We start from the raw sequence: 143,765 nt of genomic DNA, 5'->3' as shown, positions 1-143,765 counted from the left end.
TGAGATCATTGAGCTCCTCTGCTCTCCTCCTACCCATCTCCCCACTATTCCTAGCTATAACCTAGAAATTTATGTTAAATTAGACCAAGAGCCTTCAAAGCCCTTAGTAGGTAGACTATACTTAATTTCTGTAAATAAATTTTAAGGACTGCAAGACTCTGTCCTACATCAATTGTATGCAAATCAATTGCTTTACTTAAGCTAAGCCCTTGCTAGATTGGTGGGACCTAAACCCATGAAAATTTAGTTAACAGCTAATCAACTGGCTTCAATCTACTTCTCCCGCTGTTGAGGGGGGAAAAGGCAGGAGAAGCCCAGGCAGGATTGAAGCTGTTCCTTTGAATTTGCAAGTCAACATGAAATATCACCTCATGGTAAAAAGAGGGCTCAACATCTGTCTTTAGATTAACAGTCCAATGCTTGCTCAGCCATTTTACCCTTATACCTATGTTCATCTATCGTTGACTATTTTCAACTAACCATAAAGACATCAGAACATTATATTTACTGTTTGATGCCTGAGCTGGGATAGTAAATACTGCCTTAAGTCTTCTAATCCAAGCAGAACTGGGTCAACCAGGGACCCTATCAGGAGATGGGGACCCTATCAGAAGACTTATAATGTTATTGTCACTACCCACACATTTGTTATAATTTTCTTCATAGTTATGCCCATTATAATCAGGGGTTTCAGCAAACTGACTAGTCCCCCTAATGATTGGTGTGCCAGACATGGCATTTCCCTGGATAAATAATACAAGCTTCTGACTTCTTCTCCCATCTTTTCTACTCCTACTTGCATCCTCAATAGTCAGGTACCAAGACCGGCTGAACAGTCTACCCTCCCTTAGCAGAGAACCTGGAACATGCAGGAGCCTCTGTTGACTCGACCATTTTTTCACTCCACTTAGCAGGTGTATCCCCTATTCTAGGCGCTATTAATTTCATTACCACAATTATTAACATAAAACCCCCAGGTATATCTCAATATCAAACACCCCTCTTCATTTGATCAATCCTTATCACAGCAGCCCTATTACTTTTATCTCTTCCAGTTCTAGCTGCTGGCATCACCATGCTATTAACTGACCACAACCTCCACTTTCTTTGACCCTGCTGGTGGAGGTGACACTCTCTTATATCAACACTTGTTCTGATTTTTTGGTCATCCAGAAGTCTATATCCTTATTCTACCAGGTTTTGGAATAATTTCCCATATTGTAACTTACTACGCCAGGAAAAAAGAACCATTAGGTTATATGGGCATTGTATGAGCCATAATGTCTATTGCATTCCTAGGGTTTATCGTCTGAGCCTATCACATATTTCCAGTGCACATAGATGTTGATACCCAAGCATACTTCACATCTGCCACCATAATTATTGCTATTCCCACTGGTGTCAAAGTCTTTAGCTAATTAGCCACACTGCTTGGTGGTAACATCAAATGATCCCCTGCAATGCTCTGAGCACTAGGGTTCATTTTCCTTTTTACAGTAAGAGGGTTAACTGTTACTGTATTAGCCAACTCATATTAGACATTGTTCTATATGATATATTATATTGTAGCACATTTCCACTACATTTTATCAATAGGAGCAGTATTTGCCATTACAGGAGGCTTCGTCTATGGATTCCCTGTTTTCAGGTTATACACTTAACCAAACCTGAGCCAAAATTCACTTTACTATTACATTTGTAGGCGTAAACCTAACTTTTGTCCCACAACACTTTCTCGGACTGTCAGGAATGTCTCAACGATAAGCTGATTACCCTGATGCATATACTGCATGAAATATTATCTCATCCATAGGCTCATTTATCTCACTAACAGCAGGAATACTAATAATCTTCGTAATCTGAGAAGCTTTTGCTTCAAAACGAGAAGTACTAATAGTCGAACTCCCAACTACAAACTAAGAGTGACTTTATGACTGCCCACCACCCTATCATACATTTGAAGAGCCAGCCTACATAAAAGCCTAAGCGAGAAAGGAAGGAATCAAACCCCCAAAACTGGTTTCAAGCCACCTTTATAACCTCTATGACTTTCTCCATGAATATTAGTAAAACAATTACATAACTTTGTCAAACTTAATTTATAGTTTAGAATCCTATATATCTTCACGGCTCATCCATTTCAACTAGGTCTGCAAGATGCTACATCTCCTATTATAGAAGAACTACTCCATTTTCATGATCACACTCTCATAATCATTTTCCCGGTCAGCTCCCTAGTTCTCTATATTATTTCCCTCATATTAACAACAAAACTAATGCATACTAGCACTACAGATGCCCAAGAAGTAGCTGTATGAGCTACCTTACCCGCTATTATCCTAATCTTAATCGCCCTCCCATCTCTATGCAGCCTATATATGATGGATGAAATCAATAACCCCTCTCTCACTGTCAAAACCATAGGACATCAATGATACTGAAGTTATGAGCACACAGATTACAAAGGCTTAAGCTTTGATAACTACATGATCCCTACGACAGACCTAAAACTAGGGGAACTATGACTCCTTGAAGTTGGTAATTGAGTAGTTCTCCCAGTAGAAATCCCCATTTGCATACTAATTTCATCAGAAGATATTCTACACTCATGAGCGGCCCCATCACTGGGTCTCAAAACAAATGCAGTCCCTAGGCACTTAAATCAAGCAACCTTAACATCCACATGACCAGGCCTTTACTACAGCCAGTGCTCAGAAATCTGCGGATCCAACCACAGCTTCATATCCATTGTTCTCGAATTAGTTCCCCTAAAATATTTTGAAAGCTGATCAGCATCTATTCTATAATATCACTGTAAAGCTAATTAGCATTAACCTTTAAAGTTAAAAACTGAGGATTTTAAATTCCCCTACAGTGAGATGCCCCAATTAGATACATCCACATGATTTATTACTATTCTATCTATGATCATAACTTAATTTATCTTATTTCAATTAAAAATCTCAAAATTTATTTATCCTATGAACCCTGCACTGAAAACATTTGAAACACAAAAACACGAAACCCCTTGAGAGCTAAAATGAACGAAAACGTATTCACTTCTTTCATTACCCCAACAATTCTAGGCCTACCCATAGTGACCTTAATTATTTTATTCCCCATCCCCAACTGCTTAGTAAAAAATCGACTGACTTTCATTCAACAGTGACTATTTCAACTTGTATTGAAACAAATAATAACAATACATAATATCAAGGGATGAACCTGATCCCTTATATTAATTTCCCTTATTCTTTTTATTGGCTCAACTAAACTTCTAGGTCTTCTACCCCACTCATTCACACCACCTACTCAACTGTCAATAAATTTAGGAATAGCTATCCTTCTGTGGGCAGGAGCAGTAATTACTGGCTTTCACTTTAAAACTAAGGCTTCCTCAGCCCACTTCCTACTACAAGGCACATCTATCCCACTTATCCTTATATTAGCAATCATTGAAACTATTAGCCTTTTTATTCAACCAATAGTGCTAGCTGTACAGTTAACAGCCAACATTACAGCCAGCCACTTACATTACAGCTGGCCACTTACATTACAGCACACCCAGCGCAGCTCATGAAAATCCAGCCATGTTTTCTTTCTACCCCAACTCTGGAGGGCCTTCTGCTCCTAGTCTGGCTCCTCTTCCTCATCCTATAATCCTTCTTCAAATGGCCACCAGCTGATTCACCAACTGTACTCAAGTCTGACATCTGGGCTCCCAGGTCAGCATCCCTCCCCCTTGTACCATGCTGAGGTTCACCTTTCCACAAAGTCATCCTGAGGACTGGGATCCTGTCTTGCTCCTCCACCCCAGACTCCATCTCAGCTCTAGTCACACACACACACACACACACACACACACGGCCACCTAGCTCCACCCCAATCCTAAATTTTGCCTGACATTCAGATTGCCCAATTAGCTGCTTTACCATTATGAGTCTGTCTGAACTCTGGGTCAGCCAGGCCCACCTGGACTTTCTGGCTGCATCCTATTATAACCTACACGCTGCCAGCTGCCCAGCTGCCAGCAGAACTTGTGATCTGAGCTGTCTTCCCAGCCTGGTCCTCACTGGGTTCTCACCACATGATGTTCACACCTCCATTAGGCCACAGGCAGTCCCCTCTGGCAGAGGACATTTGTGATTTGATTTTAGGGGCACTCCTTCCCCATTATGAGTCCATGAAGTTCAGGTGAAACGGACCCCTCATTTTCCACCACCACCCCCAACCCTCATACAAAGTATTTTAGGGACAGAGCATCAGCCCCAGGCTGAGCCTTCAAAGCATCTCATTCCTCTGCCCTAGAGATTGATTCAGAGATGGTCACACAACCCCAGTCAAACAAATCAGAGCTAATGAGACTCACTTTTAAGACTAATCTGAGCTATAAAGAAAGCAGATGCATCTAGCAAGACTTCTCCTGGAGTGGAAGAGAATGTTTCTCTACTAGGACATAAGCTTGTCCTAACAGGCCCAAAGCTTCCTTGACTCAATTACGATCATTAGGCTATTTTTCCTGGAACTCACCCCCGAATAGGAGAGAACATCTAGGGCCTGAGCAGAACAAATCTACAGGGCATAGACTTATCTTTCCAGGGACTCTGCTCCTGCTTCTTCAATGCCAGTCCTGGGAAAAGCTTGAGACATCAACTAACTGATGGCTGTAATGTTAATCTTGCCCATGGGCAGGTAATTGCACTTTTGTTCCTCAGCTCCTTCTATACTCTGCTCTGCTGGGACTGGCCATGCAAACCCCAGCCTTTGTTTTGCTAATTGCTTTGCCTGCTGACTTCCTGTAAAGTTTTGACCGCATAGGGGACACTAGAGGGAGACTGGGAGGCAGGAAGGGGTGAGAAGGGACTTGCTTGTCTCTGTTTGCTGGTATTTCCTGTCAGCATGGCCTTGTCAGCATGGCCAGAAATTTATTCCGGATAAGAAGTTTCCCACTTCCTTTGGCAACCTCAGCACCAGCCTCATCGAACCCCCTTATTGGCATCAGCATGAGCTGACGATGACCTCATCAGGGGTCTGAGCTCTGGCTTCACAGAAGCTCCAAGATTCTAGGTTCTAATAGTCTGAACCTTCCCTTTGTTCCCCCAGCTTAGAGGTTGCAACTGCTTTCTGTAGTTATTACTCTGTGTCTCCTTGGTGTAACCTTTTTGCTTTTTCCAACTTCTAGCACCTGCTTGACCAATTCCCCATGTTAAATTCTTTCAGCTGAAGCGCCTAGAGTACTTTCTGTTTTCTTTATTGGACCTTGACCAATTCATCTGTTAGAACAGTGGTCAGGAAACTTTTTTTTATAAAGTGTGAATTGGTAGATATGTCAAGTACCAGAGTACCAGAGGCCATATGGTCTCTCTGGTGTGACTACTGAACTCTTTTATCATAGATCCTAAATGAATGAGCATAGTTGTATTTCAATAAAACTTTCTATAAGAAAACAGATTCTAGGCCATGGTTTCCTGGCTCATGTATTAAACCAAGATTTCAAAGGAGTCATAGTAGGTTAAAACAGTAAACCAACCCACTTACAACCTAAGCCTAGTGATTAGTAGGGAGTGATTAGACCTATCCTCTAACTTTGGGAAAGTTGCAGTCCTGTCTTGAACTTTGGGGTCTTCCTTTATAAGACGGATGATTGAGCCATTACTAAATAATTCTTATGATTTCTTCCAGCTCTACGAGCTCTGTGGTTCTGTTATTATCTCCAAAACACTAAATCTGTAAAGCAACTTCTCAAGTCAATTTCCCCAACAAGCAAACTGAGGTAGAGATTACTGTGCAGGAAGTTTAGGAGAGAATTCTCTTAGGATCAACACCCACAAGTGGTAAAGGAAAGAAAGAAAGCAGGACTGGGAAGAGGGAGAAGTTGGGCTGAGATGTTGTCTCAACAGAGGACTCAGTTTACTGGAGGGGAGCTTTGAAGCTAGGATGGCCCTTGATGTTATTCCAAGTTGGAGTGACAGGGATGAACTTGTATACCCTACATTGACTAGTCATCATATGCAGGCTGCCCCAAGAAAGGGGCATGACCTTGAGTCAGGCAACTATATTAGGGTAAGGCCACTTCTGAAGAGGACTGAGAGCTGAAGGCACTCATTGCATCTGGGGGAGTGTATTAGTCTGTTCTCACACTGCTATAAAGAACTGCTTGAGACAAGGTAATTTAGAAAGGAAAAATGTTTAATTGACCCACAGCTCCAAATGGCTGGGGAGGCCTCAGGAAACTTACAATCATGGTGGAAGGTGAAGGGGAAGCAAGGCACCTTCTTCACAAGGCAGCAGGAGGGAGAATGAATGAAAGAGGAATTACCAAACACTTATAAAACCATCAGATCTCATGAGAATTCACTCACTATCATGAGAACAGCATGAGGGAAACCATCCCCCCCCCACCATGCAATGACCTCTACGTGTTCTCTCCTTTCATATGTGGGGATTATGGAGATTTGGGGGATTACAACTCAAGATGAGATTTTGGGTGGGGACACAGCCAAACCATATCAGGAAGTAAGTCCTTCATTACCAAATGAAGGGTGGAGCATCACAGCATCCACTACAGTCCTCCCCCTTGTGCACTCAAATCTTGGATTCACATCTTTGTATAAGTTCAGAGTGCAATTTCTCTAGAATTCTGGAAGGCTTTCTTTCCTGGAGAAAAACTTGGAAGATGAAGGCACCACCTAGAAGAAAACAACACCCCCTGCTGTATTTGGTCTCAGACCCCAACCAACACACATAAGCTCTCTCTCTTTTTCTATCCATTCTAGGTTTCCTTCACCCATGGATAGCATCTCTGCTGGTCATAGTGGCTTACCTGACGGCATGACCCAAATCCTCATCCCTGGGAAGTCTGAGATGTCATCACTATGCTATACTCACCTGTGGCCATTGCACTAGCTTATTTACCACCAAAATTGGGCAAGGGAGTTCTGTGATGCTCCCAGGTGGATCATCTGGGTAGCAAACCTAGTACCACTCCCTGCCTACACTGTGTAGCAGCAGTCCTACACCATTCTGGGGATCAAGATCAATTACTCATGCCAAGATAGTGACTCAACTTTTTGCTTCAGAGAGCTTGACCTACTAATATTACAGCCTTAACTTGTAGTTCAGTGGACATCTGCCTCTAGCTTTATCTTTTGGTAGAGCATTGCCCCTTTGGAGTCATAAAGTCTCCATGCACAGAGTGGTGGAGACAGGCAGCCAAATTCCCCAAGAAGGTCATTAAGACTCAGTGATGGAAAGTGGAGCTACTCTGACTTCCAAACTTTTGATTGCTGGACTTAGGTGTTCTACTCTATGAGTACACAATGCCATATAAAGTGTGTTGATTTAGAGTCTATAAAAGTGTTCTGGAAGATCCTTTCTGACTCAGTGGTACCTTCATTCATTCCAAGGCTCTGTCAGGCCAGCAATTTCTTAACAGTGCCATATGTGAAATGACCAGTAGATCCCATGATCCTGTGTCTGCTTCTTTACCTCCTTTACTATGAAATGGGCCCCTTGATCCCACACAATACAGTGTGAGTATTCTAAGACAGAAGATTCATGTTGGAGCTGGGATGCCTAGGAAGGCCTCTGCAAAAGTGGAGACAGCTTTTTCCCTAAGACACAGCATTGAAGCAAACTTCACATTTTAATATTTCAGGACCATCGCCTCCTGTCTTCATTTTTTCCTCTTATCTGCTCTTTCCATACTTTAATACCCTTGTGGTATCCCCTAGGGCATAAAGAATGGACCATTAAGGACCGACTAAAAAACAAATTCAAGGATGAATTTGATATAGTCTCCCTGCCTTGCACTTTAGGTTCTCACCCCCAACCCCAGGTATGTAGTAGTCTACACCTCATACATTTGCAGAGCTCTCTACTGCTTTTAAAACACATATTCAGCAACACATTTGTAATGCCAAGGCTTTCTTACACCTATATGAAACATTCAACTGTCTTTCAGGCTCATTTGTACATGATAACTTGCTCCAGGTAGAATTAAGGGATCCTTCCCTTGGCCTTTGGGACAGCATAGCCCCCTGGTTGTCCTCCTCCCTTTCTGTCCACTCCCTCTTAGTCCCCTTACCCAGCTCCTACTCCGCTCTTCTGCCTTTAGAGGGTGGAGTACCTGAGACTTATTCCTAGGCCCTTCTTGTTTCATTCTATGCGCTTTCCACAAGCCATCTCATCTACACCCAAACATTAACTATACCCAAATGGCTCACAAATGTATGTCCTCAGCCCAGACCTCCACCAAGAACTGTATAGCCAACAGTCCACTCAAAATCTCCACTTGAATGTCTCAAAGGTGCCAAACATGTGTCTTCCAGAGACCTCCATCTCATTGAAAGGCACTGATCTGCAGTGAGCGGATCCATGCAAACCTACCCACAAAGGCTGAGGAAGCTGAGGGACCAAAGAAAGAAGCTGACAGATCCAGTTTCTCAGAAACATTTAATGGGTACTTATGAACAGAAGCCCATCTTGGCCAGCCATGAGATGAGATGGTAGATCCCTGTACTGTTATCCCAGACCAGGGCTTATACACCATACGGAATTTGCCTAAGGGCAGAATTTATGGTGAGTATCTGTTTATCATAACATCAAGGTTGTTTTGACTTAAGGGCAGGATTTACAGTCAGTATGTGAAAGTAGAAATCTTAGAGGCATTCCCAGAACTGGGATTAATCAGAAATCAGCATGGTGGATTAGCATCCAAGATGAAGTTGCCTTAGCCTCCACAGGCACCATTTGTACTATCCCCTCCCTAATGCCTTATATTCTATCACCAGACCTACCCACTCTCCCTCTTGCACATCAATCCACCCACTTCTCTCCATTCCCATTGTCCTTACCCTGGTCAGGCCCCATCCTCTCTCACCTGGGAAGCTACGCCTTTTGGCCTCCCCTCTGTTCATGCCAACCTGCTCTTCACATACACACTAGTCTGTTCATAAATGTTCATTATGAACATGTCATCCCCAGCTCAAAACCATGTCATGTTCCTGTTGCTCTCAGAATAAATACTCACAAAACTCTGCAGGACCCAGTGCTACCAGCATATCCAGCTTCATCGTGAACCTCTCTCTCTTGTTCTCCATGCCCTCTACACAAAGCCATTTTACTTTACCAAATGTGCCATGATCCTTCCTGCTTCAGGCATTTATGTAAGTTAATCCCCTTTCTAGAGCACCTTTCCTGACCCCTGCAGCCTCCTACTGTAAGCTCTCATTGCACCCTAAAGCTTTTCACTCATAGCTGTCATCAGAGTGTCATCATCTATGTGTATGATTGCTTTGTTAATGTCTGATTCCACAAGCAGACTAATTGTTGCCCTGTAAGGGACTATGGATGTTTTGCTCATCCCTATCACTGACCCAGTAGCCAGCACATAGTAACCGTCAATAAAGCATTGCCCTTCCCATGAGCTAAGCATCATTCTAAGCGTTATTCATGTATTAGCTCATTTAATCCTAGAACAACCCTAGGAATGAGTACTATTATTTTCTCCATGTTATTAATAAAAGAAGTGGGGCCAGAGAAATTAAGTAATTTGTCCAACATCGCAAGAGAATAAGATTCATACATAGCCTGGATTCAAACCCACCTGCCTGACTGGAGTTGGTGCTCTTGATCACTCCTTATGCTGCCTCTTCACTTAACAGAGAAGCAGTCTCCAGTTCCACAGAGCTGGAGTTAGGATCAAGAGCCCCAGTACTCTTCCTGCCAGCCTTGGTTCCTGCAGCTTTGCCTGTAGTAGCTCTATCAAAAGTTTATAATCTACTCATCTATGGCCTGGCCTCAACTCTGCCTTCATATCAAAGTCACTGGGGGCATTTCTTAAATTTTCAGACTTCTGGGTTACAAGAGGGCCTACTCTGGGCTTGCAGGCACACAAGGTTTCTATAATTCTTGGGGATGAAGTCATGGGAGAAGACAGGCCCTCCTGTGCAGTCTGTACAGCTGTTCCAGGCCAGAGAATAGGAGGTCCTGACAGAGATGATTCAATTTCATCCGAAGACTCTCAGTGTTTATCTGCTAGGAAAGACATGGTCATAAATAGCCCAAATCCCTGCTTTTCTAATTCAAACCACTTCCCCTGGGTCTAATCTCTAAGAGGAACAGCTGGCCACCACACTGTCATAATGATCCTTCATAAACATTTATGGGACAGAGGTAAGGTGTGCCTAATTGATGTGGGCCATCTTGGTGTCTGGGTAATTGTATTGACAGGAATTTGATTTGTAGTTTCCTGTGCAGACTAGAAGCTCTGCAAAAAAGTGCTGCCTTCTGCACTAGCATCTGCAAAGTGTACCCCACCCACCAAATAAGGTCGCATGCCAGGGAACCTCCAAGCCTGCTCTGGTTTCTGGTGGAAAAGAGTGACTGAGCCACGGGCACACACCCCCAGCTGGCCTCATTCATAAGGCCTGCACCTCCTTCTTTAGTAGTTGTTCAGCAAGGAGCCTACGCTGGGTTGGTTTTCCAACAAGCTCACAAGTGGGACCCACAGTGTAACACACAGCCAGGGTGGACTTGAGGTCAGAAGACCTATTCTTATTCCCACTCCATGATATTATACAAATGAGTGCCCCTGGGTGAGTCACATCACCCTTCTGAAGCCTCAGTTTCCTCATCTGCAAAATGGCAGGCTGATCTCTCATGATGCTACCTCACTGATTTGATAAGAAACAAAGGGTGATAAAATGCCACCCAAATATAAACCTACGTCATAACCATGGATGATACTGTTAGAGGGGTCGCTTAAGTTTGCAGGCTCTGAAGTGGGCTGCATGACAGTGGGCAGCACAGGAACAGCCACATAGTAAAACTTCTAGTTACACTTATTTTATTTCCTGAGCATAAATTTCTTAGGGATAAATGTGTGTGTATATGTATATATATATATATATATATATATATATATATATATATATATATTTTTTTTTTTTTTTTTTTTTTTTTTTTTTTTTTTTTTGAGATGGAGTCTGGCTCTGTCGCCCAGACTGGAGTGCAGTGGTGTGATCTCGGCTCACTGCAACCTCCGCCTCCCAGGTCCAAGCAATCCTCCTGCCCCAGCCTCCCAAGTAGCTGCCTCAGCCTTCTAAGTAGCTGGGATTACAAGCATGCACCACCATGCCCAGCCAATTTTTTTATTTTTAGTAGAGACAAGGTTTCACCACATTGGTCAGGCTGGTCTTGAATTCCTGACCTCAAGTGATCCACCTGCCTCGGCCTCCCAAAGTGCTGGGATAACAGGAATGAGCCACTGCACCTGGCCTCTTAGGGATATATTTTATAACGTGCATATCATATTTGTTTATACATGATTGAACACACTACCTGCTGTTGCTGATCACTTTACACAAATTAGGTCATTTAAGGCCTAGAGGTAGGTACATTAGGTCATTTAAGGCCTAGAGGTAGGTACCTATTAAATTGGCCCCTTTTATAGGTGAAAAAATGAAGGTGCCTCAGAGAGCCTGAGCCAACAGACCAAGGTTATGCAGCTACTAGGTGGAGAAGTCCAAACTGGAACCCAGGCTGTCTGGGTCAAAACCCCATCCTCTTCTCCACTACTTCATATTTCCTGGCACAGAAGTACATCTGTAATTTATAAATAAATCAAACTTTGCTTATGTTTTATGTTGTACATTAAGTATAGTAAGAATCATAAATAGCTAACATATTTTGAAGGATGTGCCCAAAATAGTATTCTGATAGGGCTACATAATCAAAAAAGTTGGGACCACCTGATTTAAAGTCTAAAGAAGGATGAACATGAGGATTATTTTACCCACAGTAGGGCTGAGACTGGAGTGAGGCAGATGGGGTGCACAGGGCACAAAATGTAATAATTTTCACTAAAATTTTTACCTCAATCTCTATGTCATGCAAGGCTGGCCCTGCCCCTTCAGCACTGGCAGAGAGTAAGGGGAGGTGAGGACACCACAGGGAGAGAAAGGATAAGTCTCTATTATTTATTGCTCCCAAACCCTTTAATTCCTTGCCCCCCGCAAAGCCCCTACTGGGACTAGCCCACCTCTGAAGAGCTCCAAAGGGTGACAGAGTGTAAATCTGGAGTGTGGGCAGTGGGTAGGGGGGCAGCAGGATGACAAAAGGAAGATTCTCTGCCAGCTAGCTGGAGTGGACACAATGGAAGCTGAGTTTCAGTCATGGCTATGTGACCTTGAGCCTCAGTGTGCTCTGGTAGAAAATGGAAATTTAAAAATCCCTTTCTGGCCAGGCACAGTGGCCTGTAATCCCAGCACTTGAACCCGGGAGGCAGAGGTGGCAGCGAGCCAAGATCAGCCTAGGTGATGAAGTGAAACTGTCTCAAAAATAAAAAATAAAAATCCCTTTCTGAGTCAAAAAAATAACAGATACTGGCAAGGTCACAGAGAAAAGAATGCTCACACACTGCTGGTAGCAATGTAAATTAGTTCCACTGCTGTGGGAAACAGTCTGGAGAGTTCTCAAAGAACTTAAAACACAACTACCATTTGACCCAGCAGTCCCATTACGGGGTGTGTACCCAAAGCAATACAAGTCATTCTACCATAAAGGCACATGCGTATGTTCATGGCAGCACTATTCACAATAGCGAAGACACGGAATCAACCTAAGTACCCCTCAACGGTGGACTAGATGAAGAAAATGTGGTACATATACACCATGGAATACTACGCAGCTATAAAAAACGACATCATGCCTTTTGCAGGAACATGGATGGAGCTGGAGGCCATTGTCCTAAGCAAATTAATGCAGGAACAGAAAACCAAATACTGCATGTCCTTACTTTTAAGTGGGAGCTAAACAGTGAGTACACATGGACACGAGGAAGGGAACAATAGGCACTAGGGCTTATTTGAGGGTAGAGGGTGGGGAGAGGACGAAGATTGAAAAACTACCTCTTAGGTATTATGCTGATTACCTGGGTGACAAAGTTATCTGTACATCAAGCCCCTGAGACACACAATTTACCCATGTAACAAACCTGCACATGTACCCCTTGAACCTAAAATAAAAGTTGGAAAGAAAAACTAAATACACAAACAATAAAAATATATTTCTGGCTCCCTTGCAGATTACGTGTGTGAGAGGGTGATGCACCACCTTCAAAATTCTACATAAACATGAGTGTAACTAAGTACTGCATGGAAAACGGCACTGCCTCGCAATCTGTTGCCTTTCCACTGCGTTAATCTTGAAATAATTCTGGACTCTCCTCACCTACCACCCCTGTCCCCTTCCTGCCTTCCCAACCTGATAACTGGAGCTGGAGGTGTGGGTGAGTATCTCATCCATGGTGACCTAAAGAACTGAGGTGGATGGATTCCTCCCACTCTCACCCCAAACCAGCAATTCAGAAACCCTTTGGTTCTTACTGCTGCTGCCTAAAGAGAATCACCATGGGCGTCGGAGGAGGCACCAGGGTTGGGGAAAAGAGGACCGGCCAGGCAGAGAGCTCATCTGCCATCTCAAGCCTGACTTCTACAGAGGAATTCCCAAATGAAAATGTCCCCTGCCCTAGGCCGGTGGATATGGGGAGTGTAAGTACCGCATTCAGTGAAATCAATTCACACACAGAAAGTAAAAACAATATGTGTATGGCTGAGGGAGGCTGCCCCTCTAGGGAATGAGAAGAGCATCCAAGCTCACACAGATGGTGGGTGGGGCACACTTTCGGTTTCTCCAGAAACAGGCTTGGAGGAGAAAGGAGCTCAGTAGCCACACACCCACAAACCAGCTCCCCAGCTCCATCCCAGCACCTGAAGACAGGAAGGTCTGAAAGCCTGCTGTCAGCAAGCATGCCTGACCTGTTGCTGAGTGTCCCAATGGCCCAAGAGTTACTTGTGCCCCAAGAGTTAAAAGATGGAGGCGGCAGAGGATGGCTTTCTAAACTCCCAGTGCCAAACCTATCTTTCCCCACTACCATCATTGCCCCCAGCCCTTCAGTTGCTGGTGAAAGGCCAATTGGCCAGAAACTCAGACCCAAGGAAATTGTGTGTGTGTGTGTGTGTGTGTGTGTATTATTTGGGGAAGGGGAGTGACACTCTCTCTGGGTTTCCTCCATTCGCAGCAAAAGGCCCATTGACGTCCAAAATTTACAAATTTTGCAAAGTTGAAGGGGAATTTACCGAGTATTTCCCTCACAGATCTCTCCTTTAACAGAGGAGAAACAGGCCCAGAGGAAAGGTATGCTTACAGTGGCACAGGAGTAGCGGCAGAGCCAGGCCGCCTCCCCCACCTCACCCCCCGATCCTCACGCACATCTACTGCTCTTCCCATCAAGTTTTGTCACCGAGGCTCGCATCTGGAAACTTGCATGCAACCTGCTAAGGAGACAAGCAGGCTGGAGAAGCTGCCAAGCAGAATCCTCCCGGTGTACCCGCCCGCCCCTAGTGCGCCTCAGGTGGACGCCAACTCCTGGGAATCCCAGGAGGACGGGAGAGTCTTCACCATCCGAGAGTTCAAGAGCCCAAGGGTCAGGCGATGCCCAGCGAGCACCCCCAGACTTTCCAACCCTCTCCGCTCCGTCCAGGGGCCCCTGTCCCAGCCAGCCTTTTGGCCGCGCTCTTCCTCCGCTGCCCTGCGCTCTCCTGGTTGCCAGCACTGTGCGGTGGCGCACCGCGCCAAAGGGCAAGAGCTCCAAACTGGAGCCGCCTGGAGGTGGCCTCCCCTCCCCCGCCGGGTTCCGTTGTTTATCTCTTCCTGGGGGGGGGAAGTCACACAGCCTGTTCGTTTCCTCAGCAGGGATGGACGCAGAGCCGGACATATGGGCATCTCGCGCTCCGCATCTGTGTCATCAGTCGCGTTTTCTGTGGATGCCTGCGTGTTTGTACGTGTGTGTGTATTGGGGCCAGGCGCTGGGAACAAATGTGCATTTGTTAAATTTGACAATAAAGTCCTGCAGCGAAGCTGCTAAGATTGGGGCGGTGGGTGGGGGTGGAAGACAGGGGGGGTGGAGGAGAGCTAAACTCTCAAAAGGCGAGGCCAAAGCGCCTGGCCCAGGTATTATGTTGGGAGAAGGTGAGGAGAGCAGCTGCTCCTTCTCGCGGGGTGTGTATGGGAGCGAGGGTGCATGTGTCCCTGTGAAGAGTACACAACGATCTGCTCAACATATGTCGCCACAAATCACAGTGTCTCTCCCTCCTCCCACCCCCCGCTCCCTGCGCCGCTCCTGACCGAGCGCAGAGCAGAGAGGGGCGCTGAGAAGAGGCGCCGCTTCAACAGGTGTCTTGGTGCGCAATGCACCTTTTCACGCATTGACGGTCTCCGCCGCCGGCGGGGATAATGTGGACACTTTGTTTCCAGGCGCCGCGCGCGAGCTGCGGACGCCTAGGGGAGGCGGCCCTGAGCAGGGAGGGGGGATCTGGAAATAAAGACCTCGGGCTCTCCTGAGCGCCCGGGCCCTCTCTTCCCTTTGTTCGAAGACTCCCTGGGCCGGAGCTCCCTCGTGCGCACTGGGGGGTGGCATATGGCGCCCTGTCACCTACCCAAGAAAAAGAACCGGCCACCCTTTCAAGAGCGCACGAGGTCCCTGAGCCTGGGGAGGGGGAGTCTCTGAGGGAAAGGCTTCTCTCCGAAAGTGGGTGAGGAGCCCGTCTTATCTCTCCCCACCCGGCCTCCACCATCCCCTCAGCTGGCGCAGCAGCCGTTGGGTGGGGAGCTGCGCTCTGGGCAGCACCAGACTGCGGAAGCGCTCCAGCTCCTGGCAGATGAAATATGGGTCTGGTGAGCCCCTGGAGACCATATGCTTTCAATAAAAGAAGACAAATAGGACCGAGATAGGACTTGCAGCCAACCTGTTATAAATGAGTGGCAATTGGGCCAATGTACACGGGGGCAGGGCCCCCGCGGGGAGGCCTGCTTGGTGCCAAATCCATGTGTCAGCTTCTGGGACAGGTGTGCCCAGGGGCCAGGGGCCAGGTCTCCCCCCTCCGGATTTATCACGGCAAAGGTAATATTGTGCTAACTATGAGTAAACAATCATTGTGAAAATGAGGGAGAGTTTATCAGGGCGAACTAGTTGGGGGGTGGCTTAACAATAAAGTTGTTCGCCTTAGGAGCAGGTGACGGCTGGCTGCACGGACTCCCGCGGTAGATGTTTTCCAAAGCACTCCACTTTACAATCTCTTGTAATTATTTATTAAACGAAATCTATTTATTATTATTTTAGCAAACACTGGAGACAGGTGGGGCTTTCTTTTCGTCGTCTCCTTTTGTTTGAAGGGCTGTTTGAAGTGGCCAGTCTCGGCCCGGGCAGCTCGCTCGCCAGATTTTTGTCTTCCCCTCTTTCACTGCTGAGCTGAAGGCGAGAGAAAGAATCCCCCTCCTCTGGCAAGCCATTAGCTATTCAGCTTCCCATGGCCCCCCTCCCTCCCTGCACAATTCTCAAAGAGCCCCCAGGCAATGCTAAAACTACCCCAACCGACAAGAAGGCAGGAAGGCTGGCCGCTGCCTTCCTTCTTTTCCAATGTGCCCGCGGTCTCCAGGACTCTGGCTACCGCCTCTCTCCGGGACCCCCTCAGCCTCCAGGGGAACTTAGGTCTCAGGGGGTGTAGGGATGCGGGAGTCCTGGAGGTCTTAGGGGCGGTGGATGACCAGGAGCTACAGGAACAGACTCTGCTCTCTGCGGGAAGAGCCATTTCACAAACACTGCCGGTGCGCACAGAGTCATTACCGCCTGCGCCTCCGCAGCCAAAGGCACAGGAGTTAACTTTGGAGAGGTGTCTATGCGTCCCCTGCAGCTGAGACAGAGGGCATGGATCCTCAATCTCTAATCCCCTAAGACCCCTTGACCTCCGGCCCTGGACTTCTGGCTGGGAGAGGACTGCGGGAAGTCCTTGCATCCCTCAAGAAGGCGGCTGCCCCCAGCCACCGCGCGCTCCTCGCCCTGTCTGCTTTTTGCGCAAAGCAGGAGTGATGGAGAACTGCAAGCCCTGGAGGGCCCTGAGCCGGAGGGGTTTGGGGGAGGCTGAATAAGAATTCCAGGCAGGTCCCAGAATTCCCTACCTATCAAGAAAGCTTAAAAGAATCCCCAGAGTCTTTTCTGGCATGGGAAGCTCACCCTGCGAACCTTGTCAGTATCCATTAGCCGCTCCAGGCAGGCCCCAGCCAGAGTGAGACCTACCCCTATCTGAGGTCCACTCACCCCCATCTGAGGTTCACCGCCAGATGAGAGTCATCCACAGGCCTCTGGGAAACCAGAGCGGTGCTTGGATCCCTCATGGCCAGGGTTCCCTCCATGGAGCTTAGCCAGGTCAGGCGGCCCTAGAGAAGCATGGTTTGGATTTTCTTTCCCAGACCAAAAAAGCTCCAAGTTAGTTCTCTCCCAGTTTCTAACTTGCAGGTAAATAAATCAAGCAAGGCTGGGGTATGAGGCAGACAAGTGTGAAGGAGGAGAAGGAGGAGGAGGAGGAGGAAGAGGAAGAAGAAGAAGAAGAAGAAGAAGAAGAAGAAGAAGAAGAAGAAGAAGAAGAAGAAGAAGAAGAAGGGGAGGAGGAGGAGGAGGAGGAGGAAGAGGAGGAAGAAGAAGAAAAGGAGGAAGAGAAGAAAGAAAGAAGTTTGAATGGACACTGGCTCCCTTTGCCTAGAAAATGGGACCATTACTTCTTTTCTAATCTGACCCCCAGACTCAGGACTTCCTCTATTTTCTGCATTTTGGGGTCTCTTGTTTTGCCTTGAAAAAAATGTTTTCCCCCAAATCAAGGAGCAGTAGCTGGTGCAAGGGAAAATCTAGGGCTAGGAGTCTTAAGATATGACATCTATGTGGTTCTGATGGAACTTGCTGTGTAACCTTGACAGAGTCACTCCGCCTCTCTGGGCCTCGACTTTTTCATCTTTAAAGAAGGCCTGAAATTCCCATTCTTAATGAGAAGAAGACAAGTTCCTAGTGAGTGGTGGCCTAAGGGAGGAGCTGCAGCAAAATGCTAACCCGACAGTCCCAGATGGTCCCTTTGTTGGTTCTGACCGTGGTCTCAGGCTTCATTTCCCCACAGCAAGGGAAGGAGCCTCTGCTCACAGAGCACCAGCTAAGATCAGCAGGACGGCGCCACACCCCCGCCCAGTCCTAGAGCCCCCTCTCGCTGGTTCCTGAGCATATCACCCTCTTCCTTGGACGAAAATTTGCCCCCAGGCAGCCTGGGCGGTAAGAGGCTATCACTAGGGCAGACTCACAGATCTACCTCATCCCCTCACCCCACCCTACAGTCTCGAAGTCGGATCCTGTCCCCTCCTGCAGTTTCCGGGAGACTCAGGATATCTGGACCTGCTAGAAAGTGAAGACTTCCTCGCCTAAGGAGACTTAAACCCGGATACTTAACCCTCCCGCCTCAGCTTCTTCCTCCAGGCACGACAGGGTCAAGAGAGAGAAGCGGAAGCTGCAACCCCTCACCCTGAGTGACCGGAAGCAGAAGACCACGGGATGTCCCAGGCGGGGACAAGAGGAGGGGCTGGGGAATAAAGGAGGGATGATGATTCCCTTTGGAAAGGTTTCCAGAGAGCGCTACCAGGGACAACCCGAGGAGCTGGGGGAGTCCCTGCCTTGTGCTCTCTGTGCGATGCCCGAGTGATGCCGAGGCAGGGGGCTGGAGCAGGTGACTGCTGGCAGCTGCTGTCTGTCTGTGATTGGACCGGAGAACTAAGGGGAGAAAAAGTTTATCTGCTTCTCCCAGTGCCTGCACACTGTGATGGTTCAAAAGACACAAGGGGGAGGGGCACAGAGGCTCTGCTTCCCAGCGCTTTGGGAGACTGAAGTGAAAGGAACGCTTGAGCCCAGGAGTTCAAGACCATCCTGGGCAACAAAGCAAGACCGCCCCTCTCCCATACAAAATAAAAATAAAAATAAATTAGCCAGGCACAGTGGCGCATGCCTGTAGTCTCAGCTACTCAGAAGGCTGAAGTGGCAGAATAGCTTGAGCCCAGGAATTCAAGGCTGCAGTGAGCCGTGATTGCACCACTGCAGTCCAGCCTGGGCGACAGAAGGAGACGGTTTTTTGGTTTTGTTTGTTTGTTTGTTTAAAAAAAAAAAAAAAGAGACACAAGAGCTCAGTGTGAACTCCTGGTTCCTTCCTCCCCTCCTCACACTTCCCAGAACTCTTCCTGTCACGGTTCCTGGCCAGAACGCTGGGATACTATCTACAAGCTGTAGTAGGCTTGTAGTAATGGAATGTCCCCTTGAGGGTCCCCCCACAGCCACTCCCTGCCTCTGGAGTGGGATCTATGGGGGTGGGGTTCTAAGCGCCTCTGGGGAGTGTGAGGTAGCATCTCAGGTTGTGGCAGAGGCTCGGACACCCCCAAAAGAAGGTCTGCGAATGGAAGGGACATAGGCAGGATCTCTCTCAGTGATGGCCCCTGTCTTCCAGGATGAAGACAGGCAGTGAAACACCAGGAGAGCAGCGCGTCCTTTAGAATTCCTGGACCCTTCTCCAGGCTGCTAGTCAGGACAACAAGCTCCTGGTTGTCTTTGCCACTATCTTCCTGTGCGATTTCAGACAAGCCACCTCCCTCACTGAGCCTAAATTTCCCCATGTGTAACGTGCGAGCATTGTACCCTAGAGGCATCAAAGTCCGCTCCAGGACAGATGCTAAGGAAAGATAGGCTAGGAGCAAAGCGGTCTGAGGTGGCCTGACGAGAGCCACACGAGGCTCTTCTCACTGGGCGAGGCTCTTCTCACTGGGCGAGGCTCTTTGAGGAACCGAGAGTTGCTGGGACCCAGCCTGCCCGCGAGAGAGCAAACAGAGCGGCGCTCCCCTCCCCCGACCCCGGCCCTTTGTCCGGAATCCAGCTGTGCCCTGCGGGGGAGGAGCGGGCTCGCGTGTCGCGGCCCCAGGGCCCTGGCGCTGATTGGCCGGTGGCGCGGGCAGCAGCCGGGCAGGCACGCTCCTGGCCCGGGCCAAGCAGATAAAGCGTGCCAAGGGGCACACGACTTGCTGCTCAGGAAATCCTCGCGGTCTCACCGACGCGCCGCGAGAGAGAGAGCGACAGAGGCCCGGGACCCCATTCTCTCTTCTTTTCTCCTTTGGGGCTGGGGCAACTCCCAGGCGGGGGCGCCTGCAGCTCAGCTGAACTTGGCGACCAGAAGCCCGCTGAGTTCCCCACGGCCCTCGCTGCTCATCGCTCTCTATTCTTTTGCGCCGGTAGAAAGGTAACATTTGGAGGCCTCCGAGGGACGGGCAGGGGAAAGAGGGATCCTCTGACCTGGCGGGGGCTGGGAGGATGGCTCTTTTTGTTTTTTTCCCACCTAGCCTCGGAATCGCGGACTGCGCCCAGTGACCGACTCAAGCTTACCCTTCCCTCTGACCCCGCGGTAGGATGACGCCTCAACCCTCGGGTGCGCCCACTGTCCAACTGACCCGTGAGACGGAGCAGTCCTTCCCCAGAGCCTCGGACGACGAAGTGATCTGCCCCACGTCCGCCGCGCCCAGCCCCACTCGCACGCGGGGGAACTGCGCGGAGGCGGAAGGGGGCGGCTGCCGAGGGTCCCCGAGGAAGCTCCGGGCACGGCGCGGGGGGCGCAGCCGGCCTAAGGGCGAGTTGGCACTGAGCAAGCAGCGACGGAGTCGGCGAAAGAAGGCCAACGACCGCGAGCGCAATCGAATGCACAACCTCAACTCGGCGCTGGACGCGCTGCGCGGTGTCCTGCCCACCTTCCCAGACGACGCGAAGCTCACCAAGATCGAGACGCTGCGCTTCGCCCACAACTACATCTGGGCGCTGACTCAAACGCTGCGCATAGCGGACCACAGCTTGTACGCGCTGGAGTCGCCGGCGCCGCACTGCGGGGAGCTGGGCAGCCCAGGCGGTTCCCCCGGGGACTGGGGCTCCCTCTACTCCCCAGTCTCCCTGGCTGGCAGCCTGAGCCCCGCTGCGTCGCTGGAGGAGCGACCCGGGCTGCGGGGGGCCACCTCTTCCGCCTGCTTGAGCCCAGGCACTCTGGCTTTCTCAGATTTTCTGTGAAAGGACCTGCCTGTCGCTGGGCTGTGGGTGCTGAGGGTAAGGGAGACAGAGGGAGCCGGAGCCATAGAGGGTGGCCGACGGCGGTGGCCCTCAAAAGCACTTGTTCCTTCTGCTTCTCACTGGCTGACCCCGGGCCGGCCCAGGCCTCCACGGGGGCGGGAGGCTGGGTTCATTCCCCGGCCCTCCGAGCCGCGCCAACTCACGCAACCCTTGCTGCTGCCCGCGCGAAGTGGGCATTGCGAACTGCGCTCATTTTAGGCCTCCTCCCTGCCACCATCCCATAATCTCATGCAAAGAATACTATAATGGTAGCACTACCCGGCCGGAGCCGCCCACCGTCTTGGGTCGCCCTACCCTCACTCAAGTCTGTCTGCCTCTCAGTCTCTTACCACCCCTCCTCCAGTGTGATTCAATCCAATGTTTGGTCTCTCAGCGCTTACTCCCCTTGCCCTTCTCCAAAGACGCTGCCGATCTTCTCTACTCCCAATCAGGTCCGAGGTTTCAGGGCGCCTCACTCTGCCTTAAAGCCACGAAGGCGACCCTCTGCCTTCTCCTCGTGCACTTTTCGGAGCCATTGCCCTCCCGGGGCGGAAGACCAGGCTGTGAACTGGGAAAGCGCTAGCCGGGCCAGGGAGCACCTCCCCAGCCTCCCTGCGAACTGCGCCTGAAACATGAGCTGCGCTACAGGTGCCTGGAGCACCGCGCATCTTTTTTTTTCAATCGGTTTGTAAATTATATGATGTCTTTTGAAATCAATTTTGGTACAGTAAATTATATGGCCCCTCCCCTGTTTTACACATTTGTATTTATTAATGAGATTTCACAGCAGGGAAAAGTCTATATTTTGTATATTAGATTATTTAGGGATTGCTGGATGAGATTTTAAGCCAATAAAAAAAACTGGATCTTCAAGAAGCCTTGGCAAGATGACTCCATTGTGCATTGGGGAGAGGAGGGTCACAGTCACTACCGCTGAGGAAGAGCACCTCTGTCCAAGGAGAGGGATGACATTCTTTCTAGAGGTCTGGGCTAGAGCCAGGGCAGATTGGGTTTGGAGAGCTGGAAGTCTTCTAAGTAATTATTGGTCCAGCTCCCTTTTTTCTATATAAGGCAATGACTCCTCTTATTTCAAAGAGTGGTTTAGAAGGAAGACAAACCTCCAACTAGGACTACTGACTCTCACTTGCTGGCCCTTTCCCCAACTCCACCATCCTAGCTCTACAGCAACTGTTGGTTGCACTTGGGGAAGGGAGACAGTAATAATTCAATTGTGGAGTCAGAGTCCTCGGAAACACGGCTGGGCTGGGCATCCTAGAAATTTTCCCAAGGTGCTTACAGGCCTAGCAAATCCCCTGAGCATATTTTACTCCCCAGGCACTGAGGTGGCTGTGTCTTGAACTCATCGAGCTGAGCAGCCAGGAGCAAAGAAGGTGGAGTGTCTGGCTGGAATCTCCGGCAACGCCCCCTCACTCATCACCTGGCAGCCTTGATTGAAAACTTATCAAGAAACTGTTCAAGGTTTTCAGCCACACCATCTCTCTTACTGGCAAGGTGGAATAGGACTGGTGCAGCATGAGCACTGAAATCTGTCCCAGGAGTGCCAGTAGAGCACCACTACATGACTTCAGGGACTCCTAGGACCTCAGAAAATATGGTCTAAGCTGTAAGGATCCACAGAGTTCTCTTGCTGCTTGGGAATAGGAAAGTGGAGGACAGGCACTCGATCTGCCAGTTGAACTCCAGAGGCCTCCTTGAATTGGCCAGGGGTGTCCTGGGAAAAAGTGGGCCAACCCAGGTTGGGCGCAGTGCTGCCAGGCCCCGGGAGCTGGTGGAGAGGTTGCTTTTCCAGCACATCAGAGTGCAAAGGTGGTGTCTTCTCAGGGGTTAATGCCTCTTGCATCTCTCTTTCTCTCCTATGCCCTATCCAATTCAAATGGAAATTTTCCTCTTCTCTACCACAAATCTCTAAAGTTAGCTCAGAGGAGACTTGTCTCAGTTATCAGCGGCAGGATTTGAGGGCGGGAAGAGGGACACGGCAAACAAATGAATGAACGAAGGTGTTGTTTCATTCTGTGGCTTTAATCTGGGAGGAGGAGATTAATGGGTTATTGATGACCTCTGCAATAGCTAACTTTCCACCTGGGGCACTGCCCGGGGACAGGTGTCAGCAGCTTGGGAGTTGCACAAACCAAGCAAACACCTGTGATTTGCTGGGCGTTGGGGGTAGAGGGTAGGCAGACACAAAAATCAAGAAGGTCCCTCTATTCTGGCAGGACAGTAGCAAGGATATAGACAAAATCACTTAAGGCCCAAGAAATATTGGTGATTGGGGGAGATATGAGCCACAGGATGGAACATCAAACTGCCACCTTGGGGCTGGAGTGCCGGGAGCTTGCAGGAGGAGGTGGCATTTGGGTCAGGACTAAAGGTTTGGAGAGGAATTCCACAAGTGGAAAGATTCTTCTTCCTGTGTAAGGCTGTGCGAAGTAGTGTTCATCGTCTAGGCAGGGGACTCTCCGGGTACAAACTACCCCCAGAAGCTGGATGAGCGTTTGTTGGGCTAACGTTCTCCAGGCGGCAACCGGGTGAGCTGCGTTCTCCCCCACAGCCCAGTCCCTCTCCTGCTTTTGAGGGCGCTCATTAAGGAGCCATTAGTCACCCAACACACACAGACTGGTCCTCCGCCCCACAAATTAAAACACACACGTACGGGTTAACCAACTCGGCTGCTGGGCCTCCACCTTGGGTTGGGGCGGATTAGACCCCCGGAGCTGTCAGCCCCACGATCCAAGTCAGGAGAAGGCGGAGGAGGGTTTAGGGTTTCTTTGAATCACGGAGGCAAAGTTTAGGGTTCCGTGCTAGATGAGCTCCGTCCAAGTGTGTGGAATCACGCTGGAGTGGGAAACCTCGTCCATGCCTCTTTCCAAAGAACCCCTGAGCAAGAAGGGCTCGGAAACATTTCTAGGGGTGGCCTGTCCGACTAGCTCTGCACTACCGTCCCCGCCTTCCACTTCTTGCGGCGTTTTGAGTCCTGGAGCTTTTTAAACCGCGCCGCTAGCGGTCTCTGCCCGGAGCCCGCCTCTTCTCCGTCAGCCAACGCTTCTTCGGCTGCGGAGCCTGCTGCGGTCTGAGATCGCCGCCTGCGCCCAAGCTCCCTGAAACTCCAACAGTGTCCGAAACCCAGGCAGGAAAGACCCTCTCGTCGAATGGCTCTCCCCCCTTCTTCTGCTTTTGTCTCAGCCCAAGACTGGCTTCCAGAAAAACAGCACATGAATCTTGCGCCTCCTTCCAGTCAAGCTGCGCTGGCACACAAGCAGGTAGATTTATGGTGCCCTGCCCCCATCCCACCCCACCCCCAGCCGGCCTCAGTCGGAGGACAAAGCGTCCCGGGGCCATTGGAATGCTAATGTCTGGGAGCCAGGCTTCTGGGCTGGCACAAAGGTAGGCGGGGCCCGGGGCGCACGCGACCCCACAGGCGCACACTGTCCCGTCTTTCCCTCTCGGACTACCGGGCGGTGTGACCTTGGACAAGTCTCCTTGCCTCAGCTAATCCACAAGAGAAGCTGGAAAGAGTTCCTAATATCCTTTTGCTGGGTTTCTGGGTGCCTAACACAAGGCTGGCACAAGGTGAACAGCGTCACAGTCCCCTCAAGACCGGAAGCGGTGAAAAAAACCCTTCAGACCCTGAGACTAGAGACAGTGTGGGGAGGGTATGGGGGATTCACCTGAGAATGTGGCACAGAACAACCGCTGGGTACATTGTAATTACATTTATGTAAGGAATACTCTCTGCTGTGAGCCTTTCCGTCTGCCCCCTTTAAAAATACCTGCAGACAGATTTCAACAAAAGTGTGTGAGAGAGTGGAGGGGTGGGGTGGGGGGTGGTGACACTGCTAACCTTACCTGGCTGTTCTGCCTTCCAAGGGCCAGGTGAGCAGTAAGTGACTTGAGGCTAGACACTTTTTATCTCCGGTACCCTCCTAGAGACAGCGAGGTGCGCAAGGCAGTGTGGTCACACCTATGGAAAGAGAAGATGACTTGCCCAAGGCCCTCAATCATTAGGCGAGTTATTGCAGCAAACTAGGACTGACGCCCTGGTTCTAAGCTAGCAGTTTGGAACTCTTTCCTCTGTGCCCATAAATAGGAGTGTTGGAGATGGCGAATCAGTCTATAGTAATATATCCTTTGGCTAGAACCGGGTCCTTGGGGTCTTATAAGGTCCAGGGATCCCTGAGCTTTGGCCTCCCTGGACCCCTGACGAAGTTCCAGGCTCCTGTCTACTGCCTCTGCTTCTGGGATCCGTGGGCCAAGGCCGACGGAGCCGACGCCTGTCTAGCTAAGCCTGTCTAGCAATTGCTCTGAGATCCTGAAATGCGGCTGCGCGCCCCTGACCATGGTGCTGAAATGACCACGTAGCTCCAGGGCGAAAGATGCGTCTGGCAGTGAGGCGTTCTCATACTGAAAACCACCTATCAACCCCCTCTGCCCACGATTCCAGTCCGTAGTCCTAGGGAGGTCCCTGTGGACACGTAGACCCAGACGACTGTCAGGTTTCCCTAGTGCGATGAGGAAAGCAAGGGCTCTGTTGCTACTAACTGACCTGCCCTTCCCTCTGTGCACCTTAGGACACCCACCCTTACAAATTATGGAGCTAGAATTAAGTAACTAGCTTAGGACTTTCTGACAGCATCTGAGAGGCCTGAGGTGAACAACTTTTAAAATTTAAGCTGAGGCAGCCCTAGCTGGGAGAACTGGTTTGGAACTTTGCCCTCAACAGGGCTCTCATTCTTTGGGTTACAAGCTTTAGCTATTCCAAGAACAAAGCCCAAAGGAAGTCCTCCAGATGCATACACAGGAGATCAGAATGGTTAAAAGATATGACTTCAGAACCCCACAGACATAGGTTCAAATCCCAGTCTGCCACAACCTAGTGGTTTTCAATTAAACCCCCTTGTCTCTCCTAAGAACCATTTTCCTCATTTATGAAGATGGGACAGTAAATAGTAGCCACTTAATTGGGCTATTCTACTGATTAAACATGCTTATCCAGCCTTCTAAGCCTCCATAAGTGGTACTTACTATAATTAGCATCTTTATTTGCCTCAAAATTCTTCTCTTTCTCAGCTGGGCACAGTGTCTCATGCCTGTAATCCAGCACTTTGGGAGGCCAAGGTGGGCAGATCACTTGAAGCCAGGAGCTCAAGACTAGCTTGGCCAACATAGCAAAATCCCATCTCTACTAAAAATAAAAAAATTGGCCAGGCTTGGTAGAACACACCTGCAATCCCAGCTACTCAGGTGGCTGAGACATGAGACTTGCTTGAACCCAGGAGGTGGAGGTTGCAGAGAGCTGAAATCACACCTCTGTACTACAGCCTGGGCAACAGAATGAGGCCCTGTCTCAAAAAAAAAAAAAAAATCTTCTCATTCTCCCCCATTTTGGGGAGGAAAGGGCTTTTGTATGAATTTGAATTTTCTCTGCACCCCTGTGTATTGTAAACTAAGAGAAAAGCCAAGAGTCACCCATCCCTTCCTTGTAAACTTACCCTTCCTGAGCTCTAAGATCAAATGTCCAGATGTCCCCAGGGCACCCCAAATGAGAAGTCCAAAATGGAAATCCTCTCCTGGTTCCCCAAGCTAATGCTGTCCCCTTTTCCTGATCTCACTAAGCAGCATCCCTCATACTAGAAATCTGGGGTTCATCTTGATCTCTCACTATCCATATCTAGTTAACCCTTAGGTCCTGCTAATTTTCTTTCTCACTTTTTGTTGAACATGGCTCCTCCTTTGCTTCCTTGTGACCACTGCCCTGGTTCAGGCTTTTATCCCTTATCTGCAGAGAATACCTAGCTGATCTCTCTACCTCTAGTCTTTTTTTTTTTTTTTTTTGAGATAGAGTCTCACTCTGTCTCCCAGGCCAGGGTACAGTGGTATGATCACGGCTCACTGCAGCCTTGATCTTCTGCGCTCAAGCAAGCCTCCCACCTCAGCCTCCCAAGTAGCTGGGATCACTGGCATATGCCACCACACAGCTAATTTTTAAAAACAATTTTTGTAGAGATGGGGTCCCACTATGTTGGCCAGGCATGAGCCACCACATCTGGCCCCACCTCTAATCTTGACACTCATCATTGTACCCTCCATGCAGCAGCCAGAGTTCCCATCTAATATGTGAATATAACACTGTAACTCTCCTGTTTAATCTTCAAATGGTTTCCAATCCTTCCATAGGATAAAGCTCATGTTCTAACTGGGAAGAATTGTATAGTGTGAGCTATGAATTTATATGAATCTGGGCTCAATTTCCAGCTGGTTCACTAACAATCAGTATAAACATGCAAGAATTCCTTAATCTTTCTTTCCATTTCTTTATCCATAAAATGGAGATAGCAATATTACCTTTTAGGGTTCTAGTAAGCTTAAAGCTAGGTTGCTGTAGAAGAGACTCTAATAATTCAATCTAAAGTGAGTATTCCAGATGGGTGGGAAGCTCTGTTCCATGACATCATTCTGGGACTAGGATCCTTTCATCTTCTTCCTCCACCAGCTCCCAGATCCTTGCCAACCAAATGGGTGAATCTGCATTGCCATAAGTACCAGCCAGTGGAAAGGGGAAATAAGGCATGGAGGAGGCTTACCTACTGTCTTAAAACTTTTGCTCAGAAGTAGCACACATCACCTTTGCTCACATTTCACAAAGAGAATATGATCACGTGGCCTCATCTAGCTGGAAGAGGGACTATGTGCCTAGAAGAAGTGAAGAATGGATTCTGGCAGGCAATGGGCAGACTCTACCACAGCATCGTGGTCTGGATTAAATTGGATTACATATGCTATTATTATTTGTTTTTATCCTCAAAAGTCAGGTATGCTTAAGGCCAGAGTCCTGCCACACCAGTCTCTTTCTCACAATGCCTCATTTGCCTTGATATTTACCCTCCAGAAGTGATGACCTGCTTGAAGTTTTCCCTTTACACACACTCAGGTACCCCTTCAATGCTTTTCCCCCCATCCCACACACACACTGTTCTGTCTGTCTAAACCTTCTCTCTCTTTTTCCCTCCCCAAACCTTCAACATGGATATCACTTCTGCCTGGGAGCTTTCTCTGTACTATGCCTCACTCCTTTCTCCCTGCTCCCATAATATCCTGTGCATGTGAATATTGTAGCATTTTGCAGGTAATACAGTGATTGTTTATCTGCACTCTCTGTTCATCTGTGAGATCTCCTCAAGGGCAGGGACTATGTTCATCTTCATGTCTCCAATGAGCAGAACACTGATTACCCATTTTGGACTAAATGTCATTTTTTTTTTTTTTTTTTTTTTAGTTTTTTGAGACAGGGTCTCACTCCAGTTGCCCAGGCTGGAGTGCAGTGATGTGATCACAGCTCACTGCAACCTCAACCTCCCAAGCTCAGGTGATTCTCCCACCTCAGCCTCCTGAGTAGCTGAGACTACAGGTGTGCACCACCACAGCTGGCTAATTTTTTGTATTTTTAGTAGAAATGGGGTTTCTCCATGTTGCCCAGGCTCGTCTCGAACTCTTAGATTCAAGCAATCCTCCCATCTCGGCCTCTCAAAATGTTGAGATTACAGGTATGAGCCACTGCGCCCAGCCCAAAAGCCACATGTTTTTAGAATGAATTAATGAGTGAGTGAATTGGCTATTAATAAATGAATAAAAGGCATTGCAATTATTTGTTTAGAAATCTTTATCCCTCCCCAGACTGGCTAGCACATAAAGGCCAAGGAATTTTGTTGAATAAATGAATGGGTGAATGAGTCATATAGAGACCCACTAACCCTCCTGCTTCTTATCCTCCCCTGCACAAAAATAACCTGTCCTTGGCTGCCTATAAATCTATTTTAAGAGATGTCCCATCTGACTAAGTAAGAACAGATTATCACAACAGTACTATATCATTGTTTCTGAGATCACTGGTAACAATGCCAGTAGTTCATGTGTAGGTGATCCCTCCTGAGGAACTCAGATCCCTCCTGAGTCAGTGGAAAGAGCATGAGGCTTGGGATCTATCTCAACTCCAGTACTTCCTAATTCTATTACCTTGGGCAAGTTACTTAGCCTCTGCAAGTAACTTGCTGTAGCTGTAGTTTCTCCAGCTACAAAAATGGAGAAAACTGCACTTACCTCACAGGATTTCATGAGATGAAGATGAGGCAGACTCATTATAGCACCCGTCTCATCTCCATCTTATTCCTACAGATGACTAGTGAAGAAAGCATGAACCAGGACGGACCTTCCCAAATTAACCAGGCAAGTGTGATGGGACTAGCCCAAGCACCCAAACCTGATCATTATGGAGACAAACTGAGGCTCCTGCTATCCTAACATCATCACCAGCTACACTGCCTCTGTTGTACTAGTTAGCTATTGCTGCATAACAAATTACCCAAAACTTAGCTCCTTAAACCAAGAAATATTTATCACGTGTGGCTTCTATGGGTCAGGAATCCAGGTGTGGCTTAGCTGGTTCAGGTGTCTCAAGAGGCTGCAGTCAGAGGGTCAGCTAGGAATGTGGTCTCACCTGATGGCTTGACTAGGGTAGGAGCCACTTCCAAGCCCACTCGTGTGGTTGTTGGTAGAATTCAATGCCTCAAAGGCTGTTGCAGTGAGGGCCCCAGTTCCTCATTGGCTTTTGGCCAGAGACATCCTTTATCTCCTTGCCATGTTGGCCTCTCCATAGGGTGGCTCACAACACGGCAACTGGCTTCCCTCAATGCAAGCAACCAAGGTGTGAATCGGGGGACATCCATGACAGAGACATGAATACCAGGAGGCAGAGATCATGGTGGGTATTTTACAGGCTGCCCATCACATTGGCAGTAACAGAAACCTTTGCTTCCAATTGCTTCTCGGCCTTTTGGCTGAGATCAAACATAGGAATCTTTGCTACCTGCTTTCCACACCCCAGAGACAGGCAGACAGACACATGTACACACAAACACACACAAACACACACACACACACACACACGCATACACACACCACTACCTCCTCAGGCTCAAATATACCAGGGTTCAAAAAAAGAAAGCCCAGGTAATTTGACTCCTGGAGCTAAAGTAGATGTCTTCCTGTCCCCAGTACTGGGTTGGCTTCCAAGAAGGGCCCAGGGGACTGCTATGTGTGCATTTGAGCCACCCCAGCTGATCCCTGACATCCATTCACACAGGCTTTCACAGGCCTCCCTGCCCCCACTCCCAGAGGCATAGATTTAGGATGTCTGGGGCCTGAACACCGCACCCACTGAAGGGAAATTTACTGCCTCTAGAGAACCAGGGCCTGACTTGGGGTCTTGAATGCATCTTTTTCCCCTTTGCCTCCGCTTTATTAGGTTAATCATTGCTTGAATCAGTTGCCATGGTTTGGGCAAACCCATGGCGACTCTATAATGAAGCCTGAAAGACTCGGACCCCATTTATCATCCCCAGTGTTTGGGAGGCCCAGAGCCTCATTTGCCTCCCCCAGGGTCTGGGCACCACCCTTCTGCCTGGGGCCCCCAGGGCCCTTTTGAATGAGGAATGAACAGGTGGCGACTTGGAAGGGGAGAAGAGGAGACCCACACAGGTGGAGTGAGCAGCACACTGCACATTCCCCCACCACACACACACACACACACACACACACACTTATTTTTGTTTTTCCATTCCTGGAGTTCAGACACAGACCAAATGCACAGGCAGCTCTCTTTTTCTTTCTGGGAAGTGAGAGGCAAAAGATCTTTAGTTAAAAGAGGTCTGTGGCTGCCCTTAGAAATAAGGGGACCCATGTCTCAGCAGATCCAGGAGTTGTTACACTCTTTATTCCCTGGGCATAGATTGAGTGGCATTGCAGTCTTGCAATTAGTTGGGGACAGATGGAGCCAAGTCTAGTGGGAACTAGAGGCATATAGAGGTTCAGCAACATGTTCAAGGTCACTCATGGTAGAACCCATGGTAGAACCCAGAGCAAGTCAAATGTATTATGGAAAATTTCAAAAGTAGAGAGAAGAGCATAATGAATTCTCAGATATTCATTACCCGGATTCAAGAATTATCTACTCAGAGCCAATTATATTTCACCTACATCCCCACCCATTTTTCCCGGCATTTCGTCATGAATTATTCTGAAACAAATCCCAGATAGCATGTAATTTCCACAGTAAATCCTTCCCCAGTATCCTTTTTTGCTCAGCAGAAATCGCACATATAATGCTGTAGCTGAGAGTATTGAATCCAAAGACAGACAGACAGCCTGGGGTTCAAACCCAAGCCTTGCCCCTTCTCAGATGTGTGACATTCAGCCAGTAGCCTAATGTCTCTGAGGCTCAGTTTCCTTAACTATAAAAGGATACAATGTTACTTTTCTCATAGAGTAATTGTCGAGATTAAATAAAGTAACACAAGGCAAGTGCCAGCACCTGTGCAGAATAAATGGTGGCTTTTAAGATTTCACTCTTGTGACCATTGCACCACCAGGAATGACTGTCATCCTGGCAGGAGGTCAGCTCTTGACCCCCAGTGTCCAGGTCTCTTGGTGCAGTCCCCTGAAATGAAGGCAAGGGCCTCATCGTCATGGCCCTCTACCTGGCACTGAATTCTGACAACACAGACCTCAGCAGTGAAACTGGCTCCAGTTGCTGACAGCCTCTGGCATCTACTGCTCACAGTGTACTCAATTCTGCACCATGAACCCCACAGTGAACAAGGCCAGGTCCCCCCTTCTTCTGCTCTTGCATCTCAGGCTTTCTAACCTCTTTCTAACCTCTGATCCCATTTGTTAGCAGGTATTGACATACCTGCCTGAGGGTCGTATGTGTGTGTGCCACGTTTGTGCACTTGTTTCTGTATGTGTGCTGTCACTACATGTGAACTAGCACATCCCTGAGCTTCCGTGTGCTCATCCTGAGACGTGCCCTCTTGCAGTTTCTGGTTGACTGACAGAGACCAGAGGAAAACTGGTCAAGCAAAGGCATGAAGGTATAAGCACAGCACTGAGACTTCCTGGAGGAGGTTGGGAGAAAACTCTGCCAAACGCATAAGACTGAGAACAGAAAAGACGGGCACGCAGAGGGCTCTCTGCAGGCTGAAGGCATGAGAAGGGAGGAAGCCTGCCTGGGTGCATTGTGTAGGTAAGGCCTAAGTCCCGATAGCTCACCTCTTCAGGAGAGGTTTATTCCAGGAAATCACCCACACTCCCAGAATCCAAGCTCTGAAGGGATCTCTGGGCTGAAACAGCATGTCCTCCCCACAAATCACCTACCTTTTCTTAACGACAACTAATTTTTATTGAGAGTGTACTACGTCTAAGCACACTGCTAGTGCTTTCCATTTGTTAGTCTCTGAGATCACAGACTAATTATTAGAATTATTATTCCCATTTTACAAATGATGACACTGGTATTGGTTAAATAACATGCTGCCAGTTACCCAGTAAGAGGTGGAATTAGACTTGAACCCATGCTGTCCCGAGCCAGAGCCAGTGCTTTTAACCACTGCTACTTTGCATCACTGATACGCTCCCCTTTTCTTTTCTTTGTTTTTTGAATTTGGGTTTTGGATACTTCCAAACATAGACAAAAGCAGAAAGAATAGAATAATGTGTCTTCACGCACCATCCATTAGCTTCTACAACCATCAATTCATTACCAACCTCATTTCATTGGTTTGCCTCCAGCCCAAACCTGCACAGACTTTTTTTTTTGGTGGAATATTTTAAAGTACATCCCAGGTGTCTATCATCCCACTGGTAAATTCTTCAGTGTCCATTTGTAAATGATAAGAATATTTTTAAAAACATAACCACCAAACTATTTTTACAACACATGAGAAATTCTGAAACACGATCTAATATCCAGTCATAGGCAAAAGTCTCAAATTGTCTCTTTTTTTAAAGTACAAACAAACAAAAATCCTCCCAGCCTGTATCCCAGATGCCTGCTGGAGGCCAGGACCAAGGCTCCAGTACCAGCCTAACCCCAGGGCTTGGTGGGACCAGCCTTGAGCAATTCACTTCCCTCCCCTCTTGTCCCTACCAGCCCCCACCCAAAAGTATGGTGACCAGTCATCTTGGTTTGTCCCGAACTTTTCCGGTGTTAGCACTGCAAGTCTCGTGTCCCTGGCAAACCCAGATGGTTGGTCACTCTCCAAGGAACCAGAAGCCTGGAGCTCCCCCCAGCCCACCCCCAGCCCCCACTTCCTTGTAGCTCCAGTGTGGGGTCACCCACCAAGAACAGGAGGAGACCACCACTGAATTTCAAGGGCCCTCAGAATGACAAATAATCTACTGAAAGCTTTCAGGGGCCCAGGTGTGCCTAGCTCTAGCAAGGAGAGAGCATGAAGCCCCCCAGCCGCCAGAGAAGAATCTGGGAGCTTTTCACACCCAGGGGCCAAATTCAGCAATCTCCTCCCTCCGTCTTTTTCCCTCTCCAGATCTAATGACAATCCAAAGAGTTCCTGATAGGGTTTTAAAAGATCCTCCTTCATTCACGTCCACCAAGCATGAAAATCCAGCTCGTTTGTCTCCATTCTTCCCCCTAAAGGCCTAGCCGGCCTAGGGCCTGCAGCCTCAAACTTGTCATTCACTTTTCACTTCCTTTTGTTGGATTGCCTTTATTTCATTCTTCTGTCCCCTCCAGGCACCCTCCTCTCCCCCTCCTCACTCCATCCCTGGCCTTCTCCCCCCGCCCTCCCCCCAGCACTTCCCAGTCCTTGGTCTACACACAAAAAGCAACAGACCAGTCTGAGAATTTCTTTACAGTTCCCGTGCTCTCCACCCCCACCCCGCCTCTTCTTACTCACTGCTTTTAAAAAGTGGTCGCAAAAAGCCAGCAACAGCTCAAAAGGACTCCAGTAACAAAACTCTCTCAAGCCCAGGCTGGAAATGGCCTCAGGGACCACTGAGTTCCATTCTTTGGTTTCACAGCTGTGGAGGCTGAAGGCCAGACAGGGGAAGAGACTGGCCCAGGGTCACAACAGAGATAGTGGCAGAGCAGGGTCCAGCCCCAAGTGTGCCAGGGGCTCAGCCTGGACTCCCCCACTTAGAATGCATGGCTATGCCTCTGTCCCCCTGACACAGACTCTATCCCCCTGGTAGGACTCTGGTTGTCTGGGCCTAGAGTCATGGCTTGAAAGCAGGGGCCATGTCTAGGACATCGCTGTGTCCCTTGAATACTTAGCAAGTGGTAGGTGTTCAGTGGCGGTGGTGGTATTTTTAATAAAACTGAACTGAAGGAATGTGGGAGCCAGGCTGCCCCCTGCTCTTTGGGCCTCTTACTGGACACCTTATGGGCCATGGCTTTGCTGTAGGCCTAGGGAAAAATGGCTGAGACTCTGGGCCCACAGGAGGGGAGGGGAGGTAGAAAGAGGTGAATGTTTAGCAGGCAGACCCCTTTCCAGTCACTGCCTCTTGTGAGAACAATCAACACTTGGGGCAAAGGAGAGAGGTGAGCCCACTTTCTTTAAGGGCAAGGAAAGTAGATCAGGAAACCTCAGCCTCCCAACCCCAACAAGGGCAGGGTGGTGGCGATGGGCATCTAATCTGTGACAACATGAAACAGGAGGGAGGGAGACACGATCTGGTTCCCACAGACCTCAGTGAGCACCTCCGACCTGGTGCTAGCAAAGGGAGGGGGGCTGAGCATAGAGCCACCTCAACCTCAGAAGGAGGCATAGGCCAGTTTCATGAGCACAACCCTATGGAGCTGGGCCTCTCCTCTGCAACCTGTGTGAAAGGGGCCACCAGCCACCTGCCTGCCCAAGCTAGAACCCTGGTGCCACTCTCACCTCGCCTGCCTGTGTACTGTCCTCTGCAATGTCTGTGGATCCCGCCCTGTCCTGCCTCTTGAAGGGCACTGTTCCCCAGCCACACAGGGGGTCCTGCCTGGAGCCTCCCCACTACCTCTCCCTCTAGGGCCACCCACATGCCCTCACCTAATCTTCCTGCCTACAGCTCCTTTCTCTCCTCTGCCCAGACCTTTCCAGGAGGCCTGAGAGCTGCCTCCCTCCTTAGTAGATTGTGGCACTCAACAGCACCGGCTTCTGAGTCAGGCTCCTTGAGTTCAGGTGACAAATCTGCCACCTACCAGCTTGGTGATTGTAGGAGACCTCTTTAAACCCCAATGCCATTTGTGAAATAGGAATAATTATAGTACCTCTCTCAAAGGATAGTTATAAAGATTAAGTGTAGAATCTGTAATATAATATATGGTAAGTGTATACTATATAAAATATAAAAGGAGGAGACTGCATGAAGCCATCAGTGACTGTTAGCTGTTGTTATTGATGATGTTGCTGTCATGGTCATGATTAGTGATCTTCTGTACTTTTACGGTTTTTATCATACCCATATATTACCTTAAGTTTTTTAGAAATTGATCCAGCCTTTGTTTTCAGTATTATCTGATGCCTTAAAATAGCCAAATTTGTTGGCCCAGACAATCCTCCTGAGGAAATTATCAGAAATTGCATTAAAATGTCTCAACAAAGGTATTCATACCATTATCTTTTATAATGGGAAAAAATTTAGATACAAAGGGAAGTGTTCAACCATGGAGAACAGATATTATTCTATGTATCACACAATAGGTTACAATCCCCATAGAAGACTGTGTTGTAAAATACTGCTCAGTGACCTGGGAAATGTTCACAACATGTTGCTTAGTCGAAAAAACAAACTGGATCTTAAACAAGATGACAGACAAGGTAACATGCAAATCATTCCACCAGAAGATATCTAAAAATTCTGGATAAAAGATGATAAACATTCTTTTAGAGGTATGGAATGGAACCATTTGTACAAAAGATATAGGCATGTTTATGCTTAGGAAAAGACATCTTGAAAAACGTTCATTAACTAAGCGGTGCAATTGCAGGATTTCCTCTTCTACGTTTTCTTAGTTTTTTGCACTGAGCTTGTATTATTTTCAAGTTAGAGGGTAATGTCATCACTTAAAAGCTTTAATTAATGAATACAGTGGTATTTCAATTTTCGTTTTTTGTTTTTTCTTTAGATGGAGTCTCGCTCTGTCGCCCAGGCTGGAGTGCAGTTGTTCAAGCAAATCTGCCTCAGCCTCCGGAGTAGCTGGGATTACAGGCGCCCCCAACACACCCGGCTAATTTTTGTATTTTTAGTAGAGACGGGGTTTCGCCATGTTGACCAGGCTGGTCTCAAATTCCTGACTTTAGGTGATCCACCCGCCTCAGCCTCCCAAAGTGCTGGGATTACAGGCGTGAGCCACTGTGCCCAGCTACAGTGGTACTTCAGTTTTTTTTAAATGCCTATGATGGAATGGCAGGAATAGCTTCTTTGATGTGGAACACTTTGCACTGGTGAAAGCCTCATGGGGGAAGTGTGGATGTGAAGGGCCTGGGAGAGGTGCTCAAAGGCTGAGAAGTGAGTGAGCAAGAAACAGAAAGGGAATTTGAACTCTTGCCTCCCAACTCAAAGGCTAATGATATTTCCTCGTTTCTCTCCAATTTCCTACTGTACCATGCGGAGTTTGAGAAAGGAATGTAAAAGAAATTGAACGAGCCAATCACCTTGGAATTTGCTGAGTTCCTCTATGTACCCTGATCTGTGGTGGGGACTCTGGGAATTCAAGTAGATCCAGGTCCCACACACCTGGCCTGCTTGGGAAATGCGCTCTTCTTTATAGAAACATTTAGTCCAAACTGCGGTTTAATCAGTTCAATATTAAGGTGGTATGTTTCAAAAATACGTAACCATTTTAGATAGGAATCTTTCTGCGGTGAGATGAATAGTGGCCCTTCAATAGAAATATCCACCGGGACATTGTAAATGTGACCGTGTTTAGAAAAAGGGTCTTTGCAAATATAATTAAGTTAAGGATCTCAAGATGAGATCATCCTGGATTAGGGGAGGCCCTAAATCCAAAAACAAGTCCACGTAAGAAAAGAGAAGAAGAAACAGACATGAGACGTATTGAAGGCCATGTGAAGACAGGCAGAGACGGGAGTTAGGTAGCCACAAGCCAGGGAATGCCAGGGACCACCAGAAGCTGGAAGGGCCAAGGAAGGAGTCTGTCCTGTAGGCTTTGGAGGAAGTGCTGTCCTGCCAACTCCAGGATTTCTGACCTCTGGCCTCTAGAATTGTGAGAGAATACATTTCTGTTGTTTTAAGCCATGCAGTATGTAGTAACTTGTTATGGTGGCCCAGTGAATGAACACACTCTCTTAAAAGTATTGCATGATTTCGTACCTGCTTAAACAGAGCACATGCCATCCTCAAGTGTGTAGCAAATAATAAAAGCTCAGCAAGTGTTAGTTCCTTGTGTCTGCCTGTCTGGGTGGTTAGAGAGCTACCACAAATGTGTTTGGCCCAATTCCCTGCACGCCTGGATCTCCTGAGATGTGCTTATCCCTTTGTCACATGCCCCAAACTGCTGTGGGGCCTGAGCTCCTCTCTCTGTTGCCCTTGTCTACTCTACCTTGCCCGGCTCTGGCAGCGGTTCACCCACTTTCTAGTGTGCTGCCCTTCATCATGTATGGCCTGGGGAGCCAGTTAGCCAAGCTGAGTGGGATCGTGTGCAAAAGAATAAATGTAATCTAGGTGCAGACACGTGAGCCCTCCCTGGGAATGACATGTGTAAACCTTGTGTCTTGGCCTCTGTGCCACCAGGACCATGCCAGAGGATGGGAAGGAGAGAGTCCTCGTATAATGGGGTAGGGGCAGGGACTCTACTGTATCAGCTGGCGGACTCTCTTAAGTACACATTTCAAAGTAGATGCAGCCTTGCTACCTCAGGTAGAGCTCCCAGCCTCAGCATTTGTGAGGGAAGAGGGTTTCTACAATGACTGAGGTGGTCCAAGCCACAGCAGAAGGAGTCCCAGGGGGCTACCTGGAGATGGAGGAGCTTTTAAGGAGGGAAGAATTTCAGGATGAAGAGGCAATGAGAGATGGTGAAATGAGCATGGAATTTGAGCCCAAAGATCTGGTCAAAACCCAGCTCACTTGCTGTTAACATTTGGTAGACATCTTTCCAGAGATAGATAGATGATAGATACATAGATAGATAGATAGATGATAGATAGATAGATAGATAGATAGATAGATAGATGATAGATAGATAGATAGATAGATAGATAGATACATACATACATACATACATACATACAAACTATACTTTTGCTATACTATGCTTATTTCACTTAAGATATTCTGAACATCTTTCAATATCAGTAAAATATAGACCTATCTTGCCATTTTAATTCTATGTTAATTGCTTTCCCTTTCTCATCTATGACAAAGTTAGTATCTGATTTGCCTATGTTCCTGGGATCAGGGGAGGTTAAAATGAGAACGCTTTTGGTACTGCAGATGTGTGCTGGGGGAGGGGTCTACAGGTGGTTGATGGACATTTGCAGGAAGAACTTGGATTCTTTTGTTAGCCGTCCTGCCTAGGGAACTAACGCTGCCAGGAACAGCCTGGACCAGGGAGGTGGGGAGAAGTGGCAGGAGAGAGCAGCCTTCCCACTTCCTGCAGCAGCTCATCCATCAGCCCTGACAAACTCGACCCCCCTCAAGGGCTCCTGCCCAGGCCCCAGCTGCTGAGCAACGGCAGGTACAGGTATGGAGCAGGAACCCCTCCTGGGCCCTCACACCCTCCTCTTAGATCAATAGACACACTGGGCTCTGTCGACCTCGCTGGGACATGGAAGATTAACGGAGCAGGTGCAGGCTGGGGTGGGACAGTCACCTGGCTTGACAAGGTCTCTCATGGACAGTGAGTGCCCAACCCAGGCCAGAAACCAAGCCTGATGCCCCTGCTGCCCACCCCACCCCCTGTACTCCCCTACCCGCACTGGGTCTCCCACAGAGGTGGGGAGTGCTACCTAGATGCCCCTGGAGCCCAACTTGTGGCATCCAGCTTTAAAATAAATATTTTCCTTATTTATTCAATTTCTCAAGTAACTCACTGCAGAAAGTATAGATTAGTAAAAGATTTTAAATCACTTATTAATCCTACCACCCAGAGAGAACCACTGTTTATATTTGGTAGATATTATATATATCTCTCTCTCTATCTATCTACACACACACACACACACACACACACATGAAGAGACAGAGAGAGAGAGAGAGAGAGAAGTCAGTCTATACTTTTTGTCTTATAATCTTTTTACCCTTAATATCTACGAACCTCTTTTGGTGCTAATGAAATACAGATCTACTTCCTCATTTTAATCACTACATACATTCTGTGTACTGAGGCAAAGTATTATATTTAACCAAAAATCCCCTACTGGATATTTAGGTTGTGTCCAATTTTTGCCCTTTATTGCTAAGACTGAGATGAACATTTTTATACATATATCTTTTTTCTCTTCTTGAGACCAAGTCTTGCTCTGTCGCCCAGGCTGGAGTGCAGTGGCATGGTCTCCACTTACTGCACCCTCCACCTCCCGGGCTCAAGTGATCCTCCTGCCTCAGCCTCCAGAGTAGCTGGAATTACAAGCATGTGCCACCATTCCCGGCTAATTTTTGTATTTTTTTAGTAGAGATGGGGTTTCACCATACTGCCTAGGCTAGTCTCAAACTCCTGACCTCAGGCGATCCACTTGCCTCAACCTCCCGAATTGCTGGGATTACAGGCGTGAGCTACTGTGCCCAGTCTCTTTATTATTTCTTTAGAAAAATGTCCTTAAAGTAGAACTGTTAGGTCAGAGACTATGTGCTATTTAAGGCTTTTGCTACATACTGCTAGAGGATTGTACTTGTGTTATGGAAGCCTGTGGACTGTGCATCCTGGACGGGGGTGACGAAGAAGGGGTAGAAAGAGGGCACTCCATGGCTGGAGGTTGGAATGGAGGCCAATGTAGCATTGCTCCCACCCTCCAGGGGTTTGTCATCCAGCCTTCCACCCAGGGAGAGGAGTTGCTGAGTTGGCAGATAAGGAGCCCTGTGCTCCTGGGAGGTGGGTACCCTGGGAGCAGCATAGAAGTCAGGGTAAAGAAGGAAAAATCTTTGCGGGAGATTAAAACAGAGAAGACTTCCCAGAGGCGGCAAAATTTCTACTAGCTTTGAAAAAGGAGAAGGATATGACTATTCATCATGAGTGTTCCAGGTGAGAAAAGGCCAGGAAAAAGTGCTCCACTTCCCAGAGTGGGGATGGGTTGGGGGGACAACCCCCTACCATGTGAGTTGAGTCTTCAAAAGGGCAAAGCCTTGCCCCATGGCTAGATATAAACCGACAACAGAAGCAACCTCCGATACTTATTAGCTTTGTGACCGTGAGCAACTCACTGAGCTATTCTGCCCCTCAGTTTTCCCATCTGCAAATGGGGACTGCAGTTATATCATTCTCACGCAATAGCTGTGAGGACTGAGTGGGCTGCATCCTTTGCAAATTATGATTAGTCTAAGGGATTTCATCATTAAAAAGTAGAAGCTACTTTCTCATTGCCATCCTAAAAGCTAAAGTATAGCTTTATATTTTCATGTTTGATTTCTAGACGAGCTTCCCTGCCTATAGGACACTGAGACCCAGGACTCCCAGGACCAGATCCCTGGGAGCCAAGGGGAGGAAAGAAAATGGACAATTACTGAAAGCCTAGCAAGTGCTGCCACTCTATGCTCCTTCTGTCATCGCATCCTTACAATATCTCAATGAGGTAGGAGTTTTATTATTTGTTTTATTTGACAGATGAAAAAACTGAGGCACCAAGCATTCAGTTGACCTTGATTGACACTGCTGATAGGCAGTCAGGACTCAACTCCAGGTCTGTCTGACCTCAGAACCCTTGAGCCTTCCCTGGGCCAGGTGTCAGCAGAGCTGAGATTACCTCTCAGCATCACTTTGGGCTAGGAACCCTTTGGAGTACAACTGGAGCTGTGTAATGTGGGATCTGAGGCTGTGGAGATGCAAAGCAGGTTGTCCCGCAGGCTATCCCCCGCGCTAACACCACCACTGACCTCCTCTGCATGGGGCAGCCCGCTGGTAGCTTGACCTTGTGTCTCTGACAATGATTTAACCACTGGAGTGGAAGTTTAGGGGAGGGATCAGTAAAGTTGCCAATGGGGGAGGAGCTTTAGCTCTAGCCTCTTGGCTCAGCCACTAGTTGGGGGTGGGAAAAGGAGGACCCAGGGAGAGGCCAGGGGAACTTCTGATTCTGCTTGTGTTTCCCACAAAACACCAGAGACCTGCTGCACCCATGAAGTTCTTTGTCTCATCCCCCATCCTAGGTCCAGCTTCCCTTAGAATAAACTCAGGCAGCTCTGAAATATTGTCCCTCTTTTCTCTTTACCCATCTGGAGAGAGCTTGACTGGCCACAGAATATAGCAGAAATCACACTGGCCTAGATTCCCAGAGACCTGGGCTCATATTGCAACTGCCCCACTGTCTGTGCAGTGACCCCAGTGCAAGTGCTTCAGGGCAAGCAAGCAACGTGCATGAGTGGCAGGGCCCAGTGAGGGCTGTGGTCACCTGGAGAGGCCCCATGCCCCTAAAGGGCCCAAGAGCCACTTAAATCCAGCTTATTATTTCTATGTAGCAATTAAGATTTAGAATTCAAGAGAAACTGGAAATTCAGATTTGTGTGTGAAATCTTCCCAATGTCAGCAAGTAACTGGAAAAAAAAAAAGAACACAGCGTGGGCCAAACAAAGTAAGTCTGTACATAGTCCTGGGCTGGAATCTCTGATCTAGATAAGGAAACCATAAAGGCCAGAAGGAACCACTACAAGATATTATTTGGCACAATTTCTTTGTTCTAGATGGGGAAACTGAGGCCAGAATGTGGAGGTGGGGGTGGGGAGGAGCATAACTCAGTTAGGCTTACATAGAAAATTAGTGACCCAGGTAGGCAAGGAATCCAGATCTTCTTCCCCCAGCTTGTGCCACTGCCATAACTTGCCTGGCTGAGGGGGGCAGAGATATTGTAGATTCTGAGCAGGAGAGTGAGAGGAGGAAAGCTGAGGCTGTCCCTCCCAACTGGGCTTGCCTGAGGCTTCCTTGGTCCTTTCTGAGCCCAGAGGTCCAGCACACTTCACAGGGCAACTGTGCATTAATATTTCTCTTTACCTTGTCTTACCATCAATCCCTTCCCCTTCCAGGACCCCATGCTCAAGCTCCCATGTTCAATCACATATGGCAGGTACGAGAGGAGTCCAGTATCCTTTTCCTATCCAGGAGCTGGCAGTCAAGCCAGCCATTGTAGTGGGGGGAGTATCTCCATAAATACTGATTTCTAAACCAATTAAGAAATTAGACAAAGAAGCAAGGCAGATAGAGACCAAATATCACATTTGCTACCAATGAGGCTGACTTTGAAGAACATGGCTCATGGTTGCAGGCAAGCAGACTGCTAAACATGGAAACCTAGAATTAGTCAGACATGCCCACAGGTCATAAGCAACATGGACCATCACTAGCCTCTCCTGCTCACAAGGGCAGAGCAGAAATGTGTTTACATTGCAGGTAGCTTGTGCCCAAGGATGGGGCTGAGCTACCCAGCAGCCTGGACTGCTCCTGCCAAACTCACCAACCAGATAAGTCACTTAATATTCACTGGAGCAGAATGAAAGAGAGAGCAGGGAGAAGCCAGGTATGTTATACCAATGGGGTCCCCTACACACAGAAGGAAACATCAAGATTTCATTTTATCTCTACTATTGGCTTAGTAGCTATGCCTCTTCGTTACTCTCTTAGTGTTGCTCTAGGGCTTACAATATACTTGCTTAACTTATCACAGTCTACCATCAAATAAGATTAAAATAATATATTATATACTTCACGTATACCTAAAAACCTTATGACATGATACTTCCATTTTTCCCTCTTATCTTTGTGCTGTTGTCATCATACACTTTCTACATGTATTATAAACCGCCAAATATATCATTATTACTTTTGCTTTACACAATCAACATATTTTATATTTACCCACATCTCTGTCATTTGCTGCTTTCTTCACTCTTTTGTGTAGATCCAAGTTTCTACCTGATATCATTTTCCTTCTCCTAAATAATTTCCTTGAATGTTTCTTATACAGCAAGTCTGCTAGCAACAAATTCTATACTTTTAGCTTGCATTTTAAAAAAATATTTATTTCATCTTCATTTTTGAAAGGTATTTTCACTGTGAACATAATTCTAGGTTAATAGGTTTTTGGGGTTTTCTTCTTTCAGCGTGTAAAGATGTTTCATTGTCTTCCAGCTTGCATAGTTTCTGATGAGAAGTCTGCTGTCATTGTTATCTTTGTTCCTTGGTACATAATGTCTTTTCTTAATTTTCCTCTGATTGCTTTTAAGATTTTATCTTTATCACTGGCTTTCAGCAATTTGAATGTAATGCTCCCTGGTGTGATTTTATTTTTATTTATCATGCTTGGGGTTCCTTGAGCTTCTTTGATCTGGATTTATAGCTGTCATCAAATTTGGAAAATGTTTGCCCATTATTTTTTCAAAATGTTTTTTCTGCCCCTACATCCCCTTTTTGTGACTCCAGTGTTATGTCTGTCAGACCGCTTGACATTGTCCCATAGGTCACTGATACTGGTTTTTAGCTCACTCTTTTTTTCTCTCTGTGCTTCATTTGAGATCATTTCTAAGGTGGTGTCTTCAAGTTCACTGATCTTTTCTTTCACAGAATCTAATTAGCTTTTCATCCTATCTGGTAACATTTTCATTTCAAATACTATATTTTTCCTCCCTTAGGAGTTCTGTTTGAGTCTTCTTATCTTCAATTTATTTCCTCATTATGTTCATGCTTTTCTCTAAATTGTTGAGCATACTTGTAAGAATCATTTTAATATCTGTTATTTCCAGATATATTTTCATTGATTGCTTTTTCTCCTATTTTTCTGTAGTGAGCAGGTCTGTGCGAACCTACCCCCAAAGGCCAAGGAAGCTGAGAATCCAAAGAAAGAGGCTGACAAATCCAGTTTATCAGAAAGAAAAATTTAATAGAGACTTATGAACAGAAGCCATGTCTCAGATGGTGGTAAGACAAGACGGTGGATCCCCACACCACTACCCCCACCCCAGACCCAGGGTTTATATACCAGAGGGAAGGAGTGTATAAGACAGTTGAAGTCAACTCCTCAGGGAAAGGCAAGAATGCTGTGTTAGTCTGCCTGACAGAAGAATTTATGATCAAGGTTGTTTTGACCTATGGGTAACACATATGATAACAGTAGATAAAGTAGAAATCTTACAGGCATTCCCAGAACAGGGTTAATCAGAAGTCAACATAGCAGATTAGCATCCAAGATGGAGTTGCTTGAGCATCCACATCTAATTATGGGTAACATATTTCTAATTCTGTGTATTTCTAGTCATTCTTGATTAGATGCTGGGTAATGCAAATTTACATCACTGAGTGCTTGATTTTATTGTATTCCGTTAAAGAGGGGTTGCATTTTGTCCTGGAGGCCATTAAAAGACAAGTATAATATTTTTAAAGCTTGTTTTTAAGCTCTTAAAAAATAGGACTACAGTAACCTTCACTCTAGAGCTAGTTTATCCCCACCATTGAAATATAACTCTTCTAGAATCTTTCATCAAATATATAAATGCCTCATATATTAAGCAATGTCTCTCCATCCTGGTTAGTAGAACCTCAAATGATTCCCCAACCTGTGTGAACTCTAAGAATCTTTCAATCTTACTTCTCCCAAGTAATTGTCCTTTCCCTGGATTTTTTTTTTTTTTTAATTAGCTTCATGGGAACTCAAGAGAGCTCTATGCATGTTTCTGAAACTTTCTCTGTAAAAATCTTTCCACTACTTGCAAACCCTAGCTGCCTCAACCTCCTGAATTCTCTTCTTTGTCTCCTCAACTCAGCAAGACCACCAGGCTCTGTTTGTGTTCCCCATCCCTGCATCACAGAACAGAAATCTCCAGGCAGAAAGCCAGGTGCTCACAGCACTCACCTCATTTGTTTCCGTTCTCTCAAGGATCACAGTCCACTGTCTGAAAACTGCTATTTCATATGTTTTGTCAAGTTTTCTGTTTACAGGAGAATGGTAAGTCTGTCTCAATTATAGGGTTTCCCTTACAACTGGAAGCAGAAGTCTAGAAAGAAACATCAGGAGTAAGGAAATGTTCTACCTGTGCAGCTCCTGAACAATAATGAGGACTGGACTATCTTAGGACAATATCTGTCTTCTGAGGGATATGTGGTTTCATCATCTAGCTACAACACTGTAATGCAATGGAAAGAATCAAGGATCAGTAGTCTAGTTTTGCCTCCGCACTGTCTGTAGTGGCATTTTTTGTGCTTGTCTGCCCCCCATCCTTTCCTCCTTTCTAATTACAGCACTCACCTTCCTTTGGAGAACTGCTCCCTCCTCCCCAATTCCATATGGTTCTTCTTCAGCTGCCAGTCAGAGTGCCCTCCAGACCACAGGGATGAGTATGTGATTCCAGCCTATCCCTTCAGAGCTCTTCATCCCCTTGCCTCAGTTACTGGTTCAGGAATGAATACATTATCCAAATTGGGTCAATGACAACCCTTTCTGAAGATTTTTAGATGAATGCTAGGAAAGGACATATTTTTCCAGGGGCATCACTAGCCTGGATTGACATAAGCTCATAGCTTTCTGTCACCAGATCTACCATCTACTCTTCACACATCTCTGCAGTAGAAGACATCAGGGTAGAAGGCCTGAAGAGGGGGACAGAGGGATTGACAGGTGATGTGTTCTTGGAGTCTCTAAGGTCAGCTCTACCTTGACACTTTCTGCTTATGTGAACCAATAAATTCCCTTTCCTACTTGTTTGAATTGGTTTTCTGTCATTTTCAACCAAAAAACTCTGACTATTTACTTCCTGTTTCTGGGTCTTAGTCCGGATGTCTTCAAAGTGCACTATAAATACTCCAAGGAGTGCATACACAAAATGATACACTGATGTGTGGGAAAAATATAAGACCCCCTATTTATGAGAGTAGACATTTTCTGATGGAAAGGGGTATATCAAAATGGCAGAATAGCAACAACATGAAGACTAGACTTCATCCTCCAGAGTGCAGGGCCAGGGTCTGATTCCTGTTTATCTCTCCCAGCAGTGAGCACAGGGCCTGGCTCATAGATGATATCAAATAAAAAATTATGGGACATGTGAATGAACAAATATGAAAAGACAAGGAATGTTTAGATAAGTGCCTATAGTGGGGTATAGGGTGCATAGCACATGGAGGATGAAGAGCAAGTGATAGGAGTTTTGTTAAGGGAAGGCACAGAACTTTTTTTTTTTTTTTTTTTTTGAGATGGAGTCTCAATCTATTGCCCAGGCTGGAGTGCAGTGGCGCCATCTCAGCTTACTGCAACTTCCATCTCCTGGGTTCCTGAGATTCTCCTGCCTCAGCCTCCCGAGTAGCTGGGATTACAGGCATGTGATTCCACGCCCAGTTAATTTTTGTATTTTTAATTTTGTATTTTAATTTTTAATTTAAATTTTTAATTTTTATATTTTAATGGGGTTTCACCACATTGGCCAGGCTGGTCTTGAACTCCTGACCTATGTGATCCGCCTGCCTCAGCCTCCCAAAGTGCTGGGATTACAGGTGTGAGCCACAGAACTCTTCGAGCAGGGAGATTTTGCTGAGACTGGTTTGAAGGGCTCTTTGTCTGCAGCAGAAAGACTGAGCAGTGACATTTGTTAGGGGTCTATGTCAAATAGTCAAAGTATGAGATGATGGAGACTTAGTGGATGAGGAAGGGGGCTGATGCGGGAGAGATTTCAAAGGCAGAATTACCTTGGTGACTGGATGTTGGGTTGGCAAAAACAATGAGGCAGGGAAGGTGTTTGGTTGGAAAGGGAGATGAGGGTGTCAGGGCCGAGTTGAATCAATGAGAACCCAAGAGTTTCCAACTTGGATGCCTAGGACAGAAATTCCAGTGTGAGAAGGTTTGGAGGAAGCATGAGTTCAGTTGATGGCCTCTTGTGTTTTTGAGTTGAGTTACCAGATGAATGTGTCCCATACCATGGGATTTGTCAAGGATGGAGACAAAAGTTTGGGAGTCATCAGGGAAAAGATAATGTTAAAACAATGAGTCTGGTTACAGATAAGAAGGCCAAGGAATAAACCCCAGGCACATTCAACGGGTAGGGCCAACACTGCCAAACTGCACTATTACAGAGAGTATCTGGAATCTAGAGACTATGCAGGCTCTCTATTTGTGCATACACACACTGCCCTGGAGGCAGAAGCCCTGGGTAGGCCCCTAGGAGAATGCACATAGAATGATCAGAGAGGTTAGAAGAGTCCAGGAAGAGAGTGGAGTTCTGGAAGCCAAAAGTTTGAGTCTTAACAAAATCAAATGCCACCAAGAGGTGAAGAATACAGACTGGGAATGGGTAGATAGCAAGGAAATACAAGGTAAACTCGGCCTCCCACTAGCTGGGATTTTTGTTTGTTTGTTTTGTTTTTTTGTTTTTTTTTGTTTTGTTTTGCTTTGTTTTGTTTTTGAGACGGAGTCTCACTCTGTCACCCGGGCTGGAGTACAGTGGCACGATCTCGGCTCACAACAACCTCGGCCTCCCAGGTTCAAGAAATTCTCCTGCCTCAGCCTCCTGAGTAGCTGGGATTACAGGCGCCCACCACTACGCCCAGCTAAATTTTTGTATTTTTAACAAAGACGAGGTTTCACCATGTTGGCCAGGCTGGTCTCGAACTCCTGACCTCGTGATTCGCCTGCCTCAGCCTCCCAAAGTGCTGGAATTACAGGTGTGAGCCACCATGCCGGGCCTAGCTGGGATTTTTAAGCAAGTTACCCAGCCTCAGCAACCTCCTAGAGTAGTGGAGGGTAAAGCAGTTAATCCCTTAGGTGTTTAGGAAATCCTGGTGCCTGCTTTTGTTGGCTATGATTATTCTTTCTTCACCTTCTTTAAGCTTCTTTGACTGCCTCTGACTGTGCAGATCATCCTCACCTTAGCCCTTCCCCTCAGCCTCCCTCCCCACACATCTGACTTGACTGGCCAGCCCGCTGAGGACTTAGGGGTGCCCCTGAGTCTCTGGATCAGACCCGCATTTCCCTAGTCTTCTCTCCTCCAGCATTCTGAGAACACAGAAGGCCTGGGGAGATCAGAGGGGAGCAAGAAGTCCCCAAAGCCCAAGGTGGTCCTTGTCCAGTTTTGGACACAAATCTGAGTGAGTGGAGCTTAACCTGAGCCACGCCCTCTAGCAAGCACTGCCCTCCCTCAGCCTTCCCACTTGGCCTGAATCTCCCCGGGGTGAAGGGGGAGTGAGGACTAGCACTGTGCCATCCTTGGGGCCTAAACTCCTTTGGGGCCAAAGCTCACCAAAAAGCCTCCACAGGACAGGAGAAGCAGGCGGCACCCCCAGTTTGGAGAGGGCATTAAGGAAGATCCCCCCCACCCAACCCCAGGTCCTTGTGCCTCAAGAGACTCCCATTTGCTCTCTTCGGAGCTGGGGAGTTCAGTCGGCTTGGGGAGAGGGTGAGGGAAGGCGTGGGAGCCCCAAATGGGCGAGCTGTGTGGCCTCCAGGCCGCTGGCTTTTCAAGGCCGATTTGCTCTGGCTGAGCCAGAGGAAGCGAATGCTAATTTCCTCCTGGATGGGGTCTGTAGCCCTTCCTCCCGTGTCGAAGGGGAGGGAGAGCGGGAGACTGGACACGCTTGTGGCCCTGGAACTGCCATTATCCTCCACCTCCGCCAGGCCTCTCACACTTTCTGGGACTCCAGTGACCACCCCACAACTCACAGAAAGTAGGTCTATCCGGTACTCAATCGATCCTCACTTTGCCTCTTTTCCGGAAGAGGAAAAGAGAGGACTAAGCTAGCTGTTGGGCAAACAAAATTAAGGGCAGCAAGGCCGTGAAGCCGCCACACCCACTGCCCTGGGGGCAGGTATGGAAGGCCCGGAGGCACAGTCTTGCCTGGAGCAGCTTTTGAACCGCTGCGGGAGGGAGGTGTTCCCTTTTCAATCCTCTTCTTCCTTCTGGATTAGACCTGGGAGAAATCTGGATTGCAAACATTTGCTAACCCCACCACCCCACCACTCCCACCCTCCACCCCAGAGAACCCAAGGCTTTCAGCTCCGTGAGGTTCAACAACACTGGGTTATTTGAATTGTATTTCTATTTAGAATTAGCTTCTACTTTTTCTATTTGCAGTTAGGATATAAACCTCCAAAATACTAAGCTTGAATAATACACTTTAAATAAATGTTTTAAAAAGGGATTAATAGTTTAGGTGGATGCAACAAAGGTAAAAAAGTGTGTAATGGGTCTTTGATGACTCAGGTCAGGGAAACCGTAGTCTGATGGGGCAGAGAAATAGGGCTGGGGCCTCTTCTGCACCCCTCAGGTTGTTCCACAAGGAAGAAGCCTGATTGCCTGGAGCTCTCAGGGACCTGGAGTTTCCAGGCAGACCCTCTGACCCACTGAAAATCAATTAAAAGCCCCCCAGTTCCATCTCCCTGCCTGTATGCAGGAGGCCATGTCCTGGAGGCCTGAGGGCTTTATTCCTTTCCTGGTCTGGGTGGGAGCCTCCCTACACACACACACACACACACACACACACACACAGTCCCCTTCTTACTTCCCTCTACACACACACACACACACACGCACACACAGTCCCCTTCTTCCTTCCCTCTCCCCCTCTTCTCCTCCCCTTGTTTCTCCAGGCTGTGAGGCCCCTTCAGGAGCCTCTTTGTGAAGTAATTGGATTTCTGCCCTTGTTAGCTTGCAATGAAAATGTCATCTATTCCGGACCACCGCCAGGGAGGAGCCAAGCCCCCATTCAGCAAGCAGGGCCCAGCTCTGTGAAGCTATTCAGGCCTTCCAGCCTTCCATTAGGGCAGCTGCAGCTTGGCCTGTCTTCTCTGACAATGCTGCCCTTCCCTCCCCACCTACCAGCATGCCCAGCCCAGGAGTGGCCCTGACAAGGCTAGGGCTGGGTGGCTGGATTCTGAGGCTGCTAGTAGTCCCCTTGGATTGCTGTTGTCACCACAACTTACCTCAGCAAATAAACAGTGAAGGAATTTGATTTTAAGTGCATCCCTCCAAATGTTCTTTGGGCACTGGGCACAGGGATGGGGTCAGGAAGGGGAGGAAGGAGACTTTTCACCATGGGGAAGTTCCAAGATATTAGGGGTACTTGAAAAGCAGACTGAGATAGATTGCAAAGGGCTGATGCTGGGGCAGGAGGAAGGATGTCTTGACCCCCTTTGGAATCACTGTACGTGGTGGAGACCAAATCAGAAACCATCTTGGCACTACCCATACTTAGCTTGAACCACAGGTAAATGCATTCTTCTGGCCCTCGGGGTTCCTAGTATTCAGACATCTTCCAGAGTCCTTCCTCATGGCCTTCTAGGCAAAGCAAAGAAATGGGGGGAAATGGGATGGAAAGGCAGTGATGTGTATCTCCAACCATGAAAGACTTCCCCTAAAGGGAGAAAGATAAATACCCCACCCCTACCCCCACTATCCAAATGTGGAAACTTTGGTCCAGAGAGATTGAATACTTGCTCAAAATTGCACAGCTGATAGGGGCCAAGACTTTCAAACCCAGGTCTGTCTCATTCCAAAGCCTGTGTATCTTAATTGTTAGATTTACTGCTCGATATTGCTTGGCTGTGTCTCCATCCAAATCTCATCTTGAATTATAGTTCCCATAATCCCCACATGACATAGTAGGGACCCAGTGGGAGGTAATTGAATCATAAGGGCGGTTACCTCCATGCTGTTCTCATGATAGTGAGTGAGCTCTCATGAGATCTGATGGTTTTATGAGGGGCTCCCCCCTACACAACGGCCCCCTTTGCTCATTCTTCTCCTTCCTGCTGCCAGGTGAAAAATGATGTATTTGCTTCCCCTTCCATCATGATTGTAAGTTTCCTGAGGCCTCCCCAGCCCTGTAGAACCATGAGTCAATTAAACCTCTTTCCTTCATAAATTACCCAGTGCCAGGTATGTCTTTATTAGCAGCATGAGAACAAACTAATAGAGTAAATTGGTACCAGGAATGATGTACTAGTATAAATATACCCCAAAATGCGGAAGTAACTTTGGAACTAGGTAACAGGCAGAGGTTGGAACAGTCTGGAAGGCTCAGAAGAAGGCAGACAAATGTGGGAAAGTTTGGAACTTCCTAGAGACCTGTTGAATGGCTTTGACCAAAATGCTGATAGTGATGTGGACAATGAAGTCCAGGCTGAGGTGGTCTCAAATGGAGATGAGGAACTTGTTGGAAACTGGAGTAAAGGCCACCCTTGCTATGCAGAGACTGGTGGCATTTTGCCCCTGCCCTAGAGATCTGTGGAACTTTGAATATGAGAGAGACAATTTAGGGTATCTAGCAGAAGAAATTTCTAAGCACCAAAGCGTTCAAGAGGAAGCAGAGCATAAAAGTTTAGAAAATTTGCACCCTGGCAATGCATAGAAGAGAAAAACCCATTTCTTAGGGGGAAATTCAAGCCCACTGCAGAAATTTGCATAAGTAATGAAGAACCGAGTGTTAATCACCAAGACAATGGGGACAATGTCTCCAGGGAATGTCTGAGAACTTCACAGCAGCCCCTCCCATCAGAGGCCCAGGGGCTTAGGAGGGAAAAATGGTTTGGGGGGCCAGTGCATCCCAGCTGCTTTAGTTCCAGTTGTGGCTAAAAGGGGCCAATGTATAGCTTAGGCCATTGCTTCAGAAGATGCAAGCCCCAAGCTTTGGCAGCTTACAGGTGTTGAGCCTGCAGGTGCACAGAAGTCAAGAATTGAGGTTTGGGAACCTCTGCCTAAATTTCAGAGGATGTATGGAAACGCCTGGATGTCCAGGCAAAAGTCTGCTGCAGGGGTAGAGCCCTCAGGGAGAACCTCTGCTAGGGCACTGAGGAAGGGAAATGTGGGGATGGAGCCCTGCACAGAGTCCCCACTGAGGCACTGCCTGGTGGAGCTGTGAGAAGAGGGCCATCATCCTCCACAGGGGTGGAGCTGCCCAAGGCTATGGAATTTTGGACTTGCATGTAGCTCCTTTGTTTTGGCCAATTTCTCCCATTTGGAATGTGTATATTTACCAAATGCCTGTACCACTGTTGTATGTAGGAAGTAACTACTTGCTTAAAGTTCCAAAATGATCACCTTTGACTCCATGTCTCACATCCAGGTCATGCTGATGCAAGAGGTGGGCTCCCCCTGGCCTCTCTTGGTCCGCCCTTCTCCACCCCTAACTTACCCTCCTCCACCCCTAACTTACCCTCCTCCCACTGAACCCCCCAAACCCTTCCTGTATATTCTCTCCAGTATGAACTGCCTCCAGTGATCAGTCATGGCTACTGTCTGATTGACATGGTGATGTCCCAATATTTACAAGGACATCAGCCCCTGTATCACAGTGACTCCTTCCCCTCCATCTGCCATCATTCTGGGAAACTTCCACATCCTGAGGAAAATTCACCTGGCACCTCTGTTCCTCAGTCTGGGGATGTTCTCCTTTACTTCATTTCAGCAGCCCACACCCTAGAGGCTGGCACCACCCAGGGCCATCCACTCTGATGTTGCAAATGCTGGAGTCTTCCTGCCAGCTGCAGCCTCCTGGCCCCACAGTTCTCCTGCACTCAGGACACATCCCCATTGACCTCCCTCACCTTCTCCAAGACCTCACCCCTCCCTCCTGGTCACACTGCTTTCCCTACAGAGCCCAGACCCCAAGGCCCATTTCCTGAACATCTCTAACTACATGCCTAGATCTCCAGACCCCATCTCAGAGAGTCCACCTTGTGGCAGCTCTGCCCTCCAGCATGCAAGCATGTTGGGGTAAATCCTCCGTAGAACAGACACACAGACTTCACTCTCAGCCAGGCCTCCAGCACCACTTAGGGCAGCTGGCTTCCCCTTCAAGAATTGAAAACTTCAGGTGCCACATTCAACCCTCCCACCACATTTTGTCACTGGGGACCTCACCTCATAATTCATGGAGAAAAAAATGGAAGCCTTCTGATTGAAATCCCCTCATATTCGTTCCCCCTTGCCTACAAACGGTGGCCAAATGACTATTTCCCAATACCCATCCTCCTCTTTTTCATCTTGGGAGGATTTTCAGCTGTGCATGGGCACCAAAATAAAGACTACATTTGCAGTGGTGCAATCTCGGCTCACTGCAAGCTTCACCTCCCAAGTTCACACCATTCTCCTGCCTCAGCCTCCTGAGTAGCTGGGACTACAGGTGCCTGCCACCATGCCTGGCTAATTTTTTTTTTTTTTTTTTTTTTGGCAGAGACAGAGTTTCACCATGTTAGCCAGGATGGTCTCGATCTCCTGACCTCGTGATCCACCCACCTTGGCACTTTGAGAGGCCAAGGCAGGCTTATCACTTGAGATCAGGAGTTTGAGACCAGCCTGGCCAACATGGTGAAACCCCATCTCTACTAAAAATACAAAAATTAGCTGGGCATCGTGGTGCACACCTGTAATCCCAGCCATTCAGGTGACTATGGCAGCCTGGGTGACAGCGGGACTCTGTCTCAAAAAGAAAAAAAAGACTACATTTTCCAGCATCCCCCTGCAGCAAAGTGTGGCTGAGGGCTAAGCTCTAGCCTATGTGAGATAAGTAAAAGTGATCTCTGTGTTTCTGCGTCTTTTCCTTAAAAGGAGGTTGTTGTACACTCTTTCCCATCTTCTTGCTAGCTGGAACATGAACATGATGGCTGGAGCAGGAGCAGGTGTATTGGTCTTGAGGTAAATCTGGAGACAGGTTATTCCTTTGGGAGCAACATAATAGAAGGAATCTGAGCTCCTCTCCCCATGGAATCAGCCCCAAACTAATTTCTGGAGACTTCTTCAGCATGACAGAGACACTGTCTGGTTTGAGCCCTGCTCCTTTTCCTTTTCCTTTGAATTTTCTGTTCCTTAATCCTGCAGGGGCTGGGCCTTCTTCTTCTTCTTCTTCTTTTTTTTTTTTTTTTTTGTCACATGAATGAGTTCTTTAGTGGTAGTTTCTGAGATTTTGGTGTAGCCATGACCTGAGCAGTGTACACTGTACCCAGTGTGTAGTCTTTTATCCCTCACTCCCCTCCCACCCTTCCCCCCAAGTCCCCAAAGTCCATTATATCATTCTTATGCCTTTGTGTCCTCATAGCTTATCTCCCACCTATACATGAGAACATACAATATTTGGTTTTCCATTCCATCTCACAGAGGCCTTCAAGCCCCCAGGCCTGGCTCCTACTCTACCAACTGCCCTCCGTCTCCAAGGGGCTGTCCTTGCTAATGTCACCAAGGACCTCTATGAGCTAAATTTAGGACTTTTCAGCCTTCATTTTACTCCCAGTCCCTTCAATATTGGAGGCTGTTGACTACCCCCTTCATTTGGAATCTCTCTGTACCTTCTTTCATGTCCTCACACTCTCTCTGGCTAGTCTTCCCTCAAGCTTCTCACCAGGAATGGCTTTCCTTTTCTTCATACTGCACACTACTGCAGGGTAAGTTAATCTAGCTCTTTGCAGGGAGCTGTGGACTGAGCTTGGACACACAGGCTGGGGCATCTACATGTGCATGCAAGCTCTCAACACACAGGAAGGAGTTGGAGGTGGGAAAATAACTCTCAGGCTGGTCATGATCTCTCAAACCAGAATTCCTTTCATGACAGCTGCCTATGGAGCCTCTAATCAATCATCGTGATGGTCATGAGTGACCCCATTGAGTGCTGTGAGCCAGGCTGGGTGATGCACTTTATGTGGATTATCACCCTCTGTGGAGTCCCACACTCCTGTGACTCAGGTGCTGTTACTTCCCTTTAAGGCATCAAGAAGTTAAGGGACTACCCAAGGCCACTGTAGCTAGTAAGTGGGGAAGGTGGGATTCACACCCAGGAGTCTGGCTCCAGAGCCTGGGCCCAAAACCACTCAATATCTTCAAATAAACCTCCTGCTCCTCTGTCAGCCCTTTGCATATCAGAGGTGCCACTATTCATGCCCTCAGAGAAGCCAGGGTCCTGGGAGGAAGGGTCCTCACCTCTCAGACAGGGTCCTTACCTCTCACCTCTTTCTCCAACCCACATTCAGCCATCACTAAACCAGGCAAACCCCCATATCAGTAACTTTCAAATCCATTCCTGTTAGGGACTGAATGTTTGTGTCCCCCCTCCATTCCTGTGTTGAAGCTCTTAACACTCACTGTGATGGTATTTGGTGGTGGGGCCTTTGGAAGGTGATTAGGTTTAGATGAGGTCATGAAGCTGGGGTCCTCACAATGGGATTAGTGCCCTTATAAGAAAAGACTCCAGGGCTTCCTCTCTACCACATGAGAACAGAGTGAGAAGTTGGCTATCTGCAACTGCCCCAAGGGCCCTCACAAGAACTCAACCATGCAGGTCTTGATCTCAGACTTCCAGCCTCCAGAACTGTAAGAAATAAACATCTGTTGCTTAAGGCCCCCAGCCTATGGTATTTTGTTATAGCAGCCTGAACTAAGACAATGCCAGTCCCCACCCTCAGGATCCATGCCACCACTTCCTTAGCTTGGGCCTCCATCAGATCATGCCAGGACTCTTTCCAGAGCTTACTATTATGGATTGAATTGCATTCTTCCCAGAAATTCATATGCTGGTGTCCTGACTTGTCAGAACCTCAGAATGTGTTCCTATTTGGAAATAGGGTCGTTGCAGATGTAGTGAGTTAGGATGAGGTCATAGTGGAGCAGGATAGGCCTCTAATCCAAGATGACTGCTGTCCTTATAAAAAGGGGAAATGCCACGTGAAGATTATAGATTTCTGCTGCCACAAGCCAAATAACTGCCAGAAGCCAGGAGAGAGGGCCGGAGCAAGGGAGCCTGGCCCTGACGACACTTTGATCTCAGACTTCAGGCCTCCCTAATTGTGAGATGATCAGTTTCTGTTGTTCTAAGCCACTCAGTTTTCAGCACAGATGGTACCTGACTTAAGATATTTCACTTAATGATTTTTCAACTTTACGATGTTGCAAAAGCAATGCACATTCAGTAGAAATCAGACTTCAGATATTATATTTTGATCTTTTCCCTGGCCAGCTATATGTGGTGACATACTTTTTCACGATGCTGCAGCCCAGCTCCCAGTCAGCCACATGGTCATGAGGGTGAACAGTTCTTGCCCTGCAGCCTTGTCCTGATTTTATTATAATTCTTAAACCCCACTGCTATGGATTGAATTCCCAACTACCCCACCCCCAACAAATTAATATGTTGAAACCCTAATCCCTAATGTGACTGTATTTGGAGACAGGGCCTTTAAGGGGTAATTAGGGTTAAATGAGGTCATAAAGGTGGGGCCCTAATCGAATACGACTGGTGCGCTTTTTTTTTTTTTTCTCGAGATGTGGTTTCACTCTTCTTGCCCAGGCTGGAGTGCAGTGGCACGATCTTGGCTCACTGCAACTTCTACCTCCTGGATTCAAGTGATTCTCATGCCTCAGCCTCCCAAATAGCTGGAATTACAGGTGTGTACCACCACTCCCAGCTAATTTTGTATTTTTAGTAGAGACGGGGTTTCGCCATGTTGGTCAGGCTGGTCTCAAACTCCATCCACCTTGTCTTCTCAATGTGTTGGGATTGCAGGTGCGAGCCACCACGCCCGACCAGGACCAGTGTTCTTATAAGAAGAGAGAGACACCAGGAATGGGTGTGTACAGAGAAAAGGACACAGCAAGATGGTGGCCATTTGCAAGCCAAGGAGAGAGACCTCAGGAGAAACCAACCCACCAGCACCTTGATCTTAGACTTCCAGTCTCCAAAATTGGGAGAAAATAAACGTTTGTTGTTTAAGACCCCAATCTAATATTTTGTAATGGCAGCCCTAGCAGATGAATACACCCACTGTACCATCTCTTTACCCCAGTAGACTATGAAACCCCTGGGGACAGGCACCATTTCTTCATCCCTCTGTATTTCAATGCCTAGCATTGTGTCTGGTACCTGGTAGATAGCCAAAAAATACTATCGGAAGGAATGGTCAACGAGCATGTGTGACTCTTACGTGACAATATAATGCTGGTCAAATGCTGGATCAGAACCTTGAGATGGCTCCCATGGAGTCATTCACATGCTCTAATTCACTCTTCTGCAGTCAGGGGCAAGAATTTTTATAATTGAGGTAGCAATTGATCTGGGGCTGGAGTCAGGAAGGGATAGGTTACAGTGAAGTGTCAAATAGAACCTGTTCACTGAGTCCCCTTGGCCCAGTGCTTGATGACAGGATGTCAAACATTTTTATTCCCAAAAAGGTGGCTTCCTCAACCCTGTACATGAATTGGTGGCAGTGGGATGAACTAAGCGACCTCTGGCCTTCCCTCCTACTAAGTAAGTTCAGGTTTGAAGATGCTCCATCCCTGCCATTTCTGAACTCCTTTGGGTCTAGGTTTTAGGAACAGGCACAGGATTTGCCCCCACAACCCCTGGGACAGTGGGAGAGAATTGGGAAAAAATTCTCTGCAGCTCTTCCTTGAGATGGGGGATGGACAGCGAGCAGGCTCTCTATCCCCCAAAGCCACACATCCACCAAGTCTCACTCTGGACTGGGTTCACATCATGCTACAGAGGATTTATTGAGCATCTCCTGAATGTAAGGGCATGTGTCAGATGAGAGTGAGGGCCAGGATGCATAGAAATAAATGGAACCATAGCCTCAGGGAGTTGGGTGTGGGTGCCAGGGGCAGAAAGCTGGCCCTAGACACTGAAGGTGAGAGCTTTCAAATCACACCAGATATTCTATTTCTTAGCTAGAATGATTTTATAAGGTGTTTATTATTTGGTTACTCCATGGTACTGTTCATATAAGAGAAGTGGCTTAAATGCTTGATTCTTTCCCTTTAATTACCAGGATCTAAGACAACGCATTGCTTCTCTGTCACCCTCCAAAAAAGACAAATTGGTTGGTGGGTTTTATATTTTTAGTATCATTATGAACTCATGGGTTAAGCATTTGATAGATTTCAGTCCATTATAATTACTATCCTCATTGAAGCTCACATTGTCCCATTTTGGCTACTGGGAGCCTCTTCAAGTTGACTCCTGGGTCCTTTGACATAACCTTTGTGGCTTAAGAAGTTCCTCTCTATCTGGTATGATAAGATATTCCAGATTCATCTCACAATATTTCTCTAAAAGCCTAGTTTATTTTTCATAGGAAAGGGTATTTCAGTGCTATAATCTTGGTCCTAGGAATGCTCACCGCATTTGGGTGGTCATTATGCCCAGATGTTTTTGGTCAACAGAACTAGAAAATAGAAATAAAATATATAAATATTTTAAGATAAAATACCTCAACAGTTCATACTGGGTTTTCCAATTCAAATTCAATATTAGAATTTGGGGTTTCATTGTTTGTTTTTTGAGACAGAATCTCACCCCGTCACCCAACCTGGAGTGCACTGGCATGAATACAGCTCACTGCAGCTTCAACCTCCTGGGCCCAAGCAATCCTCCAACACTCAGCCTCCTGAGTAGCTAGGACCACAGGTGTGCACCACCATACCCTGGTTTTTTTTTTTTTTTTTTAAGATACACGGTCTCACTCTGTTGCCCAGGCTGGTCTCAAACTCCTGGCCTCAGACAATCCTCCCACCTCCGCCTCCCAAAGTGCAGGGATTACAGGCATGAGCCAGTACACCTGGCCCAATATTATATTATAGAGTTTTTATTTAACATCTACTATATTACATCTGTATCTTCTTTCTTCCATGCCAAGAGTTCTGGTTATCAGTACACAGAGGATCAACTGATTAGAAATCTCAGAAACACTCATTTGCTTTTTTCCACATTGTACACACAACAGTAATCAGAATAGTCATACTAATACTATCACCACCAATATGATTATTGAAAATGTTTTAAAGTATTTTTGATAAGCTCTTTCATTCTCCTTGTGCCCCCATTATTTTGGGGGATTGTACCATAATTACACAATCAGATCATTTAACCATTACATTCTACAAATATCCATATGTTAGCATTCACCATCAGTCTTTACGCTGGTGTCTCTCTATTCTTTCTGGTTGTCTGAAGCTCCTCTAGTAGATTCCACAGGAAGGGGCAATGGAAACAATATTCCCTGAGTTCCCACATGTTGGTAACAGTTTGTCTCTGCTTTCACTTCTAACTTAAGGAGCTTTTTGCCTAGATGATCAGAGAATTTTTCTTTTTCTTCAAAGCCTAGTAGTTTTCCTAGAGTATTATGTGGAAAACACAAACTGTTTTTCCTCTGCTCTCATGCCACATTTAATACAGAATACATCTATGACCAAATGTCTGTGGGTTTTCCCAGAACACCAAACAAGCAATCGATTCTGCAGCAGACGCCATCTGGGTGTCCACTAATTCAGTTCTGACACTATCTACCTTGATACAGCATCAGATAACACAGGTTGAGCACTCAGTATGCAAAGACTGCTCCCCACTTTTTTATGCCAATCACAAGCCCTAGGTTGTTTTACCTGTGCTTCTGACCAGCTGACTATAAATTGGGGTACCCATGACCCCCTCTTTGGGTTTGATTAATTTTCTTTTTTCTGTATTTTTTAATTTTTCCATAGGTTATTGGGGTATGGATGGTGTTTGGTTACATGAGTAAGTTCTTTAGTGGTGATTTGTGAGATTTTGGTGCACCCATCACCCCAGCAGTATACACTGCATGCTGTTTGTAATCCTTTATCCCTTGCCCACTCCCACCCCTCCCCCCAAGCCGCCAAAGTCCATTGTATCATTCTTATGCCTTTGTGTCCTCATAGCTTGGCTCCCACATGTCAGTGAGAACAAATGATGTTTGGGTTTCCATTCCTGAGTTACTTCACTTAGAATAATAGTCTCCAATCTCATCCAGGTTGCTGTGAATGCCATTAGGTCATTCCTTTTTATGGCTGAGTCATATTCCATCATATATATATATATATATATATATACACACACACACACATATATATATACACACATATACACACACACATGTATATATATACATATATACACACACATGTATATATATACATATATACACACACATGTATATATACATATATACACACACCATGTATATATATACATATATACACACACATGTATATATATACATATATACACACACATGTATATATACATATATATACACACATGTATATATATACACACATGTATATATATACATATATACACACGTATATATGCACATATATATACACACATATATGTATATATATACATATATATATATATATCACAGTTTCTTTATCCACTCATTGATTGATGGGCATTTGAGTTGGTTCCATGATTTTGCAATATATATATATATATACATGTGTGTATATATATATGTGTGTGTGTGTGTATATATATATATATATATATATCACAGTTTCTTTATCCACTCATTGATTGATGGGCATTTGAGTTGGTTCCATGATTTTGCAATTGTGAATTGTGCTGCTATAAACATGCATCTGCAAGTATCTTTTTCATATAATGACTTCTTTTCCTCTGGGTAAATACCCAGTAGTGGGATTGCTGGATCAAATGGTAGTTCTACTTTTAGTTCTTTAAGGACTCTCCACACTGTTTTCCACAGCGGTTGTACTAGTTTACATTCCCACCAGCAGTGCAGAAGTGTTCCCTGATCACTGCGTCCACACCAGCATCTACTGTTTTTTGACTTTTTGATTATGGCCACTCTTGCAGGACTAAGATGGTATCGCATTGCAATTTGATTTGCATTTCCCTGATTGTTGGAGATGTTGAGCATTTTTTCATTTGTTTGTTGGGCATTTGGATACCTTCTTTTGAGAATTTATTCATGTCCTTAGGCCACTTTTTGATGGGATTATTTGCTTTTTTCTTGATGATTTGTTTGAGTTCATTGTAGATTCTGGATATTAGTCCTTTGTCAGATGTATAGATTGTGAAGATTTTCTCCCACTCTGTGGGTTGTCTGTTTACTCTGCTAACTGCGCCTTTGCTGTGCAAAAGCTCTTTAGTTTAATTAAGTCCCAGCTATTTATCTTTGTTTTTATTGCATTTGCTTTTGGGTTTTTGGTCATGAAATCCTTGCCTAAGCCAATGTCTATAAGGGTTTGTCCAGTGTTATCTTCTAGAATTTTTATAGTTTCAAGTCTTAGATTTAAATCCTTAATCCATCTTGAGTTGATTTTTTTATAAGGTGAGAGATGAAGATCCAGTTTCATTCTCCTACATGTGGCTTGCCAATTATCCCAGCACCATTCATCGAAAAGGGTGTCCTTTCCCCACTTTATGTTTTTGTTTGCTTTGTTGAAGATCAGTTGGCTGTAAGTATCTGGGTTTATTTCTGGGTTCTCTATTCTGTTCCATTGGTCTATGTGCCTATTTTTATACCAGCACCATGCTGTTTTGATGACTACGGCCTTACAGTATAGTTTGAAATCAAGTAGTGTGATGCCTCCAGATATGTTCTTTTTGCTTGGTCTTGCTTTGGCTATGTGGGCTCTTTTTTGGTTCCATATTCTAAAAACAATTTTAGAATTGCTTTTTTTAACTGTGAAGAATGATAGTGGTATTCTGAGGAGAATTGCATTGAATTTGTAGATTGCTTTTGGCAGTATGGTCATTTTCACAATATTAATTCTGCCCATCCATGAGCATGGGATGTGTTTCCATTTGTTTGTGTCATCTATGATTTCTTTCAGCAGTGTTTTTTAGTTTTCCTTGTAGAGGTCTTTCACCTCCTTGGTTAATATTCCTAAGTTTTTTTTTGGTTTTTTGTTTTTTGGGGTTTTTTTGGCAGCTATTGTAAAAGGGGTTGAGTTCTTGATTTGTCATAGATGACTTTTGTTACATTGAGGGAAGTCCCTTGTATGCCGATTTTGCTGAGAGTTTTAATTGTAAAGTGATGCTGGATTTTGTTGAATGCTTTTTCTGCATCTATTGAGATAATAATGTGATTTTTGTTTTTCATTCTGTTTATGTGGTGTATCACATTTATTGACTTTTTGTGCAGGTGTATCTTTCTGGCATGCTTTTATTGTCTGTAGTAATATTATTCTCCCCCTTATTCTCTTTTTTCTTACAATACTTTGGGGTTGTTTGTTTGTTTTTTTGAGACAGTCTCACTGTGTCACCCAGGCTGGAGTGCAGTGGCACAATCATGTCTCACCACAGACTTGACCTCCCAGACTCAGGTGATCCTCCCACCTCAGCCTCCTGAGTAGCTGGGACTACAGGCACCCACCACCACACACAGATAGATTTTGTATTTTTAGTAGAGACGGAGTTTTGCCATGTTGCCCAGGCTGGTCTCAAACTGCTGTGCTCAAGAGGTCCACTCACCTCGGCTTCCCAAAGTGTTGGGATTACAGGCATGAGCCACCACACTCAGCCTATAACACTTTTGAATAAGATTTGACCTCCGTATTTCTTGTTTATTTTTATGTGAAATTAGTTTTCCTGAACTTTTAGAAAAAGCAATAGTCAAGATATTTTCTATGACTATATTAGTCTCTTCTGTTGTGTTTATATAGTGTTAAAAATATAGTGGCTTGCTTGTTCAGATTTCCTAGTTCTGTCTCCCTTGCCCCATTTTTACCTAGATCAGCTCTTTACTTCATCTTTATTTTTCCTGTTCCAAGCAGTTTTTATTCCAACTCCAGACTTAATCATGGCTAGTTATAATCTTCATATTCCTATGTTAGAATTGTTATAAGAGATCACTTTGGAATTTTGTAAGTAGTATTTTTAGCATTTATTGACAGAATTATGTGATTTTTGTTTTTAAAGTATCTTTCATTTATGTTGACAGATTTCCTACTTTTAAACTGTGTGCACTGAGAATGTTTGCATATATATATATGAGAGAGAGAGAGAGAGAGAGTCTCACTCTGTCACCTAGGCTAGGCATTGCAACCTCTGCCTCCCAGGCTCAAGAGATTTTCATTTTCAGCCTCAGCCTCCCAAATAGCTGGGATTACAGGCACGCACCACCACCCCTGGCTAATTTTCACATTTTTAGTAGAGATGGGGTCTCACTATGTTGGCCAGGCTGGTCTCGAACTCCTGACCTCAAATGATCCACCTGCCTTCAACTCCTGAAGTGCTGGGATTACAGGCATGAGCCACCACACCCAGCCACATCCATATTCTTAAGTGAAATTGGTCTATAATTTTTTAGGCCATTTTATGGACTTTAGGTCTATAATGTTTTGGGAACTTATTCATCAGATTTTGTTATTAAGGTCATGTTTACTTTATAAAGTGGCTAGCAATGTTTTTCAACCATCTGGAATAATTAGAATAACAAAGTTTCCATTTGTTAAAATTTGATAAGGATTCAGCATTTCTTCTATCTCCTGGGCCCACACTAGACTACAGTTCTCACCTTTGCTTGTTGTTAGGGTACCATGTGACTGAGTTCTGGCTAATGGAACAGGGCAGAAGCAGATCCTTTCCAGACCTGGGGCATAGGAACCTTCAATTTTCCATCCTCCTTGCACCTTCTTTTGCAATGACCTTGAAACCACCTGTTAAAGATAGTAGATATCCATCAACCAATGAGTGGATAAAGAAAATGTGAGATACATATATATATAAACAGACATACAGGCCGGGTGCGGTGGCTCACGCTTGTAATCCCAGCACTTTGGGAGGCCGAGGCGGGTGGATCACAGGGTCAGGAGATCGAGACCACAGTGAAACCCCATCTCTACTAAAAATACAAAAAAATTAGCCGGGCGTGGTGGCGGGCACCTGTAGTCCCAGCTACTTGGAGAGGCTGAGGCAGGAGAATGGCGTGAACCCAGGAGGCGGAACTTGCAGTGAGCCGAGATCGCGCCACTGCACTCCAGCCTGGGCGACAGAGCGAGACTCCATCTCAAAAAAAAAAAAAAAAAAGACATAACAGACATACACACCATGGAATATTACTCCACCATAAAAAAGAATGAAATAATGGCATTTGCAGCAACCTAGATGGAGCTTGAGACCATTATTCTAAGTGAAATAACTCAGGAAAGGAAAACCAAATGTCATGTGTTCTCACTTATAAGTGGGAGCTAAGCTATGAGGATGCAAAGGCATAAGAATGATACAATGGACTTTGGGGACTTGTGGGGGAAAGGTGGGAGGAGGGTGAGGAATAAAAGACTACACACTGGGTACAGTGTACACTGTTTGTATGATGGGTGCACCAAAATCTGAGAAATCACTAAAGAATTAATCCATGTAACCAAAAACCACCTGTTTCCCAAAAATGATTGAAATAAAGTAAACTAATAAAAAATTAAAGATAGTAGACACATAAGATGGAAGTAACATGGAATCTTGAAATACCATTGGAAGATTGTCACCTAACAATGGGAAACGTTGTTTTGGTCTTTATGTAAGTAGAAGGTAAACTTCTATTGTGCTAAGCCCCTGAGATATACGGAGGGAAGTTACAAAAGTTAATATTACCTTATTAATACTATAGAGAGCTGTAAAATCATCCAAACTTGATACATTTCTAAGTCATGGATTTTCTAACAGTTTAATTGAGATATAATTCATATGCCATACAATTCACCTATTTAAAATGTACTGTGCAATTGATGGCAGTGGGCACTTTAGATGGCTGGGCCAGCTGCTATCACACTGGCTGCAGCGGGGATGCACCATGGAGTTGCACCTCCATGGAGCCAGTGGAAGCCAAAAACAAGTGGGAGCCCTGCCCCTTCTGAGTTGGGGTGGGAACTCTCCAGGTGCCACTGCAGCCACCCAAACCATAGCTGCAGACTCAGGCATCACTGTACTCTCGGGAACCCGGGAAGAACTCCCTCCCCTTGCAGGCTCAGAAGTGCCTGCTCCCACTGCCTGGCTTCTCCCTGCTGTTGGCACCCACTCCAATCTTGGAGAAAAGTCTGGCAGAGCCAGGGCACTGTGAACAGCAGACAAATTCCTGGGCAGAAGGGGGTGGATTCCTGGTAAGGCCCCACCTTCAGGCCGGGAGGGTCTGAAAGCTGGGGGCTGGGTTGCTGGTCCCACGGACTGGAGTGGGAACTTGTAGTGCCTTTTCTAGGCCCGCCCATGGCTGCCCATGGACCAATCAGCATATACTTCCTCTCCTCTGAGGCCCATAAAAGCCCCAGGCTCAGCCAGAGCTGAGCATGAGACAGTCAGGGTGACCAGCTGCAGAGAGGGGCAATCCACTCCAGGGTCTCCTCTCTGCCAGCGGCTCACCATTCTCATCAGGGCACCCTCATCAGGATACCCTGGCTGCAGAAAGGAGCTATCCTCTGTGGGCCTTCTGTGAGCTGTTCCATTGTTCAATAAAGCTCCTCTTCACCTTGCTTATGCTCCACTTGTCTGCATATCTCATTCTTCCTGGTCACAGGACAAGAACTTGAGACCCACTGAATGGTGGGGCTAAAAAAGCTGTAACCAACAGGGCTGAAACTGTAACGCCAGCAGGGCAGGCCTTGCCTGCCATGTTGTGGGTGAAGAGGAGAGAAGAGCTACCACCCTAAAAGAGCTGTAACACCAATAGGGCTGAAACTGTAACACCAACAGGGTGGGCCCCTTGCCCACCATGTTGTGGGCGAAGAAGAGAGAAGAGCTTCTGCCCTTTGGGGAGCCCAGACCTGGGAGCTCCCCAGCCAGAGCTGTGTATCCCTCTTTGGGGCCCTGCAGTGCCTGGTGTCTCCAAGCCTCCAGGTGACACTGCATTCCCCAATGCCAGCCAGGGAAGCTGCTTGCAGTGCACCTGGTCCAGCCGCAGTGTCACAGAAAGATGGCACCTGGAGCTGCCTGCCCCGCAGCAGCAGCCAGTGTGTCCAACTGTGCACAGTGGCCAGACTCCACGCTTGCTCACATACTCCTTGCCTCTCCACACCTGATTTGCCCTTGGCAGGCATGGGATCCAGGCGGATAGCATGAGGGCAGTGTGCCAGGCCAAGTGAGCCCAAGCAAAACTTGGGCAAAGGCACCACTGGCCACAGAGGTTTCCAGCCAGAAAAGTGACACCCCAAAGATCCCACAACACAATGGTTTTTAGTATATTCAGATATATACAACCATCATCGAAGTAAATTAAAACATTTTCATCACCTCAAAAAGCAGCTCCATATCCTTTAGCTGTCACCCCCCTAACTTTCCTACCCCCACCCACAGTCCCAAGCAATCATGAATCTACTTTCTGTCTCCATAAACTCTTATGCTACACATTTCATATGAATCTAAACACATAGTTCTGTGGTCTTTTGCAGTTGGCTTATTTCATTTAGCGTAATGTTCTAAAGCAAGTTTGACCCATGGCTAAAAGGTTGCACGCGGCCCAGGATGGCTTTAAATGTGGCCCAACACAAATTCCTAAACTTTCTTAAATTTCTTTTTTTTTTTTTGAGATGGAATTTCACTCTTGTTACCCAGGCTAGAGTCCAGTGGTGCAATCTCGGCTCACTGCAATCTCCGCCTCCTGGGTTCAAGTGATTCTCCTGCCTCAGCCTCCCAAGTAGCTGGGATTACAGGTATGCACCACCATGCCCAGCTAATTTTGTATATTTAGTAGTGACAGGGTTTCTCCATTTGGTTAGGCTGGTCTCGAACTCCTGATCTCAGGTGATCCGACTGTCTCAGCCTCCCAAAGTGCTGGGATTACAGGCATGAGCCACTGTGCCTGGCCAACTTTCTTAAATTTTTTAGCTCATCAGCTATTACTAATGTTAGTGTATTTATATGTGGCCCAAGACAATTCTTCTTCCAGTGCGGCCCAGGGAAGCCAAAAGTTTGGACACTCCTGTTTTAAAGGTTCATCCAATGCTGTAGCATGTATTAGAATTTCAGTACCTTTTATGGCCAAATAACATTCCACTGTATGGACATAACACAACTTATTTATCCATTTGTTCACTGATGAACATTTGGGTTGTTTCTGGTTTTTGACCACCATGAATAATATTGCCATAAACATTTGTGCACAAATTTTTCTGTGAACATGTTTTCATTTCTCTTAGGCATATACCTAGGAATAAAATTGCTGTGTCGTATGGAAACTCTATATTTAATCATTTGAGTAACTGCCAGACTGTTTTTCAGAGTGGCTGCACTATTTTACATTCCCAACTGCAATGTATAAAGGTTCCAGTTTCTCCATATTCTCACCAATGCTTGTTATAATCTGGCTTTTTTTTTTTTTTTTTTTTGAGAGACAGTCTCACTCTGTCACCAGGTGGTACAGTGGTGTAATCATGGCTCATAGCAGCCTCAACCTCCCAGGCTCCAACAATCCTCCCATCTCAGTCTTCTGAGTAGCTGGGACTGCAGGCATGCACCACCACACCGGGCTAATTTTTATGTTTGTAGAGACAGGGTCTCACTATATTGCCTTGCTGGTCTCGAATTCCTGGGCACAGGCCATTTGCCCACCTCGGCCTCCAGAAGTGCTGGGATTATAGGCATGAGCCATGGTGCCCAGCTATCTGGCTTTCATTCTAGCCATCCTAGTGGATGTGAAGTGGCATTTAATTTGCATTTCTCTGATGATGTTGACAATTTGGCAATTTGTTTATCTTCCTTGGGGAAATATCTTTTCAGGTTCTTTGCCCAATTTTTAATTGAGTTATTCCTCTTTTTATCATTGAGTTGTACTGAGTCATAGACTTTTAATCACATTTTAATCTTGCATATGGTTACAGGCCTATTTGAGATATTTTAAAAATTAGTTTTGGTAACATAACCTTCTAGAAAATGATTCACTTCTCTAGTTTTTTCAAATCTACTGCCATAGAGTTGCACATTATACTCACCTATAATTCTTTTCATCTCTTCAATATCTGTGGTTATATCATATCTCTTCTTCCTAATATTGTATATTTTAGCTTCTTCTCTACTCTCTCAATCTTATCCAGGCTTGTTTGGGAGTGAATTCTTTATCTTTTATAGAAGATAAAGTTTGGTTTTATTAAATTTTTTCACCAAGTTTTCTTTTCTACTTATTTCAATGTTTATCTTTTAGAAATTCCCTATAGTGTCTTATCTATTTTATTCCTTTTATTATTATTCTTTTCTTCAGATACATCAGATAGGAGCTTAATATTGTTCATCAGTGTTAATCATCAGTGTATCTTTACCTTAAGTTGAATACTTTTTTTTTTTTTTTTGAGACAGAGTCTTGCTCTGTTGCCCAGGCTGGAGTGCAGTGGTGCGATCTGGGCTCACTGCAACCTCTGCCTCCCAGGTTCCAGCAATTCTCCTGCCTCAGCCTTCTGGGTAGCTGGGATTACAGGCGCACACCACCATGCCTGGCTAATGTTTATATTTTTAGTAGAGATGGGGTTTCACCATGTTGGCCAGGCTGGTCTCGAACTCCTGACCTCAGGTGATTAGCTGGCCTCGGCCTCCCAACGTGCTGGGATTACAGGCATGAGCCACTGTGCCTGGCCAGGTTGAATACTTAATAAACTTTGTTTAAAGTCTTCTTTTTTTTTTTTTTTTTAAGAGATGAGAGTCTTGCTATGTTGCCAAGGCTGATCTTGAACTCCTAAGCTCAAGCAATCTCTCACCTCAGTTGCACCAAAGCACTGGGATTTCAGGCATGAGCCTGGTTTAAGTCCTTTATTCTAAATAATAAAAATATTTGTGTCTATATATTTTCTTTTGTGAAGAGTTTTAAATGCATCCTGTAAGTTTTATATAATTTGGTCTCCTTTTGTTGATAATTTTAAATTTCACATTTTACAAACTCTAAAAATTCAGAGGTTATTTAATAGTGTTTATTCATGCCTGTAATCCCAGCACTTTGCAAGGCTGAGGTAGGAGGATCACTTGAGGCCAGGACTTCATGACCAGCCTGGACAACAGAGCTAGGCTTGTCCCTTTTAAAAAAAGATGCATATAGGCCGGGCACGGTGGCTCACACCTGTAATCCCAGAACTTTGGGAGGCTGAGGCAGGCGGATCACCTGAGGTTAGGAGTTCGAGACCAGCCTGGCCAACATGGTGAAACCCTGTCTCTACTAAAAATACAAAAATTAGTGAGGCATGGTGGCAGGAGCCTGTAATCCCAGCTACTTGGGAGGCTGAGGCAGGAGAATAGCTTGAACCTGGGGGGCAGAGGTTGCTGTGAGTGGAGATTGCACCATTGCACTCCAACCTGGGTGACAAGAGCGAGACTTCATCTCAAAAAAAAAAAAAAGACACACATGTGTATATATATATCTATATGTATATATAGATATATATATATAATCTTGTTATTTTAATTATTCAACCCCCAATTTCCTTGTCTATTTTTTTTGTCTACTGAATTGTCAAATTCTGAAATTTATGTTTAGATCACCCACTATGATTGTAGTTTTCCTTTTTTTCTTTTTTTTCTAGTTTTCAAGTTCTGTTTGTAGCTTTAAAATATGTTATTGTGCTTACTTAACTGCTGCACAGTTTGGCACATACAGGCTTATGGCTGTTTTGTGTTCTTCACGAAGAAGGAGTTTTTCTAGAAATGGATATTGGATTTGATCTTTTTGTTTGTTTGTTTTTTGTTTTTTTTTTTGTTTTTGTTTTTGTTTTTGTTTTTTGAGACAGAGTCTCACTCTGTCACCCAGGCTGGAGTGCAGTGGTGCAATCTCAGCTCACTGCAACCTCCGCCTCCTGGGTTCAAGCGATTCTCATTCCTCAGCCTCCTGAGTAGCTGGGATTACAGGTGCGCCACCATGCCCAGCTAATTTTTGTATTGTTAGCAGAGACGGGGTTTCACCATCTTAGCCAGGCTGGTCTTGAACTACTGGCCTCCAGTGATCTACCCGCCTCGGCCTCCCAAAGTGTTGGGATTACAGGTGTGAGCCACCATGCCTAGCTGGATTTGATCTATGGATACACTATAACTAAATCTCGTAATACCAAACCATCAGGATGGAGGGCCACACTGATTTTGTTAATGTGTGTGTAACCTTAATTTTCTGCTTATATTCTGAGATAATTCTTTTTTATTTCTGAAAAGTCATAAAACAGATGTTTATGTTAAAATACTTATCAATATATATCTAGTTGTAGATTTTCTTCTTTAAATTTTGTAGAATACAGAGTGAATCCTGAGTCTACACATTCACCCCATCCCCTTTCCTTTGACAAGCTAAAAGTATAGAAAAAGGACCCCAAATAGCCAATCCAATCCTGGCAAAGAGGAATAAAGTTGGAGGGCTGACACTTTCTCATGTCAAAACTTACTACAAAGCTAGAGTAATCAAAACCATTTGGTACTGGCCTAAGGACAGACATACAGACGAACTGAATAAAGTACACAGCCCAGAAATAAAACTTATTTATGGCCAATGAGTTTTCAAAAGGGTGTCAAGGATGTTTGTTCATCCAGCGCCTGACGATCCACAGCCATGGCTGGGCCAGGGGCAGCTTTCCACCGGTGTGGGTACCTTGTCCCGAGCTGGGGCCTTTGGCTTGGCTTCCTATGGGGTACATGACACCCAATTCCCAGATGCCTCTGGGAAGGAGCTCTTTGACAAGGCCAGCAAGTACCACTTCTTACACAGTCTGGCCCTATTAGGGGTGCCCTCTTGCAGAAAGCCCCTTTGGGCCAGGTTACTGCTGGCCTCCGAAACGACCTTATTCTTCACCAGCATTTACTACCAGGCTTGGGGTGGAGACCCCAGCATCCAGACTTTGGCCCCTGTGGGAGGGAGCCTACTATTCTTGGGCTGGCTTGCTTTGGCTCTTTGAGTTCCTTTTTGTTTAATTACTGGGTTTTTGGAGTAATTTTTTGAGAGTTGGAGCAGAAAAAGGATTAAAAGGGAAAGGCAAATAACAAACAAACAAAACAAAATGGTGCCAAGACCATTCAATGGAAAAAGGACAGTCTTTTAAACAAATGGTGGGAAAACTGGATATCCACATGCAAAGAACCATTACCTTACCCCATATACAAAAATTGGATATACACAAAACTCAAAATGGATCAAAGACCTAAATGTAAGAGCTAAAACTATAAAACTCTTAGAAGAAAACACAGGGGAAAGTCTTCCTGACATTGGATTTGGTGATGGTTTCTGGGATATGACATCAAAACACAGGTGACAAAAAAATAGATAAATTGGACTTCATCAAAATTTAAAACTCTTGTGTATCAAAGGACACTATCAAGCAAATGAAAAGACAACCTGCAGAATGGGAGAAAATATTTGCCAATCATGTATCTCAGCGGTCCCCAACCTTTTTGGCACCAGGGACCAGTTTCATGGAAGATAATTTTTCCATGAATGGGGGCGGGGTGGAAGCGGATGGTTTCAGAATGAAACAGGCATTAGAGTCTCACAAGGAGCATGCAGCCTAGTTCCATTGAATGCACAGTTCACAATAGGGTTTGCATTCCTATGAGAATCAAATGTCACCACTGATCTGACAGGAGGCAGAGCTCAGGTGGAAATGCTTGCTCACCTGCTGCTCACCTCCTGCTGTGCGGCCTGGTTCCTAATAAGCCACGGACCAGTACCCGTCTGTAGCCTGGGGGTTGGAGACTCCTGATATATCTGATAAGTGATTGATATCTAGAATATATAAAGCACTCCTACAATAAAAAAAAAAAAAAAAGCAATCTGGTTCAAAAATGGACAAAAGACTTAAATTGACCTTTTTTTTTTTTTTTTTGAGATAGGGTCTTGCTCTGTTGCCCAGGCTGGAGTGCAGTTGTGGGATCATGCCACTGCACTCACTGCTCACTGCAGCCTCGACCTCCCCAGGCTCAAGTGATCCTCCTACCTCAGCCTCCCCAGTAGCTGGGATGACAGGCATTGCCACCACACCCAGCTAATTTCTTTTGTATTTTTAGTAGAGACAGGGTTTGCCATTTGTCCAGCTGGTTTCAAACTCCTAGGTTCAAATGATTTGCTCACCTCAGCCTCTCAAAGTGCTGGGATTATAGGCGTGAACCACCATGCCTGGCCCCAAATTAACTTTTCTTCAAAGATATGCAAATGGCCAATAAGCACATGAAAAGATGCTGAACATCACAAGTCCTCAGAGAAATGCAAATCAAAACTGGGAGATACCACTTCACACCCATTAGGTTGGCTGTTGTATCAGGGTTCTCTAGAGAAACAGAACCAATAACATATAGAGAGATATACAATAAAGGAGATCCATTACAGGAATCGGTTCATGTCATTATGGAGGCCAAGAAGTCCCCAGTCTGCCATCTGCAAGCTGAAGAACCAGAAAGCTGGTGATGCAATTCAGTCTGAGTCTGAAGGCCTGAGAAGCAGGGAGCTAATGTTGTAAGTCCTGCTCTAAGTCTGAAAGGCCAAGAGATAGGAGCACCGATGTCCAAGTGCAGAAAAAGATGATGTCTCAGCTCAAGCAGGAAAAATGAGTTTGCCCTTCCTCTGCTTTTTTTCTTTTATTTTTACTTGTATTTATTTTATTTATTTATTTATTTATTTTTGACACAAAGTCTTGCTCTGTCTCCTAGGCTGGAGAGCAGTGGTGTGATCCCAGCTCACTGCAACCACGCCTGGCTAATTTTTGTATTTTTAGTAGAGACGGGGTTTCTGGCCATGTTGGCCAGGCTGGTCTCAAACTCCTGACCTCAAGCAATCTGCCCGCTTCAGCCTCCCAAAGTGCTGGGACTACAGGTATGCACCACCACACCTGGCTAATTTTTATATTTTTAGTAGAGACAGGGTTTTGCCCATGTTGGCCAGGCTGGTCTTAAGCTCCTGACCTCACATGATCTGCCTGCCTCAGCCTCCCAAAGTGCTGGGATTATAGGCGTGAGCCACCACACCTGGCCTCCTCTGCCTTTTTGTTTTATTCAGCCACTCAAAGAATTGGATGATGCCTGCCCACACTGGGGAAGGAGATCTTCTTTACTCATTCTACCGATTCAAATGCTAACCTCTTCTGCAACACACTCACAGACAAGCTCAGAAATAATATTTTACCAGCTATCTGGGCAGCCCTCAGCCCAGTCAGGTTGACACATGAAATTACCTATCACAGCTATTGTCCAAAAAAAAAAGGAAAATAACAGGTGTTGGCAAAGGTGTGGAGAAACTGGAATTCTTAGGCATTGTGGGTACAAATGTAAAACAGTGCAACCACTGTGGAAAACAGCTCAGCAGTTCTTCAAAAAGCTAAACGTAGAATTACCATATGACCAGCAACTCCACTTCTAGATGTATACTCCCAAAAAGAATCAAAAGCAGAAACTCAAACAGCTATTTGTAAATCAACGTTCATGGCAACATTGTTCATAATGGCCAAAATGTAGAAATAACCCAAATGTCCATCAATAGATAAATGGATAAACATAATGTGGTATATGCATACAATGGATTTTTTTTTTTTTTTTTTTTTTGAGACAAGGTCTTGCTCTGTCGCCCAGGCAGGAATGCAATGGTGCAATCTTGGCTCACTACAACCTCCACCTCCCAGGTTCAAGTGATCCTCCCACCTCAGCCTCCCGAGTAGCTAGGGCTACAGGTGTGTGCCACCACGCCTGGCTAATTTTTATATTTTTTGTAGAGATGGGGTCCCCCTATGTTGCCCAGGCCAGTCTCAAACTCCTGGACTCAAGCGACCTGTTTCTGCCTCCGAAAGTGCTGAGATTACAGGTGTGAGCCACCAACCCAGCCAGAAATATTCCTCAGCCATAAAAAGTAACGAAATTCTGACAGATGCTATAATATGGGTGAATCTTGAAAACATTATGCTAAGTGAAATAAGCCAGGCATAAAAGGACAAATATTGTGTGATTCCATTCTTGTGTGGAGCCTAAAAGAGGCAAATTCATAGAGACAGAAAATAGAATAGAGGTTACAAGGATTGAGGGAGGGTGAAGTGGGGATGTATGGCTGAATGGGTGCAGAGTTTGTTTAGGATGAAGAAAACATTCTGGAAATGTATAGGGGCAATGGTTGCACTACATGGTGAATATATTTAATGGCACTGGATGGTACACTTAAAAATGGTTAAAATGGGGCTGGGCACAGTGGCTCATGCCTATAATCCCAGCACTTTGGGAGGCCAAAGCGGGCAGATCACCTGAGGTCAGGACTTCAAGACCAGCCTGGCCAACATGGAGAAACCTCATCTCTACTAAAAATACAAAATTAGCCGGGTGTGGTGGCACACACCTGTAATCCCAGCTACTTGGGAGGCTGAGGCAGGAGAATTGCTTAAACCCGGGAGGCAGAGGTTGCGGTGAGCCAAGATCGCGCCATTGCACTCCAGCCTGGGCAACAGAGCAAAACTCTCAAAAAAAAAAAAAATGGTTACAATGGTAAATTTTATGTTATGTATTAATATATTTAGCACAATAAAAAAATTCACCAAAAAGTAGAGAAAGCTACTGAGAATAACACACATTTCCATCTATGGATATCCCTAATGAACAAATATTCACATTTGAACATTTTTGTTTCTGATTTTTAAAGAAAATAAATAAAGCTGTACAAAGTCGAATATCATTTGATCCACAGGCGCATTTCCTTTTCCCTTTACAGAGTCTCATGAATTTGATATATCTCTTTCCAGTTTTTATTTTTTACTTTTCTTCTTATAGAGATCCATAAGCAATATATTATTTTTTTGAGACAGGGTCTCCCTCTGTCACTTAGGCTGGAGTACAATAGTGCAATCACAGCTCACTGCAGCCTCGACTTCCTGGGCTCAGGAGCTCTTCCCACCTCAAGCCCCAACAACATGGGACTACAGGCGCACCCCACCACGGCCAGCTAGTTTTTTTATTATTATTATTTGTAGAGACAGGGTCTCCCATTGCCCAGGCTGGGCTTAAACTCCTGGGCTCAAGCAATCCACCTGCCTCAGCCTCCCAAAGTACTGGGATTACAGGCATGGGCCACTGCACCCAGCCCTACGTATCACTACACAACTAGCTTTTCTCCTCAGCATTGTTCTTGAGCATGGATACATGGAACTTTAGTTCCTTCATTTAAAGTGCTGTGTAGTATTCCACACAGGAACATACCAGAGTCCTCCCATTTTTCACTATTATAAACAGCGCTGCAACAGACACCCTCGTGACTGTCTCCTGGAGCACCTATGTGAGTGTCTCTAGGGCTCATCTGCAGGCAGTGAGTGGGCCACAGGCAGTTGAGTTTCTAATCCCCCAAGCCCAGGGCCTGGGTGCCTCCTACCTTTACCCAGGGAACTCATAGATACTATGTTTCTCTATAAGCATTGAAGACATTGGGAAGGACTGCCACAGGAGTTGCACATTGTTAATTTTACTGAGTTCTTTTACTTTTTAAAATCAAGAGTTTATGGCCGGGCGTGGTGGCTCACGCCTGTATTCCCAGCACTTTGGGAGGCCAAGGCTGGCGAATCACGAGGTCAGGAGTTCGAGACCAGCCTGGCCAATATGGTGAAACCTCATCTCTACTAAAAATACAAAAATTAGCTGGGCATGGTGGTGCGTGCCTGTAGTCCCAGCTACTCAGGAGGCTGAGGCAGAAGGATCGCTTGAACCCATGAGGTGGAGATTGCAGTGAGCGGAGATCACATCACTGCACTCCAGCCTGAGTGACAGAGCAAAATTCTGTCTCAAAAAAAAAAAGAAAAAAAATCAAGAGTTTACTTCTTTAATAACTTCTATTTATTCCTCTGTTTCCTTTACTCTGGGGTGGCGGGGGTGTTGGTAGAGGGAGGGCATGGCAGGCACTCGGATGAGACACCCGTGACCCTCATCCTTGTGTGTTCTCAGTGATGCTCTGTCCATAACCTTTTCCTTTGCATCCTTTGCACATTTCTCATCCGGCCCTTTGGTTTCTTACATTTGATTTTTACATTTTCAGGTCTGCTATTTGTTGCATTCAATGCAAATTGAAGTCAGTTACTGTATTTTTTATCACTGTCTCCTACCATGGATTGTCCTTATCTAATGGAAGTATTCTCTTGTACCTTACACAGAGCCTGAAGTACACATATTCTGTCTTTGCCAATACAATGTAGAGCTGAGGAAGGGTATACTCTGAATTGTGTGTCCAGCCAACAAAGATTTATTGAGCACCTACTATATGTCTTGGGAGGTGCAGGAGCTACAGTGATCATAAGACGCAATCCTCGCCCTCTTGTTCTCCTTTCCCTGTAGCTGCCCCCTTTCCCATGGGCCCTCCTGGTGGCTCCTCTAATGGAGAGTTATTTCCACAGGGCGTTGGATGCATGGGTTGCCCTGGCCCCACGCAGGCTCCTCAAACCCTGGCAGAGCCCTCCTCACAGAGCCAAGGCAGGGATATTGGGGCATGTGGTGCCAGCTGGGTCCTGGCCAGGGTAACATTCTCCACAGGCCCGTTCCCCTTCTGGGTGTGAGTCCTTCTGATCCCCCAGGCACCGTGGACCAGGAGCCTCTGGGTGTCTCTGCTGCTCTGTGGTGGAACCTGTGTCCTGCTCTCACTGCCCACTCTCTATCTGGGTGGCTCCTCTCGTGGGAGTTGGTTTCTGAGACTCACTTTTGCTGCCAGCAAGGCCCAGATGATGCTGAGGGGCCCTCCACCGACTAGCCCAGAGGTTCCCCAGTGGAGTCCTTGTCAGCCTCAGGAGGGCAGCTAAGGCCAGTCATAAAAATCCCCTTCAGGAGGCCGAGCCCCCGGCAGCTCCTTGCTGATGGTGTCGGTCTGGGCCCCTGCTAGAAGCTGCTCCAAGAACTGCCTCAAGCGCAGGCTTAGCTTCTCAAGTTGATGTGGATATTTTCTATTTGTGTGATTTCTCTGGGTTTTTCCACTGGATATTGGGGCTGGGGGCAGCCCTGGCATGCTGACTTTGGCAGATGGAGGAGAAGACACAGGAGCAGGGAGAGGAAGGGACAGCGCAGCCACCAGCATGGTGACAGGTGGCATTAAAGGGCACCCGTACATCTGGCACAGCCACTCCCTGAGCCATTACACCTGGAAAGCCTTAGATGCCCCTTCTGGAGAGGAGAAGGTAGAGGCCAGAGAGGGACAAAGGTTTGGCCACAGCCTATAAGGAGTCCAACACGCTGAACCTGGCCCTCTGGAGCTCATACATGGGATCCAGTGAGCCCACTGAGTCCTGGGGCCCAGAGAGCACAGGGGCCACAGCTCCAGGCCATTTCCATTCCCTGGGTTGGCACCTGCTTAGTGAGCACCCCATATGTCCCAGGCACCACAACCTCATCTCTCAGGAGACAGCAGAGCAGAAAGCAGATCACGATCGCATCCCCCAGTGGGGGAGACTGACCATACAAAAACGAATCAGTGAAATGGATACCCTCAGTGATTGCAGTTTATTATCATGACCTGTTACTACATAGCCTGTTCAGTGCAAGGGCAAGTGCTCGGGGAGGGGTGGGTGCTGAGCCCTTGCAGGGGCTAAGAACTTTCCATGCATGATCCCATGTCCTCCTCACAGAGACCCGGCCAAGTGGGGATCATCCTCTTGCTTTTGCAGATGAAGAACCTGCCCTAGTACTCCCACTTCTCATTCTGGCATCTAAGTCATGACCACCCTCCCTCCCAGCCTCAGTCCAGGCCCCTCTGCAGCTGTCTAAAGACCGAGGCCTCCCTCTGGTGGCCACATGATGCCCAGGTGGAGGCACTGCTGGGGGACTTCACCTCAGATCCTATTGGGGGAAGGAGGCAGCACTGGCCCTGATCCTACTCAGCTACTCAGATGCAGGCAGAGTGGTTCAAAACCTGGTTCTTCCATTTATTCCACTAACTGTATGACTTGAATAAGTCAGCTGATCTCTAAGCCCCTATGTCCTTACCTGCCAAATGCAAATCATAAAGGCCCTGCCTTTTTGCTGTGATGACTAAATGGGATGAAGAATGAAATGTGCTAAGCAAATGCCTGGTACATAGTGACCGAATGAGAGCCGATAACAGTAACCTTGGTTGCTACTCCTATTGTTAGTATCCGGCCTCAGTTTCACAGCCTATGAAATGGGAATGGGAAAGTCTCATCTGTCCGAACTTCACAAAATGATCACTCTTTCAGTCAACAATTATTTATTGAGCACCTACTATAATCAGGACCTATAGTATTTTAGGCTCCCTCACCTTGTGGTCTGCTCTTTTGGGGTATGGGGTGGAAGGCAGACTCCTGCTGCCACCCAGGCAGGTGCCCAGGCTCTAGGGAGTGGAGAGGGTGGAGTTGCTGAGTGCTGGCTGCCAAGCAGTGGGTCAGCCGCGCCACCTAGCGACCACATGCCCCCGTGTCAGCTCTGCTCATTTTCTTGCTGGGAACACTTGTGCCTTCTGCCTGGGCTTTAGGACTACAAATCAGGCTCCCTCCAAGGGGTCACGAGCTGTGGAAAGCCAGGGCCTTGTGCCAGAGCTTGTGGCCCCATAATACTTCTGGGTGCTTCTCAGGCCCCAGGAAGGTGGTAGGCAAGGCAAGAGCTTGGAAGGAGCCAGGCTCTGGGGTTGCTGGCAGGGCCTCTTGGACTGCAACTTACTAAGCTAGTCTGGCCTTTATCTTTCCTCTCCTGCAAAATGGGTGATCATAAAAGAAGTCCCTCCACACACCGAATTGAAATGAGCCTCAGAGGAGATGGGAAGGCGGGGGAGGATGTGAAAGTGTTGGGAGCTGGATCTTCCTGTGAGAGGACAGATGGAACCGTGTGAGCTACGAATGAACCGAGTCAGCCCTGGCGACCTGCTGACTAGAGCAGGGACCCAGGGCTGAGGCTAGAGTGGTGGATAAGACCTCAAATTGCAGGCTGGATGAGGTCAACAAGGGATTGTGGATAGAAAAGACAGATGAGGCCCTCAAATGCTAAGAGGTTGGGAAAGTGAAATCAACAACTGAGACTCATAAGAGGGGGCCTCAGAAGTAAGAGAAAAACTAGGCAAGGTTGGTGTCTTGGAGGAAAAACAAGAAGGCATTTCAAGGAGGAGAGAATGATCAACTGGCCACATGTGGCAGGTGAGCCAAGCTGAGTAATGCCACGGAGACATAGGACCTAGCAATGCAGGGGTCACTGGTGATGCTGATAAGACAAGAGTCTAATTAGGGAGGTCCAAGAATGACGGGAGAAGAGGAACCAGAAACAGAGAGGACAGATGCTCTTTCAAAGCAGTTGCTGTAAAGGGAAAGAGAGACAGGGCAGGGGCTGGAGAGGAGAAATCATCAGAAGAGCTTTGCTTATCTGTGTGCTTGTTTAAGATGGGAATACTAAGAGCTTATTTATATGCTCATGAGAATGGTCCAGCTGGCTCTTTGAGAAGATCTTTAAAATCTATAAACCCCTAGCCAGACTAATTAGGGAAAAGAGAAAAAAAGACAAATTGCCAATATCCAGGAATAAGAGAGATGAAATCACTACAGGTTCTAGAATAATAAGGGAGTGTTAGAAACAACTTTATGTCAATAAGTTTGACAGCTTAGATGAAATCAAATTCCTTGAAGGAAAAAACTGCCAAAGCTCTCAAGAAGAAATAAGTAGTCTTATATCCATTAAAGAAATTAGATTTATAGTTTAAAATCTTCCTACAAAGAAGATGTTCCAGGTAGCTTCACTAGTGAATTTTATCAAAATTTTAAAGAAGAAATACCACCAATTCTACAAACTCTTCCAGAAAATTGAAAAGGAAGGAATATTTCCCAGCTAATTCTACGAAGCCAGCATGACTCTGATATCAAAATGTGACAAAGATTTTACAAGAAAACAATCCTCCTAAACAAAGGTGCAAAAATCCTAAACAAAATTTCAACAAACCAAATCCAACAACATATTAAAACGGTACTACATCATCACTGAATGGGGCTTATTCCAGGAATGCAAGGTTAATTCAGCATGTGAAAATCAATGAAATTCACCATATTCGCAAATTTTAAAATATGCAGAAAAGGCATTTGACAAAATCCAACATCTAGTCCCAACAAAAATGTTCAGTAAACTAGAAATACAAGAGAACTTAGTCAACCTGGATAAAGAATGTCCATGAAAAACCTACATCCAACATTATACTTAATGATAAAAGACTGAACACTTTCCCCCTAAGATTAGGACCAAGTCAAGGAGGTCTGCTCTGACATTTGCTATGCAACATTGACCAAAACGTAGTGAAAAATCCAGAAGTAAACCTACAGATATATGGACAATTGTTTTTCAACAAAGGTGCCAAGGCAATTCAGTGGAAATTCATTCCTGCTTTCAACAGGTGGTGCGGGAGCAATTGGATATGCATGTACAAAACAGATTAACTTTGATGCGTACTTTGTAGCATGTTAGAAAATTAACTCAGGCCGGGCGCGGTGGCTCACGCTTGTTATCCCAGCACTTTGGGAGGCCGAGGCGGGCAGATCATGAGGTCAGGAGATCAAGACCACAGTGAAACCCCGTCTCTACTAAAAAAAAAATACAAAAAAATTAGCCGGGCGTGGTGGCGGGCGCCTGTAGTCCCAGCTACTTGGAGAGGCTGAGGCAGGAGAATGGCGTGAACCCGGGAGGCGGAGCTTGCAGTGAGCAGAGATCGCGACACTGCACTCCAGCCTGTGCGACAGAGTGAGACTCCATCTCAAAAAAAAAAAAAAAAAGAAAGTTAACTCAGAATGAATCCTTGACTTAAATGTAAGAGCGTTACATAATTGTAACATAACTATAAAAATTCTAAAAAAATATGTAGGAGAAAACCTTTGTGACCTTGGTTTAGGCAAACATTTCTTAGCTATGACACCAAAAGCATCATGCAAGAAAGAAAACATTGATAAATTGGAGCTCATCAAGTTAAAAACTCCTGCTTTTTGGAAAACACCATTAAGAGACTGAAAAGACACATCACAGACTGGGCATAGTGGCTCGTGCTTGTAATCCCAGCACTTTAGGAGGCTGAGGTGGGAAGGTCCTGAGCCCAGGAGTTCAAGGGCAGCCGGGGCAACAGAGTGAGACCCAATCTCTACATGAAGGAGAGAGAGAGAGAGAGAGAGAGAACAAGACAAGCCACAGACTGAAATTTTTCAAATCATACAACTAATCAAGGACCCGTATCAGTAATATACAAAGAGTTGTCAAAATTCAATAATACAAAAACAATCTAATTTTTTAAGAAAATATTTCAAAAGACACTTCAGCAAAGAAATTATGTGGATGGCAAATATGTCTACGAAAAGCACTCAACATGATTAATTATTAAGGAAATGCAAATCAAAACCACAATAAAATATCACCACACACCCATTAGCATGCCTAAGAAAAACTGGCCATACCAACTGCTGGCAAGGATGTAGGGAAACCAGAACTCTCATACACTGCTGGTGGGGATACAAAATTGTGCAACCATTTTGGAAAATAGTTTGGCAGCTTCTTAAAAAGTTAAACATATGGTTACATATAATCCAGCCATTCTACTTCTAGATATTTACCCAAGAGAAAGTATGTGTTTTTACAAAGACACATGCACAAGTGTTCATAGCAGCTTTATTTGTAACAACAACAACAAGCTGGATACACAAACGTCCATCAGTAAGTGAATGGATAAATAAACCATGGTATATCTATACAACAGTATACTGCTCAGCAATAAAAAGAAATGAACTTCTGATATATGCTACAAAATGAATGAATCTTAAAATGATTACTGAGTGAAAGAAGCCAGACAGAAAGAGTGCATCCTGCATGGGTCCACCTATATAACATTTTAGAAAATACCAAGTAATTTATAGAGACAGAAAGCAGAGCTCTGGTTGCTTGAGCATAGGGTGTGGATGGTGGGAAGGGCTATAATAAACAGATTACAAAGGGACAAGAGGACATTTTTTAGAGTGATGGATATGTTCATTATCTTGACTGTAGTGATGGTTTCACTGACACATTTGTCAGTTTAAATACACGCAGTTTGTTTTATATCCAGTATACCTCCATAAATTGTTAAAAATATATTTCAAGAATATGGTGTCAGACATTTTTATACAAAATCAGTCTTCCTTAATGCATCTTATAAAAAATAATTATATAACAAATAAATCTAAAAGCAAAGCCCACAAACCTCCTCAACTTCACAAATGATGTAGGCTGCGCAAACATTATTATTTTCTATGTGTGTCATGGTGTGGGAAAGGACTCGTTTATGGTTGCATCCTTGTGAGACAAGAGGCCAAGATAATGTCATTGGCTTTAAAGCACAAAAGCATGTCTGTCATGGCCAGGGAGTCCCCAACCACAGGATGGACAAAGCCCTCTCCAGGTACTCTGCTTCCATCCATTTCATTTTTTTTTTTTTTATACTTTAAGTTCTGGCATACACGTGCAGAAAGTGCAGGTTTGTTACATAGGTATACACGTGCCATGGTGGTTTGCCGCACCCATCAACCCATCGTCTACATTAGGTATTTCCTCTAATGCTATCCTCCCCCTAGCCCCCCACCCTCTGAAAGGCCCCAGTGTGTGATCTTTCCCTCCCTGTGTCCATGTGCTCCCATTGTTCAACTCCCACTTACGAGTGAGAACATGCGGTGTTTGGTTTTCTGTTCCTGTGTCAGTTTGCCGAGAATGATGGTTTCCAGCTTCATCCATGTCCCTGCAATGAGAACAAAGACACGACGTACCAGAGTCTCTGAGACACAGCAAAAGCAGTGTTTAGAGGGAAATTTATAGCACTAAATGCCCACAAGAGAAAGCAGGAAAGATCTAAAATCGACACTTTAACATCACAATTAAAAGAACTAGAGAAGCAAGAGCAAACACATTCAAAAGCTAGCAGAAGGCAAGAAATAACTAAGATCAGAGCAGAACTGAAGGAGATAGAGACACAAAAAACCCTTCAAAAGATCAAGGAATCCAGGAGCTGGTGTTTTGAAAAGATTAACAAAATTGATAGACTGCTAGCAAGACTAATAAAGAAGAGAAGAGAAAGGAATCAAATAGACACAATAAAAAATGATAAAGGGGATATCACCACTGATCCCACAGAAATACAAACTACCTTCAGAGAATACTATAAACACCTATGCAAATAAACTAGAAAATCTAGAAGAAATGGATAAATTCCTGGACACATACACCCCCACAAGACTAAACCAGGAAGAGGTCAAATCCCTGAATAGACCAATAACAAGTTCTGAAATTGAGGCAGTAATTAATAGCCTACTAACCAAAAAAAGCCCAGGACCAGACAGATTCACAGCCAAATTCTACCAGAGGTACAAAGAGGAACTGGTACCACTCCTTCTGAAACTATTCCAAACAATAGAAAAAGAGGGACTCTTCCCTAACTGATTTTATGAGGCCAGCATCATCCTGATACCAAAACCTGGCAGAGACACAACAAAAAAAAGAAAATTTCAGGCCAATATCCCTGATGAACAACGATGCAAAAATCCTCAATAAAATACTGGCAAACCAAATCCAGCAGCACATCAAAAAGCTTATCTACCACGATCAAGTCAGCTTCATCATTGGGATGCAAGGCTGGTTCAACATATGAAAATCATTAAACGTAATCCATCACATAAACAGAACCAATGACAAAAACCACATGATTGTCTCAATAGATGCAGAAAAAGCCTTCAATAAAATTTAACACCCCTTCATGCTAAAAACTCTCAATAAACTAGGTATTGATGGAACGTATCTCAAAATAATAAGAGCTATTTATGACAAACCCACAGCCAATATCATACTGAATGGGCAAAAGCTGGAAACATTCCTTTTGAAAACCGGCATAAGACAGGGATGCCCTCTCTCACCACTCCTATTCAACATACTGTTGGAAGTTCTGGCCAGGGCAATGAGGCAAGAGAAAGAAATAAAGGGTATTCAAATAGGAAGAGAGGAAGTCAAATTGTCTCTGTTTGCAGATGACATGATTGTGTATTTAGAAAACTCCATCGTCTCAGCCCAAAATCTCCTTAAGCCGATAAGCAACTTCAGCAAAGTCTCAGGATACAAAATCAATGTGCAAAAATCACAAGCATTCCTATAAACCAATAACAGAGAGCCAAATCATGAGTGAACTCCCATTCACAATTGCTATAAAGAGAATAAAATACCTAAGAATACAACTTACAAGGGATGTCAAAGACCTCTTCAAGAAGAACTACAAACTACTGCTCAAGGAAATAAGAGAAGACACAAACAAATGGAAAAACATTCCATGCTCATGGATAGGAAGAATCAATGTCGTGAAAATGGCCATACGGCCCAAAGTAATTTATAGATTCAATGCTATCCCCATCAAGCTACCATTGACTTTCTTCACATAATTAGAAAAAACTACTTTAAATTTCATGTGGAACCAAAAAAGAGCCCGTATAGCCAAGACAATCCTAAGCAAAAAGAACAAAGCTGGAGGCATCACGCTACCTGACTTCAAACTATAGTATAAGGCTACAGTAACCAAAACAGCATGGTACTGATACCAAAACAGATATATAGACCAATAGAACAGAACAGAGGCCTCAGAAATAACACCACACATCTACAATATCTGACCTCTGACAAACCTGCAATGGAGAAAGGATTCTCTATTTAATATTTAATAAATAGTGTAGTGAAAACTGGCTAGCCATATACAGAAAACTGAAACTGGACCCCTTCCTTACACCTTATACAAAAATTAACTCAAGATGGATTAAAGATTTAAACACAAGACCTAAAACCATAAAAACCCTAGAAGAAAACCTAGGCAATACCATTCAGGACATAGGCATGGGCAAAGACTTCATGACTAAAACACCAAAAGCAATGGCAACAAACGCCAAAATTGACAAATGGGATCTGATTAAACTAAAGAGCTTCTGCACAGCAAAAGAAACTATCATCAGAGTGAACAGGCAACCTACAGAATGGGAGAAAATTTTTGCAATCTATCCATATTACAAAGGGCTAATATCCAGAATTTAAAGGAACTTAAACAAATTTACAAAAAATAAAATCAACCCCATCAAAAAGTGGGCGGAGGATATGAACACACACTTCTCAAAAAAATAAGATATTTATGCTTCCATTTCTTGAGAGGTGAGTGACCAAGGTTTGGAAAAGAGGAGATGAGTGTCTGCTGGAGCTTAGCCATCTGTGGCACCAGCGCTGGTCCACGTAAGCAGCTGGCCAGGGGTGCAGTATGAGGTAGAGGGGTGTCTGTGAGTGGTGATGGAAAGAGGGAAGACAAGCAGTCCGGGTTCCGGGTTCCAGGTAAGGTGACCTTGGATAAGCAATTCAGACCAGCCTGTCTCCTACGGTGCCTCTGCCATCCTGCTGCCCCTAAAGGCAGCTGCCATCTCCCCTCTGGGCACAAAAGGGGTTCTCAGAACAGCCAGAGCCCCAGGACTACAAGGCCTCCAGCCAGACACAGAGCTTGACCTGGCCTTGTGTCCATTAGGTCAAAGTGGGACAAGACAGAGGCTGCAGCAGTGGCTACAGTGAATATCCCTGGGACAGAGCTTCGGAAGCAGCTGCAGCCTCCACTGGTTTTGGACGCCTAGTACCATGTGTGCACAGGAGGCAACAGAGGCAGTAGAGCAGAGGGGCTGAGTGGCTCAAGAGATCCTACCTGGGCTCAAGTCACGGCTTTGTCACTTACCAGCTGCCTGCCTGGGCAAGTTACTTAACTGCCCTGTGCCTCAGTTTCCCCACTAATAAAATGGAGATAAGAATTACCCTAGTCGTGAGGATTAAAGGAGTTAATATCGTTCCTGGCAAAGTATGCTCTATGGTGTGTTTGTTATTGTTGTGTTATCGCATACTTTAAAATACCCTCCTCCTGCCCCTTCTTACACATGGGTTTGGCACCCATGGCAGACCAAGCATCTAACCACTTAACTTCTGAGTGTATAGACGGTTCCCACCGTTAGAGTTCTTCAGGTTTGGGGTTCTTGCTGCTTTATTTCTTTTCTTTTTTTTTTTTTTTTTTGAGATGGAGTCTCTCTGTTGCCCAGGCTGGAGTACAGTGGCGTGATCTCGGCTCACCACAACCTCCGACTCCCGGGTTCAAGCGATTCTCCTGCCTCAGCCTCCTGAGTAGCTGGAACTACAGGCGCGCACCACCATGCCCGGCTAATTTTTGTATTTTTAGTAGAGATGGGGTTTCACTATGTTGGTCAGGCTGGTCTCGAACACCTGACCTCGTGATGGCCCACCTCAGCCTCCCAAAGTGCTGGGGTTACAGGCGTGAGCCACCGTACCCGGCCTCTTGCTACTTTATTTCTATCGCCCTGGCTACTAAGAGCCTCACAATAAAATCTAGATCCCATGTCTTGGGGCCCGAAGGTTTGGGTGGACCGATCCACGCAAGTCCCGGCATCTCCAGCAGGGGTCGACCGACACCACGCTCTGCATGCGTTGCGCAGCAGCCATTGGGCACACTGAGGGCTGCAGGGAGCGCTGTAGGTAGACCTGTGGGCAACTCCGCTTCCCTGGTTCCCCACCCCGTCCACCACATTTCCTGGAGGTGGAGCCTCATGCTGTACCTGGCCCAGGGTGTTTCCCTCGGTTCTCGGTAAAATAGGCGTGGTCACCTCTGGCCCTGAGACTTCCCCCACTCCGCCTGTATCCCAAGCTATGCCAAATCTTCACCCCATGCACCCCCTTCATCCTCGCATCCACAAGGGGTTTCCAAATCCAGGTTGCAGCCTTCCTTACCCCCACCCCAACAAAACAGCACACACGAAAGGCAAAAAAAAAAAAAAAAAAAAAAAAAAAAAAAAATCATGTTTTTATTGTTTGATTAACTGGTTAGGGGAAGGGCAAGAATAAGACATGCGGGGAAATACCAGCTTTGATTAGTCAGAAATTCCTGTTATCTGTACAAAAAAATGAATGTTACAAAAATCACTTAAAAAACTAGGCTCAAGGAAGCAGCCGCCCTTGCAAGAGGGCTCAAGGCACCTGGGAGGCTGAGAAGAGGCCAACCTGGCCCTGGGCGTGGCTGCAGGGACAGCTCTTCCCTCCTGCCCCTCCCCAGATGCCCTTCCCTCCTGCCCCGAGGGGCACACTCCCTCTCCCCGATTACAGGTGCTACAAAACTGCCTTGAATACCACTGGCCAAGGCACTGCCAGAGATGAAATGGGCCCTGAGCGGAGCCCCAGGCTCTCCCTCCCCACAGCCCAGGCCCGGAGAAAGGAGGGCCTTGTTCCCCAGGCCCCAGATGGGCACAGATTCCAGAGCTGCCTCGGGGAAGCCTCTTAGGGGAGGCCCAGGCTCCGCCCCATGGGAAGGCAGAGGCCGTGGGACCCACACACAGGCACACACAGCCCTGGCTTTGGTCAGTACTGAGTGTGGGCAGAGGGGCCGCAGCCCTGTCCAGACCCGTGATGTTGACTGAGAGGTGCTATCCCAGACGGTCCTTGCTGGAGCTGCCATCGCAGGCTGGGCCCTAATTGGGGTAGCACAAGCAGCATCCCGTGCCCGCCGCCTCCACGCTGGGCTTGGCACCGGGCCCCAGGAGCCCATCAGTGACAGAGTGCTCCATGATGATGTCCTCCACCCGGGTGATGTACAGCAGCGTCAGCAGCACCCCCAGGAACTGAGAAGAAGGGGCAGGGCTGGTGAGGGCCTGCTGGGCATCAGGGCAGCCCTCCCTGCAGCTCCCGGCTCCCAGAAACCCAAGCAGCCAGTCCCAAGCCCTCATGTTCCTGTGTGACCTGGACAACACCCACAGCAGAGACTTCTCCCAGCACCCACACTGCCCAAGAAGCTCCCACCTGGGCCCCCCCTCTCCCCTTCCCGGGAAATCCCAGAGCTCCTCGCTGTGCCCGATCAGCAAGGGCCCCACCCTTCTGGGATTCCTGCCTCCACCCCAGCTCTGCCGCACACTATCTAGGGGGTCTTGGCAAGTCACTGAAGCTTGCCGCTCCTCAGTTTCCTCCTCTGTGAATGGGCATTATAATAGTGCCTCCCTCACAAAAAGAAGTGAAGCAGCAGTGCCTGTGCAGCACTTGGAAGAGCTTCGCCACCACTGCTATTGCCATTCGCCCCTCCTTCCAGCCATGCAGCCCTCCCCAGGCAAGTCCTGGACTTCTATGAAAAAAGCCTCTTCGCTCTTCCCCTCTGCACCTTCTCTGCCCTTCTGCAATCACCAAGTCACACTTTCTCTGAACCCATGGCCTGCCCACCTGGGGGAGCAGGATGCCCAGGAGGATGCCCGCCATGATGGTGTAGTTGTCCATGAACCAGATGATCACGGCGTTGGTGCAGCCCCGCACGTAGATGACATCCTGCACACTGAAACGCTGCATGGGAAGGAGCTGGGTCAGCCCAGCAGAGGACCTCGGCTGGCAGGAGCCACAGCCCCGACTCTGCCATTTACACAAGGTCCAGGCTAGTCCCTCAACCGCCGTGATCCTCAGTTTCCCATATGCAGCATGAGAAGGTGACCCTAGATTCTGATTCTTCATGGACAGTACTGTTCTCTAGAGAGGACTGGGGACACCGTGGTGGCACTTTTGGTTGCCCTAGCAATTGAGGTTGGGGGCTGAGGGACTGCAGAGCTCAGGGTAATCCTACTCCACAAACAACTGCCCTGCCTGTGTGATTCTCAGATGTCCCTGCATGAAAAGCCTCACAGATATTTTCCATACATGAAAAGCCTATTTATAATTATCCAAGCCAATAGCCCCACTCTAGGTACATATAAAAAACAAAGCAGAGTTGGGCATGGTGGCCTGTGCCTGCAGTCCCAGCTACTATGGAGGCTCAGTTGGGAGGACTGCCTGAGCCTAGGAGTTTGAGGCCAGCCTAGGCAACAGTGAGACCCTGTCTGTCTCTTAAGGGAAAAAAAAAAAAAAAAAAGCAATTCTGCATTGGTTTTAATATACAAAGAATTTTCCAGAACTACTACTAAGTAAATTAAGGAATGATTACACATTATTTAATTCAGAACTTTATCAAGAATTGTTCACCGTTTTTAAAAACCATGCCAATGGCAAAAATGATGCCCATGGTATGTGAGTCGCCAACACAATGCCCAATATCAGCTGCCCTGTAGCTACTACAGCCTCAGGGATGCCTCACATCAGTGCAGACACCTGACTACATTGTGTCTTCTGCACCCCCCACTGCCTAAGCACTTACATGATGAACTATGTTAAACAGCTGTAAATCGCTGTATTTTATTTCTACTTTATCTCAGATCATTATGTTAATTGTATTGGAATTGGGCATGTAGGTAGGTTATCTGTGAATTTCACTTGGGGATAATAAATAGGACATTACCACTGTTTGTTATAAAAATGGCCATTGGTTCTGAGGGGCTGAGAACCACTGCTGCTCTATGGCTCTCAAGCATGTGTCAGAATCACTCACTAGCCCCATCCCACGAATGTGCAATTTTCACATTCCCAGGGGACGTTGTTGCTGCTGGACTGGGGACCCCACTTTGAAAGCCACTGCTCTGCATGTCAGCTCACTGTTCCTTTCAGGTCCCTTCTCAGCACCACCCCTGCTTCTCTCTTAGACCAGGGGTGTTGTCCAGGAAGCTGACCCAGGAGCAACCCCCAGAGGGGGTTACCATCCTCTAGGACTCCTGGGTCCCAGGTGGCCCCAGGGGCAGAGGCAAGCTGGTGCTGAGCATGGCTGGGCACACAGCACGCTGCGGGTACCAGGAAGGGCCGTGGTGGCTTCATGTGGACCAGCCCACAGTAGGTGCTTGGCAAACCCTGACAGGCGGCATCTCCCAGCCTGGGGGAATTCTTGGTTCCCTGAGCCCTTCTGTGTCAGGGTGGGAGTGGAAAACCCCAGCAGTCCTGGCTCTGGGTCACAGCCAGGAATGTCGGAAAATCTCTGTGGCCGGGACCCCGACCTCAATAAACCCCTCCGATCACCCCAGGGTGGAACAGGAAGAGCAACACTTCCAGGGAAAGGCATTTCAAAGACATTACCTCCTTGTCGATAGTTTTGTAGCCACACATGGTGTTGACAACTTCTGTCTGAAATGGAAATGTATAATAGCTAATATTTATAATGGTTCTAACTCAAAAAGGCACTATTACCCTACCCATTTTACAGATGAAAACCGAAGCACAGAGTTGCACTGTCCAGCAGGGATGGAGCTGAGATTCCGACCCAGGCAGTCTGGCTTGAGTCTCCATCATAACCACCTCCTCCTCCAAGAAATGCCCTGTGAAAAAACTGTAGGAATGCAGGTTCCATGACTTTTACATGAGAGAACCACCCCTCCACTAGCAGCAGATCGGGACCCCAGAGAAAGGCGTGCTGCCCAGGCTTCCGGTCTATGACCGCCCCAGAGCACCGCTTTGCTCACACCGTCTCAGAGGTCGGGTTGGGGCTGCACCATCTCAGGGGTCGGGGTGGGGCTGTTCCTGCGCCACTGGCTCTTGGGAGGAAAACCTCAGACTACAGCTGGCACAGGGTCAGCTGTGGTTTACCTGAAGTCCAGGCCAGTTCCATGGACCAGCAGAGAGTGCTGCCAAAACTTCCTTCTTGGGAAGAGAGGTGCTCTCCACAACTCCCGACTACTGATTAATTTAGGCATAAGGAAACCTGTGGTCACACCCTAGACCTCATCAAACCCCTCCCCAGGCAGGCCCTCACTCACAGGCTGCCGTGGGCACTTCCCATCACCACCTGTGCCCTGCAGGGTCTCCTCCAACCACCAGGGAAGAGAGTGAGACTTTCTGGTCCAGCCCGTGACCACCCCCAACTCTGCTGCTTTACATCTAAGTGAACGCTGCCATGGGGGATGAGTGCCACAGGCGCCAGTGATGACTCAGGAGGGCAACAGCAGAGCCCCCAGCGTGCCCTCTGGCGTCACATTTCCTGGGTCCAGATCCTGCTCTGCCACTTAGGAGCTGTGACAAACCTTAGGTGGGCTGCTAAGGAACCCGCACGCAGAGCTACTCAATACGTATTTGTTAACTGAGCAAATGAATAAGTGAATAGGTTGTGATGATCACAGAACCCACCTCCTAGGGCTGTTTTGGACATAAAGTGAGATACACATATAAAGTGCTTATCACGGGGCTGGGCACATGGAGAAGCACAAGAATGCTGGCTGGCGTAATTTGTTCGCAATTCCAGCCCCTGGAAAGGTAAGGCAGGGTGTCTTCTCTCCTTCCAGGAGAGAGGGTTGGGCCTCAGATGTCATCCAGGTCATTCTAAATGTCAGGGCTTGATGTGCAGGCAAGATAACTTCCCTCGTTCTAGCTGGTTCTCCAGGTAGCCTCAGTCCCCGCCATGCCCAGTGCCCACTGGGCATTAGCCAGTGTTTTTGGCCCTTCCAGGCCATAAACACAACCTCTATGGAGAGGGTCAGGCCTGGAGAGCAGGTGCGAGGGCACATGATGGGAGTGAGTGCTTTCCATCTCGTTGGTTCATTCATTTGTTCATTGAACAAATATTAACTGAGCACCTATTGCATGCCAATCCCAGTTCTAGTCACTTGAAATACAGAACAACAAGACAAAAGTCCCTGCCTTCATGGAACTTACACTGTAGAAAGGGAGATAATGAACATAACAAATAGGTAAGCTGCATGGTACGTAGGGAGGTGACAAGAGTGACTTCACTGGGCCAGCTCTGGTGACCTTGGGGGATGAGTCTCTTAGCACACAGGCAACTGGCAGAGGCCTCTCTGGCATCAGAGCCCAGAACCCTTCTCCAGGCCCAGGGGGGACTCACCTCACCCTGCCAGGAGAGCCCCTCACCAAGGGGTGAGGGGATACGATGCATCCATAGTCTTTCCAAAAGTAAAGCCTGCCTGGGTTTACCTGCCTGACCATAGAATCCATATTCTGCAAGAGGCTCTGCTTAAGTTCACAGGCCCCAAGACCAGGGTCCAGTAGCCTCTTCATCCTGCATGGGGCCACAGGACAGGAAGTCAGAAGGGGGACTCCTGGGCAGCCAGAAGATCACAGCAACGTTCGTGTGTGCATCCTCTCACCCTGAAAAGACTGAGCAGCTAATGGGGACAGGGAGAGGGGCCTTCATGACAGGCCCCCAAGGGGTAGCCAACAACAAGGGAAGGGAGGTACATGAAAATTGGTCCCAAGAGCTCAGCAGGCACAGCAATCTGGAGCCTTTAACGTAGAAGCACGCTGCGCTCTGCACCAACATCTCCCAGGGATATATCCTGGCATAACCAGATTTTACAGCCCCGTGTGAACTTCTATGGCTCAAATCCTCTATTGGAAGCTCATATAAGACATTTCTTTTAAAGCTGAGTGTTAGGGAAAAAGTTACTATCCCTGAAGAACTGGTATGTTCTGCTGAACAGTAACAATGTAACAGACCATGTCTCCCTTTTCCTTTTGGTTGCCAGGAAACTCTAAGCCAGTGGTCTCCAACCTTTCTGGCACCAGAGACTGGTTTCCAGGAAAACAATTTTTCCACAGGATGGGGTGTGGGGGGTGGGGGGTGATGGTATTGGGATGAAACCATTCCACTTCAGATCATCAGGCATTAGTTTGATTCTCATAAGGAGCACACAACCTAGGTCCCTTGCATGCACAGTTTACAATAGGGTTCACGCTCCTATGAGACTCTAATGCTGCTGCTGATGTGACAGGAGGTGGAGCTCAGGCGGTAATGTTCCCTCACCCTCTGCTCACCTCCCGTTGTGCGACCTGGTTCCTAACAAGCCACTGACCCGTACTGGTTCATGGCCCGGAGGTGGGGGAGCCCTGCTCCAAGCCATCAGACACGAGGCTCAGCTCCTTTTCAGTGAGTCCATGAGGTCCTGAGGCTTAGGTAGCAGGATTTTATACTTTTCTCCATCATCTAGGCCTCCTATCTGAGAATACAATTTCCACAGTCCTGATTTTTAATGCTATTTTAGTTTTTTACACTACATATTTCCTGTGTACTCATTCAAATCCCAGGTTGAATAGTACAGTGTAAAATAAATAGATCTGGACACAAATCAACCAGTTCTATGGAGGAAGAGAACGCCCTATTTCACATTTAGAGAAAATCATCCAGGTGTGGTGGCACAGGGAGAATCAATGGTCATGTGTAACACAGGGTCAGATAACCCCGGCCAGGGGAAGGCTCCTCCCTACCTCGGTGCTCTCATTCAGACGCTGTCTTTATATTCTACCCTCTCTGCAGATGATGTCCGTGTTTACACCCCTAGCCTAGTCATTCCCAGAACTCCAGACTCCTATATCCAACCGCATCTTTGACATCCCTGCTGGGATGCTGAACAGGCTCTCAAACCCCCCATGTCCACGGTGAGCTCCCGGTCACCCAACCTGCCTCCTTGCAGTCCTCCCCTCTCAGGCAGTGGCAGCCCTGTCTTTCCTGTGGCTCAGACCAAAACCTGGGTATCCTCCTTGATTTCTCTCTCTCATTCATCGCCCACATCTGCTATGCCAGCAAATCCTGCAGGCTTACTTGCAAAATACAGCCAGAATGTCACCACGGTTTGCCACTTCCACCACCACCACCACCACCACCACCACCACCACCACCCAGCTCCAAGCATCTGTCTTCTCCCTGGTGCAGGGATGCTGTGGGGAGCCCTTAGCTGTCAGCCCCCTGCAGTAACTACTTCATGTGATCATTAATTTTATATGTCAACGTGACCAGGCCATGGGATACCGAGATATTTGGCCAGACATTATCCTGGGTGTCTCTGCGGGGGTGTTTCTGCATGAGGCTAATGTTTAAATCAGCAGACTAAGTAAAGCAGATGGCCCTGCCCAAGGGGGAGAGGTCTCAACTGATCGGTGAAGGCCTGAACAGAACAAAAGACTGCCCTCTCCTCAGTAACCATAAGAGAATTCTCCCTGCTTGGCTACCTTCGGGCTTGAACTGAAATGCTGGCTCTTCCTAGGTTTGAAGCCTGACCAGCCTTTGAATGGGAACTCCACCCTCAGCTCTCCTGGGTCTCCAGCCTGCCGACTCACCCTGCAGATCTTGGGACTTGCCCACCTCCATAATTACACAAGCCAATTCCTTATCATCAATCAATCCCTCTTTCCTCTTGCTGTATTAGTCGGTTCTTGGCTGAACAGAGCCAGCAAGTCCCTTCTTGGGTGGACCACTGGACTCACACAATGCCTGGTCAATGTGGGTGGGAGTGTGAAGGCCTGGCCTCCTCACCCCAGTAGGGGACAACTCTGAAGGGTTGTCCTCGTAGATGTGGCTGAGGCCTCCAGCCGAACTGAGCTGAGGCTGCATCACTGCTCAACTCCCTTCAGTGCCCAATCCCGCTTCTGGCTCCCACTTCCACAGGTGTTGATCCAATAGCACCTTCCTGGACAAGATGACCTGTGACCCCTGGATCACTGCATATCAGCCCCTAGCTCTATCCCTGCATCTAGCATGTCCCTCACACCAGCCAGACTGATTCTTGTAAAACCAAGTCAGAGTGCCACTCTTCCATGCAGCCCTGTATGGCCCCTGTCACTCAAGGGTGCCCCTCAGTCCTGCCTGTGGCCTTTGGGGTACCCATGACCTCCCTGACTCCACCTCCTACCATCCTCCCCTGTGCTCCCTCTGCTCCAGCCACTCCATGCATTTCTCAAACGCCCTGGGGTGATTCCCACCTGGGGCCTTTGCCAGCTGTTCTTGCTGCCAGGAATGCCCCTTCCCCAGGCACCTTCCTCACTTTCTTCAGAGCTTCACCCAGATCCCACATTTCTCAGTATCCCAAACTGCAATCCTCCATGCCCTACTTTCTTTTTCTACTTAGCATTTATGACCCTCTATCTTTTACTTATTTTGTCAGTTTTCTCCACTAGGATGTCACCTCCATGCAGGCAGAGACTTTGTTTGCCACACCCCCAGAACCTGGAAATGTGTCTGGCATAGAGTAGGTTCTCAGCCAATATTTGTTGAATGAATGAGTGAATACAAGTTCGGCTTCCACATCTCAGCTTAGGTATTCAGATGCTGCTGCCCTGGGTGATGAGGTTCAGGATCACCCCATGCAGGCCTCTCTGGAAACTCTGCTCCTCCTCAGCACCCCCCTTCCCAGAGAACTACCCTAAAATGGCACCTAACATTTCCAAACAAAGCTTCCCTCCTGGCCCGGCCTTTTTTAGAGCTAGTGCACTTGGCACTGGCTCTCTGACTCATGGGCGAGGCCCCCACCCGCAGCTGCTTGGTTTACAGAATCTGGCAGTGGGCACAGAATGGTGGCGATGTCAGGAGAGAAACTTTCCATGACTATCTGGGCCATGAGTAATTGCAAAGCTCTCCACCTCGTTCCAATCCTGAAACAGTTTCTGGACACATTTGTCAAACACAAGGACTGATGAAGCCTTTCACTTAAGCGCTGACTACACAAGACATCATCCCAAATGACCAAGGTGACAGAGCCGAGAGGATTCTGCTGGGGACAGGAAGAGGCTGGCATTTACGTTACCAGACCCCCTTCCAAGCACTCTGCTGCTGCTGATCACCAGGACCTCAAGGCCAAAGACCAGTGGAGATGCCCAAGGTGCAGGTCCTGCCTACCTCCACTAACGCTGCAGAGCCAGCTACCCCCGCTAAGCTCCCCTGGCCTGGGCACCTCTCCCTCCTGCCCTCACCTGGCCTGCACAGTTCTCCAGAGTGTAGCTCAGACAACAGCTGCTTGCACTTCATCCCAGCCCTGCCAACCTTGGGCAAGACACCCAGCCTTTGGGTGCCTCAATTTCCTTATCTGTAAAGTGGGTAAAATAACAGTACGTGCTTCACAGAGTTGTCGTGAATACTAAATGAGTAAATACCACCAAAGTGCCCAGAGCAGGCCTGCACGAGGTAGGTGCTCAATAGATGTTAACCAACACCACTAAGAAAGACATGGCTTCCCTACCCCTGACCCCCAGAAGCTCCACTTTCAGGAGCCCTTGAGAATCAGGAAAGTCTCCACTCTGCCACCAACTCCTACTTCCCTGTCATCCACCCACACCACCCATCTTCAAGTTGGGAAGAGAGACAAGAAAAGAGTTGTACCATCTGGGGTCCCCGACAGCCTCCCAGCCCCAACAGGAGCAGTGTCTACCGTGTTTCTGATGCAGCAGGTGTAGGGCACCCCACAGGCCAGGGGTCCAGGGGCACTGCAGTCATGGTACTGGTTCTTGCTCCAATCTCGATAGTCCTCTCCGCCACAGCACTTGAACTGAGGGAAGCAAGCAGGAAAGAGGAGCTGCCGTCATTGCCCAGGCCCTGCTTAGATGACAGGAAGGGGCCCTGTCAGGAGACGGACGCAGTTTATTATGTGGGTCACCCTGCGGAAGGGAGAGGCTGTACACTTTCAAGTCAGAGCTGTCAAAGTGTGGCATGGCTGCCTAGAGGGTAGTGAACCCCCTGTCACTGGAGAGGTATGGAAGCCAAGGCTGGGCTGCCTCTTGGTGGGATATCAGGGTAGTGACTAGACACTGGGAGGAAAGGTCCTTCCTTGACAACTGGCCTCCACCTTCTTCATCTTCGTGTCCCCAAATGCAGGTGCTAGGCTGGAAAAGATGGCCCTTAAAGTCCCAGAGACCAAGCATGATTCTGTGAAAGTCCCTGCACTTCAACCGACCTTTGCACCCACCCTAGGAGCCACCCAGTCCAGCTCGGCTGGCCCTGCCCTTAGCAAGGAGAGCACCCGCACCTCACAACCTGCCTGGAGCTCTCCCCTTAGCTGAGCCCCTCCCTGCCTCCCCTCCCTGCTCCTGTAGGAAGTAGTTGGTAACCCTCCTGATGGCTGGTATGTGCCTGGCATTGTCCTGGGCACTGGAGAGACAGGGTGAGCAAAAGCAACGCGGCCCCTGCTCAGGTGGAACACATTCCAGTGGAGAGACAGAGAGTGAGCACTGGATGGAAAGGTGCTGTGCACCCTGGAAATGGAGAAATAGGGGAAGAGTGGGGAGGGGCAGTTCTAGGTTGGCAGGTCATGAAAGGGCTCTTTGTAGAGAGGATATTTCATCTGAAACATGGAAACAGAAAGAAGCCAGCCGACTCATGCAAAGGCCCCACGCAGAAACAAGCTTGTATTTCAGCAGCAGGTGCAGAGGCCAGCAAGCCTGGAACAGAGAGAGTGCAGAGCATGAGGCTGAGAGGGCGGCACAGGCTGGACCGTGCAAAGCTTTGCCAGCCAACTGAAGCAGGGAGCTGGGACTGGAGGGCTCAACCAGGGCTGCAGTACACGTCCTGGTAGCCAGACACCTTTCAGAGTCCCCACAGTGCCCCTTAAGCCATCAGGTTTTGGGACCTGCAACTGTCTTGCTGCAATGTAGTTCAAAGGGCATTTGCTTTGCAATGGAACAGAACCAAGGTCAAATCCTCAGACCACCACTCCCTGCTGTGCAACCTCAGGCAAGTTGGTCAGCCTCTCTGAGCCTCAGATGGTTGTCTGTAAAGCAAGAATAAGGATGGCAGCTCTGCACAGCTGAGCTGTGATTACATAGAGTGCCATGCATGAAGCACTCAGCACTGGACCTGGCACCAAGCAAGTGCCAATTCAGCATTAATCACCTCCTACCTCTACCCTAGGAGAAATGAAATCCCCAAGCCAGCTAAAGGCTGGTTCCAACAAAAACATCTCACTCCACCCGGAGCAGAAGTCAGCTCTCCCAGCCCAAGCTGGCAGGCACATCCCTGGCAGAAAAAGGCCTTCCAGAGGCTGCACCTGTTGTGACTGAAGAGAAAGTCTGGGCCAAGGGAGCGGCCACAGCAAGTGGCCCTGCATGTGGGGAGAGGCTAGTCCCCACTGAGAGCTGGCACAGGGGTCCAGGCCAGCTGAGGCCACCAAGATTATGTCCCAGGAAGTGCTGTCCCGGCTGAGTGGGCCTGCAGCCCTCACTCTGCTTGTCCTCACCCCGGAGAAGATACCAATGATCCCCGCAGCTGGCACTGTGGTCTCACCCTGTGCCTGGCACTGTTCTAAGCACGTCTCCTGAATTAAGTCAAGGTAATCCTCATGACGACGCCCCAAGAGCTTCCTGTCATTATTCCCCTTATGCAGGTGAGGAAGCTGAGGCTCAGGACCAAGTGAAGTTGATGTACAAAACCAACCCAGGACAGTAGCTGGCCCTACCACTGCCATTATTATTATTATATTATTGTGCCAACAGATTTGGGTGGACCTAGAGGGAAGAGATGGTGTCCCAAAAGGAACGGGATCATCATCACATTCAAGGAACTGTCATGGAAGTAAAAGAGGCATCTGGTTCACTGTCCCGTATTTGGGGGAAACTGAAATCAGTGAAGAACTTTCTCCCGATCAGGGCTGTCTTTAACTTGACAAGGAGTGAGTTGTCACTGAAGAGACTTGGCAGAGGGGGCTTCGGATTGGGGGAGGTTTCTCCCCTTGAGGTTGCTCACACCTCAAGGAAGGAGGATCCTTGCTCATTGGAGGGTGGTGCCCTGGGACCCTGCAAGGTTGCTTGTAGTGACACCTGACTTTGTTTTATTTGGGGGTTGGGGGCAGGAAGCCAGTCTAACTGGAGAGGGGCAGAAGGGTGTGAAGGTTTTGGGCCAGGAATGTGGGCAGAGGACTGGCTGAGAAGGTTGGGCCCTGGCTTCCCCATCCTTGGTGGGCCATCCATGCTCACTCTTGCCTCCCAATCTGGCCAGCCACCTGCTTTGGGAATCTATAAGCCACCTGGCCCCTCACCCCATCTTCTTGAGCAGGGGCCTGAATGGGGGGCTAAGGGCCCGGGAGGCGCATCTGTACCCCAAAGCGCCTGGCTCACCTTTTTCTGAACAAAGTCCATGATGTTTTTGAAGTCCAGATCGTCATAGTAGTTCTCAATTCCTCTTCGAATGTTGTCATTCAGGAAGTCAATGGTCTATTCAAAAGGAGAAATTACAAAGGCAAAGAACCACACACTCCCAGAGTCCAACCCAAGGTCTCCCGGAAGCTTGGATGGGTGGAGAATGCCTTGTGCCGATGCAGCTCGCGCCCGGCCAGCATGGAGCCCCCTCCACTCCCCACCCTGGACGCCCGTGACCTCCCTGCCCACACATCCTCCCCGTGCCTCCAGTGTTCATCTGATGCCTGAGTGCCTGTGCTGTGTCCCAGCAGGAGTAATTCACTCTACTCCCTTTACAGACCAGACAGCCCAGGCCCTGGGAGGCTGGGGCCGTGCTTGGGGGGACACAGCTCTGATGCCGCCATGCCTGAGCTGAGACCTAGCTGTCCTGGTTCCAGGCCCAGTGCTCTTTCTACCGCCCAGGGATGGGCCCACGCTGGAATCTTCCCTTTGCCCTCCAGAGCCCCTCTCCACACTCCTCCACCATCCAGCCTCTTGTTTTACAGATGAGGAGATCGAGACTTGGGGAGTGAGTGAGGTCACAGAGTAGGCTGGCTGGGGTCTTGCCAGGACTGGAATTCAGGTCTCCTGACCTCCCTCATGGGCTCCTCTCTTCATCACTGCAGTGCTCGGTCCCCCTCGGCTGGGGCTGGGACAATCCCTGCCGGGAGGATCATGGCAGGCCGCCCTCTCCCAGTCACGCTGCGATTTCTGGATCAACAGCCTGGCTGTTGTGCTGAGACCCAGGAGCACAAAGGGCCCCACAGTGGGAAGGGGCGGGGGCAGGAGCGTGGGCAGCCCAGCTCACTGTAACAATCGCAGCTTTCAGAGCACAGAGGTCGAGTATCAGCAGAGACTGGGGACAAAGGGGGCATTCTCGGCTCCGGTGCCGGACTGAAGAGCCAGACAATTCCCGGGGGTGGCACCACAGCGTACGCTGGGACAACAGGATCCTGGTTCCAGGCCCCATCATGGCTTACTTCTCCTCTGTGGGCCTCAGCTTCCCAACTGTGAACCAAACCCGTAGGCCTATCTTTAAGGTAACTTCGAGCTCTGAGGATCAAAAACCAAGTCTCAGAGGGGCTGTCAAGCCTCATAATCAAGGACACCTCCCTACAGCCACCCAGGCCTCTGCTACTTCTTTTAACTTCTGAGCCTCTGTTTGCTCACCTGCAGAATCAGGAGGAAAACACTCTCTGCCTCATAGGGATGTTGTGAGATTTAAATAAACAAAAGCTGTGAAGGTGTTTAGCAGGACACCAGGCACATCGTAGGTCCTGGTGTTATTATTCAAGATTTTTGTCTGTTTTTCAAGGAGACAAATACTCTATGGTACTACTTCACACCCACATGTCATTGGTGGAAAACAAATCCCCCGGGAAACCGAGGCCCCAACTCTTGTTCAAAAAACTGACTGTGATGGAGGCAGTGTCTGAGGCAGGAGTCTTGGCCAACCCCCCTCTCACAAACACCCTGCAGCCCAGAGAGCAATGTGGCTAGTCCGAGGTCGCCCAGCTCGCCACTGGCAGAGAGACGCTGGGACCAGGGTGTCAAACTCCCAGCCTGACACACTTTAAGGTGCTAAGAAACCAAGGTTCAGGTTTGGGGCCATCTCCCAAAATCATCTCCAGGATGAGGAAAAGAGGAACAAAGACTGCAGCACCCACCTCCTCCCTGAACCTCGCTCTGCTCAAAGCCAAGGTAAAGAAGGAGATGGAGGCCTGCGCGGTGGTTCACGCACTTTGGGAGGCCGAGGTGGGCAGATCACCTGAGGTCAGGAGTTCGAGACCAGCCTGACCAATATGATGAAACCCTGTCTCCACTGAAAATACAAAAATTAGCGGGGCAGCCGGGCGCAGTGGTTCACGCCTGTAATCCCAGCACTTTGGGAGGCCAAGGCAGGCGGATCACAAGTTCAGGAGATCGAGACCATCCTGGTTAACTCAGTGAAACCCTGTCTCTACTAAAAATACAAAAAAATGATCCAGGCGTGGCAGCATGCACCTGTAGTCCCAGCTACTCGGGAGGATGAGGCAGGAGAATGGCGTGAACCCGGGAGGCGGAGCTTGCAGTGAGCCGAGATCGCACCACTGCACTCCAGCCTGGGCGACAGAGCAAGACTCCGTCTCAAAAAAAAAAAAAAAAAAAAAAATTAGCGGGGCATGGTGGCATGCACCTGTAGTCCCAGCTACTCAGGAGGCTGAGGCAGGAGAATCGCTTGAACCTGGGAGGCAGAGGTTGCAGTGAGCTGAGATGGCACCACTGCACTCCAGCCTGGGCGACAGAGCAAGACTCAAAAAAAAAAAAAAAGGAGATGGGCTCGGGGAACCTGGCCTTTGTGGCCAGAAGGAAAGTCCTCTGCTGATGATAAACAGCAGCTCTGGAGCAGGCCTGGGATTGCAGAAGACTGGAGTCAGCCCCAAAAGAAGAGAGGAGATGCAGGCTCCTGTGAGCAGCTGTCAACTCACCAGCCCATGGCCCTTCACGGACCTGGCACTGGCCCCCAGGGCAGAAGTTGGGTGGGAGCATTGCCTTCCAGCCCAGCAGCCCGGGCAGAACAAGGACTCTCCTGGCCCCAGGCCCACCTCCCAGAGGCCCCCAGGTCAAGAAGCTTTTCCATCCTTGGGTGCTTGCTCCTCTGGGTGATGAAGGGACAGGCCAGCTGGCTGGGGTGTGGTTGGGGGTGCCTAAAAAACAGGATAGCAGGGTGGGGCCAGTCTGCCACCCAGGGTGGGGCAGGGGAATGAGCTTACAGCATTGAATAACACGCTTGGCTGAGCTATGTACTCATGGGGTGCCGCCAGGGTCAGGGCCTTGCCTAAGGCCACACATGGGGAGGTTCCTCCCGGGTGGCTTCCCCTACTCTCAAGGCACCACAGACACAGTCCTGGCCCACCATGTCCCTCTGCACCAACCCAGGCCCACTGGCCCACTTACAGCACCCCCACTGACCACTGTGCTGTTTGGACTCTCCCAGGGCTGCCAACAGGGTGGGATGAAGGTGGGAAGCCCAGGGCAGGAAGGAGAGGAAGTGGCAGAGTAGAGGCTGCTCTGTGGCTGTGGGGAAAGGCTCTGCCTCTCTGGTGAGCAGCCCCAGCCTGCCTCCCCAAACCATCCCGCCTCCTGGGCACTTTCCAAGGTTCGGGCTTCGAGAGGGGCATGGAAAAATTCAGCCTTCCATCTGGTAAGCTGAGCCCAGTTGTTGGGGGAAGGGGGGCCCCGCAGGAGCAACAGATGTCCCTGGGCTTCACGGATAGCAGCTGCCCCTAACCCCCATCAGGGAGCTCTTTGAGGCATGCTGGTTCTTGCAAGTGTGCATCACTTGTATGTGTGTGCACGTGTGTATGTGTACCAGGGAGATGAGGAGGACACTGAGATGGCTCCTGTGCTGTGAGGGGCGATGGTCGGGGGGAGGTGTGTGTGTGAGAAGATCCTATGAGGCAAGCTGGCTGTAAGTTTAACTGTCAAGTGCTATGCCGACGTTGACAGCACTGGTAATGTTCCGAGAGACCAGGGGAGCCACTCAGAGGCCAGGGAAGAGAGAATTCTAGCTTCCTCTGCCATTCCCAGATGCCCAACATACCCAGTGCCACTGCCCCCACCCCATTCCCCTCCAAACCAGGCCATGCCAGCAGGGGCAGCTCCAGTGAGGACTAGAAAACCAGGCTAAATTAAGCAAAGAGTAAGCAAACATCAAAAGCCACAAGGTTTGAAAGCATGTTGTTTAAAGCACCAGAGAAAGCTGTGAAGAACTACCCTTTCTAGCTTTGTCTTTTAAATCTACTTTTTATCTGAAGCCTCCACATCACCCCTTTCTCAGGGTTTTTAAATGAATGAGGAACTGAAGGGGGTGAGGCATGTGGCGGCAGCTCCTCCAGCACGGAGGGCAGAGGGGTAGGAAAAGGAGTGGAAGGGGCGGCCGCTAAAGCCTCCTACCAGGCCAGCTGCCTGCACAGGACCAAGACCCCCTCTGGGGAAGGAGTGGCCCGGGGCTCCCTCGGGCTGCCTCTGGCTAACACCGCTTCCATGTCAGCCTGAGACCTGAGGCTGGGAAGGCCCTGCTGCTGGCCTAGTGTGGGCCTAGCCCTCAAACTTGGAGGAGGAGCTGGTCATGGTGGTCCCTGCCTATAATCCCAGTACTTTGGGATGCCAAGGCAGGAGGATTACTTGAGTCCAGGAGTTTGAGACCAACCTGGGCAACATGGCGAGACCTCATCTACACAAACACACACACACACACACGCACACACACACAATTATCCAGGCATGGTGGCATGCACCTGTAGTCCCAACTACTCAGGAGACTAAGGTGGGAGGATCGCTTGAGCCTAGGAGCTGAGGATGCAATGAGTTGTGATTGCACCACTGCACTCCAGCCTCGGTGACAGAGCAAGACTGTCTCAAAAACATAACAAAAACTTGGAGGAGAGGTGCTTGGCCCAGGATTTTCTTCCTTCATTTGCGCCTGGAGCCAAGCCATCATCTCAGCCTTTCCCCAGTCCCTCTAGAACAGGGACTCATCCTCATTGCCCCCAGAACCTAGCCTCTGCTCCAGTCCCAACAGAAGCCCAATGTGACGATCAGGAATGGAAGAGAACCCAGGTGACCAGAAGAAAAGAGAATGCGGGAAGGGGCGTGTGGAGTGAGCATCTGCCAGACCCTTCCTCAGACCTGGCCGGGGTCACAGGTTCATCTCCATGGTGGGAGAGGGTTATGTTTCAGTGTCCTTGGGACTGGGGGCTCCAGCCTCACTCCCCGACGGCTGTCCACAGTGGAGCACACCCGTGGGGGAGTCTGGCCAAACCAGCGAGGAGCACTCTCTAATTCTGGAAGGCCGACAGCTCTGCTGTAGGTGGGAAGGATACACGGCTGGCCCTCCACATCCACGGGTTCCATACCCGCAGATTCAAACAACAGTGGATGGAAAATATTTGGGAAAAGGAACAATAAAAAATAACACAATGGTAAAAAATAATACAAATCAAAGAACAATACAGCATAAACAACTATCTACACAGCATTTACAATGTATTAGGTATCTGGTTTTTTTGTTTTGTTTTGTTTTGTTTGAGACAGAATCTCACTCTGTCACCCAGGCTGGATGGAGTGCAGTAGCGCGATCATGGCTCACCGCAGCCTCTGCCTCCCGGGTTGAAGCAATTCTCCTGCCTCAGCCTCCCTAGTAGCTGGGATTACAGGTGCCCACCACCACGCCTAGCTACTTTTTGTATTTTTACTAGAGACAGGGTTTCACTATATTGGCCAGAGTGGTCTCGAACTCCTGACCTCAAATGATCCACCTGCCTTGGCCTCCCAAAGTGCTGGGATTACAGGCATGAGCCACCGTGCCTGGCTCTGTATTAGGTATTTGCAAGTAATCTAGGAGTGATTTACAGGAGGCTGTGTGTAGGTTATATTCAGGTACTACACCATTTTATGTAAAGGACTGCAGCATGCGTGGATTCGGGTATCCTTTGGTAGGGGGCATGTTATGGAACCAATCCCCCTCGGACACCAAGGGAAAACTGTATATATTCAGGTGTTGGCCGAGACAGCCATGGTGCTGCCTACTTTCTCCTGCCTCTGACCTCAAGGTTGTGCCCAGAGCCAGCTTGTGCCAGTGCCATGATAAAACAGGCAGGCTAGCGCTCCCCACTGTTCCCTGACCACAGTGTCAGGTAGGACCACAATGCCCACTGATCCTACCCTGGTGGTAGAGAGAGGAGGCCTGGGATGGGGGTATAGACACACCTGCTACTACCCAGACCCTCCAGGTGTCCATGCTCAGCTGCACCTGGCTGGGAGCATGAGGAGCTGCCCACCTCTGATACCTGACACCCTCATGAGAAGCCCCAGAACAAGCTGGGACAAAAGCAGTTGTCAAGAGGGTTGAGACCCACACAACTGGAGAAGTCACTCAGGTCCTCCTCCAGCCCCTGGCTGGGGTCAGGGTGTCGTACTTCTCCTGCTCCTAAGGCCTGCTCTGTGCCCAGCTCTCCAGTGCATGGCCACTTGCCCCTCTATGAGTGGAGAAGCGGCTCCAGTCCGACTGTCAGGCCATGCCTAGCAGCAGAAATCTTGCCTGGGGTCAGAGCCTGGGGGAGTTTCCTCCTTATATCCGGGAGTCTGTTTAGCTTTCAATGCCTGGCTGTGGCCATGGTCTGTGCACCTCGCTGAGAACCCAACATGTAATCCTTAGCCTAATTGTTGCGGGAAGTCAGGGACCCCGAACAGAGGGACCAGCTGCAGCCGTGGCAGAGGAACATAAATTGTGAAGATTTCATGGACATTTACCAGTTCCCAAATAATACTTTCATAATTTCTTACACCTGTCTTACTTTAATCTCTTAATCCTGTTATCTTCGTAAGCTGAGGATGTACGTCACCTTAGGGCCACTATGATAATTGTGTTAACTGTACAAATTGATTGTAAAACATGTGTGTTTGAACAATATGAAATCAGTGCACCTTGAAAAAGAACAGAATAACAGCGATTTTCAGGGAACAAGGGAAGACAACCATAAGGTCTGACTGCCTGCAGGGTCGGGCAAAAAGAGCCATATTTTTCTTCTTGCAGACAGCCTATAAACGGACGTGCAAGTAGGGAATATATCGCTAAATTCTTTTCCTAGCAAGGAATATTGATATTAATACTCTGGGAAAAGAATTGCATTCCTAGGAGGAGGTCTACAAACGGCCGCTCTGGGAGTGTCTGTCTTATGCAGTTGAGATAAGGACTGAAATACGCCCTGGTCTCCTGCAGTACCCTCAGGCTTACTAGGATTGGGAAACTCCACCCTGGTAAATTTGAGGTCAGACTGGTTCTCTGCTCTCGAACCCTGTTTTCTGTTGTTTAAGATGTTTATCAAGACAACACGTGCACCGCTGAACATAGACCCTTATCAGTAATTCTGCTTTTGCCCTTTGCCTTGTGATCTTTGCTTTTGCCCTTTGCCTTGTGATCTTTGTTGGACCCTTATCAGGAGTTTCTGATTTTGCCCTTAGAAGCATGTGATCTTTGTTCTCCTTTTTGCCCTTTGAAGCATGTGATCTTTGTGACCTACTCCGTGTTCTTGCACCCCCTCCCCTTTTGAAATCCTTAATAAAACTTGCTGGCTTTAAGGCTCAGGTGGGCATCACGGTCCTACCGATAATGTGATGTCACCCCTGGTGGCCCAACTGTAAAATTCTCTCTTTGTACTCTTTCTCTTTATTTCTCAGCTGGCCGACACTTATGGAAAATAGAAAGAACCTATGGTGAAATATTGGGGGCGGGTTCCACCAATACCTAATGACTTGTTCTGATTTGTCATAAGTAGATACTCAAGAGTTAACAGGGCCCATGGCACTGGAGACTGAAGTTGTTACAATGTGGCTCAGAGAAATCCTCTTGATTAGGGAAAAATGGAATTGGGAAATCACCTCCTCCTGGAAGCTGACCTTGATTGCTCCTCACCTTTTTCTCCATCATACAATGCCCTTCCTACCATCATCAACAGCCAGGCCACTCCTCCCCCATCCCCACCACTGGCCTGACTCCTGTTTTACAAAATCATATCACATTAGAGTTGGAAGGGATATTATTTTTCTTTTTGTGATATTTTCCCCTTGATTACAAAAAAAAATTGAGAGCTAGGGAAAAATATAAAGGGGAGGAGAAAAATCACCCTTGTCTCATCCCTCAGAGGAAATATGAGTTCATATGCTGATATTTCCATTCCTTTAAGTCTTTTTCTAGACCTATTTTTTTCATTGTAGAGATCTTACTGCATTTATAATTTTGTATCTCATTTTTTAAGTTTTCAAGATGACGAATCATGGCCTGAGCCTCCAAACAGCAGAGAGGTGTCAGTGAGGACCCTTCCTGGGCTGCATACCAAGGCCCTCCCCATGAGGGGACACCACCCAAGGGGAAGGAGCACCCTTCACAGACTACAGCATCTGCAGGGTCTGGGGATGACAGGAAACTGTCAGGCCTGAACTCAGGCCCAAGGAAACCCAAGCTGTGAGCACTGAAGGGCCCCTGGACATTCCGCCAGCCAAAGCCTTCATCTCAGCCCAGCTCCATCACTTGAAAGAGGGAGGTGATATTCTGTTGACCTACAGGGCACTGGAAAATGACAAATCAGATGGCCTTTGCAGCAGTGCACTAGAAACCAGAACCACTGCCCATCTTTGGAGGATGGTTTATGAAGGCCGTGGATGCTGCTGACCACAAACTGGATCTGGGCTCCAGCCAAGAAAGTGCTAACTCTGGAAAGCTGCAGGCCGGCTGGGAGCTCTACTGGCTGCACAGAGAGGCAGCCCCATGGGCAAATGGAATAAAGATCTCTCCTCTCACAGCTGCTGAAAAGTGAACCAGCATCCTGGATCTGCCAGCTCAGAGGAGAGGCTCTGACAAATAGAAAAGAGGGACAGAGAGGGGCAGGTAGCAAGACAGGACTGGAAAGCATTCCTGAGGCGCCTCTGCCTTGCTGTGTGCTCTCGGGGGAATTCTTAACTTCTATGTGCCTCCATGACTCCATTGATAGGATGGCCACTTGCCCCTGTATGAGTGGAGAAGCACTTCAGTCTGACTGTCAAGCCGTGCCTAGCAGCAGAAACCTTGCCCAGGGTCACGGGCTGGTGGAGATTCCTCCTTATATCCAGGAGTCTGTTTAGTTGACCACAAACTGGACCTGGGCTCCAGCCAGGAAAGCACTAACCCGTAGCCCCTGGAAAGCCGCAGGCTGGCCAGGAGCTCTGCTGGCTGCACAGAAAGGCAGCCCCATGGGCAAATGGAACAAAGATCTCTCCCCTCAAGGCTGCTGGAAAGTGAACTAGCATGCTAGATCTGCCAGCTCAGAAGAGAGGCTCTGATAAGCAGAAAAGAGGCAAAGGGAGGGGCAGGAAGAAAAGAGGAAAAGGGAGAAGCAGCCTCATGGGCAAATGGAATAAAGCCCCTTTCCTGGGGCTCATAAAACAGGAAGGCCCCTGGATTCCAGGTGTGTAGACTTGCCTGTGGTTAGGTCCCACTGCAGGAGGCCCCAGCAGAAATGGTGTGGTCCCTGCTCCCACCTGGGCTGGAATCATAGGCACTCCCATGAACATTTTCACAGGGCCAGACCCTGGGCCATCTGAGAGGTTTGCACAACCCAGGGTGTGGGACAGCACCTGCTGCCTTAAGAGCAACTGCTGACAAGAAAGATAATTTGGCTGGGCACAGGGGTGCATGACTGTAGTCCCAGCTACTTGGGAGGCTAAGGCCGGAGGATCACTTGAGCCCAGGGGTTCGAGGCTGCAGTGAGCTATGATTGCACCACTGCTCCAGCCTGGGTGGCAGAGTGAGACCCTGTCTCAAAAAAATAAACAATTTTTTTTTTTTAAAAAGATAACTTGGCTCACAGCCCTGACGCATGTCCTAGCAGCAACTGTCCAGATGCACCAGGACCAAGCTGTCTGGGGTAGGGAGGGGTGCAGGGCAGGCAGTGGACACAGAGAATGGGGCTTCTGCAAACATGCCCTGCTCCTGAAGCCCCACCTATAGCAGCAATGCAGGATGAGGACAAAGGAAGAAGATTATGGGAGGGAAGATGGAGCCCTGGGTTGGAGTCAGCCCTGCTCCACCACCAGCTTCTTGTGGGGCCTTAACCACTATGTGCCAGAACCATGCCCAGTCCTTCACAGGCATTCTCTCATCAGATCTGTGAGCCAGGTGTCCCCTAATAATCCAAGAGGCCAAGTAACTCGTCCAAGGTGGCACAGCTAGTATGAGGTGCATACATCCTGCTTGAAGGAGCTGGAGCCAGGAGCCATGAGAACCTTTCTGGCTCTAAGAGGTCCGGATTCTGCAAACCCTGCCAGGGCCAGGATGCCAGGCATCAACCTGCCCCTCTCCTCACTCCTCTAGCCGGCATAACAGCCTCTGATGGTACTGCCTCCAAAACATACACCAAATCGCTTTTTTGGCCCAAGCCCACCGCCTCCACCTCGATACAAGCCACTTACCCCATTCCCAGGATGACCCTCACAGCCTCCCAGCTGGGCCCCTGTGTACACCCTCAACTCTTCACTGTCCACTCGCCAACTCAGCAGCCACGGTATAATATAAACTGGGTCACATCGCTTCCCACATAAGACTCTCAAAAGGCTCCTGCCACCTCTAGAAAAAACTCCAAGCTCCTAACTCATGGCCTACAAGGACCTCTGTGACCTACTTCGCCAGCCCTTTCGATTTCACCTTCCACCCCTCTCCACCCCACCCACCCTCAGCCATGTGGCCTCCATGCTGTTTTGCTCACATGCTAAGCCCATTTCTGCTCAGCTTCCCTCTGCTGGGACCTCACTCGGCTGGCTCCTTTCACCATTTCAGCACGGTCTTCCCATCTCCTCCCCAGGCACTCTCATGTCAGCCTGGTTCATTTTCTTAGTCGCTGCTTTACTTGTTCAGTGCCTGTCATTCTCTTTCAGCAGAATGAAAGCTCCATGGGAGTTATCTGCCCTGCTCACTGCTGCACCCCCAGTTAACAGCCCAAGGCACGCAGAGTGGGTGCTCTGTACACACATGGCCGATACACAAATCCACAGGCCCACCTGGTTCCGGAAGGTCAAGGCCACCACACCACCAATGAGCTCCATGATGAGGCAGATCCCAAGGATGTACATGAACTGGAAAACAGAATTCAGAGACTCACCTGGAGAGGAGCAGAGGGTGTGTGTGGGGTATAGGGGATGCACCATCTGCTCCAAGAGCAAGCACAAGGAGAAGCATCCCTCAGGGAGCTCCTACCAGCTCCCAGGCCTCTGCCCCTTCCTCCTGTGAGAACGTGGATGTGGACAGGCAGGCCCCAGGAAAACCTGTCTCTGGAGCCAGAGGGCAGGAAGAGTGACTCAGCTGTCCCAGCCAGATGGTTACCTCCATTTGTCTTGGGGGTCTATGTGGAAGAGCACGCCCTTCCCCCACCACCATAAGGAGAACTGGGCGTCACTGCCACTGAGCCAGAGGGGCTGGGCCGGGCTTAATGGGCAGGCTGGGGCAGTATTTCCAGCTCCCCACAAAGAGCCCTCAGATGTGACTTCCCAGATCCCCCAGAGTGGGTGAGGGGGATGGCTGAAGCTTAGAGGATATGCACCCCAACCTCTGCCCTTTACTAGAGAGCAGGCATTACCCAAACTGATTTCAGCAACTTCCAGCCTCATGTAGCACCCAAACCTGGTTTACAGCGGATCGTAGGGGCTTCCCATATGAGGGGAGACAATGAGGTCAAGAGACACACAGGTGCAGAGTGAATGGGTCTGCCTACTCACTACCCCCAGCTTTGGGGAGTCATCCCTCACCCCACAATAATGGGATGTAGGTAGGATTGACTCCCCATGCCCCATCCCTGAATAGGCACATGGCCCAAGCCAGGCCCACCAGAGCCCTGGGACTTTGGCCAGAGCTAGTAGGAAAGATTCCCTGAGATCTAGAACCATAAGGACTCTGCTGGCCTGAGGCCGGCAGTGACCACTGCAAAGGGAGCAGCCCCGGCTGGGAGGGGCTGGGGAGATTGCCCAACCCTGCCCAGTGGCGCCATCTAAACCCCTGGACCCAGTGTGGGTTTGCTGGTTGCATGAGCTAATGGCTCACCATCACCTCCTTTTTTTGTCTTTGCTTGCTCTCACTTGAGTGTGGTTTTTCCTACTCGCAACTGAGCGTCCAGATGAACACAGAGTTTAAGTAAGAACAGTATTCAAATCAACTTTTATAGGCAGGAGGGGAGGTGGCCTGGGCATTCTTGGGCCAGTGTGGTCAGATGGGCTGATCTAAGGAGCTCTCTAAAGGAGGCAGTTTGAGGCAGGGATAAAAGAAACTGAGCTGCCCAAGGGCACAGGGGCAGGCACCCCAGCTCTCCTGGAGAGTCCCGGCTGAGGGGTGGTGTGGTCTACTCACTGCTTGGAGAAGGTACAGGTTGTCACGGAGGGACGCCAGCACACCAATGAAGGAGACCATGAACATGACGACGCCCAGGAGGATGAGGATGATGGCTGGAGCCAGGAAGGCACTTTCAAGGGTTTTATATTTCTGCCGCTCAACCTCTGCATAGATGCCCACAGACAGGACCAGGGCCCCGATCAGCTGCAGCAAGAAAACAGAGGGTGAGAGAGAGACTGAGGTCACTTGATTTTCTAAAGCAAACAGTCATCTGGGGCTGTGGTACCTGCTGTGGGGGAGGCTTGCCCCAGGTTACAGCACAGAAAGGGCCCTGTTAGCGGCTGAACTGTGTTTCCCCAAATTTTCTCTATTGAAATCCTAACCCCCAGTACCTCGAAATGTGACTATATTTGGAGACAGGGCCCTTAAAGAACTAATTAAAGTTAAAATGAGGTCACTAAGGTGGCCCTAATCCAATATGACTGGTGTCCTTATAAGGGGAAGAGATTATGACACAGACACGCACAGAGGGAAGACTGTGTGAACATGCAGGGAGAAGGCAGCGTCTACAAGCCAGAGACAAGCCTCGGAAGAAATCAACCCTGCAGGCCGGGTGCAGTGGCTCACACCTGTAATCCCAGCACTTTGGGAGGCCAAGGCGGGCAGATCACCTGAGGTCAGGAGATCAAGATCATCATAGCTAACATGGTGAAACCCCGTCTCTACTAAAAATACAAAAAAGTAGCCGGGCGTAAGGTGGCGGGCACCTGTAGTCCCAGCTATTCAGGGGGCTGAGGCAGGAGAATGGCATGAACCCAGGAGGTAGAGCTTGCAGTGAGCTGAGATTGTGCCACTGCACTCCAGCCTGGGTGACAGAGCGAGACTCAGTCTCAAAAAAAAAAAAAAAAAAAAAAATCAACCCTGCCACCTTGATCTTGGACTTCTAACCTCCAGAACTGTGAGAAAATAAATGTCTGTTGTTTGAGCCATTCAGTCTGGTACTTGATGTTATGGCAGCCCTAGCAGACTAATACAGACCCTATCTGGAGATGCCACTTTAGAGGAGAGTATAGATGGGTTAGGGGAAATGCCACTGGCTGGAGCGTCAGAGAACATGGGTTTGAGCCCCAGCTCTGCTACTTGCTAACCCTGGGCCTTGGACAGGCATTTGACCATGTGAGTCTGTGTTCTCATCTGAAAGACAGGCAGGAAGACATTCATTTCCGCACTGATCACACCACGGCTTTTGCGAGAGAATGAATGTGGAAACACTACAAACCTGGAAGTGCGAGGCCGCCATGACGCGTATTAAACAGGCAGGTCACCCTGTGCTCAGGGCAACAGACATTTCACATAGTACCATAACACGGAATTTACTTTCAGGATGACCACAGAGAAGGCCAAAGGTTGGAGCAGGAAGAATTTTGAGGGAATTCGCAAGTAGAATCCCTCACTCTCAATTTTTCTAACAGTGGACATGCTGTTACAGAACACCCTATAACTTTCCACCAGGAGAACCTGGGCTTCTTGATGCTTGTCAACTGCCATGTGTGCTCACCCCAGGGCCTTTGCACAGGCAGTTGGAATGCTCTTCCCCTGACACACTCACGGCTTACTCCCTCATCTCCTTCTCTTCTTTGCTCAGTTGCCACCTGCAAAGGGAGGCCCTTCAGGGCCACTTTATTTACAGATGGGAAGTTCCTCCCCGTGAAACTCCTGATCTCTTTTCTCTTTTTTATTTTCTCCTTTGCACTTACCAGTATTTAACGTACTACATTATTTCTGGTTGGTTTTTTTTTTTTTTTTTTTTTCTTGAATTTGTCTTCCTCACTAGAATATAAGCTCCAGGAAGGATTTTTCAATTGCTTCGGGCATCCCCAGCACCCAGACATTCTGACACTGAGGAAGTAGAATCAGCATTTATGATCAACATCTGCTGAATGAACAAGACCTGGGCTTTCCAACAGACCCTCTGAGTTCAAGTCAGGCACTGTCTACCCAGTCCCCTGCCTGTCCAAGGATTCTGACTTTCTGGGCCTCATGTTCCGGAGGGCAGGGACAAGTCATCAGATAACTGGACTTCTCCACTAAGCTGAAGGCAACATCGGAGAGTAAGTGGAAGACATGGTGCTGTCAGCTAGGGTCCAAGGAAAGGAAGGGATGATACAGACAGATGTTGGCAGGAGGTGACATGAGCATAGCCACCCCAGTGTCACCATGCAGAACACCGAGGAGGCCGCCCCTCCAGCCACTCACAGGGCTGCCTGAGCCTTAAACTGACTTCATGGGTCTCCTTACTGATCATCATGTCCTTAAGTAGATGCCCATGACCTCCTTCTAAAGAGAGCTAAGTCCTGAGTAAAGGGAAGTGACTGCTTCCTCCTAAGCTTTGATGCTTGACGGGGATGCCAAAAGTCAAACAAGCAGACAGAGCTTACGCAGAAACACGGGATAACAAAGGATTACCAGGAAACCATCTCACTTGGATCCAGTACTCTGCTGTGTTTCAAGGCTAAGTGCCATTCCCCTTGGTTTGAAAATTAATCCAGGATTAGTGAGACCCTTCCCCCCAGTCTAGAAGGATGCCTTTCCAACACACAGGCCAGCAGCGACTCAAGACACTGACAAGCTCAGCCACCAGCCACTTACTAACAAGTTGGCCTTAGAAGGCAGGACACACATACACAAATACTCACCCTCTACAGGAAAATGGAGACCATGAAAAAGATCTACTTTTTGGTAGAGAAAGGTAAACCAGAGACTACCTGGACAGTCACAGTCATGCTCCAAAACCCAGAACATGGAGAAATCACTGTTTGAGGGCAGCCGAAGTGCCCCAGGTCCTCGGAGAGCAATGGTGAGCAGCCTTTAAAAAGCCAAGTCCAGGCTGGGCGGAGGGGCTCACTCCTGTAATCCCAGCACTTTAGGAGGCTGAGGTGGGCAGACCACTTGAGGTCAAGAGTTCGAGAGCAGCCTGGCCACCATGGCGAAACCCCATCTCTACTAAAAATACAAAAATGAGCCGGGCTTGGTAGTACATGCCTGTAATCCCAGCTACTTGGGAGGCTGAGGCAGGAGAATCGCCTGAACCAGGGAGGCGGAGGTTGCAGTGAGCCGAGATCGTACCACTGCACTCTAGCCTGGGTGACAGAGCAAGATTCCGTCTCGAAAAAGAAGAAGAAAAGAAAAGAAAAGAAAAGAAAAGAAAAGAAAAAAAAGGCCAAGTCCCCCTCCTCAGTGACTCCATCTATGAGGAATCACTCACTAAACTCTAAACCTGGACAAATAAAACAGCCCTGAGGCTCATCCACCTCAAAGCAGAGAATCATGGTTAAATAAGAACCCCATAGAGCATGGAAGTTTTCAGAGCCCAGGCATGGAGTGAATAAAATATTCAGGGACTTGGGTACTTGAAGGTAGCAGAGGTAGGGTTTTTCTTCCATTTTGATGAAAAGCGTAATTCTCACCCTGTCATGGAACCAACACAACTATTGTATCTTAACATTTTCAGAACTGGCCCGATACACTTTTGAAAGTTCTATGTTCCCTGTTGTAAAAAAAAAAGTCCTTCTTCTTCCCTGGTGGGATGGGGACAGCTGACATCCTTCCCCATTCCCCTGCCCCCAGCCTGTTCCCATTACTCCTTCCTGCCTGAGACTGTGCTTCTGAGTTAAGGTAGTGTGCTTTGGAAACCATCCCCCAAACACCAGAGCTGCCAATGGCCCCAATGCTGAGCAGAACTGACCCCAGCCCTCTCCATAAAGGCAGTCAGTGGCTTCTTCTATTTTTACAAGCTCCCCAGAGCCCTGGGACCCACTCCAGAACACCCTTGCTGGCAGAAAACAAAACTGCCCTTGCTCTGATCTCACTCTCTACTGTTATAAAGCATTGCCATTTCCTTGCTAGTTAGCCTTGAGACATTTCCAGACCATAAACCCCATGGGAAAAGCTCCCAAAGCAAATGTAAACCAAGAACTCCCTCAAGCCATCCTAGGCCCTATTTCTCCTGGTCTAGCAGAAGGAGCTGCCATCCCAACCCTCCCAGCAGCCTGGCAGGCAACTCCCCATACAGCACAGGCCTCTCTGGCCTCCCCATTCAAGTGCTCCCAAGAGCAGTGGGCATGGGGAGAGACCGGCATAAACCTTCCCAGGAACTTCAAAATTTCCAAATGATATTTACATCTCTGATGACATCAGTTTATCCATCTGAGGATAAAATTATCTGTCAATGCCAGCATGCAATCCCATCCGCTCCACTCTGCTAATTATAGCCTTTCACTAGGCAGCCGGCCACTCAGCTCTAGCACAGGAAGCAAATGGCCCATCTGTCAAGCAGGACGGCCTCAGCTAAACAGGGCTGGGGGTGGGGGGGCACACGGCCATGCCCATTTGGGGGCAAAGAGGGAAAGTGCGTGCTGCTGGCAGCCCACAGCCAAGCCCAAAAGCCCAGGCTTTGTGAACCACGTGGCATCTTCAACAGGCTGCAGAGGAGCCCTGTGGCCCAGCATGAACCAGGCCTGAAGGTCCCCTGCATCCCCCATCCTGGAACCCTGCTTCCTCCTGTGCAGGGAGAGGCCCAGTTCCAGGCAGCCTCTGGGAAGCAGGAGACTCTGCGAGGCATTCCGGCACCTGTGACCCCTGAAGGAAGCATCTGGTCACTCGTCCCGGCTGGCTCACCACAGCTGGGGCAAATCTGCACTTAACGAGGACCTGCAAGGTCCATTTTCACCCCCAAAAGGCAAATACTAGGCTCTGTTGTGTTCCAGGCCCTGTATTACGCTCTATAGGCTCACAAGGGGCCAGAAGACTATTGAGAAGGGAGAGTAAGAGAGGCTGGAACTGATGGTCCAATGGATGGAATTTAGGGAGCTCTCAAACTGGAGATGGAGAAAAATCCACATCTTTACTTTTGTTTACCTCTAACTGAAATATCCCTTCCATGTGGGATGTGGGCAACAAACTGAAGTAGTATTAACAACACCTGCAATTTTGTCACCAGTAGAAATCACTTTACAATTATTCTGAATATCTTAAAATGTCATTTACATTCCTCATTACTTCAAAATTATGATAGTATTAGACTCACTGCTAGATCTTGTGATTGAATGTACTGATAAAGTTGCACATTATTACATCAAAAATTTGGTTGTATAAAATGTTAATAATTGTATCCTACTATAACTGCTTTCTTTTGTAACCGTGTGTATTTCATTTTATGCATTTAAATATCTTGTTCTGAAAAAGGATCGATCCACGGGCTTCCCCAGAGAAACAAAGGGTCCCCGGCACAAAAAAAGAACCCCTGGTCTACAGGAAGCAAATATCATTCCTGCCATGGAGAGCTCAAGAGGGCTCTAGGAATTTGAACAAAAGTGACAGGGAAGAGGGAGAGCGCAGAACATCAGGATGAGCCCCCTGCCGGAGCCCGCAGTTCCTGGAAGGCCCTGAGAACCACTTCATTCCACAACCGTCTCATGGAGCATTCGAGGTCCAGGGCTCCGTGTTGGACCAAAACAAAGCACTTTTCAGACTTTCTAGCTTGAAAGGGAGTGGGGAAGAGCTAAACTCCAAGGCTTGAGAGAGGTTTTGAATAAAATAGGACTAGCAGGGCCCCCTCCTCCTGCCCAGAGAAACCCTGCACCTCCCTTCCCGAGGCCCTCTGTCCTGAGGCCCATCCTGCCTGGCCCTGGGCCAAGCCCACCCTGCAGACAGCCACCTGCTCTGCACAATGCTGCCCCAGCTTCTCCTGTCCCAGAGCAGGGTGCTGGCGGGAGCAGCAGAGGCAACAGAGGAGGCAGGAGTTCTGGGCCTCCATGGGTGAGCTCAGTACCCTTGGCTGTGTCACTTCCCGTTTGTGGGCCTTATTTTTCACCTGTAAAACAGTAAAGCCTGTTGGCTCTTATAGTGATTATGCTGTGCCACTATCCTGTCAGGGGTCATACCTGCATCATCTCATCTCCCTTAATCAACATACCCCCTCAAACATCCAAGGAACAACTAATCTCGTTTCACAGACTAGGCTCAAAGAGACTAAGCAGCACAGAACCCATGAGAGAGTCAGGATTCACAACCAAAACTCATCTGCCTGGCCAGCCACTAAGGCTACCAGACGGGCCTTTTGTGAAGAACTGGGGGGAAAGGGGTGTGAAACATCTTTGCAAAATACAAAGCCGACAGTAGAGCAGCAGTGCTAAGATAACTTCCTAGATGATGTCAACACCTAGTGTGGTATCCACGAGCCACGTGTGGCTAGCAAGCTCTTGAAACGGGGCCCTGGTGCCTGAGGAACTGAACCTTCCATGTTATTTTGCTTTAAGTTAAATTCGACCACAGGTAGCTGGTGGCCACATTTTGGATAGCACAAGTCTAGAGCGTCTCTCGCAGATGCTGTCCCTCACCACTCCTACAAGGTTCCTTTCTGAAGGTAGAGCCCATCCTTATGAAAAAGGTGGCCGGGTACGGTGGCTCATGTCTGTAATCCCAGCACTTTGGGAGGCCAAGGCGGAAGGATCACAAGTCAGGAGTTCAAGACCAGCCTGCCCAATATGGTGAAACCCCATCTCTACTAAATATACAAAAATTGGCTGGGCGTGGTGGCACGCACCTGTAGTCCCAGCTACTCGGGAGGCTGAGGCAGGAGAATCGCTTGAACCCGGGAGGTGGAGGTTGCAGTGAGCCAAGATTGCACCACTGTACTCCAGCCTGGCGACAGAGTTAAGACTCTGTCTCAAAGAAAAAGAAAAAGGCACATGCTTCAACCCTCCTGCCACAAGCTAGGGAAGGCTCAGCAAGTGTTCACCAACTTACTCGGGAGAAAACAGTATTCTCTCCCACATCCCCAGGGCAGCTGGGTTCCTGCTGTCCTGCTCCCCTTTCCTGTAAGGAAAGCAAAACAGACCAAGGATAGGAGGTCCTGGCAGTGCCCCCAATCCAAACTGCTATAGGGCCCATTCTGTCTCCCCTAGGGAGCACCAGCTCCACCTCCAGGACCACCAGGCGGTACTCTAAGCTCTGGGGACACTGAACCTCCATCCCACTGACCTGGCCCTACTTATGCTTGAGGAACAGGGCTCCCCCACAACCCCGAATCAAAGCCAGCTCTTGAGAAAGCAGCAGAGGCTGCCTCCCGCTGCCAGCAAAGGCGCATTCACTTGTCTTTGTCACTAATACTTTGCTGTCAACCCTACCTTGACTCTGGACAGGACTTCCTCCTTTATAAAAACTGGACATCAAGTACAGAGAACCTGGTGAATTGTAATCCTCGGTCCCTGACATTCTCTGACACAGTCTGCTTTTGTTACTTTTTTTTTTTTTTTGAGACCCTTTGAGACAGGGTCTCACTCTGTCATCCAGGCTGGAGTGCAGTGGCGTGATCATAGCTGACTGCAGCCTCCATCTCCTGAGCTCAAGCGATCCTCCCATCTCAGCCTCCCAAAGTGCTGGGATTACAGGTGTAAACCACCATGCCCAATTTTGTTACTTTTGGTAACGTCACAGCACATTGATCAAACCAGTCCTTCTGTCCCCACTGATCTGCTATGACCCCACTGTCATCCTCTAAGGTTCTACATATGCCTGGGGCTGTTTCTGCCTATCTTTTCCATTGGTCATTCTGTCTGTCCCTAAACAAACCTCCTTATTGTAATGACTTCAGTTTTACAGCACATCTTGCCATCTGGTAGGCCAAGCCTCTTCTTCCTGTCTTCTTCAGAAGTGTCCTAGATATTCTTAGATCTCGAATCTTCCATACACATTTTAGAATCAGCTTCTCAAGTCTCGGGAGGAAATCAAATGAACTGGACATTGATTGGAACCACAATGAATCTATAGATCCGTTTGGGGAGAAATGGCATTTCTACTCTGGCAGGTCTTTCTGTTCCTAAGTGGAATAAATAATAAATATTTATTATTTGCAAATTATCCCTTTACTAATATTATTAAATAAATAATCTCTTCTTAATTTATGTCTTCTTTAAAGAATTATGGCTTCTTTAACAACAGTTCTCATTGCCTCCCTCAAGCTTTCCATGGTGTCTGAGTAGAGCTGGAGAAAGACATCTAACGGCTTGGGTTCATCAGTTCAAAGGTGATAAACATGGCCTTTGGAAAACAAACCTCTCTAGGAAGCAAAGTGGGCACACCAGTCTGTTTTGCTACCCCTCCTGTTGGCAATAGTTGCAGAAACTTGATTTAAGACTCCCACAGGCACACAGCACATTCCAGGCTGTGAAGGAGCTAGGCTGGGAGTTTTGCAAACCCCAGTTATACAATCCAGCCAGGGCAGAGAGTGGAATTTCTAATCAAGAACAACCACAAATGAAGCACAAGGTGGGAGTGGGGATGGCATGCCCTGAGCTGTTTTGGGGAAGAGTTTGGGGACAGGCAGGTAGAAGCGGTAGAACAAATAACTGACCAAGGCATTCTGAGACAAGATGCAGAGCAATTACTTCCTCCTGGGGAAACCAGAGAAGGACTCTGAAGGGTGCACGGAGTTTGACTTCATGCAACTGGACCCTCCCTGAGCAAAGGGACTGGCCTAATATATCTGCTGGAAGAATAAATCTGAGAAATGGTTTATGGCTTCAGACGCCTGTAAGCCCAAAGAAGGAACTCTGCGATGATCCCAGTCTGGAACAGAGCCTTCCAAGGCTTAAGGATAAGAATGACTCATGGTTAATCGGAGAACCACAGAAACAGCCATGGGAAGGACAGTCAAGAGCGACTTCATCTCCACCCAACACCCTCCTCCCCTTGCTTTTCTTTCTCCCTCACTCTCCAGACCTCTCTGTCTCTCTCTCCCCACCTTCCATGTGTCTGAACCAAGAGAGTCACGGGCCTGCCTCCCAGGGCTGTGTCCCCAGTGTACATGGGTAATGGTGTCTGGTGATTTTCTTCCCAGATCTCAGCCCTGGGTGGACCTCCGGCCAGGCCCCCCGCCAACCCAGCTGACTCAGTAGCCAGAGGTCAGAGCAGAAGACCGTGCTCCCGGATGCACCCTGGACATCTGGCCCTGGCGGTGAGACAGGAAGTCCCCAGCTCAGGCCACTGCCGGCAGCATCCTCTGTCTGGGGTTGGAGCTCTAGCTGAGGGGTAGGAATGGGGAATGGAGACTAGAATTCTGGGTATGGGCTTAGGGAGCCCAGGAATGAAGAGCTGGGTGGGGTGGGCTGGAGTGGGGCTTGCTTCCTCCCAGGGTAACCGCTCAGGGGTATATTCCTGTGTCAAAGCACTGCTGGTCACCCCTCCTCCTCCTTCCTCTGGCCAGGACTGTGTCCCTCTGCAGCCCACAGCACCCAATCAGCTAAGCCTCCACCACTCATAACTGTAGGCCGCCACGAGCAGGAGTGAGTAAGATGGCCCAGGTCTTCCTTCTCTCAGGCCCTTTGAAAGGAGACATGGGCTCACAGAGATGACAGGAGGCCTTTGTCCTATACAACAGCCTCCAGTCCGAGGTCCTGGCAGCCTTTCGGAGCCCATCCTGTCTGGGAACTGGTTCATGCATCCCCTCTTCCTCCACTGGCCTAGGGTCTTCCCTAGAAACTGCCTGAGAGTTATCTTCATGGGGCCCAAAGTGAGGGCAAGAGGAGTTCCAGGGAAGGGGTATGGGAGTGCCCTGTGGTCTCACTCTCCTGACCCCTCTGGGCTGCTGAGAGGAGAAGCCACCATGAGGGAGAGCCATCTGAAAAGGAGCAGGCAGTGGGGAGAGCAGGCAGGGGGAGGAGGGTAGGCAGAGATGAAGGGAACTCCGACAGCAGGAGCCGAGGACGTGAGGCTCAGTCAGAACTGCCGGCTCCCAGGAGACACCTGGCTGAATCGGGCATATATAAACTATCTCTACACAACTTGGGCAATGTTAAGGCTTATTATTATTTCATGTATCTTGTTTTTAATGTTAGATGTAGTTTTCTATATGAAAAAGAAATGCATCAAATTGCTTTCTATGTGTGGCCCTTGGTTTATTCTTTCCCCCTTTGCATGGAATCCCACATCTGAACTGTACCCTTTGCCCCTGAACTATGGCTAGAAGACAGAGGAGGCAATCAGATCTCAAGTGTCTGGAATGTGCAGGGCCTTAATGAAGATAAAGGGCCCGAGTCCAAGGGCTCATGTCTCCAAAGAGGACAAAGGGGAAAGGGAAGGAGCACTGGGCGGCCGGCCACATGGGCACCCTGGGCTCCAATCCCAGCTCTGCTACCAACTCTTTGTGACCTTGGGCAAGTCCCTTACCTTTTCTGAGCCTCAGTTTCCCAGTTGGCATGACAACCCCAAGGGTCACTCTACTGCTCCAGGAGTCCATGGAAATTCCCCTCAAATCCTGGCACATCAGCAGACTGTGGGCGGCCCGCCTCCTCCTCTCGCCCCACACACTGCTCTGACTCCGCCCCCACGGGCTGCCCTCTGCTCTCCCACCCCCGGCCCAAGCATGTCACATTTCTGCAAGGGTAAAACCTAAAGCAGACAGCAATGCCTTCCCTCCCCAGCCTTCATGAAGGCACACACCTCCAGCACTGCCTCCCATAGCAGCCTTGGAAAGGAGACAGTTTCCTGGAAATAATAAAGCCAAAAGGGGCTCATACCCATCCTCCAAGCTCAGCTCAAAGTCCTCCTCCCATCGCTTGAGCCCAGGAGATCAAGGCGGTAGCGAGCCATGATCGTGCCACTGCACTCCAGCCTGGGTGACAGAGCAAGATTCTGTCTAAAAACAACGACAACAAAATGCCCTCCTCCCCTGGGAAGTCTTCCTGGACCACCCCAGCTATAGGGATATCTCTCCACTTCTGAATGGGAAGCCCTTGCTGGTGGTGATATTGATAGTATTAACTACGCCCTTTGGACAGGGAATTCCAGGTATCTCTTATGGACAGCATGCAGGACATGGTGGCTAGATCCAGCAACACACATACAACTTTGCCCTCAACAACTTCACAGTCTGCACGTACTATGCAAATGCGTTACGATGTCCCAGAAGTTCACAGAAGTTTGTTGACTTGGTTACTAGACCACACTCTCCTCATGGAAGCCAGACAGAAAGTGGTTAGGGCCCAAGCCAGTTCACAATGGCCAAATAAACCACAATATCCTGAAGCCAGATGCCACGCAAAAGCTCCTGGCACCAGACAGGCGCTCAGTAAATGTTACTTCTTCCCCAGTAACCATGTAGCGCTGTTGTAATGCTGACATTTCAAAACCCAAGTCAGAAGCCAGAAACCATTTCCCCTTCAGACCCTCTTTGGTCCAGGGTTAGTTCCAGGGAGGGAGGACTCCCTATTCTGAATTCCAAGGCAGTACTCACTGATTTCACATACATTAAGCACCTCTTATGTACCAGACATTGGGAATAAGCACATAAGATGAGTTCCTGTCCTCAAGGAGCTCTGTCTGATGAGAGACATACCAGCACACCAACACATGTGGGAATCAGCAAAACCCTGGGGTAGATGTGATCAAGTGTGCAAAGGCGCCGGAGAGGAGACACTAAATCAGAAAGGCAAGATCAGGGAAGGCTTCCTGGAGGAGGTCATGTTTGAACTGAGTCCATTTAATGGACAAGCAGGAATTCCTAAGGTGGACAAGAGGGATAAGGAGTTCCAGATGCCCATGAAGGTACCACAGGTCAGGTCAGCAGAGCTGGAATCAAGGACAGGCAGAGGACGAGGGAAGGGGAGGCGAACAGGGAGGTTCACACGAGCCAGAGCACCAAGGCCAGGTCTCATGGGTTAAGCCAAGAAGTCCATTTATTCACATGACATCTATTGACTGAGTGGTTGTTGCACACCAAGCATTGTTTAAAGCCAGTGGGTCTCAAAGTTTTTGGCCTCAGAACTCCTTTTCATTCTTAAAAATGTTTGAAGATTCTGGAGCTTTTGTTTATGATGATATCCATCAATTAGTTACCATAAATTAAAACTGAGACTTATTTTAAATATTTATTAGCTCATTTAGAAATAATAAGAGACAGCTGGGAGCAGTGTTTCATGCCTGTAATCCCAGCACTTTGGGAGGCAGCGGTGGAAGGTTCACTTGAGTCCAGAAGTTCGAGACCAACCTGGGCAACACAGGGAGCCCTCATCCCTACAAAAAGTAAGAAGAATTAGCCAGGTGTGGTGGCACAGCTCTGTGATCCCAGCTACTTGGGAGGCTGAGGTGGGAGGATGGCCTGAGCTCAGGTCAAGACTGCAGTGAGCTGAGATTGCAACACTGTACTCCAGCCTGGGTACCAGAGTCGAAAGAGAAGGGGAGGGGAGGGGAGGGAAGAGGGGAGGGAAGAGGGGAGGGAAGAGGGGAGGGAAGAGGGGAGGGGAGGGAGAGAACGGGGAGAGAGGGAGAGAGAGAGAAAGAGAGAGAGAGAGTGAAAGAAAGATTGATTTATATGTTAAATAGCATATTTTTTATTTTAAAAATTCCCCAAAAAAACACACAAAAACTGAGTGAGCAGAGTGGCGTGGGCTCTGCATGTTTGTAAATGTTAACGTCTGGCTGCCAAGAAAGCAGCTGGATTCTCAGATCTGCTCCTCATTGGCTCCACTGCCACATCGAGTGTTCAGGTGCCTCTGGAATACTCCATCACATGCTCCCAAGAGAGTGACAATGGGAGTCTTAGTATTACTATGAAAGTGGTTCTAGATGCAAGAGCCCCTGAAAGGGGAACCCAGAGGTCCCTAGACCCACTTTGGGAGCTACTATTTTAAGAACTGGGTGTGCAACGAGAGCAATGAAAGAAAACCACAAAAATCCCAGCTTTGGTGGAGCTCACATTCTACTTGGGGAGAGGCAAATAAGTAAGAAAAATATATACTGTGCTATGGTTATAAGTGCTACCAAGAAAAATAAAATGGGGAGGAAGGCTAGGGAAGCTGGGGAAAGGGGCCATCAGTGTGGCCAGGGAGGGTGACATGTGAGCAAAGACTTGGAGTAGAGGAGGGACCAAGCCACACGGATACATGAATGAGCATCCAAGCAGGCACCATGGCCTTGGGATGTGCCTGTGTTTTCAAGAAACAGCAAGGGGGACGGGGCTGCTGGAGAGGAAGCATGTAGGAGATGAGGCAGTGGGCTGATCAGGAGGGGACTCTGAGGCCACTAAGAAGACTGACTTTTGCTCTGAGTGGATGGGAGGCACTGAAAGTTTGCAGAGAAGTGCTCTGTTCCAACTGTGATCTTTTTATTTTAAATAATTGAGACGGGGTCTTGCTATGTTGCCCAGGCTGGTCTCGGACTCCTGGGCTCGACAATCCTCCCGCCTTAGCCTCCCAAGTAGCACTTGCCACCATGCCTGGCTGTGATCTTTAAATGAGTTGCTTGGACTGCTATGCCAAGAGACTGGGAGATGGAGGTGGGAGGGGCCGGTCAGGGAGCTACTGCGGTGACCAAAGTGAGGTGACAGTGGCCTGGACCACAGTGGGCATGTGAAGGTGTCCAGAAGCAGGCAGTGTATTTTGAGGCTGGAATAGGGAAATAATTGAAATAATTTAAGCAGGGGAGTCTCACATTCAGGTTAACTTTTAAAAGTTCTTTCACCAGGGTGTTTCACACCAGCCTATGTGTTCATCATCATGGGGAAAGGTGCCTTTGCAATGGAGAGGGCTGGTCAAGTTCAGCCTGACCAACCATGGTGTGGCCAGATAGCACGCACCCCCTAATGTGATATTCCGTACCTCCCACTGCACCCACTGTGAAATGCTCCTGCAGGAAATATGTGGCCTGAACCTAATCATGAGGAAGCTATGAAGCAACTCAGACATTCTACAGAACAAGTGGCCTGGCGGCTTCAAAGGACTCAAAAGAAGTAAGGATAGTTGGTCTAGGCTGGGGGAGATTAAAGAGATATAGAGCCAGAAGTAATGTACCAACCTTGGGTGGATCCTGGATTGGGTAAAATATCACCACAAAGGACATTTGGGGAATGAGGTGCTTTCCAACACCATCAGCCAGTTGATTCTCTTGAGAGACCAGCTGGGTGTCATACAATTTAATTCAACTCTGACACCATTTACCCGGAGTTAGCATCAGATCCCACAGGTTAATGTGCTCAAGCCCATGAGATTAGGCTGGGCATGGTGGCTCATGCTTGTAATCCTAGCACTCTGGGAGGCCAAAGTGGACAGATTGCTTGAGCCCAGGAGTTTGAGACCAGCCTAGGCAACATGGTGAAATCTCATCTCTACAAAAGAAATAACAAAAATTAGCTGGACATGGTGGCGTGCACCTATAGTCCCAGCTATTTAAAAAAAAATTATTATTAAAAGTAATGGCGGCCGGGCGCGGTGGCTCACGCCTGTAATCCCAGCATTTTGGGAGGCTGAGGCGGGCGGATCACGAGGTCAGGAGATCGAGACCATGGTGAAACCCCGTCTCTACTAAAAATACAAAAAAATTAGCCGGGCGTGGTGGCGGGCGCCTGTAGTCCCAGCTATTCGGAGAGGCTGAGGCAGGAGAATGGCGTGAACTCGGGAGGCGGAGCTTGCAGTGAGCCGAGATTGCGCCACTGCACTCCAGCCTGGGCAACAGAGCGAGACTCCGTCTCAAAAAAAAAAAAAAAAAAGCAATGGCAAAAACTGCAATTACTTTTGCACCAACCTAATACTTGGGAGGCTAAGGTGGGAGGATTGCTTGAGCCTGGGAGGTAGAGGTTGCAGTGAGCCAAGATCAAGCCACTGCACTCCGGCCAACCTGGGTGACAGAGTAAGACTCTGTCTCAAAAAAAAAAAAAAAAAAAAAAAAAGAGCCTACAAGATTGCCTGACCTTCAGATGCCAATCACAAGTCCAGGACTCAAAGTCTGGCTATAAGTCAGGGGTTCCCGCAACCCCTTCCCCAAGTTTGATAATTTGCGCGAATGGCTCACAGAACTCAGGGTTACTTATATTAACCAGTGTATTACAAAGAATACAACTCAGGAACAGCCAGAGGGAGGAGATGCACTGGGCAAGGTGGGGAGAGAGCTCCCAGGCCCTCTCTGAACCCACGCCCACCCCTCAACACCTCAGTGAGTTTCCAAACCCAGAAGCTCATCAAATCTCATTGTTCAAGAGTTTTTCTCTTCTACTGGTTGAGAGTTGGAAAAAAAAAAAAAAAAAATTTTACATAGAGCTCAATCTCCAGCCCCCAATCCCCACCCCCACCCCCACCCTCACCCTTTCTGTCCAGCCCACAGGAGGGGCTGAATCCTCCAACCCTCTAATTATTTGGTGTTTCTGGTGATTCGCCCCATCCTAAGGCCATCTAGGGCCTTACCCTAAGTCATCGCATCAGCGTAAACTCAGGTGTGACTAAATGGGCTCATTATTAATAACAAAAGGCGTTCCTATCAGGTAATTCCAAGGGTTTTAAGAGCTCTGTGCCAGGAACTAGGGACAAAGAACAAACATATTTCTTACAACACAGGAATGTCATAAGAAATGTGGCCTGTATATAGGACTGAAAAGTTTGATTTCATGCTGATTTTTTTTTTTTTTTTTTTATCAGATGGACAGCAGTGGTGTGAGGAAGAATGCCCTTTCTGGGAAGCCAAATGCTGGGGTACTTAGAGGAGTGGGGTCACAACGACTGCAGCCTCCTTGTAGCTGGGTTGGCAAAAAAAGAAGTGGTGTATTTAGAGAGAGCTGTTAAGACAAGATGTTCACAACTGATAACAGAGGTGGGCAGATGTTCTTTGAATTCTTCCATTTTTCTGTGCGTTTAACTTTTTCAAAAAAAAAGTCTATTTCCCCTATAGCGGCTTGATACAGAAAGTATTGATTAGGGGATACCTGATAATGCTCCCCATCTGGTATGAGAGAAGGGGGCTTTCTCGGCCCTACCCCAGCCTACCCCAAGCATCAGAACCAAGGAACAAAGAGCCGCTGCCCCACATATCAGTACACTGACTTGCCAAGAGCCATGACCCGGCCACACCAGGGCACACCGGGTCTCCCCAGGCAGGCTGTGGGCAGCCAGCTGGGGGTCTTTCAGTTCTTCAGAGCATCTTTCCCCAGTGCCTGACACAGGGCCCAGTGTGTGCACCTGGTGATTAAGGGTGAGGATTCAGGGAGCTTTGGGTCTGGCTTCCAGACACCAATCAGCTCTCCTAATGAGAACGTGGGGGAGGGGGGCGGGGGCTGGAGTCTCTTGGGTGGGGACAGTTTTCCAGGCAAGCCTTTACTAACTGGCTTTCTGAATTTCCCCTAAACAACAAAAGGAACCAGCTGGCCCCAGTAGGTCTTGGATCAGGTACAATGTAGGCAAGTAAAACACGACGGTCCCTACCAGGACCCCAGAACCTATAACATTCAGAGCCTCAGAGGTCACCCCTCAAGTTTCAGATGCACTGGGACATTTTTTATCAAAAAGAAACCCAACGCAATGTATAAACTGTGATGCTGGGTCCTTATTTTTTTTAATGCACTATGAGAGATGTTTTAGGGACAATTAGATATGTTTTTGCATAAACTTAGTATTTTTAGGCATGATAATGGTGTTGTGGCTATAACTATATCCAAGAACATTCTTTTACCTTTTCTATAGCAACCAAGTTCTATGTTTTCCAAGAAGAGGTTTGTGTGTGTGTGTGTGTGTGTGTGTGTGTGTGTGTGTGTGTGTGTGTGTTGTTTTGTTTTGTTTAGAGACAAGGTCTCACCCTGTTGCCCAGGCTGGAGTACAGTGGTGTGATCATAGCTCACTGCAGCCTCAACCTCTTGGGCTCAAGCGATCCTCCTGCCTCAGCCTCCCAAGTAGCTGGGACTGCAGGCACACGCCACCACACCTGGCTAAAGGAAGAGGTTTGTTTACTACAGGTTTGAGTCTTCCTTTGCCTAAAGCTCCAGACCAGATTCAGTGCCATCAGGAAAGTCTCAGTGGCCACAGGCAAGGGTCAGCTCACCAGAGGCCTGGGTCTGGTGGCCTGTTCTGGCCTGGAATTAATGCCCAAACCAGATGTTTCACTAACTGCTACCTGGAGATAATACAGGCTGTAATGGAAACCTACCTATTACACATCCAAGTGCACCTATTAGGAAACAGGGTGCCGAGGGCTTTAGAACATGCTCCTCACTGCATGGGGAAGAGGCCTGGAGGAAGGGAGGGGGAGGGTCGCTTGTCACCTTAAATCCTTTTCTCCTCTGCTTTAAGAAAATCAGGACAAGAGAAGATGCATGCAACAAGCCAACATGACCATGAAACCCTGTGCAGAAAGTGGCAGCCGGGAAAGGAGGTAAAGGTCAGGAACGGGCTCCCAGAGGGCTGGTGCTGATGCGACCCAGCAAAGAGCCCAGGTCAGCTGGAGGCGCTGGGCCACTTACGAGCTGCGCGATGCTGGCCAGACCATCTCCCTCAGAGCGCCAACTGCCTCTCCACTGTGACATGGGAATATAATGGTCACGCGAAGAAGACCCTGAGGTGGAGAAACTCCTTTGTAAACTGTAAGACACTGTACCATAATGAGAAGCCACTTCCTTAACAGTCAGCAGTACACAGACTGTGTTCAGTGTCTGCACCTGACCAGGAGGTGCCACACTGCCTATGTTTCCAGAAAAGAGCTGGAAGGAACCACTGAGAACTCCCAGCGTCTCCCAAACTCCAGCCATTCTCCTGTCACGTCTCCACGTGGTCGGGTTGGCCAGCTACTTGCATTATTATTAACTCGATGTTTTAATAAAACCCCACTGGCTTTTCTTACTCAAGTAAATACGGTCCTGACCTAAACTAATCAAGATCTACACAATCACAAGTTTGAGGTACTAATTATTTTTTTAATACCCATCACACTTCCCACATGCATATTAAAATATTTAAATGTTCCCCCATGGCCCAGCTATAATCATCTTGTGCACCACCAGGAATCAGCGAGAGGACGCTGATCTGGCCCAACCCCCTGATTTCGCAGATGGGAATCTGAGGCTGAGAGAGAGGTTGGCACTCCCACAAGGTCACACCGCAAATTAGCCCTCACTCAGCAGCTGCGACCTGGATCTCCCAGCTCCCAGGCCAGTAATCTGTCCCACCACAGGCTGCCCTCCCTCATCAGGAACAAGACTTCTCACGCCCTGGCATATCCTCTCCAAAAAAAGAAAAATTAAAAGATGCATTTCTGAAGGACAGTGATGCTGGCCCACTTCTGCCTTCCTGCAGCTCCAGAGAGCCAATGGGACCTGGGCCGTGGCATCTGGTGCAACTTCGGGTCAGGTTGCTCCCTCCATCCCCACACAAGGTGGCAACCGGCCCACCTCCTTGGGGGAGCCTGCAGCCCCTGCCCTGGGGAGCTGGTGCTAATCCAGCAGAGATACCAGTCCCGGTGTTAGCAATGTCTTATAACTTCTACATAAAGTTACAAACCTAACCAGGATGGCCTTCTGGAAGCGCAGAGCCTCGGGGAGGATCAGAGATGCCCTCATGCCTAGAACATGTTTGATGAGTGACTAAATGACCAAACCAATGGACAAACCACCCATCCCCAAAAAGTCCGTCTCTCTAAGAAAAGTTCTTCCAAGGAAGAAGAACAAACATCTAGGCCAGGAAGGAAGCCGGTAAGTCTGCCAAGAGAGACAGAGGCTTCACACCCCACCTCCAGCTCTCACGAGTGAGTTACCTAACTCTCTGAGCATCTCCTTCCCAAGTGCAAACGAGGCAAGAGCAGCGCTGTCTCTTAGGCTGCTGGAGGTTGAAGTGAGAGAATGGCTAGAAAACAGCTCAGCCCAGAGCCTGGCACACAAGAAGGGCTCGTTAACTGTTAGCTTTAAAGACAATATAGGACAACCTAGGAGGATGCAGAAGGTACAACCCAGCTAGACAGAGTGTGGGGGAATTCCTGGCTGAAAAAAGTCAAGTTTCATTCCATGTGAGGCCGGCACCAGAAGACCACAACGGAGAAGGAAAATACTGTAGAAACGAACAGGCCGGAAGTAGGCCCCACCCCATCTCAGGGTCTGTGGGTCCCTGAACAACTCCTGCCCTCATCCTGTCTCTGCTCTGAACATGAGTCTACCAGCCTAGTGGTTGGAAAGCCAGGTGGTCACTGCCATCCCCAGGGGAAGCCCAGAGCCCAACACCCCGAAGCTAAATGTCTCTGCCACAGCCTCCTGGGAGACTCTGGCCAGGCCTGCTTGCTCCACCCAGATCACAGAATGTCTGTAGCTGTCGGAGCATGCTGCTAGGACTCAGTGAGTGCCAGCTTTTCAAGGGGACAGGGACGGGGCTGGCTCATCTGTCCCTGTGACCCGGTCCCTCCCAGGTCAGAGGCTGAGTCAGAACCAAGCCAGAGGCATAAACAGGGTTCCCCCAGCCTGGGTTCTGACCCTGCAGGGAACATTCTTCCCTTCTCTGTGAGAAGTCACAAGTCAGGCCTCTGTCCCCACACCCTGGCTGGAGAGGAAGCTCCTGGTTTGAAACCACTGAGTAGTGTCCATCGTCCCCCCTGCACACTAGAGATTGTCCCATTGGCAGAGTTTTAGAACCCGGGGCACATGCTGGGTGGCCTGGGGCTTGGTTTCCTTCTCTCTGAAAGGAAGGGGTAGCACTAGATGCCCTCTACGGCCCCTCAAAGTTCAACCCACTGGAAGTTCAGGCCACATCCTAACCGCCCCACACAATGGGTGACGCTCCTGTTCTGAAGCTGTCAGGGAATCCCACGTTTTATAGCTCAGCTTGGCAAGCAGTTTTGATTTAACTGTTTTCACAGCCAGCAAGTCCTTCCTGAGAGCTAGCTCGCATCCACCTTCCCCGGTTTTAACCTCTTTCCATTAGGTTTTCCTTGCAGAGGGGAAGCCCCAAGAAACCAGCTGTAGGGCATCGCCCCCTGGCCTGAGGACGGGCCAGAAGCCTCACTCCTCACAGTCTCACTCCTCCCCCAGCCCCTCTGTTCTCGCCCCTCTCCTTCCCCCTTGGTTTTCAGCACAACCCAAGAAGGAAGGTGGTTCTCAGGGCCCTGCTCAATTTGGCCCCTCCCTAGTAAGGCCACCTGGTGAGGCAGAAGGGCTTGCATTTTCCTATGGCTGCCCGAACAAATGACCACAAATGGGGTGGCTTAAAACAGAAGTTTAATATCTCACAGTTCTGGAGGCCAGAGGCCAAGATGTCTCCTGAGCCATACTCCCTCCAGAGGCTCTAGGGGAGAAGCCGTCTTGCCTCCGCCAGCTTTTAGTGGCTCCCAGAGTTGCTCAGCTTGTCTGCCCCCATCTGCACACAGAAGGCCTCTGTGTGCCCATGGCCTCCTCTTCTGTCCGTCTCATATCTCCCTCTGCCTCTCTCTTATAAAGGCACTTGACACTGGATTTAGGGCACACTCAGGTCATCAAGGATGATTTCATTTCAAGATTTTGAACTGAATTATATCTGCAAAAACCCTTTTTCCAAATAAGGTTACATTCACAGGTTCTAGGACCTAAGCATACATACCTTCATACTTTTTTTTTTTTTTTGAGATGGAGTCTCGCTCTGACGCCCAGTTGGAGTGCCGTAGCACCATCTTGGCTCACTGCAACCTCCACCTCCCAGGTTCAAGCAATTCTCTTGCCTCAGCCTCCCAAATAACTGGGATTATAGGCATGTGCCACTATGCCCAGCTAATTTTTGTATTTTTAGTAGAGATGGGGTTTCACCATGTTGGCCAGGCTGGTCTCTAATTCCTGACCTCAAGTGATCCACCTGCCTCAGCCTCCCAAAGTGCTGGGATTACAGGTGTGAGCCACCGCACCTGGCCAAGAACACACTTTTTGATGAGGCCACAACTCAACCCACAACAGAGCTCACTAGTCAGAGTGAGAAATCAAGGCCTCATCCTTCTGCTAACTGGCCCCTAGCTTACCACCATGATCCCAGGCAAGGTCCTCTCCCCTGTCTGGCTCTCTTTCACCATCTGTGAAGTAGAGATAGACCACCACCTGCCATACTTCTCCTATGGGGGCCAGAACTGCAGTTCACTGACCTGGAGATCACAGCCAGCTTTCCAACATGATAATCCTGCATCGAGAGTTCTCAAACTCGAGATATCATTTAAGGAGAAAAAATTATCACAGGCCACCCCACAAGTTTCTGAATCCCTGACTCATAAAACTTAAGCCTGATTCTATAGAAACTTATTCTAGTTACAAAGGTAACTGCACAGAAACCTTGCCTTTAGAGCACATAAAAGAATGTTTTGAAGATAACCAAAAGGAAAGCAAAATTCTGGAACTCACAGACTCCCCTCCCTCCCACAACATACATCCTGGTTCCCTGCAGGAGAAGCCAGCTCCCATAGTCTCCCACATTCCCAGGCCAGTGGTCTCCACATACCTCCACCAGCCCTTCCTCGCCCACATGGGACCCTACTGACTCCCCCTGCACTTCTCCCAAACCCCTGGCTAGAGTGTTCTCTTTCTTTCTGGGCCTCTCCCAACTGTGTTTGCTAACTTTCCCCAGCTCAGAGAACCTGTCCAGATTGTAAGAGATGTCAGAAGAAGGTTTCACATCACTCAGGATTCACCTGCAGAGAAAGGTGTCCTGGAAATCACCAGTACCATCAGAATTCCCTTACAGATACCACCCTGAGCTGTGGTTTCGACTCCAGCTGCACATTAGAATCACCCAGGGAAGTTTAAAAATTACAGGTAGGGCCAGGCACGGTGGCTCACGCCTGTAATCCCAGCACTTTGGGAGGCCGAGGCGGGCAGATCACGAGGTCAGAAGGTCAAGACCATCCTGGCTAACACGGTGAAACCCTGTCTCTACTAAAAATACAAAAAATTAGCTGGGCGTGATGGTGGGCACCCGTAGTCCCAAGCTACTTGGGAGGCTGAGGCAGGAGAATGGCGTAAACCTGGGAGGCGGAGTTTGCAGTGAGCCAAGATCGTGCCACTGCACTCCAGCCTGGGCAACAGAGCAAGACTCCATCTCAAAAATAAAATAAACTTAAAAAATAAAATAAAAATAAAAGTATTACAGATAAAGCTGGGCACACGGTGGCTCACGCCCATAATCCCAGCACTTTGGGAAGCGGAAGCAGGTGGATCACTTAAGCCCAGGAGTTCAAGACTAGCCTAGGCAAACATGGTGAGACACTATTTCTACAAAAAAAAAAACTTTAAAATTAGCCAGGTATGGTGGCACATGCCTGTGGTTCTAGCTACTCAGGAGGCTGAGGTGGGAGGATCACTTGAGCCCAGGAGGTCCAGGCTGCAGTGAGCCATGACTGGACCACTTGCTCTGAGTGACAGAGCAAGACCTTGTCATTATAATTATTTTTTTAATTACAGGTGCCTGGGCCTAGCCCAGACCCACTGAATCAGAAGCTCTGGTGATGGGGGGGCGGTGGTGGGGGGGGTGGACATGTGTCCTTGTGAAATCCTCCCAGGGTAGGAGGCCTTGAGCCATGAAGTCGAGGTCCACTGGCCAAGAAGTTCCTGTCTTTTGACTCTGGGAAGTGACCTAGTCTCAGAATCCTGTGCAGCCTCGGCAGCCAGCACCCCACCCTACTGCACCCAGGGGATGGTCCCAATCTGCCACAGGGTGGGCCAGAGGCTGGCCTCAGCCCACCACCAGCCACACTGTGCCCATGCCTGCACCCAGCACCTGGCACACAGTGAGTGCACAGAAATGAACACCCTGACCCCAAGCACCCCCACAGTCTCCCACACTGCACCCAGCATAGCCGGAGAGGTCAGCATGGCCAACCCTCTGGTAGGAGATGGGAAACAGCCTGGCAGGGGCTGTGTCACTCATACAAGGTCACAGGCAACATCCTGAGAGGGACTTCCAGCGGCCCCAGGAGTTGGGGGTTCCTGCTCTCCCAGGAAGGAAGTGGGAAGGCTCTGAAGAGGGAAAAACAAGCCCATCTGGGCCAAGGCTGTTTTCCTTCCACCCTCCAGGGAAATATTTACTTCCCTGCAGGCCCAGATGCAAATGTCTTGGCGAGAAAGTCCCTTTTGGAAAAAATTAAAACCCAACAGGCACCTTTCCCACAGTGAAACAGTTCTTGTCCCAGGAACACACGCAAATGATGGTTCTCACACAAGTTACTTCCCCACTCAAGGCCTCAGTCTCCTCCTCTGTAAAATGGGACAAGGCACACGGGGTCATTCTGAGAATGCAAAGAGATGAAGCAAAGTGTGGCGAAACACGCGGCAGACGGCATCTCCTCCCAGCATCTGCATGAACAGTTACCCAGCCAGATGCCCACTCAGAGCTCTGTGGGCACTGCCTCATCCAAGCCTCACCCCTGTGGGCAGCACAACAGTTATCCCCTCCCAGCAGACAAGAAAACCAAGGCACAGAGAGTTGTCCATGACTTGTCACATGGACCTTCTCCTCACCAGCCAACCAAGAAGTGCTCATCCTCCTCAGCTCTGCTTCGCCTCCAGACCTGGTCTTCCCAGAGGACATTTCTGACCTCAACACTCAGGCCCAAAAAACGTTCTGTAGCCCACCCTCCCTCTCCCAAGACTCATCTCCACTTCTCTCTGCGAGGCCTCCCTGCCCAGTGAAGCCCTCAGAGTCCTCCCAAAGACTCCTCTATAAAACAGGACAAGACCCCCGTCCTGCCCAGCTCAAGGGTCACTCTGAGAATCCAAAGAGATGAAGCAAAATGTGGTGGTCAGGCCACCACAGTCAGGCAGCCTAGCTCGGACTGGCCCTTCATGGAACTAGCTCCTCCAGCCAGCTGGTCTGACCCTTTGGGCGTGCTTGTGGTCTTTTCCAGGGACTGGGCCCTTCCCACCCCTTAGTTCCTGGACTAACATGGCAAATCGCCAGAGGCAGAGATGGCTGCCATCTCCTTCACAGGCCAACCCTCTAGCTGGGGAAGGTGACACCGAAAGTCCACAGTGTCTCTACGGTATCTCTTCCTCACCTCCACCGGCCCAGGGGCATAGCTTGGAGCTGAACAACTCGTGCTGACCGAGGGCTGGGACCCCTCAGAGCCTTGCAGGACACCTCTCAGATGGCCTGCCTGGCCCCGCGTGCCTGTTGTGGCCCAGTGCCTCTGACAGTGTGCCATGGTAGCCCAGAAACTAAGGGGTGGGAGGGGCCCAGCCTCTGGAAAAGACCACATGCACGCCCAAGGGGTCAGCCCAGCTGGCTGGAGGAGCTGGTTCCATAGCCATCTGTTCTAGGCAGGCTGAGTACCCCCAGGGGCAAAGGAGCCTCCTCTGACAAGACGGATTCCAGAGGTTCTCATCTCATCTCATCTCATCTCATCTCATCTCATCTCATCTCATCTCATCTCATTTCATCTCATTTCATCTCCCCAGCTACCCCTGAGCAATGCAAGGCTCCCAGGTGACTCTCCCTCCCTTGTGGGCAGGGAGCCCTAGAATCTCCCTCCCTCAGTGGGTGGGGGGCCCTAGAGTCTCCCTCCCTCCGTGGGTGGGGGGCCCTAGAGTAGGCCCCGTGCTTTTGCACCTCTCATCTCACAGGATCTTCCCCACTGCCCTCTGGGGTACCCACAGAGGAGGCATCTCGGAGGCTCAGAGAGCTGGTCCTTTACCCAGTGTCACACAGAATAGCCAACACCTGATCTAGGTCTCTGGATGGCAAGACCACAGGGCCTGACAAACCCTGCTTCTCAGTCACTCGAACCCCAAATTCTTCACACAGCCAGGCCCCTGCCACCCTCTCCACTCACAGCGCGGCCCTTCCCGGGCTTCCTCATCTGCTGCAGCCATGCTTGCGACCTGCCTCAGGGACTTTGCGCTCATGGCTCTCTCTGCCTGGGATGCTCTGGACAAGTCTTTATGGCTGGCTCCTTCTCTATTTGAGCTTCAGCTGAAATGTCAGCTCCTCATAAAGGCTTTCCCTGACCACATCATCGAAAGTGGAAACGCCCATGCCTCCCCACTTGCTCCCTAATTTTCTCCTTAGCACCTATCACGAGTGATATTTATTTACTGCTCTGTCTGTCTCCCAAGGCCTGGACTAAACCTGCCTTGTTCATAGTTGTTTCCCACACCTATCACAGTATCACAGTGCCTGGCATTCAGTAGGCATCAAATAACTATTTGTTGACTTAATGAACAAATCAGCCAACCAGAGAGCACGGCTGGTTAAGACTGAATGCTCCTGCCTTCCAACAAGAAGTCGATTCAAACCCATTCACATCCAAAAGTTCTCTCTGGGAAAGGCTGTTTTTTGTTTTTGTTTTTTTTTTTGTCTGTTTTGTTTCCCCCCCTACTCAACGTCTTCTGACCAGACTTACCCGGAAAACATCTTTCCCCTGTGTGGAGCCAGTTGGTACAGAAATTTCATTATCAGTCCCTTATCAGGTTGACTGTGAGCCCCACCCCAGGGTGGCATTGTGAGTCATCTGGGAAGAAAGGGCTCCAGGCAGGAGGGCAGGTGGTTATTCCTGCTTCTCCAGGAACCAACCCAAAGGCAGCAAGGTCCAGTCCTACAACATAAAGCAATTCCTCTATTAAAGTGGGGAACGAGACCATGTACAAAGTCTAGGTTAAGAGCGAAGGACATTTCTCAGGGCCTTAGTTTGCTCATCTATAAAATGAAGGTGTTGGAAGGTTCTCCAAATCCCTGGCAGCCCTGATTCTCTGGATTTTAAAGGCTCTGTGGCCAGACTGGGGGAGGGGCGGACCTCTCTGTGCCAGAGGCCTGAGCCCAGTCTGATGCTGTGAGATCATCTCTGACAGCCCATTAGGCACGGCTGGCCACTTCTCTAATATGAAGGCTGCCCCACTTTCAGCTTCACTATTTGAGTTTCACTATTTGGAATGCTTACCTAGAGCCAGAAAATGAACTTCGCTCAACAAATCAAACAAGATTTGTCGACAAGAGAGATAATTAAAGAAATAAAATGTCTACATATATGTACAAGATGTCCAGATGGATGTCTACCAACATGTAACAGTGGTTGAATCCCAGTGGTAGAATCAAAGGGGACTTTTGTTGTTTTCGTTGTACCTTCCCGAATGGCTTGAATTTTTAAGCTATGCGCATGTATTATTTGCATGAGGTTGACTGTGGGTATTATTTGCACAAAAATAATAAAGCTCTTCTCGAAAGAAAATCTCCTCCTGGAAACTGTCTCCAGAGAAGTGCTTTCTTTTCGGCCTGGCTTCACCTAGTGCTTCCCTGAGAGGCCAGGGACATGGCCTCTTTCAGAAAGGTTATCTTCTACCCTCACCCTGACACCAGGGAGGAACATACATGGCTCCTGGAAAGGTCATGGGGGCCCAAGGAAGAAACCGGAGTCAGGCAGCCTGGATCTGGTCTTGGCCTGTCACTGACTTGCTGTGGGCTTTCAGGCAACTCACTTCTCTTCAGGCCTCTGATTTCTTATTGGTAAATTTAAAAAGCTGCACTAGAGGTGTCTTTAACAGCCCTTCTCATTCTTAGTCTATGGCTCTTGAGCAGCAAGGCTAGAGAGGAAGGCAGGAAAAGAATGGCTAATCTGTGAGTAGTTGATGGAGTGTTCGTCATGTGCCAGGCACCGCTCTAAGCTCTTCAGATGTATTAATCCATTTAATCTTCTCAGCAACTCTCAGGTAGGTGAGGTGCATGGAAGTTATGCCTAGGCCACTTAACCTTTAAGTGTCAGAGCTGGGATTTGAATCCAGGCAACCTGGTACACAGCCCACACTCTTAACCATTAAACTGTAAGAAATGTAAGAAATCGCAGGCCAAGCTCTAATAAGCAGGTTCATCCTTGGAGAAAGCCCAGGAAGAGTTCCTATTGCCTCTGGCATTTGCTGCCTCCACCACCTACCCACCCCTCAGCTCCTCCCTACTTGCCCCCAACTCCCACCAAGTCCTTTTCTTCCTGATTAGTCAACACTCCCCAGCCATGACACCTTTACCCACTTGAAAGTCCTACCCTGTTATCAAGGAAACAGGCTTGGTGCTCTATGGAGATTCCGTAGCACCATGATCAACCCTGCCCACTTTGCAAAGTCAAGGCCTCAGCAGACCTGACCACTGCGGGTTACACCCCCAGCCAGGCCTCTGCCCCAAGTTGGATCCTCGCCTTGTAGGTGCAAGTGGGATTCAATCACCAGCATGCAACAAGCCTCCCCTGAGCACCTACTGTGTGCTCAGGCTCCAGGGCCAGCATTCAGAGGAGGATATGGATGAACTACAGTCCTGACCTCTGGGAGCCCACAGTCCAGCAAGGAAAAGCAGTCCTGTAAGCGGATCTCTAAGATACCCCGTGGGCAGTGCTAAAATTAGAGGTGTGTCCCCAACGGGCTGAGGGTGCATGTGTCAGAATGATTCACCCTGTGTGATGGGAAAAGGAGGCTCTAAGTGCCTCAGCGTGAGCTCATTTCTCCCGCAGACGTCTCCATGACTTACTGGTAGGGCCAAGGAGCACCTGCCTGAGGATGCAGAGACCTGGGGTACATGCCAGCTCTGCCAAGTGAGCCTCAAACACACCCTTTTGCAGCCCCAAAGTTCCCTGCTGAAAACAAGAGGGCCCTGAGTGTGGGACAGATAACCATAAGCGGTTTAGGGGCATATTCATAGGGAATTACAGACTGAGCTTTCCTCGTTCAATGCCCTTTTGACCCCTCCAACTGCATCAAGGAGCGGGTCTCAGTTTGGGTGCTAGTTTGTCTTTAAGCCCCTCAAGCACTTGCCAACCTACCTTCTGAACAGAGAGGGTAGGCGTCAGGGTCACAGCCTTCAGCACCCATGACATCCAGCTAGGATTTAGTATTATTATCGTTTTGTTTTCCCTGTACTGTATTTACTTTAAACCTTTACCTGCTATTTATGATGAGGGGTCTTGGTTTCCCATTCATAATACTGATATAAAGCCTCCTTTTAAAAATAAATTTAAAGTCGTACATATTCAGGGCAACTTGAACCTATGTGCCTGGAAAATAAAAAATATATACTTTAAAAAAGGGAAAAAAAGAAAAAGAAATTTAAGTTTAAAAAGTAAGTTTAGGCTGGACACAGTGGCTCACGCCTGTAATCCCAGCACTTTGGGAGGCCCAGGCTGGTGGATCATTTGACGTCAGGAGTTTGAGACAGTCTGGTCAACATGGTGGAACCCCATCTCTACCAAAAATACAAAAATTAGCCCAGTGTGGCAGTAGGCACCTGTAGTCCCAGCTACTCGGGAGGCTGAGGCAGGAGAATCGCTTGAGCCTGGAAGGCAGAGGCTGCAGTGAGCCAAGATCACACCACTGTACTCCAGTCTAGGTGAAAGAGCGAGGCTCTGTCTCAAAAAAAAAAAAAAGAAAGTAAATTTAAATAAACGTATTAAGTAAATAATATTACAACTGGTATCACCTCTATATAGGACAATTTAATAACATCAAAATGTTAAATGCACATACAAAAACAGGCAAAGCTATTCTATACTGCTAGATAATCCAGTGGTGATCACCCCCAAAGGTAAGAGATAGTGCCTAGAAGAGGGCTTGAGGGGTATCTGGCTTCTGCTGTCCATTCTGCTGGTTGACCTGGGGGCTCAGTGTACAGGTGTGTTCACTTTGTGAAAACTCATCAGCTGTATATACTGACAGCAGGCGCATGTCTGCATGTATAACATATATTCATATACCCCTTAACAACCCCACTCCTAGAAATTACTCCGCAGACATATACACCCATGCAAAATGACACATTCAGAGATACTCACTGTGTCACTGTTCTCAGTGAAAGAAAGATGAAAGAAAGAGAAAGAAAGAAAGAAAGAAAGAAAGAAAGAAAGAAAGAAAGAAAGAAAGAAAGACTGGGAACAACCTAAGAGTTCTCCAGCTGGGGACTATTAAATAAATGTGGCATAGCCTAGAGCAGAATCTGTGCAGTCAACACACAGAATGAGGCAGCTCCTGGCAGATCTCCATAATTCACGTGGATTTAAATTTAAGTGAAAAAGGGGCTACATACGTAGTTCTGTGTATAGTGTGCTACCTTATTTTAAATATACATATGTTTGTCCTAGGACATCCTTTGACTAGGATAGCTCAGAAAAGAGTGACAGGAAACTGATAACAAAGGCCTCCTCTGGACTGGGCAGGCCAGGAGAGAGGGGTAGGAGGAGAGGCTTGTCACTAACCACTACCCTTTCCTCTTTTTTTTTTTTTTTTTTTGAAACTGTCACCAGGCTAGAATGCAGTGGCACTATCTAGGCTCACTGCAACCTCCACTTCCCGGGTTCTAGCGATTCTCCACCTCAGCCCTAGCTGTAGCTGAAACTACAGGCACACGCCACCATACCCAGCTGATTTTTGTATTTTTAGTAAAGACGGGGTTCCACCATGTTGGCCAGGATGGTCTCGATCTCTTAACCTCATGATCCGCCTGCCTCAGCCTCCCAAAGTGCTGGGATTACACCTTACCCGGCCTTACCCTTTTCTACTTCTAAATTTTGTATCAAACCCATGCATGCATTTCTATCAATAGTAATCTATTTTTTATTTTTTATTTTTTGCAACAGAGTCTCATGCAGGCTGGAGTACAGTGGCACAATCTCAACTCACTTCAACCTCTGTCTCCTAAGCTCAGGTGATCCTCCTACCTCAGCCTCCCAAGTAGCTATGACTACAGGTGCATGCCACCACGCCCAGCTAATTTTTGTATTTTTAGTAGAGACAGGGTTTCACCATGTTGCCCAGGCTGGTCACGAACTCCCAGGTTCAAGCAATCTGCCCATCTTGGCCTTCCAAAGTGCTAGGATTACAGGCGTGAGCCACAATGCCTGGCCAATAGTAATTTTTTTTTTTTGAGACCGAGTCTTACACCATCACCCAACTGCAGTGCCATGGCACAATGTCAGCTCACTGCAACCTCCACCTCCTGGGTTCAAGCAATTCTCATGCTTCAGCCTCCCAAGTAGCTGGGATTACAGGCACACGCCACCATGCCTGGCTAATTTTTGTATTTTTAGTAGAGATGGAGTTTCACCATGTTAGCCAGGCTGGTCTCAAACTCCAGACCTCAGGTGATCCTCTCGCCTCAGTCTCCCAAAATGCTGGGATTACAAGCATGAGCCACCGGGCCCGGCCCCAGTAGTAATTTTTAAAGTAAGCAAAAAGTTTTACAGAAGGTACAAGGCTGTCATAAAACTTATGGCCCCTGCAGACCTAAAAACTGAGATGCAAATTGTTAGAACTTTGGACTTACAAAGCAAGTAACCCTTCCCTCAACCCCAGAGATGGCACCAGAGATAATGGGTTTTCCTGTAAATGGTTTCCAAATAACAGTAAACCTGGTCCAGGACAAATTACTTACTCACACTGGGCCCTGCCCTGCAGTCAAACTCTGGCACCTGGAGCTGCTCTGGCAGAGTTGGCAGGTGGCTGGGTTGTTGGCATGGGTGTGGAGACTTTTAAACAGAAATACTTCCAGGGATGGGAGTTAAGGATTTGGTAAGGCAACCTTAGTCGGCAGAGGAGGGATTCCAAGTTCTGAGAACCACCCTGCCGAAGAGAAGCAAGGCAAGGGCCATTGGGTGAGCTTCTCTGGGGGCTGCAAAGGACAGCGGCAGCACAAGCGCCTTAAAAATTAGAGTTTGGTTTTATTTAACTGCATGATGTATGTTTGTACTGCACTTACTTTGCTCATATGTCACTCTTTCCCCATATCGCTAATCCTAAAACAGTTCAGTGAGGTACAGGGCAGAGATTCACTTATTCATTCTATAGATGAGAAAATGGAAGTGTGGGGAGGTAGAGAGACTGGTTTGTGATTATATATCTGGGGAAGGGGTGAAGCCCGAAATACAACTCCATCTTCCTACCTCCCCACCCATCAACCTTAGGCTCTTTCAACTCCCATCTACAGAGAGAAGGGCTCACAGACCACACAAGGGGCAGGCACAGAAATCCTGGGGACTTAGGGGACCTATGAGAGACCATCTAGGGCAGCAGTTTTCAATACTGACTGCACACTAGAATTACGTTAATTCTAGTAAGTAATTTACTACAATTAAGCTTATGTAAATTTAAATAAATACCTATGCCAGGGCACAAGAATCTGTAGATTCTGAGGCAACCGCTGATTTACAGCTCAAATCACCCCCACTCCCTTCCCACATATGACCTTCTGTCTCCCTGGAGCTTCCACCAACAGGTCCTTGCTCCATCCTCCGGCCCCCAAACATACTGTTCATCTCCCTTCCACATTACCTAGAGTCAGAGAATTGGATTGGAAACTGGCCTCAGACTAGTTTTCTAGATGGAAAAGTCAATGAACAGTTCTGAGGCCCAAAACAGGGAAGTGACTTGCCTAAGATATCCATAAGTCAGTAACAGTGCTGAATCTGGATCTCCAATTACCAGGCAAGGCCCCACCCACAAAGGGGTCACAGAGAAAGCCAGTCCTGATGGCAAATCCAGCAGCTCCTGCTAGCAGAAGAGACCCAGCAAGGGGCTAAGGAGGACACCAGGGGAGAGTGTGTGTATTTGGTGGGAATGGGGTGTCAGTGACCACCCTGGGTCCCTGGGCAAGTCTGCTCTTGTGGCATACTGCAGGCAGAGAGCGATTCTGGAGTGACAGGGGTGGAGCTGGCCTATAGGAAGATACCCTCATCTCTAGACTAGGGCCCAGCCTAATATGAAACGCCCTTACAGAAACCCAATCTCTTGGGGCAGCTTACACCACAGGTGTCCAAATTCCCTGCCCACGATAATAATGTCTCACACTTCTTGAGCTCTCGCTAGGCACCGTACCCGGCCTATTTCATTTAATCTCCGCGAGCATCCTACAAGTTGAATATAATTACTGTGTCCATTTACAGATGAGGAAACCATGGCCCAGAGGGATGAAGTAACTTCCCCAAGATCACTCAGCAAGTGCTCATTTCAGAAACGCACAAACTGAAATTGGAACGATACAGAGATTAGCAATAAAATAAAAAAATAAGATATAAAATAAAAGACCACTCAGAGCGACGGAATTCAAAGCTTGGTTCATGTCTAAACACTACCATCCTGCCCCCTAACAAGGCAGAGGAGGAGGTGAAGCCCAGCGACAGCGGAAACTGAGCACCTAGGAGTGCAGTAGACGTCGTCTGGTGGACTTCTCCTCGCCACGCAGGAGGCACGCGCATCCACCAAAGAGGAAACCAAGACGCAGCGGGGAAGCGTCTTGCTCAGGGGCATCAGCAAGTAACTAGCAGGGACCAGACCCGGAATCCAGGTCTCCCAATTCCGACTGCAAAGCCTAACTACTTAAGCTCCACAGGCCGATGCAGAGGCAGTCAGTCCTACCGGGTAGGCGTGGTGGGCGCGGCCAGCGCGGTCACCTCGGCCTAGCCAGCCGGCCAACGGACGCACAGCGGGCAAACCGCCCACCCGGTGCACACAGGTGAGCCAGGTGGCACTCGGTCGGTCGGCAACCAGCTCTAACACTCCCGAAAGGGCGGCTGAAAATTCAGGCTCTGGCAGTCAGAATGTGCGGTAGAAAGATAAGGAGTCCGCACGCGCTCCCCCGCGCACTCCCTGGAGCGGCTAAGTGTGGACCCAACCCCGGGCCAGTGAGGGGGCGGTCGGATTGTGGGTCCCCACCCCCATCCCCGGGCCCTACTGGGGTCACTCACCCAGAACACGGTGGAGTAGATGATAAGTGAAAACTTGAGCCAGAGGTAAGAGAAGCGCGCGCAGTAGCGCACCTGCTCCGAGTCCCCGCGCGGCATCCTGGGCGCTCCCCGCGCGGGTTACGGGGGCTCCGGGGCTCTCCGGCTCGGTCCCTCAGCCAGCGCTCGTGGCCCCACCTGCGGCTGCCGGGCTACCCGCCCCGCCACCGGCGTTCTCTCCGGGACTGACACTGGCGCGCGGCAATCACAGCCCCAGCCGGGAAGCCTGCCAGCCCTGGCGGCCAATGGGAGGCCGCGGCGGCCCAGCCTCTGGGAGGGGGCGGGCCAGGGGCGGGGCTGCTGCCCTGGGCCCTAGAGGGGACCAAGAAGGGATGGGAGGGGGAGACGGTCTTGCAAATGAGCTCGCGTGCAACTCTGGAAACGCCTGTGCTAATGCAGGGGGCGTGGGAGAGGTGAACCAGAGGTGCTCTAGGGAGAGAGCGAGCGTGCCTAATCGGGGTACATAGAAATGCAAGCTTTCCTCTTGTCAAGATGGAAAACTATGGGAAAAGGGCAAGAATTAATCGCCCAGGTGTTGAAAGTGCAAATGAGTGTGCTAAACGTGAATGGAATAAGGAAGTGGAGTTGCTCGGCTCAGGGAGGCTCAGGCAGGCAGACCAGGGTGGGGCTAATAGGCCCCCATGGAGCTGGAGTCTGGAGTTTGCTCGTGAAACAGATCTGCTGAAGGCCTTCACCAAACGACCTCGGAAGTCCCCTTCTTTTGCCAGGTGATAACCCAGCCTTGAGAAGGGTTCCTCCCGGGAAACCCCATCTTCAAACTGGATTGAAGGCCTGACGCGGTGGCTCACGCCTGTAATCCCAGCACTTTGGGAGGCTGAGGCAGGCGAATGGCTTGAGCCCCAGGAGTTCAAGACCAGCCTGGGCAACATGGCAAAACCACGACTCTATAATTAAAAAAAAATAAAAAGCCAGGCACGGTG

General features: G+C 48.2%; 2 protein-coding genes and 1 pseudogene across 4 annotated transcripts; 2 read left to right on the top strand and 1 right to left on the bottom strand.

Annotated features, from left to right (window-relative positions):
• Window positions 1–19,940: 19,940 nt before the first annotated feature.
• Window positions 19,941–21,874, top strand: NEUROG3 (neurogenin 3). 2 transcript variants are annotated; one of them, XM_063637770.1, is made up of 2 exons: window positions 19,941–20,153; window positions 20,254–21,874. In XM_063637770.1, exon 2 carries the CDS (start codon window positions 20,321–20,323, stop codon window positions 20,963–20,965), a length of 645 nt encoding a protein of 214 aa, XP_063493840.1. In that variant the 5' UTR covers window positions 19,941–20,153; window positions 20,254–20,320; the 3' UTR covers window positions 20,966–21,874. The 2 variants fall into 2 exon arrangements, with proteins under 2 accessions (XP_063493840.1, XP_055130515.1); XM_055274540.1 differs by having other exon boundaries at window positions 20,320–21,665.
• Window positions 21,875–68,835: 46,961 nt separating this feature from the next.
• On the top strand, window positions 68,836–71,288 carry LOC134736466 (transmembrane protein 256-like; annotated as a pseudogene).
• A 15,171-nt stretch (window positions 71,289–86,459) lies between these two features.
• Window positions 86,460–143,019, bottom strand: TSPAN15 (tetraspanin 15). Of its 2 annotated transcripts, XM_055274538.2 has the most exons (8): window positions 142,789–143,019; window positions 110,362–110,547; window positions 109,023–109,097; window positions 98,391–98,486; window positions 95,714–95,830; window positions 89,643–89,690; window positions 87,879–87,995; window positions 86,460–87,289 (listed from the first exon to the last, which is right to left on the bottom strand). In XM_055274538.2, the coding sequence occupies exons 1-8, from the start codon at window positions 142,882–142,884 to the stop codon at window positions 87,140–87,142; spliced, it is 885 nt and encodes a 294-aa protein (XP_055130513.1). In that variant the 5' UTR covers window positions 142,885–143,019; the 3' UTR covers window positions 86,460–87,139. The 2 variants fall into 2 exon arrangements, with proteins under 2 accessions (XP_055130513.1, XP_055130514.1); XM_055274539.2 differs by lacking the exons at window positions 109,023–109,097; window positions 110,362–110,547 and having other exon boundaries at window positions 142,789–143,015.
• Window positions 143,020–143,765: the final 746 nt, after the last annotated feature.

The sequence above is a fragment of the Symphalangus syndactylus genome, chromosome 4 (assembly GCF_028878055.3).
Source record: "Symphalangus syndactylus isolate Jambi chromosome 4, NHGRI_mSymSyn1-v2.1_pri, whole genome shotgun sequence".
Lineage (NCBI taxonomy): Eukaryota > Metazoa > Chordata > Mammalia > Primates > Hylobatidae > Symphalangus > Symphalangus syndactylus.
The sequence above is the reverse complement of the archived record's forward strand: the minus strand, read 5'-3'. Positions and strand labels throughout refer to the sequence as shown.

What these genes read in the sequence shown, in the direction of transcription:
- NEUROG3 (XM_063637770.1), top strand. Translation starts at nt 20,321, where the DNA reads ATGACGCCTCAACCCTCGGGTGCGCCCACTGTCCAACTGACCCGTGAG.
- TSPAN15 (XM_055274538.2), bottom strand. Translation starts at nt 142,884, where the DNA reads ATGCCGCGCGGGGACTCGGAGCAGGTGCGCTACTGCGCGCGCTTCTCT. An exon ending in TCTACTCCACCGTGTTCTGG is followed by an intron (nt 110,548 to 142,788) that starts GTGAGTGACCCC and finishes TTCTTGCTGCAG; the next exon opens with CTGATCGGGGCCCTGGTCCT. An exon ending in CCTGCTGCATCAGAAACACG is followed by an intron (nt 89,691 to 95,713) that starts GTAGACACTGCT and finishes TTTCCATTTCAG; the next exon opens with ACAGAAGTTGTCAACACCAT.